The following is a 101,208-nucleotide window of genomic DNA, read 5'->3' on the forward strand; positions in this document are numbered from 1 at the left end:
AATTTGCCATCTTTCCTCTGGTCACTGAAAAATAACTGGGCAGGGGGGCTGTGTGTGAAGGATGTATGAAGGACAGGCAAACAGCTTTCTGAGCAGCCTGCTTGTCTTCAGAGCAAGAGCTGGGGCCGGGGGAGTCTGGGCTCATTTTAGTTGTATCTTGACTGCAATGCTCATTACTCAGAGCCTTAACAGAATCTACAGTTCCCATTTGTAATCACATGTTCAGTAAAATAATCAAGTCATAATTGCTAGGGATTCCTTCTTCCCTACATAACAGAGCCCAGGCAGGGGAGGTGGCACTACAGCTGAGGCAGCAAACCTCAGCATTGCCTTGGGTCAACATTTCAAGAGCAAATTAACCAGAGTTAAAGCAAGAAGAGAGCAGACAAAAATCCCCCAGATCTGCCTAGGTGATGAAAAGACACGTCTCCTTTGCTTGCCGCACTGAGAAAAGAATCATTTTCCCTTTGGGTGGCCCCAAAATAATGCTTACCGTGCTTCTGTGCCTCTGCCCATGCCTCTGGGAGCAGCAAGGGTTTGCAGAGCCACTGTTTCCCTTGGAAGCCCAGGCACCCAAGTCCTGTGAGAAGGCAGGGAAGAGATTTCAGCCCCCAAAGCCACAGGAACCTGCATTTTCTGCCTACCCTTTTGCCTGCTGATCCCTGCATGGCAGGTTTGGGCCCTGCCAGGGGGAACCTGGCAAAAATAAATGGAAAAAATAAACAAACCTGGAAAAACCTGGAAAAAAATAAACAAACAGAGATTACTGAGCATCAGAGCAAGGAATCAAGGAATCATAAGTGACTCTGGTTTAAGAAGGACAATTTTTGCCAGGCAAAATGTGATGGCTTTTTTGGACAGGACTAGAAAACGGCTGCAGCTCTAATCAATCCAGCTTTCAGCACATTGCTTGCATTAATCTGGAGAGTGAGGCTCAACCAGCCCTGGCCTCGAGGAGCAAAGGGACCCTCCTTCTCCTGCAGGTGCAAAGCACTGCAGACCGCATGGTCAGGTCTTTCAGGCCTGGGGATCAGTGTTTAAGGCACCCATAGGTAGCTCTCATCCACCCAAACACCAACCCCAGTGTCTTTCCCACTACAGGAATAAATTCAGGGGGTGAATCCACTGCCCGCAGCCCTTCAAGGGAGGTGGGAATGTGTTAGGACACGACCTTAGATCTGAAAGACAGAGCCATTGTCCCCAGGGCATGTGCTTAATCATAATAATTTTGTTTTTCTAACATTTTAATTTACTAATTAATCCCTGGAAGGAATACTTACTTGGATGCAGGGAAAGAATGAAACTCTCACCTGGGTGTGCTGGGAGCATTTCACCAATAGCCTGGGTAGAGCATTAGCAAACCCAATGCAGAGTGGGGGAGTACAGCATCTTGGCTGGACCATCAGCTTCTTGTGGTCAAGCTGGACTCCCTGCCTGAAAGAAATGTTCGCACCTCACTCATGCAGGGCCATTTCCAACCCCTGGTAAAAGCTGCGGGAGCTCCTACCATCTGGAAAGCCCTGGGGGCTGCTGCAGGCCAGAGAGCGTTGCTGGAGGTAATAGCACATCCCAAGTACGTCACTCCCACAAGGGCCAGGGTCAGCCCTCAGCTGGGCAAGGTTTCATCTGGTGCAAGGTTTCTTTCTGGGCAAAGGACTCAGTGTCTGCCAGATAAGCCTTTGCACCAGCTATTTTACCAGCTCTGGTTGGATGTCTGCCTACCCAGCCTGGAGCTCATGCGCCCTGCTACCCTGGGAAAAGTGGGTGTCCAGCCAGGAGCCTTCCCATTCTCTGCCTCTTCCTCCTCACCCACATGTTTGGCAAACAGCAGCCTCCCTGCAGAGAGACTTCCCTAGGATGGAGGAGAAGTGACCCGGAGCTGTCAGAGAGGACAAGGACTGGGCTGAGACACTTGTCTCCCGGTAGAGAAGTCACCTGCTTTGGCTAGGTGTTGGCACATGTTACAGCTCCTGAGGGAGGTGGTCAGCATGGACAGGAGCAGGGGAGCTCAGGGCACTCTTTCCACTGTTCCTCAAGGCGAGACTCCTCCGTGCTTTGCCACAGCACATCACCAGGCGTTAGCAGGTGCTTTGAAGCGATGCTCCTCCTACCTGGGCACAGATGACATGAGTGCTGCTATCTCCCCTAAATTGGCATGACTCTGGGGACTCCATCATCCTCAGCATCCCAGCCATGAGCCCTGACCCATCTCTCTGGGGTCCCTGCCAGGAGGGAGAGAAGGAAAGTGAGGCTGGGACTGGAGAGATCACAGGTGTAGGGCAGGAATGTCATATGGGACCAGCATGCAGAGTGCAGCTATAGCTGTGTACTCTGCTCCTCTCTGCCTCTTTCTCTTGAGAAAGTTCTGTCTCAGCTGTCAGTCCCCTTCTCCTGCTTTTTTTGAAGTTGGAGAACTACGTACATAGATGGCATCTCTAATTAATATAAATATAGTGAAACATAAATAATAGACATGCCTGAAATAGTGTCACCCCCGAGCAGGCAGGCGTACGCGTCATGGAAAGAAAATAAAAATGCTTTTTATCTGTTTTGGCTTTTTTGCTTGTTTGTTTGGTTTTGGCGGTTTGTTCCATTCCTTAGGAGAGAGCAACCTTTACCGTGGGTGAAACTGCTCAAAAGCAGGAGAGGCTGAGGTGCAGGGGGGTAAAAAGCAGCAGGGAAGAGAGCGGGCCAGAGATGGGGATGGGGATGGAGAACGGGGAGCGGCGGGGCTTCAGGGCACGGTGCGGGGCCGGTGGGAGATGGGGACAGCCACTATGGGGGGGAGTGGGAATTCACAATAAATTAGTTGTATCATGGAAACGCAGCTCCCGGGCCCCGCTGCAGGTCGCTTCTCCCCGCCACGATCCCTCCCGGCGCTGCCCCGGGCCCAGGGAGGGGCGGGGGCGCGGTCGGGGCCGCCGGGCTCTTCCCTCCAACTCCTCCTCCTCCTCTTCCTCCTCCTCCTCCCCCCTCCCCGGCCGCCCGCCGGTGCCGGCGGAGGCGAGCGGAGCGGGCTGGGCCCGCTCGCATCCCCCCACATCCCTCCATCCCTCCGCATCCACCCGCCCGGCTCCGCCTCGCCGAGGGAGCTGGGAGCTGCCGGGGCTGCCCAGCGAGGCCGACAGCCCCGGAGCCTCCACCGGAGCGACCTGGCCGGTCCCGCCGCCGATGTCACCGCGCTGCCGCCTCCAAGTAAGGGGTCAGCGGCGTGGGGGGAAGCGGGGCTGCGGCAAGGGGAGGGGGAGGACACGAGTGGGGACCCGCCGTGGGTTCAGTCCATTCCAGCCGTGGGAAAATCCCCCAACCCACGCGGGACCGCCGCTCGCCTGGCCGCGATCTCCTGCCAGGTCCCTGCTCGGTGCCCTCGGAGTCCGCGACGGCCCCCCGAACCGGTCCTGACCCCGTCCCGAGGCCTTTGGGCCGGGTTTGAAGCGGTTCGGGGAGCGGGGCAGCACTGGGGTGCAGGAGCTGGGGTGCCCGGCGTGGGGGAAAGCTGCCTTAAGGGTTGGGAATGACAGGGCAGCATCCCCTTGTCCCCCAGGGTCGAGAAGATGGCTGCCACCAAGCCTTTAACGCAGCCTGGGGAGGCTATGCGATCTTCACTGGTGTCTCAGTGTGTGTCGGTTCTCAGCTTAGCTATAAAACCACACACCCTTTCGATGGGCCCCGAAACAGTCCGAGTCAGCTGTTCCCCTGCGCTGTCAGGCTCGAAAAGCTTGTTAGTGTCTTTCTTGTTAAGTACAAATTACTGGGGCCGTTTGCTTTGGAGGGCAGGAGGACCGAGGAGGTGTTCAGCGTGCCTGGCCTGCAGAAGGAGGCTGTCTACAACTTGTTCTTCAGGTTGTTTCAGGGGATGAAAGGGGAGACGCACATATTTCAAGGCTACAGGAACTCAGTGTTGTCCCACACAAGGTGCAGTTCACCCATGGGACTCACTGCTGCAGGATTCCTGTGTAAAGAGAGGTGGGGCTTCCCTGTGCCGGCAGCGGGAAGCCCTGGGTTTGGAGGTGCGAGGTGATGGAGGCGGGAGCCCAGGGTGGATCCCAGCCCCGAGGCTGCAGGGCCAGCGACTGCCTCCCTGTCTGGTGCGGGAAAGGGCTTTTCTGCGAGACAAGCTCTGGTCTGACTGGGACCTGCAGAGGAGGAGGCGAGGGGACAGGTCTTACTCAAAAGGTGTCCTAGCTCAGATCCAGACTGCTTTGAAGTCAGCCAGCAAAATTATTCTCCAAAAAGGCCACAGTAGTAAGTCAGGAAGTTGTTGGTGTCCCTAGGGTGTGAACTGAGCTGTCCTGGCCCTGGTGGGCTGGCGGGAGGGGTCAGCCCCAGCTGGGTCCCTGCTCTCCCCGTGCAGCTGGGCTGAGCAGAGCTCTCCCAGCAGCTGGTTGAGAGTAGGTACATCCGCAGCCAGATCCCGGGGCCAGAGGACCAGCCATGCCACCCTGCTCTTCCTGTGTTGCTGCCCAGCTGTGTGGGAGAGAGCACCCACCATGCAAGAGCTGGTCACGGTGGCAGATGTCTCTTCTCCCCAGCTTTGCTGGTCCTTTAATGCAGCAGTCAGGGAGAGGGGAGCATCTCCTCTCAAAACACTGCTCACTTGCTTAAAAGCTGCCAGGGAAGGATGCCCTGCAGCTGGGAGCAGGTGCAGAGGCCCAGCAAGGTGCTCCCAGCAGATGGGGGGGGGGGGGGGTGTTGGGATTGCACACCACAACCACCTCTGTTTGCTGGACCACTGGTGAAGGCAGCCGGCACAATGCGCTGAAAAGCAGGTATTCCAGATGGGAAGGAGCACCCCATGAGAGGTGCTCGCTCATGGCCAACGGGCGCGGGCTCATGGGCAACTGCCTGCCTGGGCACTCCAGGCACCCCTGCCAGCATGTTTCATTGCTCTGGTGCTGCAAGGGTGCTTGGCACCCAAAGCAAAGTTGGTGCGAGGTACCTGGACAGTGTGCCTGGCTCTGCGTGGGTGGGCAAAGGGCCGGGGAAATGTGGAGAGAGCAACAGGCAGGAAGAATGGAAAAAGCAGATCCTGAGTGTCCTCTTGGGGTGGCAAAATGCAGAAAAGTGCGTTCTCCTGTCATTGCAGAAAATAGTTTGAGCGTGACTTGGTTAGGGTTTGTTTGCTGCAGTGGGACAGGAGGGATTTACACTCCACCCACTGTCTCAGGGGCCTCTCCCCAGCCCAACACAAAAATAGGCTGATCTTTCCAAAAGATGGGGCGGGCAGACTGGAAAATGCCATTCCTGCAGGGACCCACCATGCTTTTGCCCTGGGAGAAGATGTTGTGAGTGACTCTGGCTTTCAGTGGGCCCAGCCAGGGATGCAGGGAAGAGCCTGGCTTCGGGCCATGCCGTACCCTGCTGCTGTCAGAGAGCTACAGCCTCTGCACGTGCAAGTGTGCATATGCAGAGCAGGAGCTTTCCCTCCTCGTCTGTCTCCTGAAGCTCGAGGAGCTGATGTTTTTCCTTCCCAAAGGGCATCTGATGCAGAAGTCTCCTGTAGGCAGGACATGTGCTTGCAGCCCCATCTGCATGCCCCTGTGGAGCTGGTTGAAGGCTGGAGGCTCTGCGAGAGCAGCCACTCTTCTGTCGGCAACTAGAGGCTGCCGTCCCACCGCCCCGGGGTTGCTCTGCCTCACCTTGGGCAGAATTAAGTCTCCATTGCTAGCTCCTGTCCCAGAGAGGGCAGACAGGTGCTGGTGGAACAAGCCCTCCCAAACCCACGGCAAGCCCCACGGCACTGTGCTGTGTGCCAGGGGAGCAGCCCAGGAGCTGGGTCCTCTGTCATCAGCAGTGCCGGGTGGCTAGGGGGTGGCTGGGAGGCTTGTGGGCAGGGGTGGCTGATTGGAAAAACAGCTCCTCTGCCTTCCCATCACTGCTCCCAGGAGCCCCCCCAGCCCTGGACACTGAGGGTGCCCGTGGGCAGCACATTCTCATGGATACTGAGATGTGCCCACTGCCCATGGCTTGGCCCTGCCGCCGCCTGCCCGGGCCCCACTCGCCAACAAGGACTGGCCCATCGCCAGCTTCAGCCTGGCATCTCCCTTGTTGACGTGAGCATTTCAGGCCCTACATGGCTGGGCCCTGGCTCCCACTGAGCTGCGCCTCTGCCTGTACCCGGCAATGCTCCCTGTGGTGCCTCCTTCATCACCCTTCGCCCAGCCCTCAGCTCCCTTGCCTGGCCCCGCAGCTGGCAGGATGCTCTGTGGGGGGACTTCCCAAGGGCTCTGGCACCAGCTAATCCCCTGGGAGGTTTGGGAGGTGCTCAGAGCCCTCCCAGCTCCCCCCCTCTCCATCATCCCCTGGTACTTCAGCCGCCCTGAGTCACGCCACACTGCTGGTGCCGGCAGAATGGCAAAGCCCACGTGCACGGCTGGCGGGCACAGAGCAAGGAGGGGGAGTTGGGCTGCGTCCTGGTAAGTGCTTTCAGGCAGGGTAGTCTGGTGTTATTTGTAACACTAGTAGGGGAGCTATTTTTAGAGAGAGGCAAATTTGATTTAATAGAACATAATTTGCTGCTGACAATTCAGAGGGCGGCCAAACGAGCAGCAGCTGGATTCCTAAGGAGGCTTTTTCCTGCCCTTCCTGAAATCCAAGGCTGACGCGTGAGAAGTGGCATTTGTTATTCCAGCAATTGCTGGGGAAAGCCCCTAGGGATGGTGCAATTACCTCCGCTTTGCTTTCCTTGTATTGCTTTGTGCCGCTCCATAACCCGCCATTAAAAGACATGAGGGGTATTTTTGCAGCCATCCATTGCGGGAGGGCTCCGTGCATCTGAAATCCTTCAGGCAGCTGGAGCCAGCCAGGTCCCCCCCCCCACCTTTTATTCTCCAGTCTGAGCTAGCTCTGCTCTATCAGCCTCTCATATAAATTTAGGATTAAAAAGTAAGTTCTGGTCAAATGAAATGGCTCGTTTGCCAGGAAACAAAACCTGTGTGCACTCATCAAGGGTTTCTTACTGAGTTCTTCTGGACCAGCCTCAGAGATACCTTGGGACAAACCCTTCATCTTGGAAAGGTGCAAACACCATATTCCTGCATGTGCTTTCCCCAAGATGAAGATCCACAGAAAACCTATGCTAGTGTGGGAAGACATTGGGTAGGTTTTTTTCTATCCCTAAAACCATTGTGTCCGGCCTGTCCCCAGCTGGTGGCATGGGGGCAAAGAGGCACCGGGATGAGCTGGGATGGCCTCAGGCTGGATGTGAGTTGCCACGGTGCTGACAGGTCCCCCAGCAAGGGTGGGGAGGTGACATTTCCCTCTGGGCTATGTGTTGCAGACACAGCATCATCACCCCCAGACCTGGGACAGCAGTTCCCCCCACTGCCCTGGGCAGGAGCAGCAGAAGCATCTCATGGGGTCCCCAAGCCCCTGCCAGCTTAGCCCCTGCTGTGTTCCTGGCAGGCTCAGAGCCACCAAGAAGCCGCAGGCCGTGGGACTGAATTGCCTCGGACAAGAGCCCCAGTGGCTGCGCCCCCGGGCCTGTCTCCTGCCAGCAGAGGGGAGGGAGAGCAGCGGGTGAGAACGGCAGGAGCTTTTTTGGGGAGCAGCATCTGTCCAGCTCTGGGAGAGAGCATCCTCAGGCAGCAGCATGCCTAGCAGGGCACAGCTTTATACCCAGCAAAATTTGCCATGAGTCAAATCCCCATGCCCACCAGCCAGCCCCACATGGCACAGGGTTGAAGCAGCTCCCCAGCAGTGACACAGGATACGCTCTGAGCTGCAGCTCCTGGCTGCTTTTGTGAGGAAAGGGCTGAGCAAGACTAAGCACAGCCATTAACTCCAGAAAATGTGTGCCCAGGGTTTGATGGCCTTCTCTCCAGATGTGCAGTTGCTCCCTGTGGCTGCAAAACCCCTTGGCAGCCATCTGGGTGGGTGGTGAGCCCTGTGCTGCTCGCTCAAGGGTCACCTTTCTTGCTGTAGCCCCGAGAAGGGGTTTGCAGCGCTCCCTCCTCTGCCAACATGGGGCTTTGCCCTTGGGCCATGTCTTGCCCTGGAGTACTTGCAGCAGTTGGAGTTAAAGCCAAAATAACATTAGTAAAGAAAATTGGTATTGCTGGGGACCGAGCAGCAGTGCTCCCCAGTCACATCCCAGAAGCCCCGTGAAGATGGTCACATCTCCTTGCCAACACTGAGGCTGCCCTGTGTGGCTGGGGTGAAGGAGAAGGTCTATCCCAGAGACTGGCTGTGGGCAGGCACTGAGTCTTCTCTAATTAATTGTGTCCTTCCCTCTGCTCCTATCATGCTGGGTTCCCCTGGAAAATGCTGGGGCTAAATAAGGTGGCAAGTTCCTTTCTTTGCCTGTGGTGTTTGCCTTACCTCTGTCAAGCTGCATCCTCTGGCCACCAAGAGCTGTAGCCGTTGTGGGTGGCACCGCACTGGCTCCATGGCAGAGGAGCTCCCCCAGGGATGCTGAGCCCCTGGGGACAGTCACACAGCAAGGTGCTCTGTGTTTCTCCTTGTGCTTGCCCCCCCTTTTCTGCTGGCCCCCCGCTGCAGCTGATACACTCCCATCTCCATTCCCATGGGGTGCCTGGAGCAGGGGTCCCCCACATCCATGGTGGGGGACTCTCCCCAGCTGCGAAAACACCCTTGCACCCCATTTCTGAGCTCACACACCCTCTGTGCCAGCCCCAGTGACCAGCACTGCTGCAGGCGACTCTCCCCCGGGGAAAGCGGTGGCAGGGCAGCCTGTGCAGGCAGGAGCCAGCCTCTGCCTGCCACGGGAAGGGTACTGCTGACCCCCTCCTCTCTTTCTATCCCTGCTCTAGGAAGGAAGGTGCTGACTGGCTGCTCCTGGCTCTGGGGTTTGCTACCCACGGGCTCAGCGGGATGATGCCAGCAAGCTGAGAGCCCTACATGTGCCGATGTGACTGAGTGGCCAGCTGGGACCTGCAGTGCCAAGCCTGGCCCAGGGAGCACAGTGGCTTGTGGCCCACCCAAGTGGGCTGTGCCACCCAAAGATGAGTGATGGCGGGTGGATCTCACTTAGCCCCACCGAGTTTGCCCAGCTTCAGCAGTACACAGACTGTAAGTATCCTGAGCCCCCCGCATATCCACCCTGGGACAGGGAGAGGGGTTTTAAAAGTCCTGTTGATTTCTGCTAAACTGGTGTCCTACCCGTCCCTGGTGTCCTCGTGGAGAACTAGGTGACTTCTTAGGTTTTGGATGGGAAAGCTGCGAAGGTCCCCCACCACAAGCACTGAGTGATGGGGCACAGCAGAGGAGTCCTCATGCCTGTGCACCTGGGAGGATTTAGCTGAGCACAAACCTCCCCTGCTTTGCGGGATGGACATGTGAGCACGGCTCAGTCCCTCCGAAGGCAGCCAGCTCCCACGTTCTTTAGCGAATCAAAATGCCAGTGAGGAAAGCAGACTGTCTTTTCCTAAACACACAGAGCTGCTTCACAGCTTGCCTCAGGTTGCCAATCCTCTGCACTTCTGCAGAGCAACCCTCTCCTGCAGCTCCTGCTGAGGAGAGGAGGTTGGTGGCAGTGCTGTGGGGTTCTGGAGCTGCAGGCAGCTGGGGAGGGAGCCTGGGCAAAGCCCAGAAGTCTGAAATCAGGTCCTTGAGGTCCTGCCTGCCGGAGGGCCAGTGTGTGGGTGTGTTTAAGTGGGTGTGCAGTGGGCAATGGAGAGGTGCCTGGGGAGGCACTGAGAGCAGGACAGGATGGGCAGGAAAGCCCAGCCAGGACCGTGGAACAAAGGGAGAAGGGACTTAAAATCTCAGGGGCATTGCTTTGCAGGGGCGGCATGGTCCCATGGTGAGTGGGCTCCTGCGGCTGTGCGGGAGAGGACTGGGAGGCAAAGGGGACCCCATGAGCCCCCCAGGGCTGTCCTCGGGGCTGCTGTGCATTGTAGGGTCAAGGTGAACAGCATGAGGAGGCACAACCTCCCAATCGAAACATCCCAGTGCAAGATGCTCCCAGCCCCCTGCCTGCCTGCCAGACATCGCAGGCAGGGGCAGGCAGGGCTGCGGGCAGAGGTGTGTGCACAGCATCGCTTTCTGCATCTAATCCTGCCTCTCTGGAGAACGGGCTCTGCTTTCTTAAATCACAGACCATAAAATGCCATCTGTAATGCTGAGCTCAGAAGATGTACACGTCTTCATTTCATTAATCAAAGTTTGGTGAGCAAGGCTGCAGCATGGGCAGCTGCCACCTCCCTGGGAGTGTGGCCTGGCACTGGGTTGGGGAGCAGTGCTCAGGGGTCCTCCCACAGGTCATCCCCAGCCCTGGGGCCAGGAGCCCCCTGCTTGAGCACATGCTGGTCCTTGGTTGTGTACTGCAACACCCATACCCACCCCAGGCAACCCAGGCAGTCGTGGTCCAGCACCAAACTCCATCCCCAGCATACCCAGTGGAGGGCTGGGGGGAGCAGGAGCCAGCACAGCCCCTCAGCTTGGAGAGAGAATTTCACCGTAATTAACTGGGCTGGCATGTCTGAAAGCCTTTTAAATGGAAATGTCCAGAGATATGTGTCTGAAGGTTAGGGCTCAACATTCCCTCTCTTCAATCTTTTTTTCCATTTTTCCCTTATTTCTCAGTTTTGGAAGGACTGATGTCCCTCCAGACGCTCCAGCCCTGAGGACACCTAGCCAGGGAAAATCATGGGCCATCTACTGTTTGTGCAGAAGTTTGCATGGAGCCATACCATTTTATTTCTCCCTCCTGGCACCTCCTGGAGATGCCGATGGGTAGCCCAGGGCAGGCTCTGGGGGCAGCTTGGGCTGCCAAGGGGGTGCCAGCAGTCACCAGCTCTCAGCATGGTGGCAGCCAGCCAAAGCTTGAGTGGAGGGGCAGGGGCAGGCTAGGCTTTGTGCTCAGCATCGCCCCTGGAGCAGCCAGCACTGGGGAGTGGTCCGGGCTTTCCTTGCCCAGTACTGCAGCTTCACTCTAGGTCTGTGTTTATTTTCATACAGGTAGGAGGAAGAAGTGCAAGCTTTACATGCACTCCAAGTGGGGAGGGAAAAGCAGGGCACCGTGGTCCCTTCCCAAGCATGGAGAGGACCAGAAATTGTATATCCAGAAGATAAACTTGTCTCCACCACCCCGAATGGTGGTCTAACAGGAAAGGGGGCTCACCGGCACCATGCTCAGTGTGATGCCTTTGTTTCCCCAGATTCCACCAAGAAGCTCAAGGATGTCCTGGAAGAGTTCCATGGGGATGGCGTGCTCTCGAGGTACAACCCTGAAAAGGTATGGCACTGTCCCCTCTAGCCTCCCCCCACGCTGCTGGCAGCTCCCGCTCCCAGCCAGCTCCCCCAGCCCAGCTCCTGCAGCTTAAAAGCAGCTGGGAGAAAGCAAACCTGTCTGTCCACCCCTCCACCTCTCCCCATAGTCACGCTCCCAGGACTGGGAAACATGCTCCCACAGATGGGGAGCATCCTTCCCAGCCCCCTGCCATGTTCTTCTCCAGCCATCCTGGGGACCAGGCTTGCTGTGTAGCCATCCCACCCCATCCACCAGTGCTACCAGGACCCATGGCCACACTGCCATCCTGTGCTGGCTGCAGGCTACCTTGCGGAGAGCATTTTGGGGCATCTCATTGCCAGGCAGAAGCCAGGAGGGTTTTACTCTCTCTTCACCCAAAAGCAAATGATTTTGCTGTTGCCAGCGCAGGGATGGGGAAGGCCCTGTGTCTTCTCGCTCTCGCCTGGGGTAGGCTGGGGTTATTTTTGCCAAACAGTGCTTTCAGAGAGACCTATTAGTGTGCCAGCAGGACAGAGCCTTTCACAGGGACCATAATCACTAGAAACAAGGCAAAACACAAAAAATCAGTGGGCTGAACATGGCAAGGAAGGGCAGCAAAACTACCTCACTATTCAAGGGCACCACGGGACCCTCACTCCAGCTGGGGCTGCAAAGGCCATCAGGAAGGCAATGTCCCAATCTGATGGGGATGTCCAGCAGGGAAGGAGGAGGTGAGGAGACCTTGGGAGGACGATAGTTCCCAGGGGCTGGGGGTGGGCTGGAGGGTCCTGCTGCTCTGTGCCTTGCTGCAGGGGACTGGGAGGCTTTCAGAGCACAGCTCGTTATACCCCTCTGCCTCCAACACCCCCAGCCTCTTTTAGCTGTGCCAGAAAGTCTGTATTTAGTTCCTCAATTGTTTGCTAGATGCTGAACACCTGGTTCTGTCAGAGCCTCCTGCCCCTCCAGCAAGCAGCCCACCATCTGTGGGGCCCCACTGCCTGCAAGTGCTGTCCCACTGCGGATCTGCATTTCCCTGCTGCTTCCCTATCTCCTACGCGAGCTGCTGTGGCTCCCATGTGTGGCTCCCAATGCCGCTGGACCGGCTCAGCCTTGCCGGCCCCCAGCAGCCACCTGGCACTGGGGTTTTCTAGCCCTGCTGCCTCTGGGTTCCTTTAGGTTATATTCCACCACTGGGATTTGGGAAGCTGGTGGTTTTGGGGAGGGTTCTGCAGCTGGTGTGCCCGGTGAGGGGGACCCAGGGCATGGGACACCCCTGCCACCAGCATCTCTGCACTCCCATGGCATGCATGTGGCACCTCCATCATCCTCCTCTGTCACCTCCCCAGCCCATTGACTACGAGGGCTTTTGCCTTTTTATGAAGACCTACCTGGAGGCAGATGTGCCCGAGGAGCTTTGCCAACACCTCTTCACCTCCTTCAAGCGTAAGATATGCCAAGCCTCCCCCGAGACCCAGCGCCAGAGCCCCAGTGTCTCGCAGCTCAACACCCTCGGTGAGCCAGCCCTGCTCATGCTGCCCAGCGGGCATACCATGGCGTGTTGGGCTCACTCCCATGCCGCCCCACGGGGACAAAGGTTGTAGGGTGGCAACCTTCAACCACCAGTGAGTGGCATCGGGGCCAGCACACAGCCCAGCTCTGTCTCCTCTGATTGACGGGTTCCCAGGGACCCTGTGCTGCTCTGGGGAGGAGAGGGCTTTCCCCGGGGTGGGGACCCACACGGTGCCATTGCACTGATTCCTCCCTTTCCTCTGCGTGTTCAGAGCCCAAGTCACTTGATGCCGGCATCCCCATCCAGACAGAGGTGGCCTGTGCCCCTGTCACAGGTACTGGCACGGGTGGCCACTAAGTGTGCTGCTGCACCTGGAGCAGGGCACATGTGCCAGGCATCCAGCTTCTGCCTGTCCTGGCCCCTGCCTGGTGGATTCGCAGCATGTGGAGACATCTGCTGAAAGGACTGTAAACTGCAAAAGAAAAGGGAGAACCCTCCCTAGGTGCTGAGCTGCCACATTGAGGCATAGTGGTGGGACACCACGTCCTCCCCTCCTGGTCCCGAGCACTGTGGCAGCCGGCACCTGGGGACAGGAGTGCTGCTCAGAGCCACGGAACCAGGCAGGAGGGTGAGGGATGACCTGTGGTGCTCCTCAGAGAGCCCTGGAGCTGGGATGCCAGACTGCTTTTGGGCTAGCAGAGGACCCAGAGTGAGCTACTAGCACCCAGGCAGGTCTCCTGGAGGAAGAGGTTTGCTGGGCATACGCACCCTGGTGTCACACTGCCCACAGGCATATGTCTGCTTTGTAGGGATCAATGGGAAAACACTCCTAAGTGCCCTCGGACGACACACCCCTGAGGCCAAGAGCTGCCACAGCAATGTGGCTGAGCCACAGCCAGCATCCCTCATCCCAGCATCGATCCCCAACACCTCCCCAAGCTGGTCCAGGTCATCCTCCCAGAAGTCTACCGCTGGCACCCCTTCTGTTCACAACTCCTCAGGCTCTTCAAAGATCTCCTCTGGGTCCCTGCTCAGCCCTCAGTTGCCAGGTGAGCTTGGCTGGGGCTCCACAGGGGATGCAGGCAGTGACAAGCCCTCCCCGGTTTCCCAAGCTGTGGAGCCGCACTTTGCCCCAGCGGTGCAGCTGGTCAGGTCCCCAGCACAGAGGCAGTGACCTTCCAAACTTGGTGGGGTCCTGGCATCTTGACAACTTTGCTTTGCAAACTTAAGCCACTGATCCTGTCTGCAGAGCCCCCACCAGTCAATGTCACAGCTCCTAGAGAGGGGGAATCAGAGCAGTGACTCATGGCTGCCTCCAGGCAAGCTCCTGCCAGCCACCGATGAGGGGAGTGCTGGGAAAGGCCCCTCTGCCAGGAGCAGCCATCTGTCAAAGGCTGCTGCTGGCGTGGGCAGCCGCAAGCGTGGGCTGTCCCAGCACCCAGGCGAGCTGTTCCACCACCAGCCAAGCTTCTCACTCCTCCTGGCTGGGTGCTTGTCCCCAGCAGGGCACATCTGCCTGGGCTCCCACCACTCATCCTGCCTGTACCCGCAATGCTGGAGGTGTGGGGGTCTGCACCCCAGGGATCGACTGGCAGTGTTCAGCCCTGCTTCTGCGATGGCACCCAGCCCTGCATCCTCCATGTCTTGCCTACCCCGTGCCGAATTTGTCCCTGCCCTGGAGTTCACATGCTGCCAGCCCTGTTTCCTGGCTGGGGATGGCTCCTTGTCCCACTGTGCATGGCCTTCATCCTCCTGCCTCCCTGCCTGCAGCCACGAGGAGTGTGGAGAAGAGGTTACCCTTCAGCCTGAGGAAGAGCCACAGCTCCCTGAAAGCTTCCCCCCCGCCCCCTCCTGCCCCACTGGCCCAGGTGGTCCACCTGAAGGACATCGTCTGCTACCTGTCCCTGCTGGAGAGAGGACGGGCAGAGGACAAGCTGGAGTGTAAGTGGGACCCTGGGGTCACAGGCTGCTGGTCATGCTGTGTGGAGGGGGGACCAATGGCCAGAGGCATCACCTGGGGGGGTCTGCCTGAGGAGGGGTGTGGAGCTGGGCACTCCTGCTCCCTTTTTAATGCTGAAACGTTAAAACCACTTGGGAGATCTGGCTCCAGCTCCCATGTGGGTGGTGGCTAGAAAAGGACCCCATTCAGCATCACACCTCTGCTCCTGCCTGCTGATACTCATGTCCGGCAGAGGGGCAACTGGGGGGCCACAGCTTCCCTCCAATACCCTGCAGCCCGGTACAGGCTTGGGCTACATCTTACCTGGGCTGAGCCACGCTGGCTGCCCAGGGTACCCTGGGGCTGGGCTCTAACTGGCATCTGGCTTCTCTTCTCCCTCCAGTTATGTTTCGCCTCTACGATACTGATGGAAACGGCCTCCTGGACAGCTCGGTAAGCCTTCCCTTGGGAGAGAAAGCTAGGGCTGCTTGGAGGGCCAGAGACATATAGGGCCATATCGGGGTGCCCACTCCCCCGGCGAGGTACTCCAAGCTAAATAGGAATATGGGAAGGGAGGAGGAAGGCAGCAGCATTTGCTGGGAGGCTGGACCATGGGGCTGGGGGATGCACACCAGCTCTGCAGCATGCAGCAGCAGCTCCAGAAGGTCCACCCACCAGTAATTGTAGCTCTGCATCAGCACACAGTGTTTCAGAAAAGAAAAAATTGTGCACAACTGCCCCCCCTGCCTCCCCTCCCCTCCCCCCCTCCCCGGGAGGTTTTTTTCTTTGTTCTTTGGGTATGTCCCTTGAAACCCCTTGCAAATAAAAATCTGTTTTATCAGAGCAGTTTTTCCAAGGGAAAACCCACTGCAGATTTTCTGGCAGATTCTCAGAGGAGAGAGCAGCACCCAACACCGCCTAAGAAGTGGGGTGTCCCTGGCACCCTGTGCGGGTAGGGGCAGAGGGCAGCCTTGGGCATATTGGGATGTAGACCTGATACATCCCCAGCTTGGGGGCTGGAGGCTGGACACACTGCTTGTGCCCAAAGCGATCCCTAATCACTTGGGTGCCGGCATCTTTCTGTGCTCAGGAGCTGGATCGTATCATCAACCAGATGGTGCACGTGGCTGAGTATCTGGAGTGGGACTCCACCGAGCTGAAGCCTGTGAGTGCCGGGGCTGGGGCGGCCGTGGGGGCATTCATCCAGAGCCGGCAGCCAGGGTTCGTAGGGCAGCATCGCCATGTCACTGTGTCTCCTCCCTCCTCCAGATCTTGAAGGCGATGATGGAGGAGATCGACTACGACCATGACGGGACCGTGACACTGGAGGAGTGGATCAGGGGCGGCATGACCACCATCCCCTTGCTGGTCCTCCTGGGGATGGAGACAGTGAGTGCCCAGGCAGGGACCTGCTTTGGCCACAGCCAGCTACCCTGCCCGCTCCTGGAGGAAAGCCCAGGGCTGGCGGCCGTGAGAGACGGAGGGTGGCAACAGAGGGTATGCAGGGACCACGGGAGGGCACCCTACCCACAGCAACATGCCGCATGCCTGGCTGGCTGCACAACCTCACACCACCCCTGGTCCCTGCAGACACCCCTGCCCTGCCTCTGCTGACCAGCCTTTGCCCTCCAAATCTTCACAAGCTCAGTTTTGAGCTGAAGACATTGCCAGCTGCCATGCCCAAGCAGGCTGGGCTCACTCCTTAGGATCGTAGCGCCATCCAGTTCGATGAATAGTTAATCCAAAAATAAGACGAGCACCTAAAATGCTAGCTCCTCTCTTGGAGTAAGCTTCAAAGAGCAGAGGTGGGGTGGTTTGGGACCGCTCCCTTAATTCCCTGTGTTGTTTTTTCGTCCTTTTGGGCTTCATTTCATCAAGATGCATCCCTTGGCCATCAGGTAATAAATAGTTTGCAGGGAAAATCCACGTTTTTGGTCCCCAGTGCCCATTTTAGTGTTTGCTTCCCACAGAGAGGCAGGGCGGACAGGTTTGCTGGCAGGAAGGTTCAAGAAAACAGGGAACTTTATGTGGTTCCTGCAAAGCACTCGTACCTGGAACCAGATGTAAGAGGTTCGCTTTGGTCACCCCATGGTGGCAGTGGCCTGGCCCCAGATGTGGAGTCACCTTCTTCCTGTTGGCCACCGGCAGAGCATCCCTGCAGCTGGGCTGTGTCAATGGGCTGTGCGCAGCCAGAGCTCAGTGCCAGGAGCCAGACATCCCTGAGGAGTGGGGGGACACAGCGTCAGGGACGCTGGGGAGAAGAGGAGCAGGGGGAGCCCATGGTCCCGCTGGTAGCAAACTCCCATACATGCGGGGGTCTTTTATGTGATGAAAAGCTGATAAAAGTGGTGGGCTGGGACCCCTGGCAGGGGAGTGACCACCCTCACCCTCTGCTCTCCTGCCCTGCAGAACGTGAAGGATGATGGACAGCACGCCTGGAGGCTGAAGCATTTCAAGAAACCTGCCTACTGCAACTTCTGCCGCACCATGCTGCTGGGGGTCCGCAAGCAGGGCCTCTGCTGCTCCTGTAAGTCCTGGCCCCCTGCACCCCCGGGCCGGCGGCTTCGGCCCCATCCCAGCACCCCAGGGAGGGGGGACTGACCCCCATCGGTGCTGAGCCCTGTGGGTGCTGCAGGGTGAGCGGGGAGGGGGCAGCACCTGTGCCAGGGCGTGATGCTCACCACCTTCTTTTCTCCCACTAGTCTGCAAGTACACTGTCCACGAGAGGTGCGTGTCCAAAGATATCGCCTCCTGCATCAGCACCTACGTGAAATCCAAGAGAAACACTAGTGTGAGTAGGCATCCAGTATGTCTCTGAGCCTGTACGTCTTCCGTGGAGCCCTTCCAGAGGCAGCAGCTGGCCACTCAGTCTCCTGCCCTGGTCCCCCATGGCTTTTTCCCCTGGGATTTGCCCCTCAGGTCCTGGTCAGCAGCTCACAGGCATCCCCAGCATCCACAGCCTGGCAGGGCAGGCCCCAGCCCCAGCCCCCAGGAACCTTCAGGACCCCTGGCCCCAAGGTTTGCGACAGCTCTGGGTGGAGGATGGATGTCCCTGATGTGCTGTGTGGAGCAGGAGGGAGGGAAGGTGGCCATGTGAGGGGCTGGTTTGGAAAGGGCAGCACCAATCAGCATCCCTGCAGGATGGGCGACCCTGTGAAACCATAGTGGCAGCCCTTATTGGAGAGGAGGTGCCCACGGGTCGGTGGATGCTGCGCCCACAGTGTCCCCCCCATGCCTTGCAGGTGATGCAGCACACCTGGATTGAGGGCAATTCCCCCGTCAAGTGCGACAGATGCCACAAGAGCATCAAGTGCTACCAGGGCATCACCGGCCTGCACTGCGTCTGGTGCCAAGTTACTGTGAGTATGCTGGCGTGGGGACCCGGGGTACACCCTACAGCGCACCCCTCATGGCCAGCCCCAGGGGAGGAGAGGCTCACAAATAGGAGATGGCCAGGTGTCCCCTGCGCAACATCCCTTCCTCCCGCCCCCTCCAGCTCCACAACAAATGTGCCTCCCATGTGAAGCCGGAGTGTGACGGGGGCCCTCTGCGGGACCACATCTTACTGCCTTCCTACATCTGCCCCATCGTCCTGGTAAGTGCCTCCCACCTTGCTGTCCCACGGCAGGGACCCAGCTGGGAATCACCACGCTGAACTCTCTCCCCTGGCTGCCGGCACTGCCTTCTTGGGGTGGCATGCACATCCACACCTCTGTTCCCCAAAGGACAGGCAGTCCCACTGCCGGAGATCAGAGAGCGATTCCCCTGCCAGCACCAGCCCTGAGGACAACCAGGGCTTCAAGTTCAACTCCACCACGGTGGATGGACAAGGACTGCAGGTAGGTTCCTGCACTGGGCTGCTGGCAAGCCCTGCTGCAGGTGCATGCCAAGCCCCATGGCGGCTAGGCATTCACAGCCATGCTTTCTGCCCTCTAGATCAGCCCCCGGCCTGGAACTCACCCCCTCCTGGTCTTTGTGAACCCCAAGAGCGGAGGAAGGCAAGGGGAGCGGTAGGTGGTGTCCTGCCTGGGGAGAGCATCTGCCGCAGGGTCAGGGGCTGCCAGTACCTCGGGCTGCCCTGGCACCTCTCCTGGAGGAGGACTCACCTCTGGCATCCCTCATGCCTCTCTTTTCCTAGGGTCCTTCGGAAATTTCACTACCTGCTCAACCCACGCCAAGTGTACAACCTGGACCGCGGTGGGCCTGCGCCAGGGTATGGAGATGCTGTGGCTGAACATCTGCCCCCTCCCACCAGCCCCTGCTCCCCCACATCACCCCTTGTCTCTCCTGGCTTTCTCCAGGTTGAGCTTCTTTCGGGACACTCCAGATTTCCGCATCCTGGCCTGTGGAGGGGATGGCACAGTTGGCTGGATCCTGGACTGCATAGGTGAGCGAGGACGGGCCATGTTCCCACAGAGCATCATCCACCTGCAAACTCAGCAACCTCCTGTGGGAATCCCTGGCAAGAGTGGGGCCAAGAACATCGCCCCCGGGCTCACCCCGCCTGGGATGCCAGCCAAGGAGAGACACGGGAGGAGAAGGGAATGATCCCTTTCAGCCCCAGACCTCTCTTTCTCCTTGAATTGCAGACAAGGCAAACTTGGTGAAGCACCCGCCGGTGGCTGTCCTGCCCCTGGGAACGGGCAATGACCTGGCCCGGTGCCTGCGCTGGGGAGGAGGTGAGGCCAGGGGGGCATCACCTGGGGGACAGACGGCCCACAGGGACTGTCCAGTGTGGCTGGGTGGGTACCATCCCAGGGGAGGGGGGGCTCTTGGGATGAGGCTTGGGGCTGCATCTCAGCCCTGGTGCCTCCTGATGGTGCTTCTAACCCCTTCCAAAAAGAGCAGCCACTGCTTTCTAAACCCAGGTCAGTCAGGTCCTGCCCCACAACCTTTTTAATCTGGAAGAGCCATTAGCTGAAATCTCCGCCACAGATGCAAGGATGAGCTGGGCATCTCGGTGGTACCATAGCACCAGCCCCAGGCTGCCCTGGGTGCTCAGCACCCAGCTACCTCCAGCCCCACATGACATGGCCATGATCCCCTTCATCCTCCTTCATCCTCCTCTGACAACCACCTTCTTTCCCTTACAGGCTATGAAGGAGGCAACCTGATGAAGGTCCTGAAAGACATTGAGCACAGCACGGAGGTGATGCTGGATCGCTGGCAGATAGATGTCATTCCCAGCGACACAGAGGCCAATGGAGACCCTGTCCCGTCGACCATCATCAACAACTACTTCTCCATTGGGGTGGTGAGTACCACAGGGCAGGGATGGGTCCTGAGGGCAGCCCAGAGCACAGCACATGCATTTTAGCTGGAGAGAGCAGCACAGCACAGGGCTAATAATAGGTGCCCAGACTATGCCATGCCCACTGGAGCTGGCCAGCAACAGGAAAGCAGAGGGAAGAGCTTTGGACGCTGGTGGAGCACAGGAGCTGTGACCTGGGTCCTCAGGCGAGCTGCAGCCTCAAACCCACCCAATCCAGCAGATTTCCCATCTTGGCTTGGCTTCCATGAAGCTTCTGAAGCCATCCAGCCTGGCGGGTGCACTTGAGGGATGCCAGCCCCCCATGGTTCCCTCCCTGTCTCCTCCTAGACTCACCCTTAGCCCTCTTCCAAGCCAGCCCCAGGTTAATTCCCAGAGCAGGGGCTGGTGCCTGGTGATGTTCCTAAGAGACCATAAAAGCCTTTCTTAAGTGTTTGGTGAAACTCTACATTTGAGTTTGAATCTCCCAAACGTGGACTCTCCCTCCCAGCTCTTCCTTGCTCATGTTCCCAATCTCCCTCCACCTCCTGGTATTTCCTGGTTTTTATTCTAACTTGTAAAGGCAGCGCTTAAATGCATAAATAGACACAGAATGTTGCTCTTCCCAGCTGGGAATGTTGCAAGAGCAAGTGGATGAGGAGCTTAAATGAGTTTCAGGGAACTTTGGGGTCTCAGGGATGGGTTGAGATCTGATGGACACCCCACCTGAAGCTTTTGTTGAGATGGCACCCATCGGCAAAGCCCCGCTTTGGTGCTCAGTCCTGTGCTCCCCCATGTTCTCCTAACCCAGGGAGGGTTAGGGAGCCCGGGGAGGATGGCAGCCCCATGCCACGGGGACTTTCCCCAGCCTCGGGCGTCAATCCCAGGAGCAGCAGGGCTTTGGGGGAACAGCAAAGTGGAAGAAAGCACTGCTTTTTCCAGGGGCTTGCAGCATTTTTGTCCTGGGCCATGGGTGCCTGAGCGGTACCACCACGGCATGGGTCACCCACCTGGCAGCACTGCTGGATGCTTCTAGTTTCACATCAGCTCCTGCTAACACCAGGTGATGTCACTGCAGGTGGCATTTGGTGACAGCTTCCGAGTCAGGCTTAAACGCTCCCCACACCACATAGGAGAGGTTGTGATGAGTTTCAGGAGAGCCAGGGGAGCTGTCGGGGTGCAGGGTCCTGGAGTGTCCGCAGAGCCCTGCTGCCCTGCCGGTAGCCCTTCATCACTCCCTTGGCATCACCTCCATGCAGAGTTCCTGTGACGAGGGAAGGAGGCCAAGTGGGCCTGTTTTGTCTCGCTCAGTGAGCCCGTTCAATGCTTTGCAAGCAGCCTGGCTGAGGGTGCCTCCGTGTCCTTGGCACAGTACCTATGCCATGGGGGCTGGCAGTGATGGTGAAGACCTGAGCCCCCTTATCCTGGCACTTGTTGGTGAGGCACAGAGGGTGGTTTCTATTTCCCTGCTGCACCGCTGACGTCTCTGCGCTCCCTTTGCCCATAGGACGCCTCCATTGCCCACCGCTTCCATGTCATGCGAGAAAAGCACCCTGAGAAATTCAACAGCAGGTAAGGGCTTCCCGTGGTCCTCCCTGAAAGATGGGTGCAGGGGGACACCCTGCCACTACCGTGCACCATGCTGAGGGGACATGCTGGAGCCTGCTCCCCTCCCGCCAGGCTCCTCTCACTCCTGTCCCCACGGGATGGGCAGCAGCCCTGAGGAGGCAGCCTGTGTTCGGCCAGCCTTAGGGGACAGGCAGGGGGCATGCCAGGCATGGCTGGGGGGCAGGGGCCAGGCACAGTGGGTGTCCAGGGTGCGTCTTTGGGGCCCCATGCAGGGTGGCAGGCTGCTCGAACTTGGCCGCGCACCCAATTCATGCTTTACAATTAGCACCAAATTCCAGGACTGGCAGGAGCAGGCCAGGCAGCAAGGGCAGGGCAGGCAGCAGGTTGCAGCTCGCTCCCGCTGTGCTCAGGGTGCATGGAAATGGTATGACGGCAGCGGGAGCTGTAGTTTGTAACCCCTATCTTCATGGTCAGAAATATCTGCTAGAAGAACACCAAATGGACCTAAGTGTCCCTGCTCTGAAATTCAGCTCCCCTCAGCTTACAGCTCCCTCTCAAAGCCTGGCACAGTGATTGACGGAGGGGATGAGCAGTGGTCAGGGGCTGCCTGGCAGGGAGCTGGGAGGGTGTGGGGTAGGGTGCTGAGGTGGGGGACATCCCCTCCATGGGGTACCCTGTCCCCAGCAGCCCTGTGAGAGATAACAACCCATGCTCAGCTACCCTGAGAGCCAGTGGAGGCAACCCGTCCCATGCTGAGGGACCATGCAGCTCGTGCGTCCTTCCGCTCTGCAGGCTGTCAGAGCCAGGTCCACCTGAGCCACCCACTGTCCCACTGCATAGCTCCCTAGGGCTGTAACACCAGTGCTCCTTCTCCATGATGGCTCATGTCCCCATTGATGGATTGTGTCCCCATCACAATGGCTCCAGAAAGCTGGGCTGGGGGAGACTGGGGTGAGGCAGCGCTCCTGAGAAGGATGCTGACATGTCTCTGTGCACCAGGATGAAGAACAAGCTGTGGTACTTTGAATTTGGGACATCAGAGACCTTTGCAGCCACCTGCAAGAAGCTCCACGACTACATCGAGCTGGAGGTGGGCTTCCTGGGATGGTCCCTGGCTCCAGCCACAGCACAAAGGCTTTTTGGGAGATGTCACCCCTGGGTCCCTTGGGCAGGGCTTTTGGCTGTTTGGGGATAGAGTGCCGTGGTGGCTTTGACCCCTTACGGCAGCAGGAGGATGCGGAGTGGCTGGTAGGACCCGCTCTTCCACTGCGCAGCGCTTGCTACAAAGCTGACCAGCTGCAGGCAGAATAGCAGCCCTGTATTTTTCCCCCCACTTCCAGCTGTATTCAAGAGTGTGCCTGGAATATTCTCTCCATAAACTCCACGTCTGCTCCCAGCCCTCGTTGGATGGCATGGAAACAGCCTTTAATTAGAGTGGGGAGGAGGGCCCACGGTTGCTAAGAGTGCTGTCATTTCTCCACTCGTGTGGGGGTTTAGGCTGTGCTTTGCTGTAAACTTCCGCCTCTCCTTATCTCTGGATAAATGACCCTTTTATCACTCAGGCCTGAGGGCAAGGGGAAAAAAACATCACTTGCCACAAAGGGCTGGTATGGGTCTGACCAGGCAGTGGACGCAGGGCCACTGGCAGCGGGCAGCGCCTGCCTGAGCAGGCAGAGCCCTGGGAGCTGGTGGTGCAGTGCAGCGCATGCGACTGTGGGCAGAGGGACTTTGAAGCTTTTTTCTGCATGGGCAGTTTCAGCCCTTCCCAAAGCGGGTAGCTGTGCCCTCGGCAGCTGGTGGGAAGGGGCAGGAGCAGGGTCACAGCCCCTTCACCAGCCTTGACCAGCATCCCGGGGCAGATGAAGTCCGTCTGTGGTGTTCCATGCTGCCAGAGATGGGCAGAAGGTGTGTCCTGCTCCTTGCGAGGTGTCCCGCACACTCCCCGCCAAGCATTGTGTTGGCACTGGCTGCACTGTGCCGGCAGGAAAGCGTTAATCCCACAGTATTTGAAGTAGAAAGCGGCAGCCTGTCTTCCCTCCTGCTCCCAGGCAACTGCCAGCCTTGCAGAGAAATGGCAGTTTTGTTTTGGAAATTGGCAGTCGTTCCCCTACAGCTCCTGGAAATGAATTTGCTTTTTCCCCAGCTGCAAATTTCTACTTCCAGCATCTCTGCCAGCGTGCTGTCAGCTGCCCCTGCTCAAAGAGCCCATTGTAGCTCACTGGCACGTCAACAGGGGAGGGCTACACAGGAAGAAATCATTCCCTGCATGTGTGCGTGGGCAGCCGTGGTTCTGCCTGCCCCGCACACCCCCAGGCAGGGGGTGTGCATCCCCACAGCATCCCCAGAAATCCCACAGCCTGGGCAGCTCCAGGCAGCCAACTTGCTCCCATCCCACCACAGCCAGGTTGGTACCTGCCGCCTCGCAGGCAGGCAGGAAAGATGCCTGCGGTCAGAGGCGATGCGATGGTCAGCCAGTCATGGGATGTGTTGTCCATCCCACGAGAAATTGGAGCCTTCTTGCTTGGTATCTGCAGCTCAGAGCATTAGTTTTTTCTGTTCCTACAAATCATAATATCGTTAAGATGTATTGAGAACGAAAGGATTTACATCTTTTACAAGCCTTGAAGAGACAGCTCTTCACTCCCAAACCAGAAGATTCCTGCCTTTTGCTTTCAACATGAGGCTAAAAATAAGATCTCAGAGCATCGGGGAAGGCAAAGCCAATCTGAACATACAGAGATGCTTGTGTGTGCACCCAGCTCCACATACACATGGCCGGTGTGCTCAGCCCTTACCAACAGGGTATTAAAACTAAGCTCGAGACCTTCAGTCTTTGCTAGAGAAAAACAACTGGAGTCAAAGCAGCAGCGGGGTTCACCAGCCCATTCGCATTCCTCTCGGCAAAGCAAGAGAGGGCAGAAATGTCGTCGCATCACCAAAATGCAAAGAAATAGTGTGCTGGTATTTGCTGAGGCATAGCATGGCAGGCAGAGAGCAGATGTGTAAAGGAAAATACAAATGCTCTAGAGAAAATACAGTTGTTTGGGAAAGCAGCTGCTTCCTCCAGAGGTGTCTAGAAAGGGGACCCAGTATCGTCTGGGTAGTGCAAGAGTGAGAAGACCTGAAGTTAAGAAATGCATTTCCATGGCTGCTGCTTCCAGTCTTGTGGGACAGCCGCAGGTAACAGATATTTTACCTTTTACAGGGAATCTTCAGGCAGGGCAGTCCTGCTGTATGACAGCAAGCCCAGGATACCAGTTCTGTGTGCTGTCTTGCAGTTTTCTCTCCGAAACCTGACATTTTTTCCTCTGACACCTTTCCTATCATTTCCTTCCAGCCTCATTTCTAGTTTCCAAATTGGGCTTGAAGACAAACTGGTTTGAGTTAGTTTTTAAGTAGACAAACTTTCTGATTCTTTGTGGTCAATTTGAACAAAGGGAGGTGGGGAAGCATGTGCTGGAGATGCTTGAATGGAGGCTGCTCTGGGGCTGAGGTGGTATTGCATCCTATTTTGGGTCACAGCACCAAGGTGGGCTGAGGTTTTGTGTGCTCCTGTAGGAAATATGATCTTTGAAACTGCCATCTCAGATGTGTAGTAAGATTTGTATTGAAACAGAGGAGAAAGCAGCACGAGGAAGGGGAGGTGGTGCTTGTCAGCCCTAGAAAAGCAAAGGCAGAGGTATTTGTTTGCACTTCCAGTCCCAGCTGCCCTGGGGCTGCCTGTGCCACCCTGGGGCAGGTTTACTCTGGGGACCATCCGGCAGCACGCAATGCTCAGGGAGCCCTGCTCCTTTGGTGGGCAGGCGGGGAGAGGAGGCTGGACTCCGCGATGCCAGGCACCAGCTCCCCGCGACCCCATGGCCTGACGGTGCCTGTGTGCCCGGCAGTGCGACGGGACCCTGCTGGACCTGAGCAATGCGTCCCTGGAGGGCATTGCCATCCTCAACATCCCCAGCATGTACGGGGGCTCCAACCTCTGGGGCGAGATCAAGAAGCAGCGCAGTTACAACCGGCTGGGTAAGAAAGCACCGGAGAAGCTGCACACCACGGTGGTCACCGATGCCAAGGAGCTCAAGTTCTGTGTGCAGGGTGAGTGGTGGGGCCTGGCAGCGATGGGGTTTTGTGGGGTGCATGGGGTCACTGGGCTTAGCACGGGGGAGCTGAGCAGCTGCCAGATCTGGCTGTGGCTCAGTGCATGTGGTGCTGGAGCAACAGCACTGGAGGTGTTGCTGTTGGCTCGCTGTCTGTTCGGGTGCCAGGATGACACCAAGAATGATCTGTCCAAGCTGGCTAAAGGGGGTGGCTCTGCCTGCCTGGGTATGGCCCAGCAGCGCATTTCTCAGGGCTGGTAATGCCCTGCCCATGGTGGCCGGAGTGGACATGGCTCCTGTGCCCTGCCAGCCGTCTTTTCCCCCTACCCTCCGGAGTCACAGCTCAGAGGGTGCCCAGATAGGACCCATCACCTGTGGGCGTGAGGCTGGCCAGCTTCCAGTGCCCCGTGGGGCTGCTGCTGCAGGGCCAGGAACCCTCTGCTGCAGAGGAGGAGTCGGAAGTGGAGCTGCAGAGCTGGCAGCGATGGCTTTTGTAAGCATCTTCCCAGCCTCTGCCGCAGCGCTGCCAGCCTGGCTGGGGGCATTTGGGAACAGCACAGTATCCAAGCTGTGCCCTGGCCAGCACCTTGCAGCCACTGCTGCAGCCACTAGAGCCATCCCTGCAGGCATGGGCAGGGTGCAGGCAGCCCAAAGAGCTGGCAGGGTTACCCAGCAGAGAGCAGTGGATTAGAAAGCAGCCAGCAAAATAGGCAAAGTGCCCATATTTTCCACCTCCCACAGCCTGGGGCTGGGATGGGAAACAGCCCCCGTGCCGTGTGGCTGCCAGGATGGTGGTGTCACTGGCTGCCTCAGGCTGTCACCAGCTGTCCCTCACTGGGCAAGCTCATGGAAACAGGCAGCAGGGAGCGGGGCAGAGCAAAGGCCAGTTCCAAAGGTGGTGAGAGGCAATGGGGTCAGTCCCCTGGGCACCTACCTACTTGCAGGGGGGCAGGAGGGCGTGGGGGGCTCAGGGGGCTTCTCCTGGGGAGTGTTTCACCAGGCGTGAAAGAGGACCCCAAAGGAATGAGAGACAAAGTGAGCCAGCACCTTTGCTGGCAGCCCAGAAGAGCAGGAGGAGCTGGAAAAAGGGGTGATGCCCTGGGATTTTAGCAGACCCCTCCTGGGGAGGATTCCCCCATGCATCCCAGCTCATAGGGGGCCGCAGCACCCCAGGGCCCCGGGGGGGTGTTTCTACCACCATTTCATACAACACTGCAAACAAGCATCCAAAAAGCTGGTGGGGATCAGGGCTGTCACCCTGCAGCCGTGCAGGGCCGGGTGCTGTTTCAGATAAGGAGTATCTTTGCTCCAGTGATTTTAGACAGCAGCATTGCCCAACACTGCAAACACCCAGCTCAGCAGTTTTGGGGCACAGGGAACATTGTGGTGCATTCTCATCATGTCACCAGCCCCACTGTGCTGGCCCTAATGTTTCAGATGACAGCAGAAGGCAGGGGATCCCTGGGGACAGGGGGACCAACTCGGTTCCCTCTTTCTTGCAGACCTCAGCGACCACCTCCTGGAAGTGGTGGGGCTGGAGGGTGCAATGGAGATGGGGCAGATCTACACAGGTCTGAAGAGTGCTGGGAAGAGATTGGCCCAGTGTTCGTCCGTCACCATCAGGTATTTGTCCCCATGCCGGCTGAACACCTGACCAACAGTAAAAGGTGGCACCTATGTCACCCTGTGTTCCTTCTCTTTGCACCCTGCAGGACATCCAAGCTGCTGCCCATGCAGGTGGATGGAGAGCCCTGGATGCAGCCGTCCTGTACTGTGAGTCCCTGGGGAGGGGGCAGCTCTGCTGTGGGCAGCTGGGGTGGGCAGGGGCTGGCAGGACGGGGCAGGCAGGAGCTGGCAGCAAGGTGGGCAGCTTCGTCTCCCCATGTAGCGTGGCAAAGCCTCTGGAGTTGTAGGGAGGCTCCTGTGCTTGCTGGTGGGTGACCGCAGAGCCTGGCCACCTGCGACTTCTGTCTTGCACCCATGCCATCCCTGAGCCCATGGAAAGCCATTGTGGGAGCTGTTGGGACAGGGACACACTCATCCTCAGCTGGGCAGGGGAGCACAGCAGCATCCCTTCCCAGGGGGGCTGCAGTGGGGTGCCCCACCATCTGGCAGGCAGTTTGCCTGGAGGAGAAATCCTCTGCCCATCCCAGCACTGCCTGGACTTGATTCTAGAGCTGTTGCTCCCATGTAACAAAGTATTTAATGACCCTGCTGGGGGGTGGCAGTGGCTCCTCACCCCAACGCTGGGTGCTGAGTGGCTCCCAGCTTGTTTGGGTCAGTCACTCTCTTGGGTCCTCAGGCTGGGGGATGCCCAGAAGAGCTCAGAGCCTGGGACCCCCTTACTGAGCTGGGTTCTTCACTTCTTTTCAGGTCAAAATTACACATAAAAGCCAAGTGCCAATGCTGCTGGGCCCCCCCCAGAAGAGCAGCTTCTTTTTCATGAAGAGGAGAAACCGAACTCGAGATTAAGCAGTGTGCAAGTAGCCACAGCCCAGAGGCACTCAGTGTCCCAGATACCCACCTGCTGCGGGTTGTCCCCAAATTCCCGCTCTGCGGCAGGGAGAGGAAGCACACACACACCCCAAGCCTGGTGGGGATGATTTGTCCTGGGAAGGCGTTGGAGGCTTCTTCCCAACCACCACAAGCATCTTCTCCAGCGGGATGGAAGCAGTGGGCGAAGGCAGGCCGACATGCGGGGAGTGTGTTCACCGGGACAGCGCTAGGACTGGGTTCTTTTTCCCTTTATTTAAATACTCGCCTCCTGCCCACCCTGGCAGAGCTGCAAATTAATGTGCTCCAGAGAAAACACCAAGCTTCACTTATTTATTTTTAATCCTCTTGAAGGGCACTCGATGTTTTGCTGCACTGGCTTTCTGTCCACCAACCCTTGCACATTGGAGAAGTTATTTATTTTCTTAGCCTAGAGGAGAGAGTCTTTGCCGTGCCTTCAGCTAGCACTTCTGGGACAGGTTTTAAGCCTTTGCTGCCAGCCCTAGGAACTGCGAGGCATGGGATGGGCTGGAAGACAGGTAGTGACTGGGCCACGGGGACAAGCACAGGGTGAATGAGAGGAAACTGTGTTTTGACGTCAAAAAGGTGAAAAAGGGATTTTGGGAGGAGCTACCGACCCTGGGAAACCACTGCACCCTGGCTCTGGGCTTCATGTTCATATTTATGTATTTATTTAGCAAATTTTGGGGGGACTTTGGGGATGATCTTTTTATGAGCCTGGTTGGACATGAACACCACCTCCTTTCTCTGCCGGCTTCCCCCCAAGCTGCACCCATGGCACCTCCTTCCACGTGGACTTTCCTCTCTCCTAAAGCCTGCCAGCCTCTGCCAGGGGCTGGGGACAAACATCCAGAAGCTCTTCTCGCTTGGAAGTATCCCCCCGCCTTTTTACATGTCTCCCCATGTGCTTCACCAGGTCCATGCTCTCCTGGTGGCATCTAGCACTGCCTCAGATGCTCCTGGGTGACTGCAGGGAGAGGCAGGGAGCCACTGCACTTTGGTTTCCACATGGCCAGGTCTCCCCCTGACCCACTCCAAAGCTGAGGAGCTTTGCAGATGCCCCTGCCAGTCCCCTGCCTGCATGGGTGCCTGCTGCTTGCTACCAGGCCGCTGCTTTTCTCCTTGGCCAGCCAGCTGCCAGAGCTCAGCTGGGATGCACGGGCAGGTTTTGGTGGCATCACCCCTGTGTCCCCCACCAGATGTGTGGGGACAGATCGTGGGACACAGGATGTGATAGGGACCAGAAAATGGCCGAATGCATGGAGGAGGTGGTAGTCTGGGTGTGTGCCCCACTTCATGGCACTCCCAGGAAGCAGGAGTTGGCAGGAGTGGCCCATGGAAAGGGCTGTGCTTGCTTCTGCAGGCACCCACTGCCTGCTGTGGTGGCCCTGCATAGGGGAACGCCTGCCTCCCAAATCAGCCCCGCTCCTGGGCAGCTCCCTCGGGTGTGGCGGAGGCCCCTGTGCCACAGGGCAAGGAGGAGCGGCATGTGCCCCATGGATGTTGCTGCAGGTGGGAAAACTGATTGTCCCTGCTATGCCCCTGCCACAGGGCAGGGAGCCCCGGGTGGGACAAGCCACCATGTCCTCCCCAGTGCCCAGTCCCTCCTCATGCTGCAGGTCCCCATTCAATAGCATCACCCTGGCAGTGCAGAGGGGGCTGCTGTCATTATGTTTCAGAGTGAACAGTGAGCTGAAAGGGAGCTGTTTGTCACCCTTCTCAGACAGGGACAGTGCTCTTGTGTGCCCATTCAAGCTTTGCCTCAGGGCCATTTCTGACAGCAGCTGTAGGACCCTGCTGATGCAGGAGGAGGTGGTGGCAGCCCAGGGGAGTCCCAGCCAGCCTCCAGCCCATGAATCCCCCTCAGCTGGGGCACAGGAGGAGGCTCTGGTGGGGTGCTGTGGCTCCCTCTACTCCTGCCCTCAGCACTGAGCAGGGCAAGGGTGAGCTGGGGGCAGGTGCTTGCCACAACGCAACACCCAGGGACCTGCTTGCAGGAGAGTGGCAGCCAAGAAGCTGTGAGGAGGGGGCCCTGCGCTGTGGAGCAAGCGGGAGCGAGCACAGGCCTGGCCAGCGGGCACAGAGGTCGCCACAGCTCACTGGAGCTGTGACCTGCATACAGGGGCACACTCCACCCGCAGTGCAGAAATCCACCCTCCTCCTTGTCGTCACCCAGGGCAGCTGTTAACGAGTAGCCAGGTGAAAGCATATGGAAGCTAGGCCAAACAAACCCCAGGTCCTATGAACCAGCAGTCTCCATTTCCCCAGCCCCTCCCTGGTAGCAGCTGTGCCTTGCAGTCCCCGCACTTGAGGGTGAAAGAAAAAAACCTCAACCATCTCCAGAGCTTTGCTGGCAGGCAGGGTAAAGGGTTTAATCTGTGGGATGACGACACATGAGGTCAGCAGCGTTTATAGCAGCAGGTTTGGCTCCATTACCCAGTGTCAACCCATGGTTTTATCCTGGGGCTCTGATTATAAAATGCGTATATGGCATCAGCAACGGTTTCCACTGCAGACCTGCTCCTTGCACTCAGTCATGGGTTGCTGGGCTCTGGGCAAAGAACAGCACTTGGGTCTTTTTGCTGTGGTTTCCCATCAGTGGTGGTGGAGCCGGGGAAAGCAAGCGGGCACCATGTCCGTGCCTGCACACATGGGTCTGGCAGTGTGCTGGGGGTGAGGAGTGCTCGTTTGAGCTCAAAGCTGGGGGGAGTATTCAGACACATGTCCTGCAGCATACGGGGAACCCAGGGCCACTGCCCTGGGGCAGCGGGACAATGGCACACCAGCACCACCCTGCCAAGAATGATGGGCTCCAATAGAGACATCCCCTTCTGATGATCGGTGAAACAGTCCCTGCCACCTCCCCCAGGGCACACAGTTTCAATCAGCTCCTGCCATGCCAAAGCCATGGTTCAACAGGCCTGACAGCTAACAACCTCCTTAGTCCAATGGTGCAAAGGTCTCCAGCCCAGGAGGGGACCCGCAGGGGCTGGGACACCAGCCTGGCTGTCCGCAGCTCTGTGGAGGAATATGCCATGCAGCCGAGGGGCACTTGAGGCTCTGAAATGCCCCATCCCCCCTGGTGTCTCCCAGCTCGGCCCCATTCATCCCCCAAAGGCCACGAGATGGAGCGGGAGCCCTCCAAACACCCCCCCTTCCAGCCTCAGGCACTGGTGCCAGTGCATGAGCACACCCTCGAGCCAGCACCATGCTGGGGGACCCCCCCCAAGAGCTGCGGAACCCCATTCCCATGGGACCCCCAGCCCAGCACCAGCCTCATCCTCCAGCTGTGTGAGTAGCCGTGGTTGCCTGCATGGAAATGGCATCCACAGCAAAGCGCGTGTTGCTGTGTACACCTGGACTGCTGTGGGCTTGCCTCAAATAAAGGTGGTGATGAAGTACTCGGCTTGTCCTGCGGTGTGCTGGGGTTCCCTGATTCCTGGTGAGGCACAAGGTCCCCACCTTTGGGGACTCCAATGGGAGGAGCCCAATTCAGGTTGCCAGGGCCAAAGGGGTGTTCTCAGCAGCAGCGCGATGGAACGGCACTCGGCGGGAGCTGCAACTGGCTAAATTTGGAGCCTGCAATTTTTTATTTTTTTTTTTACCCTGAGTGGGCTCTAAATTTAGCAGGCATCAGTTGCTATCCCCTTTCCCAGCCCTGGCTCTCCAGGGGCTTCGGCTCTTCCCAAGGCACTTCTGCAGCCTGCCCCGTGGCTGTGCTTGGCCCCCATTGCCTCTCCCTGCACCAGGTGGCAGCAAGAGGTGCCAGAGGTGCGGAGCAGCCCCCAGCAGGTACAGGGCCACAGCCACCTTGAGTTTCTTATTGTGCCTAGCTCTGCAAGGACCCAGCTCATGCCCAGCAGCCTGCCTTGCTCCCCGGCCCAGGTTTTGCCACCTGCCCACCCGTATGTCATCTGCTAATTTTACCAGTGGTGATTTAATCCCAGTTGCCTTTGTGCAGAGGGGAAGTGAGAGTGCCAGCGCCTGCAGAACCCCCAGGAGTGTTCCCCAGGCAGCAAGGTCATCCCATGCCCTCTGTGTGCTTCCACACACCCAGCACACAGGCATCCAGTGGGCAGTGGATAGTGGCATCCCCCATTTCACCCAGGACATGATGGCAGACAAGTTACCTGCCATTACCAGCACCATCCCTGGGGTATGGTGGTGGCCCTGGAGGGCTCTGGAAGCTCATCAGTACCCCAACATCCACAGACAAATTCCCACCAGCCCAGAGATATGCTGAGCAGCTCTCCCAAGACACTGGCAAGCCTATTACCTGAGGCTGAGGATCTCAAAATGGTCAGGACAACCCTGTTCCAACAGGCTTCCTAATCTCTGGGCATCTTCCCAGGATCTGAGCAGAAGGGTTTTTTCCTTCCCAAGCTGAGAAGAACAATACTTAACTGAGCAACCTCCCTTGGATTTCCTTTCTCCAGCAATAATTTCCCAGTCTCACTCCAGAACAACATGAGGCCTCCACACTGTTCATTTATCCCATGCAATCTTCTGCATCCTCCAGGAGTGGCCATAGGCAAGTCTCCACGGTGGGTGTCACCACCTTCAGTTGCAGATGGGGAAATTGAGGCACTTGGCAGAGCAATGCTGGAGTGGGGGGCCTGGCAGGCCCCCAGCAGCATCGCTCTGTCCTAAACACATTCCCAGTCCTCTGAGCCTTTTGCAGTCCTTGAAGGGCTTGTGGCCATAATCCCACTCAGCAGGGATTTGTGGCCAGGGCAGCCCCACCGCCTCTGCAAGTGGGAACTATTTTCCTTACAGCCTCCTCCAAAGAACCCTTCTCAAAGGCAAACCTGCCAGAGGGTGCCTGCAGGGGAAAGGCTGCCAAAGCCAGCGCTCAGGTGTGGGTTAGCCCCAGGCCTGCCAGGGGACCTGCGTGACACCGCCCTGCTGGTGCAAAACCACCTCCCAGAGAAAGCAGAGGGAACCCCATGGTGGGTGCAGAGAGGACCTCATGCCGTGCAAGGCCCAAGGTCCATCCCATCCATTGAGCTTGCTGTGTGGTCAGCTCCTGGGCATGGCGCCGTCGTCTCCCCTCCCGGATCCGGATCGGACTCCCTGGGCTGTCCCAGCAAACCCCCCCCAAGGCCACCAAGTTAGGCTCCCAAACCCCCTCCCAGAGAAGGCCGCGGCCCCTTTAAATCCCGCGCTGCCGCAGCCCCACCCGCCAGCCTCTTCCCCCTTCTATTTTTTTATGAATGAAAAACGTTCTTGGCGGAGCCATGCAAATCCCTCCACGCCCATTGGCTTCCGCCGCCCCCTCCCACCCAGCCGGCCTCAATGGTGCTCGGCGGCTCGGCGCGCGGGCGGGCGTGCAGCGGCGCTGCAGCCAATCAGACGGCGCAGGGGGCGGAGCGGCGGCGCCCCATTGGGCTGCGCGGAGGGTAAACAAGCGGCGCAGGGCGGGGCGAGGCGCGGTGGGGCGGGGCAGGGCGTGGAGTGGAGGAGGAGGAGGCCGCTGGCTCGGGGGCTGCGGGCCGGCGCAGAGCGGCAGCGCGGAGCCCGGGCACGGAGCGGCGCCTTCCCCGGCCCCTCGGCCCCGGCTGCCCCTGCCCCGGGCCGCGGCTGAGCCCGGGCCCCCCGGCCGGGTACGCGGGACCTCGCGACGCGAAGCGACGCGATGCGGGGCGGGGGGCGGTGTTTATGAATGGCGCGGGCCGCACGGTGTGAATGGTGGGGGGCGCGCGCGAGCGCGCGCGGGGGCGGAGAGGAGGAGGAGGGGGGTGGGGAGGAGGAGTTTATGAATGGGGCGCGCGGGGCGGCGTGGGAACGGGCCTGGTTGCGGCGCGGCGCGGCCCTGCAGCGCCGAGCATCGGCGAAGGCGACGGGAGGGGAGGCGGCCCTCGGTCTTCCTCCTCCTGCTCCCACGGCGCATGATGTCACGGCCGTTTCTATAGAAATTGGGTGACATCACGAAGCGGGGGGCTGCGACCAGGCTCCCCCAGGAGGCGCGGCAGCCCCGCACCGAGCCAGCCCCGTGGGCAGCGGGGGCCGGGGCCTGATCCTGGACTTTCCTCCCCCCAGCCCTGCACCTGCCGGAGCCTGGGTGGCACCCCCCTTCCCGGGCCAGTGTCGATGCTGAGTGGGCCGGGGGCCCTGCCCGCCTCCCCCGCACCATGGATGGCTTCTACGACCAGCAGGTTCCCTTCATGGGCCCCGGGGTAAGTTTGCCCCGTGCCCCATCCCCGTGCCTTGTTGAGCCACCCCATCCTTGGAGACACCCCGTCCTTGGGGGCTGCCACCCTCCCGAACCGCTCTCACCCTGGTCGTTGCAGAAATCCTGCGCAGAGGAGGGCCGAGGCCGGCCGGGGTCCGATAGGAAAAGGAAATTTTTGGAGACTGACTTGGCCCATGACTCGGAAGGTAGGCAGGTCTGGCCTGGGCAGCCACGGCCTCGCTGCAGCCCCATGAGACTGCTGTCCTCGCGTTCGTCAGTTTAGAAATAATCCTGCAGATAATGGCAGTTTTATTTATTCTTCTGTGGAGTGCATAAGTCTTTCACTCTGTTCTAGAGCTCTTCCAGGATCTCAGCCAGCTCCAAGAGGCCTGGCTAGCTGAAGGCAAGTCTTCACCTCCACCTTTTTTTGTGTAAAATCTTTCCATGAGTGGTTTTTTTGAGAACTAAAAATGCCATAAATCCACTTTTTGTTTATTTTTTTTTTTAGCTCAGGTCCCCGATGATGAACAATTTGTCCCAGATTTCCAGTCTGATAACTGTAAGTGATTGTTCTGGGTTTTTGTTCTCCAGAGAGGGAAATGTTTGGGTGCCTGTGCAAAACCTTGCACTGGGTTTGGAGCAGCTTCCTTGGGAAAGCGGTTGTTCCTGGGGCTGAAACCGTGAAATCACGGACTTTTGGGAGAAAGCATGTGCTGTTTGGGTTCATCGAGATGAAACTTGCAATGTCGTGTCTTTTGTAAATGGGGAAAATTATAGCCAAACACATGGAAATATCTCTAACTGATCTCTGAGTTCCCCTGAGACTCGCTACTTGTTCATAGTAATGTTGATTTGCTTATAAACACTCCTTTTCCTTTTCAAGTGGATGCAAGAGCCCGTGCTGGGCTCCTCAGTTAGCCGCAATCTCTGCATTTTCTGGAGCTTTTAACAGTCCTGGCCCAGCGCTGTTGGCAAGAGCGGACCTGAGCAGTGAAACTTGAGCCGCTTTAAGCAGCATTAATCACTGGCAAGCAAGCGTGTTTAAAAAGAGGCCAGTGAAAATGCAGTCCCTCTTGAATTGCATATGAGTGAGAGTTGGTTCTAAGCCACGGTTCATTGCTGGAATGGGTTAGTGGCGAGGGCAGGGGCTGGTTAATGGCGTGTGGTGCTTGCACGGCTCTCGGGCGCTGGCTCTACTGGCGTTGAAGGCTCATTGGGAGAAGGGGGGGGCCGGGATGTTTTGAGTCGTTGCCTGGCAAACAGAAGTAGTAGCTTGGTGTTGGTGGCTGGGTTTTGCTGCTGAGCCAGACGGCTACAGAGCTTAAAGGAAATCAAATTTAGCCTGCAGTCGAACAGATTTTTCATTCCAGCTTTGTCACAGCATGCAGCAAGGGTATTTTCTCCTACAGTAAACGCATGTTAATTATTGCTCTTTGATTACTTCTGAGTGGGAAGCTTGCCATTAAACTGTTCCAGACAGCCCGAGTTTCAGATGCACTTTTTTCCTTGTCTCCCCTGAGATAAAAGGCAAGCCCAGAGTCAGAAATGCAACTGGCTGTTGACATCCTAGTGCAGCCCGGCAGCTCTTGCTTGGAGCTGTAGAAACTGCAGTGTGCGTGGGAGGTGGCTCTTAGGGCTGAAGCTGTTTCCAGTGCCTTTTGGAAGTCTCTTGTTTCCTTGTAACCTGAAGAGCTCAGAGAGGAGAGAGAAACTTTTCTGGGCAATGCAGGGAAAGGAGAGAAAGAAGAAGAAGGAAAAAAAGGCATTTGGTCAAGACTTAAAATGTTCTCCTGACCTGCTCAGCCTCTACAGACGTGGCTTTGAATTGACTTGGTCACTTGAAAGGAGATCTCCCTGTGTGACTCCCTGCTATAATAACCTTCCTTAACTTTACCGGGGAGAGAAAGCAAAGGTTTCTCTCACTGACATGCAGAGGGCTGTGCTGGCTGAGAGGGCACAGATGAAGGTGGAGGGGCACAGGGATCCCGGCTTTTCTGTACCAGCACTGAAGAACATTTAAAGAGAAGAAAGCCTCTAGTTTACAGCTTTCTGGCCCCATCTTCTCATTGCATTCCTGTTTTGAACTGTGTACAGTGTAGGAAGAAAGAGGAACAAATATGGTGCAGCCTCCCCCCTGCACAAGGCTTTTGCTAGTGGGGATGTGCTCCTTTCCCGGGCTGGGGGTTGCATTGCGATTCAGTGCCTGTTAGCTCCCAGGGGAAGGTAATTCCTTCCCTAGCCCGTATGGATGGTTGCAGGCATGCAGTTCTGCAGCTCCGTCTCTTTTCCCTGAGGAATCTGCTGCTGCCTTTTATCCTGAGCAAACCAGCTCCATCTCCTGCTCCGTGGCCGTGGAATTCCCAGGGCCAAGCTTTCTTGGCACAGCAGCAAAAAGGGACAAATCAGGTTCAGTTTTGACTCCGTTGCTGTGGGGAATGCTGCCACGTGTGCTGTGTCAAGTCTCAAGAGATGCTCTGAAATGGGGTGTCTTTCTCGCCTTGCTAAAAAATCCTTATTGCACAGCATCTGCCTACAGCTCGGCTGCTGCCCGCTCACTGTTCCCAATTCTGTAGCTGAGGTCCCTGGCAGATGTGGGCTTAAAGTTGGGGTTTGGCAGCAAAGTGCCGTAACATACTGGAGGGCGGTGGGTCACTGCCTCAGGGAGGAAATCCCACTGTAGGGACAGGGAAAGCACCGCTCCTCTGAATAAGGGATGTGTTGTTCTCAGCACCCTGGACTGAGCAGCAAGGGGCTGGATTTGGTGCTTATAAGCTACCCAGAGAAGCAGCAGATTCTCCCAGGAAGGCAAGGAGGCTGTGGGTGACTCTTGGAGAGCTCACTGCACTGGCCATCGTGCTGCATTCCTAGCTGGATGTAGGTGCGGGCTTCGCTGGTGGCACGATACCAGGGAGAAGTGTGTATGTACAATGTTATATCTCAGTCGGTTCAAATAGCTGGGGAGCAAAGGAGTCATGCTGGGGAAATAAAGCACTGCAAGAGGCTTTGCTGTTTGCAGGGGTTTGCTCCCAGGGGATTTGTGGCCCCCTGCATGGGTGGTGCATCACTAAAGCCATGGGCAGGGCATGGAGTGGGGTTTCTTACAAACCAAAATGAAATCAGGAGTTTTGTTTCTGAGGACGGGTTGTTTAAACAAAGGAAAGCAGGAGCCTGGCTTCTATTTCTGGCTCCTCTCCTCATGTGACCTTGGGTGCATCCTGTAACACCAGGGGATGGAGGGGCAGGTGCAGAGCTTGACTCCCAGGTGACGGCTTGAGCCGGTGCCAAGGTCCCCTGCCGGGGGCTGGGCTGGAAGCAGTGGTTTGGTTGCCTTCCCTGTGGCTCGGGCAGCGGGTGCCACTAGCAAAGCCAGCGTCCTCCAGGCTCAGCCTCTTCAAGGTCCCATTTGATGGTTGGGAACCTGCCCTGTCCCCCACCAAGGGATTCACTGGCAATTCAAGGCCCCAAATGGCTTTGGGGTGTCACCTTTTCCACAGGAGATCTCTTGGCTGAAGGTTGATGTTGGGGGCATCTCCAGCTTGGCTGGCGGTATGGCACTGGGCGGGTATGCCAGAGCCCCTCCATCTTCCCCTCCCAGTTGTGCTGCCTTACTGGCCAGGCACAGCAGTGGCACGTGTGGCCCATCCCCTCGCCTGGCCTCTCTGGGGTCCATCATCCACAGGGGCTAAAGTAGCCCAGAGAAGGGCCGTCAGGCACCCACAGGTGCTCTCACTGCTCCTGTGGCTCAGTCCTGGTGTGGGTGTGCCGAGGCGTTTTCTCTGGCCCCATCTATAGTTAAGCTGCTCCCTCTGCCTATTTTTATATTTTTTTTAGCTTTTAATTATAGTGACGAGTGCAGGACAGGAAAGGTTAAAAGCACTTGCGCACCCAACGTGTCTTTGAGGCGTTGGACACTGGGGCAGGGCACCCCCTTCCCGGGGAGGGCCTGCCACCTTCCCCACTCCCTGGCCAGCTGCTCACTGCCGGGGACCCAAAACCAGCTTCTTGCTCCCGAGAGCTGGATCGCTGGCCTCGGTGCCCCGCTTGGCTTCCACCACTGGGCACTCCAGCCTCACTGCCAAGAGCACGCCTTGTCGAGCAGCGCCGGCCGGCCCCACGGTGTTTGTGTAAGGAATCCAAACGTTACACAAAGTCCGGGCTTGGCCAGCTGGTCTCTGTTAGTTTCTTAAGGCTTGTTTCCCTTTTCTTGAATGGCAGTGCTAAGCTCTGGGGAAATTTTTTCTTTTTTTTTTCCCCAGCCACATGAATGGAGCGCTCCAAATTGTTTGTGAATGGAGGGTGGAGACTGCTTGGAGACCTTTTTTTTTTTTTTTTTTTTTTCCCCTCCAATGAATAACCAGACCCCATTGTATGGCTGGCGGAAAAACAACCCGCTCTAACAACACAGAGCCTGTTAGGGAGAAACATGCCCGTGGTAGGCAGCTGGAGCCCTTCCAAAGCCAGTTCCCCTTCGCTTTCCCGTGGCTCGTGGGGCGCCTGGGCTTTGCTGCTGCTGTGGCAGCCCCCCATTAAGGCTAGAAATGCTGAGAGCGGCAAAACCTCGCTGGGGGGGAAGGAGGAGGGGGATAAATCCGGCTTGGGAGCGGGTGGGGGGGGCCGTGCTGGCTCAGCGCTGGGCTTCGTGTTTCAAATCCTCCTTGGGGGGTTTTATGCCCTTGGTACCAGCTGTGCTGGGCCCTTTTGCAGGGCGGGGGGGGGGGGGGATAGAGAGGGGAATCAGCAGCTCTTTAAAGGTTTTGACAAATTAGGGGAGCAGCTAATTACCTGGCAAGCTGTGAACAGTTGTCCTGGAGCTATTTGCTTCTCTCTGGTGTAGCCAGGCTGTGTTTAGACTTTGCATGAAGCTAATACTCCACTTCCGATTAGTCTTGGCTCTCCTCTGCAGGCACTATTTAGGTAAAGATCTCTGAGGCGCTTTCCCTTTCCTAGAGCGCCTGCTTTTAGAAATTAATTAGGTTAAGCATATATTAATTGGTTTAAAATTATATATAGAGAGTGGGCTTGCGGCGGGCTGGGAAGGATTTGGGATTTTGGATCCTGGGAAGGATTTTAATGGGACGTTTGCCAGTTGAACTTGTACAATTGTGGGACCCTGGGACTGGGTCCACTTGGAGCATCTTGGCTGGGGGAAGGTGGATCCCATTTAGCTGCTTGCTGACTCTCTGGCCAGCTAACTGGGAGCTGGGTATGCCCTGGCAAGGGTGAGTGGGCTGCTGTGTCCTGCTTACAAGCTCTCAGAGCTCCAGGCTGTCAAACCCCCTTATTCCTCACCCCATGGCTCAGGGAGGCAGCTGCTGCCTGCAGTGCCTGGGCTCATCTCTCCTTGCTGAGGGGCTGTTGTCAAGCTGCCTGTTCTCTTCTCATAGCCCTTGGTCTGCCTGTTCTTGTGCCTCTCAGATCTCAGCAGGGAACGATTATCCCTCAGTGAGTGATGTCCTGGGCCAAAGGGACTGTCCCAGCTCCTGGGAGCTCTGCCCTCCCCTGCAGAAGTCTGCCCTGCCAGCCTGGCTTGGTCCGCCAGCATGTCAGGGTCTCTGGGGCATCATCCTGCCATGGTTTGGTTGCCTGATACTGGCGGGGGCGTAATTTGGCACCTGACTCCTGAGGAAGGAGCACCCAAGGGTAAGCCTCTATCCTCTTCTTTCCTGTTGCAGTGGTCCTGCATGCCCCACCTCCGGCAAAGGTCAAGCGGGAGCTGCGCAGCCCTTCGTCGGAGCTGTCATCCTGCAGCCATGAGCAGGCTCTCTGTGCTGGCTACGGGGACAAGTGCCTCTACAACTGCTGGTAGGTAGGAGTGGGGCAGCCACTGCCTGCAGACCCGTTGGGTCGCAGCATGGGGACTCGTCTCCCTTGTCAGCCTCTGCCAGGTGGAGATGTCCTTGTTAGCATCGCCGTCAGCCCCCAGCCCCTCTCCCCTCTGCAGTGCCTATGACAGGAAGCCCCCTGCCGGGTTCAAGCCATTAACGCCGCCCACCACGCCGGTGTCTCCTGCGCATCAGGGATCGGCCCTGCCACCGCCAGCCCCAGCCGTGCAGGCAGCTGCCCATGGGGCGGCCCCAGCCCCGCACCCACTACAGGAGCAGAGGCAGCAGACCTTCGCCGTGCCACGGCCACCTCACCCGCCCATGCAAATGCCAAAGATGATGTCTGAAAACCAGTACCCTGCAGAGCACAGGTAAGGCTTTCCTCATCTGAGCTAATGCTCGTGTCTTGAGGGCTTTTATGGGGCTTTGGCCCCTGTGGGATGGATTGGTGGCCTCAAAGCATGGGGAGGGAAGAGGGATGCCAGTCCCCTTGCTGCAGTCATGGACCGTGTGCCAGAAATTGCTGCCTGGGGGCCCGTGGAAGCCAGTGCAGCAAGACTTGCTGCTTGCCACTGGGATCAGGCAGCTCCCTGCAAATGGGGACCAGCTCCTCCCAGCCCCAGGGACACTGGGCAGACCCTTCGCCTCCACCTCAGGAAAGGTGAAGGAGGCAGAGGCTGCTACCTACATCCGTCCCTGCTGTGGCAGGTGATGGTGCTGAGTCAGGGCTCCTGTGTTCCTCTCTTCCACCTGCTGCAGCTTTCTGCCATGCAGGCTGACCCCTGCTGTGGAGGGAGGGACCGTGGTCCCCACTTCCTCTTCAAGCTGTGGCTTTGTCATCCATCACCCCCACATCCTTGGAGGCTCTGGCGGTCTTTTTTGTTGCCCCCAGCAAGGTGCTCCTGCTATCAGTAGGTGGCATGGTGCAGGTCACAGTTGACCTCTGGCTTTGCTTGTGGCCTTTTGGATGCCTTTTGCTGTGGTGCTGGCTGCTGTGTCACCAGCAGCAGGGTGTCCGTTTCAGACGTGGGGCTGGACACAGCAGCCCAGCAAAGGCCATGCAGTGGAGCCATGGAAAACCTCAGGATTCACCCACAGCAGGCAAGCATCCCTCCCCAGCGAAGCCAGGCTCGGCTCCAGGCGACCTTCGAGCTATGTGGGGGGCTGGCTGTGACCCCTCAGGAAGCACTGTGCCAGCACGGGGCTTGGGTTTCACTCAGGAAGGGCAGAGGGACGCAGCTCGGAAATGGAGTAATCCCAGCCCGGCAGCTGGGAGGGCTCCAGTTACAAAGCCAAATGGTATACGGCCGGCTGAGAGGAGCCGGGCGCAGAGATCACCTTTCAAGGTGCCAGAGGGCGAGGGTATGTGGCAGCACCCCCTCCAGACGGTCCCTTATCCACCACAGCCAGGAGAGACTCTGCTGGGGCTCGAGCCGGTGATGGTGACACCCTGGAGCTGAAAATAGTGCTCCCTGCCACCTAGTTTGGGGTTTAATCCCAGCCGTGCAGGCAGATTAGCGGCCAGCTGGGGTTGTGGGTCTGCAGACTAGATTTGGCTTTGCATAAGCACCCACCTGGGTGCAGCATCCCCTGGGCCCTGCAGTGCTGCACCCTACCCCAGGGGCAGATTTTACTGTTTTACAGAGGTTTTACTGTTGTGGGGTGGGTTTTTTGTTTCCCTTTCCCACTCTTACCCAGATATTCCTGCTGCAGCTCAGGGCTGACATCATCACGCAGCGCTTAGCAGTGGTGGCCCATGTGCTGGCCTGCTCCCCCGGCAGGCTGTCCCCAGTGCTTGGAGGGGGACAGGACTCCCCAGCACCCTGCCAGGTCCCCACAGGATGAACCCTTATGGTGGCTGTGTTCCTGAAGAACTGCCACAGCCTGCTATGGGTGGGACACAATGCCACCCAAACCACCCCCTGGGCTAAGGCAATGAGCCAGCACGAGGTCCTGGTGTGGGGAGGGAGCCGGCAGCATGCTGGCAGGGCCCACCCCACTACCCTTTTGTACTGCCATGTCCCTCTCCCCTCCAGGTTTCAGAGGCAGCTGTCGGAGCCCTGCCACCCCTTCCCACCACAGCCTGGGGTCCCGGGTGACAGCCGCCCCATCTATCACCGGCAGCTGTCAGAGCCCCTTGGCCCCACTGCCCCCCACCCCCCTCAGGGATTCAAGCAGGAGTACCATGACCCACTCTACGAGCATGGTGGCCCCGGCCTGCCTGGCCCCCCCAGCCACAGCTTCCAGTCCCCCATGGGCATCAAGCAGGAGCCCCGGGACTACTGCATTGACTCAGGTGGGTGCGAGTCAGGGGACGCAGCTGGTGCCAGCTCTTGGGGGAGCGTGGGTTACACCAGTGGCACCTGGGGAAGTGGAACCGTCTCTGCCATCCATGGCTCATGGGCAGCAGCACAGCAGGCGCAGGGTTGAGCCTTGGGCAGCGGGTGCCACACCACCCTGAGGCTCCCACGGTGCCAGGCTGCTGCTTTGCCTGGTAGATGATCTCTTTGCTTCCCCCTGCCTCCCCGCCACCCCCCCCAGCCTCTGCTTTCCAAAGCAGTGGGGATAGAGTAGGCATTCACCAGATGCTGTGCTGCATGACCTGTGCCATAGCCATGGGCTGGGGTGCCCTGTGGTATCTGGTGGGTCTCCCTGCAGCCCTGGCCTGGGGCCAGCTGTGATTTCTGGCTGCTGGACCCCACCAGCATCACGGAAAAAATCCTCTAATCGCCTTAGGGACCTAAAAATACCCCGACCTCGGGATGGAGGGTAGCACAGCCAAGCAGATGGCAGGGGAGGCGCGGCAATGCCTCCCTTCCTGCAGGGCCTAAATAACATGGTGAAAACCCAAGCTGACTTAGACCTTGCTCCCAGCACTCATTCCAGTGTCCCCGCCCCGGCCCCGTAAATCTCACTGGTTTTCCCCCAAAGCTGGGTGTGGGGGCTGGGGGTGGGTGCAGTGGACCAGGGTGCACTAGGGTCTCGAGAGATGCCCAGGCTTGGCTACAGGACATGAGGGGAGGAAGATGCTGCTGAGTACTTGGTGGGACCCATGGGATACATGTCCTTAATACCACCTTCATCTCCCTTGCAGAAGTGCCTAACTGCCAGTCCTCGTACCTGCGGGGGGGTGTCTTCCCCAGCAGCCATGACGGTGAGTGCGCCCCTGGTGTGTTCATCCCATCTCTCCCTCGGGGCAGGCAGACCCCCCCTTCATGGCTGGCAATGCTGCTGGGCACCCCAAAAACATCTGCGAGAGCCCTGTGGTGCCTGTGAGAGCCTGCATGCAAGCAGCACTGGCACCACCACTAAAAACAGGACCTGTGCCATGCAGCCACCAGCTGCTGCGAGGGCACGGCAGTGCTGTGCCATATAATCTGGGATAATGTACACTGTGATGCTGCTAAGAGGGTTTTGGTTCCCCAAGTCCCCCGGCATGAGGGGGCAACGAAGCTGTGTGGCACTCAGCAGGCGAGCCAGAGCAATGCCACCAAAATAACCGGGGACAGGGCTGCTCCCAGCACTGGGGGGATAGCATCTTGGTGCTGGGTTGAGTCAAGCCAGGGGTCTTTGGGGTCTGGCCAGGGTGGCGGAGGGGCCCTGTGCTCACTAAGGGTCTATTTTTCCCCTAGGATTTTCATATGAAAAGGACACACGATTGTATTTTGATGACACATGCGTGGTACCAGAGAGGCTGGAGGGTAAGAATCTAGCTCCAGAGGAGGGCTGGGGGGTGACCAGGGCTCATGGAGGGAGATTCAGGGCTGGGCTCTGTGGCAGCTGGCTTTTAAGGCAAAGCTGTGCCACTGTGGTGCTCTTGGGAGCTGCTGAGCATCATCCCATGCGACTGCTCGGCATCACCACCATGCCCTGTTCCCATCCCTGCCACCCACCCTGAGTCTTGCCTGCCTGCAGCGCTGTCCCCACTACCTCTTCCCTCTCCAACCCTGTGGCCTGATCCCACATGGAGGGTCCTGTCACAGGGGGGAGCCCAGTGTTGCTGTACATGTTCCCTGCCTGGAGGCACAGCCCAGGAGAGGGGCAGAGATGGGGTGTTTAACCAGCTGTGTCTTGGTGCGAGCAGGTAAAGTGAAGCAAGAGCCCACCCTGTACCGTGAGGGCCCTCCCTACCAGCGGCGTGGGTCCCTGCAGCTCTGGCAGTTCCTGGTCACCCTCCTGGATGATCCTGCCAATGCCCACTTCATCGCCTGGACTGGCCGGGGCATGGAGTTCAAGCTGATCGAGCCCGAGGAGGTACGGGGCGGGGTACTGCGCCAGCATGCCGGGTGGTGGGGCTGCAGCCTGGGAGCGACTGCGGGGAGACCCTGGGGATGTGGGGGCAGATCATTCACATGCAACACAGCCATTCACACTTGCACTTGAAGCGAGACATGTATCTTACCCTCCGGCAGCTTTTGAGGGTGATAGGGAAAAGCTAGCCACCCATCTGTGCTAAGCAGCCAAAGAAATCTGCTTTTAATCTCCTCTGCTGCTTCTCAGCATGGCATGCGCTCTGCTCCCAGACCTGCTGGCAGTCACCAGCCATGGTGGCGTTGCCTCTGTGCCATGCCTTGAGTGTCTTGCTGAGACCCGTCGCTCAGCCACAGCTCTCTCCCTCACAAACTGCTCCACTGCTTTCCCCTGAGTCCCCAGCGGCAGCTCTGTGCCGGCACAGTGCTGTGCCAGAGCTGTGCAGCTCTGCAGGAGGGTGACGCAGAGGTAGAAGCTGTTTGGGTAGTAATTGAAAGCAGCTGTAGTGCCAAACTGTGCATTGTGGGTAATTACCCATAATATCCCTTATGCCATGCATGGAAGTTGTGGTTTTTTGAAGCAGCTTTTTTGGCAGGCTCCCCTAATCAAATGCCTTTTGATTCAGGCCCCGGTTTGGTGGGGTGGCAGTGGGTGCTTGGAGCTGGAGCATTTATCACAGCAGGCGGGGGACTTCTCTGGGACTAGGGTGATGCTTTTGCCCCTGGCTGTTCCAGCCCCCCAGAACAAGCCCCTACCCCATGTTTTGGTTGTGATTTCCATGATTCTATGATTCTGTGATTCTAAGCCCCAGCTGGAGCCTTCACGGCTGCTGCCTTTCTCCCCCCAGGTAGCACGACGCTGGGGCATCCAGAAGAACAGGCCAGCCATGAACTACGACAAGCTCAGCCGCTCCCTGCGCTACTACTATGAGAAAGGCATCATGCAGAAGGCGAGTGACCACTCTGCTATGTTGGGGAGGGGGTGGTGGAGGGTGTGACCATGCCCCAATGTCATCCTGGGCACAGCAGGAGGGGTCTAGGTCCAGTGTCAGTTGTGCTTCGCTTGTTAGTCCCTGGTGGGGAAGGTGCAGGGCACTTCTCATGCCTTCCCTCCTCCTCGCAGGTGGCCGGTGAGCGGTACGTCTATAAGTTCGTCTGCGACCCCGATGCCCTCTTTTCCATGGCCTACCCTGACAACCAGCGCCCCTTCCTGAAGACAGAGCCCGACTGCCCAGTGCCCGAGGAGGAGACGGTTCCGCTGACGCACTTTGAGGACAGCCCAGCATACCTCCTAGAGATGGATCCCTGCAGCAGCCTTCCCTATGCGGAGGGCTTCGCGTACTGACTCAGCCAGCCGCCAGAGCCACGAGCACTAGCGCATCCACTTTGAGCAAATGCGGTTTTCTAAATAATATTTTTTGCTGTTATAAGGTGGGGGGGGGGGGGGGGGGGCGGGAAGACAAACCGCACATGTGTGCACACAAATTGGAGGGATCAAAAATGCCCTCTGTGTGTCACCGCTGACTTCCCACCCTTACTGTCCAAGGGCTAGTGCATAGGACTACCCGTGGCTGGCATCTCCTGCCAAGCATTGGCATGATGTTTTGGGGCGATGGGAGCTAAAGACGCAGTCTCTGACCCAGGCCTTGTTCCTTGCCAGCACAGCGAGGGCTGACAGCTCCAACAGCGCCCCAGGACTGGGCTGAGACAGTGTGGCTACCTGGCGAATTGTCATGACAATCTGCTTTGCATCAAGCGCGATCCGCGTAGCTGCCTTGTGTGGTGGAAAGGGCTTTGATTTGCACAGAGGAGGGGTGCAGGGGGCACCTGGGCCAGCATCCCTGGGCTGATGTGCGCAGCATCCTACCCCAACCCCAAGGAGCCTTCTACCTTCTTCCCAAACTGACCTTCCCCACCCCAATCTCATGATATAACCTGGTATAACAGTTTTCCAGCCCTCCTGGGTCCTTTCTGTGCCCCTTTGACTCCTCCCAAGGTCTGGCTGTGTGCCATGGGTTGCATTTCAGGGGAGGAGACCCTGACACTATTTCCCTCCTTCTCTTTTTTTTTTTTTTGTGATGTTTTAGAGGAAAAAAGAAAAAAGGTTTCTAAACTAATTTTTGTAGATTTTTTTGTATTTTAAGGCAAAACTATTTTTTGCAGCCTGGCTGCTGTTCCCAGAGACCCTGGGGATGCCCCCCTGGCTTTTCTGGCAGCATGCTTGCAGGGGGAGCTCTCAGTGCCCGTGGCTTGCCGGGACAGCTGCTGAAGTATTTGGTCCACTCCATTTCACTGCTTGAGTCCTCTTTCCCAGGGGAACCAAGGCTGAACCCCAGTGCTGGCTCAGCTGTGCTCCCCCACTGCTTGTAATAGCCTTGGAGCTGGGCTGTAAGGCCACAGCAGGCAAGGATGGTGGGGTCCCCCACTCTTCTTCCCAGGTACCCCACCTCCCTCCAGCTCCCCCCTTCTTGCTGCGCCTCCTAACACTCCTCCACCACTCATATATCCATACCTGCCTATCCCCCCACTGGCTACATGTTTTTTTGTTGTAAATGCTGTATAGGAAATTTTTTCTCTTTCTTAGTTAGCTTTGGTTGGATTTTTTTTTTTTTGACTGATTCATTCTTTTTTGGGGAAGTATGAAGATTAACTCTGTGTAGACTCATTTGCTCTCCCCCTGGTGGCCGCAGTGGCCTGTACCTATGGGGAGCATTCATTTATGGGAACCCTACCTTGGGGACAGGGTTTTTAACCATTTGCTCAGTGTGGCAGGTCTACAGTGCAGAAGGGGTTAATCTGAGGACTGATTTGAAATAATCTTTACTCAAGCAGGGCTATGTATCTCCTGCAAAGCTGCATTACATTCTGTACTGTGTACAATAAAGGATCTTGCTTTCTGTTCCTCCCTGGTTGTCTGAGCCCCTGCTTTGCTGGTGTGATGGGATGCTCCCTGGGCTTGGGAGGGAGCCTGTGGGTGTGCTTGTTGGGGTAGAAGTGGTCCAGGGCCTGTTGCTTGGGGCATGTGGGGCTGTCTGCCCTTTGCAGAAGCTGGGACCAGGTGACAATCCACCAGGTTGATGGGGCTTTCACAAAGCCAAGTCCAGTGAGAGGATCCACTTGAAAGGGGGGGCAGCTTCTCCCCAGTGAGGTGTAATTTAATATTGCCTCTTCCCAAGGGTTTCTCAACTTGTGGGGCCAGCTGCCTCTGTCCCCTTCACTCTCCTTTGGAAACCCAGGCCCCTCACCACCAAGCAGGGCCCACAGCTGGTGAGGACCTCTCAGCATTGGCACCCAGAAAGGAAGGCCACTCCAGGAGCTCCTGGCAGTAGTCCCCCAGCACTTACCGGCCCCATTTCTAGGCTAGGGAAAATTCCCCATGGAGCAGCAGAGTCTGTAAAAGGCTGCAGGAGGTGGGTGGAGGGCAAGGACTGCTCCATGAGGACTTCACTCAGTTGAAGGGTCTGTGTTTCCCCTGAGAGGCTAGAGAAAAGCTCAAACACACTAGAATGGCCTGGTCACCTTGGTCTATTTTAACTGGTCAAAGCAGGCTGAGCCAGGGTGTCCACCTGCTCCCAGCCCCTTCCCTGTGCAGTGTGGTGGGGTGGTGTTGCTGGAGATACTGACGCTCACAGCCTAGCCAAACTCCATCCCTAGATGTAGCAGTGGAGAGGTGCAAGAGCCTTAGCTGCAATACTTTCATATACTGCACCTCACCTCAGTCCATGCCTGGCTGATAATAGGTCCCTGAGTGGCTCTTTTTCCATCATGCCTGAAGTATTAGGCTGAGCAGAAAAGTGTGTCTGTCTCCTGGCAAAGCAGTGTCCCAAACACCTAGGAAAACCCATTTCACCCCATATGAAGCCTTCCAGGAGTTAAATCAGCTGCTGAGCCCCTGAGGATATCTCCTTGCACTCCCTAGGGAGCTCCATGGCACCAAGCCTTGAAGTTTTGGCAAGCAAGCCTCTAATTGATGCTCAGGTAAGCCCTCCTGTGTGGGCAACCTGCAGCCATCAGCAGCAGGGAGACATTCAGCTGGGATGAAAGTGCAGGGCAAGTCCCCTTCACTGTGCTGGGGGCTGCGGCAGGACTGCTGGGTGCCTGCAGGCAGCAGCATTGCCCACACCCTGCACCCACACAGGGCTCTCATAACGGTGAAACCTCACACCCTGGACACACACCCATAACTCATGCCAGCCTTCCAACCCTATCGTATTTTTATTTTCTACAAAGCTTTGTCCTCTGCCTAAGACTGCAAAAATCAAGTTAAACAAGAGAGAATGCAAAAAACCTTGCTGGCAATCTGAGCTCCAGACAGTGCCCAGTAATCCCACCTTGATGGGGATTTCAGCAGACTGAGTCCTGGTGCTCAGGATGGAGCAAGGGGAAAATGGGGCCACCGGCAGCGCTGCCGGCAGGCAGATGGCCCAGGGCAGCAGGACCTGAACCCAGCAGCACGGTGAGTGTGTGAGACCAGTTATGGATGGTGAGGATGAGCAGATAAGGCAAAGCTTTTCAAAGCCTTCATTGAACAGCTTGTCACATGGCAACCCAACCAACCCTGCAAATCCTGCTGCGGGCAGGGCTGGGGGGGGCGGGGTGGGGGGGCCAGGAGCATTTCATGCACCACCCTTGCCAAAGGGTGAGGATAGAAAAAGAGGTGGGTTTTGTTGGTTTTATTTTCCCTAGTCTAGCCCATCAGTGTGGGTTCAGACCCCAGAGGGTTTAATACCACGCTGGCTTTTAAGTACTCAGGACATCAAGAATTTTCTCCTCATTTGATCCTGCTGCACATCACACCTCCTTTTGCTGCATGCAAGAGGCTTCAGCTCCATGCAGAGGGGATGGAGTTGCCTTGGGTGCATGGTCCCACTCATCCCCCCTGCAAAGGCAAGGGACAAGACACAGCTACTCAACGCCCTGCCTGCGGCCCCTGGGGAACAGGACAAGAGCTCGCAGGCAGCCCAGAGTCTCGGCTAGCATGTGCCAGGAGTGGGGAGGATGGACAGGAAGCAGGTGAAAGGGCTTCCCTGCTCTCTGCACACTTCCTGCTCCATCAACCACCATGCCAGGGCACAGGGAGGGCCCCTTCTTGGCCATGCTCCGGTATGCAGTGCCAGCCAGGGAGCACCACCATGGCCACTACGGCTTCCCTCCAGGACAAGGAACAACCAGGGCCACCTCCACCCCATCCCCAGGATTGGCCACTTTGGTTCCCTTCTTGCACACTGCAGCACCACTTGCCTCCTGCCTTCCTCCCACTCCCCTTGGTTGCTGGGAAGGATGAAGAGGAGTAAACAGAGAGGATGGGAAGGATGAAGCAGCATTTTCAGGAGGGTTCAGGCATTCAGTCTGGGCAAAACCCTGGTGCTGGTGTCAGCCTCTCAATCCTCCACCTCCCACTCAGTTCATGGGGTAACAAGACCACAAGTAATTCAGGGTAAACAACAATTTGTGGTACTGAGTGAGCAGATAATAAAATGGCAGTTGATATTGAATGGGGATAAATATGTTTTTCTTATTTTCTTACCTTTACAGTCTTATAATGTACACCAAGCTATTCCCTCCCTGGAACAAGAGCTCAGTTTTACCAGATAGTCCAAAAAATGTTCAAATGAGAGTCACATATTAAAAATTATTTGGAAAAGAAGAGCCTGTAAAAGGAAGAACATCATTACGGCCCTCTACACATGCATAATTCACTAAGTGCATTTCTGCTCTCCCCATCTAAGAAGGATATAGCTGGACTGGAAAACATTCAAAAAACAATAGAGATAGCCAAAGGTCTGCAGCAGCTCTTATACAGGAGTGTATAAATAGTCTAGCACTTCCATCCGGGACAGACTTTGTGGCTCAGGGACTTCATATTTAATAGCCCATGATGGAGTTTTCCATCCTGACTGGAAGAGCATTTGTGGGAAGAATTACTGCCCACATGGCTTGTTCATACAGTAGCCAGCAGGACCAGCAAGCCTGGCACAGCTGCCAGAGGTGCCACATGGTCAGCAGCGACGCTGCACAAGCAGCAAGACTAGCTCCCACCTGGCCAACGTCCCTTTGACCCTCATGATGGCCTCATGCCTGGGCTTTGCAGCTTGTGTGCGAGGCTGCTGGCTACCCTGGCCAGGGAGGTAGGGCATATAGCAGAAACTCCTCTCTTCCCTACCTCTTCAAACACTTGATTCTTTTCAATGAGTGGGTTAATGTGGCTTTTAAATACCTGGAGCTACATCAGTGGCTGCATGTATGAAGCCAACTTCAATATGGGTGAGCTCCACAAAAAAGGAAAAAATATTTTGGGCTGGTGAGTAATTAAAAGGTGAGGACCATCCACCCACCAGGCGCTGTGCTGTCACCCAGGGTTGTGCAGGGCTTGCAGCTCCCATCAGCCTGGCACCACCCCATGGGTATCCATCTTTTGCTCCTACCTACCAGGGTGTTTTTTGGCCCTGTAGCAAAATGTAGTAGCTAGGAAGATCTTTGGTATCCAAAATGTGATTGTATTTATACCTGCATGGCAGGGAGAACTTCAGCTCCAGCCTTTGTCCTGGGGCTTTATTCTGCTTTAGGCTACAGGTGGACAGACTTTCACAGGACATGTGGGTTTGAGTCACAGGCTCAGTCTTGCACACCTGGGCAGGCTGTAGGTAGAGGGAGACCATTGAAACCACCTTCTCCTGTGCTCCCATTGAAAAGAAAGCAGGGGCTGCACAAATACCTTGGAGTGTTGGAGCCCTCCAGCACTGAGTTTCCAGCTACTCACAAGGCAATAATACCTTAATACGCCACCAAGTGGCTTTTGAAACCATCAGCCAATTACTGCTTTAAATGCTTTCAATGCAATGGCCAAGGGTCCATGATTGCTTGGCCCCCCCTTTCAGAGAAGCAGCAGCAAGAAGCTTCCCAGTGGCCAGGTTGGGGGAAGGAGTTGCCCCTGCCTCGTTAGAGAAGGAGCAAGCTGGGGTGACACCCCTCTTGCACTGGGAGCAGGCAGTGGCCGCCGGTTCACCTGACTGGGTGCCCAGCCCTCTGGCTGGGATGGGGCACTGGGTGGGGGAGACCCACAGCATGGGCAAGCCAGAGCAAAAGATGCAAGTGGGAGGAATTTTTTCTGCTGGCAATGACGTCAGGGTGAGGGACTGGTCTGATGTGCAAGTAATCAGCTGTATCACCTTGTTTTGAAGGCTTTCCATTTTAATATAAATAAAAACCCTCTGGAGAGAACAGGTAGCAACTGAGGCCAGGAACCATAAACTCCCACAATATTGGGCTAGCATAGCTGTTACCCTTGCAAGGGCTAGCCAAGCTGATTGTCCATCCTCCTGCCATAAACTTTGCTAGGAGTCGTTAGGGGATCTAGTGAAAGAAGGTCTTCACATGGCACAGCCAGGCCAACCCTGGTACCAGCCTGGGCAGCATCCCTGGGCCTGGCACTCTCCAAGGGCTGTCCCTCACCTGCTGCCCCAACACTTTCCCCTGCAAGAGGACACCCTGAGAGTAGCCTGCACCCAGGCTTGCAGGAATCTCTTTAAAAAAATCAGCTCTTGGCTTCTTGGCTGCCTCGGACCCAGGAGAGGGCAGCAGCAGCCCAGGCTGTAGCCTCAGCTACCCTTTCCAAAGCTAGTTGTCTCCTAAGCTGCTTAGAGAAAGCTGAGAAAGAAAAGCAATGTATGGAAGGAGCAAGCAAAAAGGAAAAACCCAGTGGGCAGGCTAGCAGTACTCTCTTGGACCTCAAAATTGTTTGCTTTCAAGGTGGAAGTGGAAAGGAAATGGTCTGTCTTTGTCAGCACACTGGGGTGCCAGGGATTTCCATGGTAGTTTGTCATTCCTTTGATATCCATGGTCACTGTACACATGCTTTTTACAGCACCAGCAGATAAGATGGCGATGCTGGGGACATTCCCAATAGAGGTGGAAAGTAAGCACAGGCAATGACATGCAGAGCATGCACTTCATGCTGTTGCAGAGATGCTAAAAGCCCACGAGATCCTGCTCTGGAGCTCTCATGGCTTCACTCAGAGCACTTCAGGATACTGAAACATGATTACCAGTTCTTCATGGGCATGCCAGCTGCCTTTCCCTCACTGAGCTGGCTGCCCTTGAAAGGGAAGGTTGGAAACGGGAAGTTTCTCTCTCTCCACCTTGCTACCCCAAACATGGGGTCCCTCCCAGCCCAGCCTGAGGTTCACAACTGAATGCTGTGAAACTTGTACTGCACATTTTCACTCACAGCATCGCCTTTTTAGGTCAGCATCTTCCTGTGCAGCTTTCAGCCCAGCCAGACTGGTAGCACCTTCCTGGTTTTACTGGATGAGATCACCAGGATGAGTCATGTAGCAGGTGAGTGGGAGGAGGACATCCTTACAGCCACGCTGAAATCCTAACCACCGCTTTGACAACATGTTACGGAGCCAACCTGGCTTTTTCTGAAAGCACTTCCATTTCTGCATGTGTTGGTCTTCCCCAAGGGCACATGGGCCGCAGCATGTCCCTCTCCTGGCTTGCAGCCTAAGGCTGAGCCCTCAGCCATATGGCCTCCGTTCTGAGTCAGGCTTAATTGATTCCTTTGATTATTTCTTTTTTTTTTTCTTAGTTCACACCCTCTGAAATCACAGCAAAGTACAAAATTGTTGCTTACCAAAGCTGCTGCTCTAAAATGAGTCATTAAAGAAGGAGCCTTGTCACTCTGCCAGACACAGCCTCATTGCTGCTCTAAATGTAACGACACAAGAAAACAGCTTGCTGTTCTCTTTGGGCTTCAACCTGCCTGCACCCCAGGTGTTACCTAGCCTCAATCCAGAGCCTGGACATAGTAACTCCTGCATTATTCCCACCTCTTCAGATGACCAGCCCTTTTCACCCCATTTTCAGGTTAAGGGCCCTCACGACTGTAAGATGGCTCTGATTCTATTCCTTTAACTGTGTGCACAACCAAAAGCTCTTGCATATCTTTATGGCTTGGAGCATGGAGGGTATTCCATCAGGGGGGGTCTAATAAGGAGATCCACATGTCCTGTTGTATGTGCTGGGAAAGCCTCTGTAAGCTACTGAACTTGAAGCTGTTGGGCTGGTGAATGCAATGGTCCCCAACGCTTGTAGGTGCAGTAACGTTTTGGTGATGTGCTTTGTACCAGGCTAGCAGCTTGTTTGGGGAGCTACCACTATGTCCAGAACTCCTGCAAAATAGATCTTTTATTCTTTTATTCAGAAAACCATTCAGCCGAAGTCAGACTTGCCTCCTCCATCCACCACTCCCTCCCTGGTGGCACCAGAGCATAAGAGAGGCTGCGGAAGGAAGGAGCGGCAATAACATCTTCAATTATGATGCTGCGTCCACACCAGCTATTGGGAAACTACAAAAATCACAGCCAAACTTTTGAACCTATGAGGGCCACCAGACCTATGCGCCAGATCAGCGCCAGAGACTGGCATCAGATACGGGTCTTTTGGAAATTTGTCTCAAGTGTCTGCTGTGAGACCAAGGGCACATGTGAAGCTGGACCTACTTTCCACGACTGCTTTTAGTTCCCTACCTCCCTTTGTAGTCTGGAGCTGACATAACCCCAAAAAAGCATTGCTTAGGTGTCTCTTGTTCACCTCCACCCAGCTGTAGGCAGCTCACAGTAAGCTACAGAGCATAGATCCCTGAATTTTCTTTCTTCCTTCTTTCCTCTCCTCCATAGAGACTCCCCAGCCAAACCCTGTGATGGAGCCCCTAGCCTGGATGCTGGGCACCTGGATCCCACACCTTCTCTACAATGAAGCCCTTCCAGGATGTGGAAGAAGGGCACGTCTCTTACGCGGGGCAGCTCAACTTCTCCTAAGTTCTGAGGTGTGCCGGCAGCAGCTTTTGGATCAGAGAAGATATGGCTCCAGTGAGATTTGTTGGCTTCACTTTTTTTGTTTTTTTAAGCAATAAAGTAAACAGATTTCATCTATCAGGTGAGAGGATTTGAAAAGATCTGACTGGATGGCCTGATAATTTCATTTTTCTTTAAAACTGCTGATTGTTTTCAGCACTGTTGAAACATGTCCTAGGCTGCACACCTGCAGGCAGCAAAGGCTCGCTAGCCTAGAAGCATGCCCATATACCTGAGCATTTCAAAATTCATTCATACCTTTGTTATAGAAGAGACATAAATGGACAGGATAAGCAAGATGACCATAATTTGAAGCATGCAAAGCAGCCTGGGGTGTTCTATGCTGAACTGTAGCACAGAACAAGCAACAGAGGTGTTGGAAGGGGGCTGAGAAGTAGAGCTCTGTGGACACCACAGGTATTTTCCAGCAGCCCCAAAGCTGCTAGAATGGCATAGCCACCAAGAAAGGCATCACCTGGACTTTCTGAGTACAAAAGTCAGGAGCCAAGTATCAGAACACAGCCTCGGCTATTGCTTGAGCAAATTCAGTCAGTAGCAGTCTTTGAAAGATCAGCAATTCTTCAGTTGAAATCTGGTGTGCACTGTTGCATGGATTAGCCAAAAGACAGGCTGTGGAGGAGATACCCTGCATTCCCACTGCATGCTGTTTGTTGTGACAGAGCTGTCAGCCAGGAATTGGATATTTTTAGCCTGGTTTCCAAAGAAAACAAAGCTCCAGCAACCATGCTCCATCTGTCAATTCCCCCTTGCAACTTTTGAATGGTGGCTACTTTTAAAGACCTCTTCTTTTTTTTTTGCCAGGGAGATACAGCTCGAAAATATCAAACACTCATAAGCATCAGGAAAACAGGCAAGTGGGTAGAGGTAGAAACACCTCTCCTCCTAAAGTCACGGAGATGATGCCATCTGACTGCCCGGCACTGCCACTCTCACATACCCCAAGAAGGCTGAAGAAGCCTTACTGACATTCACCCCATGTTGGACTTGGGACCACGATGCAGGACACATGGCTTCACCAGCCACAGAGCTCGCAATTGGGGATGAACACTCCCCAGTACGGCTGCAGTCCAACACTGCTGGCACAGCTCCTTCCCCTCTCTTGGTCCAAACGGGAGGCCATGCTTAGGAGGAGACATCCTTTGTGTGTGGGCAAAGCCAAACAGGAGGAGTAACTTAGGTGAAAGGCTGGGCTGCCAAAAGGAGCTCCTCAGCCAACTGCTCAAGAGACTCAGGAGGCACGGAGTGTCTCGAGCTTGAACAGAAATAACTAAGCCTGGCTGCAAGCACTAGCTGTGCAAAAAAGGGGACTTCTTTTTCACATGTTTATGTCTTCCAACCTTGAAATATTAGTCTCCTGTTGCCTAAAGCACTGGTGTAGCCAGACAAGGAGATTTTTCTTTTAATCCTGCTTTCATGGTCTAAATACTATGAATGATCATGTGTTTAAATAAAATAGCATTTCCTCTGAGACAAGACCAGGCTAAGCACTGTGGGTTTTTTCCAGTGCTACAGCATTTTTTTGTAACCTGATTCCATGAATCCAGCCAGACACCAGCAAAGCAGTGCACCAAAAGTGTAGATTCATCCATGGCAAACCTGACACAAGTAAGGTGTCCACCATCAGTGCCCAGCACCCAGGGAGCTGGCTGGCATCCTCCTGACCCATTGGTGCAGCAGTAAAAGCAGTGCTGTGGGAAGATCAGTGTGATCATTGTTCTCTAGTGCTGTTTTCAACATGATATGGAAAATTACTGGGCTGCTTTAAAGGAGTCATCCCTGTATCTCATCAGTGGCTTCAGCATGCCCTTTCTGGCAATAACCTCATGTCCAAAGCCCCATGTTTCCAGGACTTGCTGCATGCCTTTGCCCAGACCATTTGCCTCAGCAACTCTCTGGTTACAATAAATCAGAATATAACTCACAGGAGACATGAGGTGGGGTCTCCTTTCCTGAAAGCATAGGTTTCTATTTCCAGAAATAGTTTGTAAACAAAAAACAAAAAAATACTCAGTGTATAGCAGGAATTGCAACCAAATAGAGGCTGGAGTCTTCAACATGGTAGATGGTTGATGACATGCCCATCAATTTTGTTGTGCCCTCTGCTTTCCTGGGAAGGACACGCAAAATGAGAGTGCTGCATCTTCCCTCCTCTGCTCCCATGAGTTGTCCACAGTTGACCCTGCGGTAGAAATAGAGAGGTGCCTGCCTTGGTTCATGAGCTCCTCTGTCTGGCATCCTTCTTCTGATGCTAGGGTCATATTTGACCAGCTGCTCCATCTAAGCAGGGTCAGATTTAACATCCCACTAAGCCGTTGTCTACACTCACTGTATTTGATTCTGTGGTACAGGGTAGAGCTTGTGGCTCTGGCAAGGTGCAGCTGCAGTGGTTTTAACCCCCACTTGCAGCCTCTACACCCAGGAGTGTTTGATGTGACCCATATAGTAGGTTTCCTATTAGAGACCGTGCCTGTGCTGTGGTACTATCAAGAGCCTCCTCACTGCTGTGATGGGTGGTTTCTTCTGCTGCAGCCTTGGCAAAATTGAAGAGCAACCTAACCTCAGCATGGTCCTCTTTTTTGTCTCCTAAACTAGGAGAATGTCCCGCCCTCTGGAAGTGGTGCCTTGAATGAGAGTACGGATTTCATCTGAGTTACTGCAAGTGAAAGAACTTTCAGACCCAGGTGACGCCCAAGTTTGGATATAATGACACATTGCTTTCAGGAGCTCTTGGAAATATTGCATAGCATCCTTGCTTATCTTCTCCATAACAGTCTTCAGAAGCTATTTTGTGGATTACAAGATGAGGAGGGATCATTAAGGCAACAGTTGCCATGCTGAGCCAGGCCAAATAGCTGTCCATCCCAGAACCCATCTCCAGCAGCGGTCAGTAGCAGGTCCTTAGGGAAGACAATAGGAAAGTCTTGCCTCAAAACCTCGTATGGCAGCTAAGTGCATTTGTCAGTGCTGGTCTTCTGGAAGGACTCGGAGCTGAGTTGGGGGTGTCCAGCAGCAGCTTTCCCTGGAACAACCTCAGGCTCACCTGCTTGTGTGCCAGGAGGTTCAGCTGCTTTGTCAGCAGGAGAAACAGACTTCAGTGTTGGGTGTTGCTCTCTTCAATTGGAGATCCAGCTGTCTCCAGGGCCTTCCACTTCTGCTCTGCAAACAAGTCCTTCCACTTAATAAAAAACTGTTTGGGATTATTGTTGTAATTTTGAATAACTTTTGTCTCTGGAAAAAAGAAAACAGCAAAATTCCCTGCAGATTGCTTTCCTGTAGGACATATGGTAGCCTCAAAAGTCCAGGAACAAGCTCTGACTCCTGGTCTGATCTCGTAGCTATAGAAATGTAGTCACACTTTTATGGGCATGTATTTATTTTTTATTGTTTGGTATGGATTTTTAAATTTTGTTTAGCTTTTTACTGAACTTTGGGTCTGGCCTTCAGAGGCAATCACAGCCATTACTGAAAAACTCTGGCAGACCTTAAAAAAATTCCTGAATTTCAGAGATTCTCAAACTTTTCTTGCAGTTTCCCATGGTTGATCAGTGGGATTATCTTGTGCTTGCCTCCTGCTTGCTTCCCTCACACAGAGATCCCTGAGCCTTTGAAAGCTTTGGCAGCTGGCTGACTTTCCAGGGCATACACATGTTGTTCCTGGCCTTAGTCCCACCGGTGGTGGCTGGTCCAGACTGGCAGCTCTGATCTTGCTGCCAGCTCTGATCCGTGCTGACCGTCCCTGCTATGTCTTCTTAAGCAAGAGCAGCTTGGGGTGACACAGCAAAGACGGTTTTGAAGCATTGCAGACGCTTCTTTGCCTCAAATTATCTGTGCGTCTGAAGAAAGGCCTGGTGAAGAAGGGGTGGCAGAACCAGCCTGATAAGATCAGCAGATCCCCGAGGCTCAAAGCTCTGCTAACTTCGAATTGAGCATCCTAAATTGCCTTTGCATTATCTGGGTTGGGAAATCTTCTAACCCAGTCAGGGCCAAAGACAATAAAATAAGTTATGTCTTTTAATTATGGAGTTTTGGTTCTTTATAAATGAAGTTGATTGAAAAAACTATGTTGGTCATGTCTGGTTTACAAACTGCTGCAGAGAAGGTTTCTCTGGGGTTGCACTGTTGGTTTTAAATGAATCACACTACAGAGCTTCACCAAGGGCCTTCAAGGCAGCTGGCCTCTGCTTCTGCTGTCAGGTACCCACCTCCTCAGGGAAGGCTGCCCCAGGTCTTGCCACTGGTGGCTTCTCATCTCTTCAGATGCAGTCACTGAGGGGTCTGTTGGAAAGGCAGGAGGAGCAGCCCTCCTAGGGCATACAGCAGGAGCAAATCTGCCCTCAGGATTCCTCTCCCTTGCTTGTCTAATCACCAGGCTGAGTCATAGCAAGCTTCTTTGGGGCAAGAGCTGAGTGTTTTTGTAGCCTGTAGCCTGCCCTGGTGTCCAAAAGCAAAAGTCAGGGGTGGAGGGTCCCAAGAGCTCTGCTCTTCTCTCCTGCTGACTGGCCATGCTTCCCACCACCACGGGGATTTTCCAGGCAAACTTAAGGGAGACTAAGGAAGAGTAAACAGCAAGGAGACAAACAGTTCTGGACACATTTCTTCAGGAGAGAGTGGAGTCATACCTACAGAAGGCATACTGTATCTGGATACTAACTGTGATTTTTTTAATTCCCTTTGCCTAATGATAATGGTGCCTATGCTTGGAGGCTGGCAACTGCCTGGCTACTCGTGGCAAGCAGAGGTCTGTTGCCAGGCCGGAGTGGGGAGAACTGGCTGTCACTGTGATGCCGCTGCTGGCATCTGTGTAGAAGGTGGAGGGCACAGTTGGAGGGCACAGCTGGAGTGCCAGTGGCCAGGCGTGAGGTTGTACTGGCCAAGCAGCAGCAAAGAAGAGCAGGAAGAAAAGCAAGAATGGCATTATTAAAAGAAGACATGAGCCTGTTCTTGCATCTACTTTGCTTTCTTGAGCATCACGTTGGCTGGGAAAGCAGGGTGGTTGCTGTCCGAAGGGCACAAACCCCAGACTTACTTAATTGAGGGTTAGAGTTTGTTTAGATAATGTAAGGGTGGTAATACTGCTCCATGGCTTTGATTGTGTTCACAAATGCATGCCCATAAATGTTTGTATCTGCAGAAGGAGTGCCCTGAGCCTGGAAAAGCAGCCCAAACTCTGCTTCCTTCTGGTGCATGCTTTTTTTTTGCTGTTTTGTTTTCTTTATCAAGAGCAGTGATGGTGCCTCCTTTATTTAATGGCTTTATTTTTAATGCTTTATAGAACACATCACCAGGGAACCAGAGTTCTTAATTACAAACATTTTAAAAGAAAATGGACCATCTCGCTGTGGGTGGGTCTACTCAACGTCACTGCTGCTGCCTGGGAGGCAAAGTAAGACAACTTCCAGCCTTCCTGCCTGCAGGCTTTAGGACTGGCTTGGAGAGCCAAGAGCTGCATAGATGAGGGTGATGTTTAGGTTCCCAGACTGCTTTTTTAAGTCAAATAACATTTGCAGCAGGTTGAACTGTTACTAAAGGAAGAGAGGAAGGTGTCAGTTTTTTTTCCAAACACTCTGTTTATGTTCTCCCAGGAGCGCAGGGAGAACAGGCACGTTTTCAAATGTTTTTACTTTTTTGAGCTGTTTTTCTGTCTTCTGTGCACTGTTGACGTTCCTGCTCCTGGAAGGTGAAGCCAGCGGCTGCAAATCCCATTTATCTGTGCCATGTATATACATCTCCGTCGGGAACCGAGCACTCCCCCAACACGCAGTGATGCTGCTGCCTTGCCCAGCACAACAGTGGCGAGACAGCAGCGTGTATGAGGTCTGCAGTGACACAGTGCCGGGGTCTTCCCCTACCCAGCCTGAAGCCGACACTCTGACCATTGAGCCCATGGGGAACAGCTTCCCTCTACAAATGGGGTCAGCCTGGGAACAATGCACCCTGCAAAGGCAGAGGCCAGCTGTGCTGTCCTGTTTGATCTCTTCGAAGGGTCAGGTCTTTTGTACCATGGCAGTTGTAGGATGTTAAATCATCCTGCTTGCTCCCTTAGTGCTTCACTGTTTGGTTTTTGTTCACAGAATGGGAGCAGTTCAGCACTACTGGTAATGGGTCACAGCAGGCCATACAGAAACCACTGCACTGTGAAATAAGTTCAGCATGAGAGTTTAAGGTAAGTGTCTTTGTTCTTTTTAACATGCCTTTTCCTGCATAGCTACTTCATCGCTAGTCACTGAAAAGCCAGGAGATACTGCAGAAAACAGTATTTGCATGCAGTCCTGCTCCTCCTGCTGCTGACCCCAGCCCTCCACATACCCATGCAGCCTCGGTTGCTCCGACAAAGGCTGGCATGCTGGCAATCCTACAGCTACCGGCAACACGCATGGCACTGCCTCGCAGCCCTGCTAAGACATGAACCAGAGGCCAGCCACAGCCAGGGGAGACTGGGGAAAAGATTGCAAGCATGGGAAGGATCCTCCCATTCTCCAGCTGACCATAGCTACCTCTCAAAATGTTTCCTTGAGGCAAGCTGCCCAGTATTTCACTCCTTTAAAGCCTGAGGACATCACTGTCCTTGGAGAAGTTGCTGAAGTAAATTGGAGGCACTTTGCTAAATCTTCTAAGTGGAAGACAGCAGGATTAAATTCCACTTTTGATATAATCCTCAACCCCTTCTTCAAGGGAAGTGCAGCGTTGCCTCTGGCCCCGGCTGGTGCCTCCATGCTGAATCACTCTGATCCCAATGTAAATACAGCTCTTTGAAAAAGGGCAAATGTTTTCTCAGCTGCTCTTCTTCTCTTCAAATGATGGGCTGATTGAAATTTTTATGTCTGCAGACATAAATATATGCAGTCAACAAATGCTCCTTAGTAAGAAGCTATCTTCACAAGATAACTGGTTTTTGGAAAGCATATTGCAAATCCACTGGCCATTCCTGGACCACACTGCTCTCCTGCCAGCTTTTCTTTCTCCTTCCCTTCAGTGATTTACATTTTATGAACTCTTAAATGGGCTGATTTGTCACTGCAAATTAATCTTAGCACATTGTCAGTTCAGGCTCCTGGTGTCCCCAAGGCTTTGTTTCTGCTCAGCCCTAGAGCTGTGTTTGCCCCAGGAGGCAGCAAATATAGCCCTTTGGCATGACATGCAGCGATGATCCAAAGGGCCAAAGTGCTGAGGTGGGTGCCAAACTGCCTTCTCGCTGCAGCAGCCACTCAGGCAGCTGCTGTGCCCTTACCCATCATGGTTATATCCTCCTCCTCCAGGTCCAGTCCTGAAATGAGGGCTGAAGCCTAAAACCAACGGGACAACATTTCCACCAGCTCTGATGGCACACTAAGACTTAGGATGTGTGCTAAGCTCAGGACTGAATACTATGAACCCAAGCCCAGCTCTCCTCTACTTTGGAAGTTGTTAGAAACTAGACTTGAGCATTCACTCACACAAGTTCAATATTTTCCAACCTAAGAGGGCGAGGGCAAGTTCACACCACCCTAAGTCCTTGTGCATCACAGACTCACAGCCTGGCCACATGGAGGAATGGGGATGATGTCGCCCGTTAATCCCTTCGATGGAGAGCAGTGCTCTTCCTTCTTGACTTGGGGCTGAATCCCTGCCTGGATGTAGGGACAACCTCAGGCTCAAGCCCACTCTTGCCAGATGCTCTTACCACAATGCCTTACCCTGGAGCAGCTTGCGGAGAGCCTGGCTGGTTTTGAAGCCTGCCTTGAAAATGTCACCTAGTACAAAGCATCTCCCTGAGCCTCCAGCCAGCCATGAACTGGTCCCTTTGGAGGCTAGGCTGCCCCTCCACCTTGGATGCTGGCCTGCCAACTGCAGCAGCAATATTACCATGACTTTTACCTCCTCTTACATGGCCTTCACAGCACCAGACGTAACTATTTCACAGCAGCTCACTGTAGCAGAAATTAATGTGCTTAACAGAGATGTCCCACTCAGCTACCCCACTCCTCACTCCAACCAGTCATCACCCCTACAGAAAACCTCAAGTCTGTGAATACAATGTCAAAATATCACAGGACATTCTACTAACTTTTTTTTTTTTTTTATTAAACTGCTTAAATTTAAGCAAAGCTGCTGTGCAGTTTTTCCAGTCTTCCCACCGATGTGCTGCAGGGTTTGGGAAGGATGTCTCATAATTTAGCTCTATCTTGTTACAGACTCCAGTAGGTTTATTGCTTGCAGTAATATACAGCCTTGGCTTAACTTTGTGAATCCCTTACTATCCCTCAGAGAGAAAATGTTAGATTGAACTGTAAGTATTTTTAGCAGTGCTGTTCTCCATTTAAGCTGCAAAAACCAAGGGCACAGACATTCAAAGCATCTTCTCCTAACCTCAAGTGATCTACCATTATCCACAAATGACAGGCTTGCAGCATGCATCAGCCCAGTGAGTACCAACGGGAACCACCAGTGTGTACCCAAACCCTTTCAGCAGGCAGGAGAGGCTCTGAACATAACACAAAACAACACAACAGATTTGGGATTGTTTGCTCCCTTTCAAAAGGCAGTCATGCTTTCTCCTTTTCCACCCTGTATAAATGCATGCTGTCAGCCCTAATAAAAGGGAAAAATAAACCAGGCAATGGGGCTATCGCTGCGGGTATGATGCTGTTCAGGATAGCACCCAACTCTGCTGTAGCACCAGACATTTTGGAAAGGGTTGCCTTCTCTGGGAGAAAAAACAACCTGCTGGGTCAGATAGCTACGGGGGTCAGAAACCTTTCCCCAGGATCTGTGGCAGCAAACCTACACTTCAAGCATTGAGAGGGAAAGCCTGAGAGCATAGGCAAGGGATTTTTGCTGGCAAAAGCTTGCCAGGTTTAAGAAGGGCAGTCTGGCCATCTTCTGGCTGAGAAACTGAAAGCAAAGTATGTTCTAGCAGCTTACTGGTGATTTATTTTTTAATTTTGAAGTGCCAAGGAGATCAAAATAAAAGGCTTGTCTTTTTTTTTTTTTTTTTAAAATCCCCTTAGATTACCAGAAAATCCATGCTCAGTTCTGGTGGGAAACAGGAACAAACTGTCCCCGCAGCAGCCACTGCGCGGCTCCTGACTCATGCCTCCACATTAAGGGCAAAAAGGTGACACCCTGATGCTGAGAGTGCTTCAAGTTCAACCTCTGGGTCAGTTTATGTTACCTGAACAGTGTCACAGAGCACCAGGAGAATGGCTCTGCATTGCAGGGACTGGTGGCATAAACTCCAGATGCTGCCTAATGAAAGCCAGGTGAGACACTGCAAGGGAGTACCTTGTACTGTGGGACAGAGAGAGCTACTGCAGGGCCTGACCCTGCCAAGGGGCCATTTCTCTCAGCTCCCATCAGGTTAGTGACAACGAAGGTACTCGGTACTGCCCATAGTCCTCTGACGTCCAAACCAGCTGCCCTTCAGTTGACTGAAGCCCAGTGCAAATCACATTCGAGCAGGGACGGGGGTGCTCTGAAGGTAGAAAACACACCTTATCTTGCTTAAACACAGAGCTTACAAAGGTATCAGTGAAGGTCATGAGATAGGGCCAGAAGTGGAAATTTTGAACAACAGGGGATTGATCCCTTCAGTGCTTTTTTCTGAGCTTAGCTTCACAATTCAGTATCTGACATAAGTAGAGATGTATCATCAAGCCCTCCTGCAGTGGTGGTGAAGACAAGTTCTAGTGCAGTCTGCTGGTCTACGGGCAGAGAAAAGAGATGAAGTTTATTCTGAGCTAAAGCTCTGAAATATGCTTGTAAGGAAGCTGGAAAATTCCCTTCCCAACACTTTTTTTTTCCTGTGAGAAGGGAAGCTTTTTTAATCTGACCTTGCCTGGACATAGGCTCCAGGTCATGTAATTGACCCAGGAGCACTCTATTTCCCACAGCCTCTGCTTGAACGTGCAATGTACTTCCAGGTCCTGGGTGACAGTGTAAAGTTCAACCAAGGATCACTCTATTTAGCTGTGCTAGGGGCTCATCATCTCAGTGGGTGAACATGTTTAAAGAGGTTAGAGGCTTTTCTGAGGGAGTATTTAAACTCCATCTGTCAAACCACTTGCATAGAAGAAATTTATAGACTGCCAGCAGTACTTTAAATTGCCGTTTTCTTGCCTTTAATTTAGTAGCATGCATTATTTTCACATTGCCCTAAGGGAATAATTAATCTGTGACAAATTTATGCCTATAAAAATTATAAATACTAGATTTAAAAAAACAACAACAGTAAAGAAATTCAAAGAGCCACACGTTGATGAAAGCCACATCAAGAAGGCTTTTGGCAAAGCCTTTGGAATGCCTTAGGGGACTGATCTTTTCAGAAAGCTGTCTAAGGGACTTGAAACCTGCTTCATATCCAGTTTAATTGTGCACAGAAAACCCACTCGCAGACTTTGCACATTGAAAGGAGAATAAAAAATCTTTATAGGCAGAGCTTTTTTTCAGGGTCTAAATGACAAGTTTGAAAATGGGGAAGTTTGGTAATGCAATTTTCCAGGAAACCTCAGTGATGCCCACCAACGCTGTTGTTCTGTACTTCAGTATATAATACAGAGGCAAGTCTGACAAATTAAGGGCTTCACAGGTTGTTTTCTCTCCATTTACAGGAGAAAAGGCAGTGCAGGAACAAAAGTGACATCTCCTGCGAGACTGAGACCACTTCAGTTTCTCTAGTTGCTTTGAAGAAGGTGAACCAACTGCCAATGGTTGACAAGGGAGAGGCATAAGTACCACTGTGGTTGAAGCAATTTTAGGTCTACGACATAATAAGCATTGCTTAAATGCCCGTCATTGAAATACCCAAGCTGAGATGGGTTTTCTGCTCCCTATCTTTTTGATAAAGCAAATATTTCTGTTGCCTGCATGTAGGTCTAGTACCAAGAAACCGAGAATGAAGGCGGGTGTGTGGATAATCCTTACTGGAGCAAGTTCCACTGTGAACAAAGGAGTGCTGAAGCTCATGTTCCTCAACTCTCTGACCTTGACATTCCCCACACACAGGGCCACTCTCATCTGCAAAATAGTCCACTTCCACTAAAATATTTAAGACGCCATTTCCCCATTTCCAACCCTTTCTCCCTCCTCCCGCTACTCCCTAGAAACTTCCAATAGCTGCATCCGGCCCCCACTGCAACAGCTGCACCTTCCCCCGATAGACCCAGCTTGTGCTGGTGTGACAGCAATGCAGGAGATAGCAAAAGCTTGGCTGGATTTTACGTGTGCAGAGTGACTGCTGCCTAACAGGGTGAACAGCAGCCACGTTTCCCAGTGCTAAAAGGAGGTCTGTCCCCTGCCCCTACGGTGACAGACTCTTTAGCAAAATGGGATGAAATTGGGCAGTGGACTGACAGGTGGCTGAGGACAGGGAGCAACCCCCCAAGACAATTTATGCATAGGTGAGTCTCTCTTAGAACATTCAATGTGAGCAAAACAGCTTAAAAAAAAAATCCAAACAAAACTGAAGGCAACTTTCACTGCAAGCAATTTTCTCAAGCAGATAATCAGAAACACTGGAGGGAAAAAAGTGTGAGGTGGCTAGTTTGGGGGTTTTCATTTTTTGATGCTGGAAGAGGAACAACAGCCAGGCTTTCAATATGAAGAAGCATAATAGTACTAATCTTGGTAATTACATTATTGGTTTTCTTTAACAACTAAATAAATTAGACACACTCCTAGGACTGACAACAGTCATACAAAAGGAAAATGTTTATTGGGGTGATAAACAACAAACCCTGATGTCTCCCATCAGTCAGGACTGGCCAAAAGAGAAGAGGGAAAAGAAAAATCACAGAGCCACAGAACTGTTGAGATTGCAAAGGACCTCTGGAAGTACTCTGAAATGCCTAAATACTACAACTGAAACTGTACGCAGCCTAAAAACTTGGCTGAATCAGGCTTGAAACTGTTGCTTGCAAAATGCACAGCAGTGCACACAATGCTGTTTGCTGTTCATTTCGGTAGCAAGACTGTTGCCAATGTGGTTAGTGCAGGAGTGAGAAGGGTGAAAGTATCATTCTGGCTTAACACCAAGTGCAAGAGGAGCAGCACAGTGTTCAGCTCCAGTACAGATGCTGCAGGGACTAGCAAATGCAACAACAAAGATGAAAGCCAGAGAAGTCTGAAACCTATTCGTTGGGAGCTCCACCACCTCAGCCATTTCCAGACTGAGTCTTCGTCTGCCTGCCTGTGTAACCCCCTCCCCACCCACGCACATTCCTTTCCAGCAATGCTGCTTTATTTGGCTTATTATTATCTTTTTGTTAAACTCACTTAATTGGTGCATTTAACTCTTCATGTTCCTTAACAGTCCATCTGATACCACTTATTTACTGAAAAAACAGCCATAGCCTTAAGTATTACATTTCAAAACAGTATCTAAATTGAGAAAGGTCTTGACAGTCCCAGTATTCGACTGTGCTAGCTCCATTAACTCACATACACTTCATAAAACACTAGGCATGATAAGGCAAGCTGGACTTTATGAGCTGCAAAACCGTCCAAGTCAAAGCCTGCACACAACCAGGGTATTTCCAGAAATATGAAGTCTACTTTTTCCTAACCTCCTTCAAGACAACAAAGCTGCATCCCCTGCAATGAACTATAGGGCTTTTACTGCATCTAGTGCAGATCAGAGAGGATCTTCTCTGTGCTTGATTAGTTTAGCATGATTAGATTAGCTTACCACATATGCTATAACTTGTCTAAATTTCCATAGCCAGATCTATCAGGAATCTAAGGAAGAAAATACCAAGCGCAGAGGTGCCAGCAAAACCCCTAATGCTGATATAATTATGTCAGGAAGAACAAAAAATAAAATATTCTCGTGCAATTTAGTTTTATTTGGGAAACTGCTGCAAGCTTTACACACACAAAACTGCACCAGCCTGAGGGCACCATTAGCTGCATCCACACTGGGAACTTTGACAGCATAACACCTCACCAACTTTTAATAGCGTAGCCAAAGTCCACCTAGACATTGTTAAAGGCTGCACAGCTTCAATACGGAATGGGAGGCTTTCTCCTTCTTGGTGAGTGTTTTTGTTGGGGGACTGGGGACAGGGGGAGGTTGTCTTTTAAGGGTTTTGCTCCACAACAATTACTTTACTACTGAAAAAGTGCTAGTAGACTGAGCTGGTAAAGCACCTTTCACTGTGGGTGTAGTACTACCGGTAAAGCCGGGCCCGGTACCCATAAGTCAAGACATCAGCAGAAGTGCAAAAGGCTAGACCAATCAAAAGCAGGACCATGCAAGGGTATAACCACCCACATATCCTCTGCCAGTTGGTCAGAGCACAGCACTACTAGCTGCTAGCAGAAGCCTGCTGCACAGATATAACCGACAAGTAACTTCTGGACAGAAACAGTAAAGTGCCTCACAACCACAGTGTGGAAGGGAAATCAGGAGGGGAAAAAAAAAAAACCCAAACCAGCAAATACTCCTGTAGTGCCACATGTTCTTAATCCAGAACAGTGTTTTTCTGCAATGCCACACTCTTGGGAGCAAGGCACCGAGCAGTGTGCCTCCCGCAAGGCTTTGGCAGAGAAGAGGCTCCGCAGCCTTCCCCTGCCACTGGCAGAGAGGCCCCGCTTCTGTCAGTGAAAACAGCACATTTCTGACATGGTAACAACATGGGTTAAATTCCTAGCATGGACTGGACCAGTTGTAGTTTTAACACTTTAACATGTTCTACCAGGGGAAAAAGCTGAAGTATTTTTAGCATGGCCTGAGTGTTCGTCCCTGTACTGTTCTGGCCTTTTTTGGAATTTTTAACTCTGGAGAAAAATACAATACCCTTTGCAATAGTGAAACACCACCTATTTTCTTTTATTGTTTGCCACAAAGAAGACTCCAAGTTGTACTTCCGAAGACATTAAAGGAGAAACATAAATCAGTTACTTTTGACACAGCTTTCCCCCTTCACAACACCAGACAGTTCACTTATTGTTTCCCTAATTCCTGCCCATGCCCCCCATCCTTCTTACTTACATACATAGCTCTGACAAAACCTCAGTGGAGAAAACATTTTTCATTAAGAAATTCAGTCCCAAGTTGTTGCTTGAATGTGTTGCCCCTCGCTCTCCTGTTTGAAATGGCGTGTGAACTCAGTAAGAGGGGTCGATGAAATACACTAGGAAACAGCATCACGTGCAACTGTCCTCTAGTCCTGCCCCTCACACAGCCACCCACTCTGATTTCCAAGATAAGTCAGGGAGAAGCACCAGACCGCAGTATGTTTGTTTTTATCACGCTAAAACCCCACAGCTCCATTATCCCCTCCACCGTGCTGTGCTGTGGGCAGAGCCCAGAAAGTCAGAGTTAGGTATAAATGAGGAGATGGAGTTTAAGCACAAATGTAACAACAAGAATCGATGCAAGGCAAGTCTGAGGACTGAAAGAGGAACCACATGGAGCAAAGGAGGGACTTTCCCCCTCTCCTATTTTCTATCCCATTTCAAATAATATCCCCTTCCTCCTCCCCTCTGCCTGGCACTAGCATAATCATGCAACATAGCTGTAAGGAACAGACCACGCTTCACACAGCTGCGATCAGCGTGCCCAGGGACAGGCAATGTCCAGCCCCCACACACAAGTCACCAAGGGAAACAAGACTCTTGAAAGGATTAATGGTGAGAGAGGCTCCTGTGGCTGCAAAAAGGAGACTGTGGTTGATCCTCTGCTCCCAGCTGAAGGGAGAGAACAAGCCTTTTTGTTTGTCCCAGTTCTTCTCTTCCTCCTCTTCAGAGGTTGCCATTACCACTGCTTCTGGAGCGGGGGAGGAGACAGGGTAGGGGGGCTGTACTTGGTGACTCAGATTCATCTCTCAGGCAGCAGGACGAAGAAGATGGCCTTGAGGAAGTGACCAAAACTGCAAACAGCGGCCACGAGCCAGTGGGAACGAAGGCTGGGGTCAGTATTCACCACGCATTTTGTGATGTCTGCCTAATGAGGAGGGAACAGAGATCATCAGAGAGATGCCCAGAACCACACTGGTCACTACTGCAGACGCTCCCAGCCCCATGACCCCGGCACTGTGCCACCACTGCTGCAGCACCACTTTGCCACACCATCAACAACTATAAATGCTTGCTCTGACACTCCCACAAGCTGCAAGTTATTAAATCAGGCTCAAGAGCACTGCAAAATAGACTTTCTTCATTCTACATCAACTAGGTGAAGTATCTCCCTTTTCAGCCACCCCTGGGGAAAGAAATGCTACAGGAAGTTTGTAAAGCATTTTCCATTTGAATAGCTAGATAAAAGAAACTTTCTTCCCCCTTCCAAAAGAGCTAGGAAGCCTTGGCAATATCAGCATTCTCATCCTTTTCTGTAAAACACGATGCTTCCCAGAGGTTGTCCTGTTTAATATAGGCTCAAATTGCTTGCACTTTTTCTCTTGCCTTAATGTTTTATTTGGAACTCATTCAAGCAAGCCAACCCCCAATTTATATCTAAAGCAATGCAAGCTTAGTTTGTGGAAATATGTATGCTGGCAGAGATGCCTCCAAGACACGTGGGCCAGATTTAAAGATCACTTGGGCAGCTGGTTTCAAGTATTAACAAGAATAGAAGCTGGCCTGCAATGAGTAAAAAATAACAACAATCCGGCAAATTAATGAAGACAGAATCTCAGCTCACATCGGGAGGAGAAGGTGGAAAACACTGGAGGGTAAAGCAAAGAGGACAGAGGTAGATAGAAAATTGTATCTTCTAGTGAGGGAAACTAACTAAAGTTCTGCCAGCAATATAATTGAGTTTGTGGTTAAAGTTCAGCCTAGCACAAGGAGATGTGGACTGTAGTTCTGTGACAGAGGGAGAACCGTTAGCACATCAGCTTGAGACAGTTTCCAGAGATGGCTTTTGGGTGATAAATGTGAACAAGAATTGGGTCACAAGGGGGGCAAATATTCACCAGCCCGAAAAGTTTTTTCTTTACAAGCTTAACTCAGCAGTCTTACAAGTTTGCCTTCTGACACAAGTCTCTCATTGACCAAGCAGAGGGAAGTCAGACTCAATCCTGAGATGTTCCTCCCATAAAATGGGGCACAAGAGCTGCTGAATATGCCAATAATCTTTTTGAGTATTTCCACCTCTGTTCAAGACATGGATGAGCCTTGCCTGACCAACCTTGGTAATAATTAGAAGAAAATAAAAAGGGGACAGAAGGGACAAAACCCTATGTCCAGTTACTGAGTACAGCCACACTAACCAACTCCACCATCATCTACAGACCAAAGGTCTGTTGACAGCAGCCTCAACAGCCTCCCACACAGTTCCTGCAGTTCCTCCCTCACAAGGAAGTCTGAAAGGCTGGCACGCTGAATCACCCTGCACTGCTGTTCTCCAGGGAGCATTAGTAGATGCTGAGCCCACGAATAACTGACAAGTAGAGATTGCAGGAGGAATGAATACAGGCACACAGGGATGGGAAGAAACATGATGACAGGAGGAAAAGGAATCAGCACACGAGGTGCTCCTGAGGCTGAACACCATGGTGTGGAAATGCTGCTGCCTATAGCTACAAAAGCACAAGCAAACATAGCAAGCAGCCAAGATAGCACATAACAGAAGATGCTGCAATGTAGTACTGGTGGTTATAGGTACTTTACCTGTATTGTGGAGGAAAGTAAAATGGGTCTGCCTGAAAGCTTTTGGTGATGGCTTAGCAAACTCATCCTATCTGCATTTGAAAAGAGTCTGAACTTATTCAACCTGTCCAATTTTAGGGACCAGCGCGCGGTTGTGTCACACTGTCTCTTTAGTCAAGAGAAGTCATGACTTGCGGGTACTTGTCTGAACGCGTATTCAGATGTTAGGGTAGCTGATCAATAAGAAACCTAATCGCTGAAGGGCTTTAGTGCCTCATGTGAACCAGTACAAGGCCCAAATATGTACGCTGGGTTGATAATAGTTGCAGAGAGTTAACTTCCAGGTGAGAAAGTGTGAACTTCTTAAAGCTGTGCTATGCCCTACCAAAGGCAATGACCTCACTGTGGCTAATCAAGAGGAGCTGCAATCAGAAGCACTTAGAAATTTGTATGGTTCTTAGATAAACAACATTGCTCAGCTGTTTAACAATTGCGTTAGCTATTGTTATCCATAAAGCATACTTGATAAGGCACTGGAATTGAAAATTTCAAAGCTACTTTATAAAACAGGTCTTTGAGTCTTGTGAGGCACTGATAAACTGTTGTAACGGCAGTTTGATCTTCGCCTGTTAATCATTCAAACAAGTTCAAGTCACATGCTCTTCTTTGTAGCAAATGTATGTAACAGCTGCTAAAAAAAAAAATCTTTCTATTCTTCTGTAAAGCTGCTACTGAGGCTGCAAACTCTCCCCAGGGAGAGATGATGCCTGAAAGGGTTAAACATTTCTTGTTTCTCCTAAGAGGTTTGTTTGGGTTGGGGTCTGGGGGGTAGGGCCTTTCTCCAACCTATGGGTGCAGTATGGAAACCTACTGCTGAGCAGAGACTTTCAAATGCCTTTCCAAGGTCTCTGCAGTGGCTTTTCTGACACAGCTTGAAGCACTGTGGTTCCTCTTGGCAGCCTCAACATGAGCCGATGAAGAGATGGGGGCCATGTGCACAGGGGAAACAAGGACTCCATGCCAAGACAAACTAACAACCAGCTAGGTCAGGCAACAGATGAAAGGGTCGCCACTACTGAGCTGTTTTGTCTGGCCCATTTGTGAAGAAGGCTGGGAAATTTTATGCTGCAGCGTCTAGAGCAAGAGAAAAAACATTCAGGGAAAGCACAGCACAAGATGGCAAGAGGATTAGCAGCCTTTCCCCAGACTGAAAGAACCACTCATTTCTAGAGGGAAAACATCTCATTGCTGCAGCCCAAAATTGCTGATAAGGGTACTGAAGACAGGCTGTAATCAGCACAACCCAGCAGCTTTTACAGTCTTATTGTTTGATTGGGGGCAGTGAGATCAGCTTCCCTTTCTTAGGGCCAGATCCCAAAAGCAAGCATTGTAGGTTCAGCAACTCCAATAGAAAGGCACTGGCCATCCAAAGAGGGGGATGATAAGGAGAAGGAGCTAGCAGTGCACAGGACTTATCTTCTCAGCTGCAAAGAACCACTTCTAGTCTGGGGATGGGTTTTGTGGCTTGTTTGCTATGTTACAAACTTTCAGAAAATATCCATTTGGGCAAAACACCCTGTTTTGAACTGTAATAATATAATACAAAAAATAAAACAAGATGTTAACTTATCAGAACATGCATGTTTTACCAAAACAAACAAAAAAACCCATCAGCTGGAAACAAGGAGGAGACACGTTCCTATGCAACATTTCATATTTAATAAAACTGGATTTTTTCCAAAGGAAAAATTGTTTCAGATAATACATTTCAACAAACTCTACAGGTACCCAGCTAATGTAAACTTCAAATGATACTGAGGCAGGGATTTCACAGGCAGGAACAGTGTTACATAATCAGTTGCTTTCCCAGGATATCCTCTTTACCTACCTAGGCACAATTATTTGTGTGGACACAAAATAAAACAGATCAGGGCATTCAAATCAAAGGTTACTTTTCAGCCCAACCAAATAGTTCCCTGACCCAGGTGGACTCAAGGTCACATAGTTTTAGAGAGCGTAGGGATGATTTAAGGTGGCAAGGGATCCAAAACCAGAATAAGGCTACCTTTCCAGTTGCCCTTCATGAAAAAGGTGCCTTCACTACTAGAGAAACTAGGTGACTGAATCAGCTATAGGCATACTTGGGAAGTGGCAGCACAGAGGAGCAATGCTGTTTGGAAAAAGATATTCCCCTCTCTCTGGGTCTGTGTGGGTTGGGGAGCCCAACCATTTCCTGATGGCTCAGGAATAAACATCACCTCTTGGAAAGGAGGGAAGTTTGCTGCTGTGGCTTAGTCTGGAAAGAGTGCATGCCTTGGGAACAAGATGTCCCATGAGCTCAGTGGTGTCATATGGCAATATTTAGCTCCAGGCAGCATCTGCCAGGCAGTACACCCAAATGCTTTTGGCTGTATCGCTCCAAGGAGTATCTAAATCCCTGCCAGAAAAGCACTGAGATCTTGGTACATCACCCAGCTGCCAACAGCTAACATAGCCAAGTGGTCATCTGAGTCTCCTGGGGAGGTCACTATAAAGGTGTCTGGCTATTCCACAGCACCAAAGTAAAGCTCTTACTCTGAACCATCCTCCACAGGAGCATTGTACTTCCCATTGCATATAGAGAGAACCAAAGAGATCAGATGCTTAAAGCCATATGATATGGAGCCACACTCCAACGCAGAGCAGCACCATGCCTTGCCCACAGTCTCAGAGCAGGCCAGTGACAGAGCCATGAGCCCTCCTGCTGTCAATGGGTTTTAGGAGTGCCCTTCAAATTATAGGTATGCTACAATTTGAGCTACATCAGAAGTTATTCATGAAGCATCATCAGGGTCAGGTCAGAGAATGACACAAACTACCAGGTTTTAACATCCTTTTGAAATTCCTTATGGTGGCAAGTCATGTTAATATACTAAGCTTTGACCTGGCGAACTGCGGGGCAGGTGAAAGGGGAATTAAGTTGGCAAGCCTCATTTTTTGCAGTTTCTAGAAAACAGCTGCCCAAGAGAAGGACCCCTATTTACAGTCTCCCACTGTGACTGGCTGGCAGCTCCAGAGATGCTCAGGTCAGAAACAGAAGAGGTCCTGGTGGGTCAGGACTGAATTAGTCTGGCACAGCTCTGCAGGAAGCTGAGGACCAGAATAGCTGATGTGGTCGAGGATGGGACCATGACGCAGTTACAGAGCTAGATGGAGTCTAGCACAGGTGTAAGTAGGACAGTGGTGGCCACAGTGGTGTGGAAGAGAATCTCATTCAGTGTCTTTCTGCATAAAGCTGCAGTGGGGGCATTCTCGCTTTCATTAACTGGGATATTTTCTGGTCTGCACATGTGGAAGCAAGCTTGATCAGATAGCACCTCTTACCCAGCCTCCTCTCCTTTTCAGCCATGTCACCAAGGTCTTGCGGACAAACTCTCCCAGGCAGTCTACGATGGTGTGAACCATGGCTGGCTGTGCATGCCGCACGCAGTCCACTGCCAGCCCAGCTGCCACAGCATAGAGAGATACAACCTTGCCCCACGTTATGCCTATGAAAAGAAGAAAAGTGATTCAGATATACACATGCACACATAGCTCAGTCTCGAATAACCAAGGGAAACTGTTCTCCTTCATTACATGTGCCCACGCTGTATGTGTGCAGCTCTGAGTTCAGGTGCAGCCACAGTTCTGCACTGTCTCCACCATGGGGAAAAATAAATCCTACAGGACCAGGACTGGGGAAAACTCTCCACGTGGAAGAGCAGATTTAAATTATCTGATCTGGGCATGCTTCTAACTCCTTCCAGCACTGGGTGCACACTTTGGAGAAAGCAGCCCAAAAGCATCATCAAAATAGGGAAGATGTGCACCGCCATGGTTTATACTGCCATTAACTCTCAGCCAATCGCATGTTGCACAGAAGGCAATTTAATTCAAAGAGTTTGAGCAACCTGGGGCTTTTGTTGCCAGCACGCAACTCTTAAACACCCTTTAGACAAAGCATTTCTGGTTTTTTTTCTAGATCAGAGGAGACTGTTCCCATGTGGCACACAAACCACATGTGAGATAAGCATCTTCAGTCAGTTCTACAATGACACAAAAGAAAAAAAGGGAGTCAAAACTACAGGGCCAAGAGGGTTGGCATCCTCCTTGATGTAAGGAGTATGCCTCAGTCTCCACCTGAAAACCAGGCAGCTTCAAGAATTTGGCCACTCTGCCTACAATACCTAATATCACATATCCTATCCCACTGAGGGCAGTGCAGGGATAGAGTGTCAGGCAGTTATCTAATCTCCCAGAAAGCAGCCTTCCTGCTAGGGTGACCTGCCAGCAGGGAATGCTCCATGGAAGTTGTCCCAGCAGCAGTCATCATCTTGTTAGTGCTAGTGATAAGCACTCAGGCTCAGTTCTGGGTACAGCCAACCTCCCTGGGTCTTCCCCATGCTTTGCCAACACCACTGAGCATAAATCCTCCACACTTAAACGTTGCTGCCAGCAGTCCCCTATCAGGCTTTTATCAGGCCCAATGACCTGGAAACGCAACCCTTCTGCACCCGTGCAGGACTACCACCACAGCACCATGGCACATGGGTTTCCTTTGGATCCGCTAGGAACTTTAATTCTCCACCCTTACTTTATTATCTGGAATAGCAGTATTTGACAAGCATGATGTGAAGTATTTTACAGTGTTAGGTCGCTATGGAGTCTGTCCAAGGTCTCTCCCAAACATAGCCAGAAGCCAGGTGAAGTTTCAGTATTTAAAAACCACACAAAACCGTTCTTTCTTGCTGGGTTGCAACAAGAAAGAAAACAGGTAGGAGGAAGGAAAGTTTAGTTCAGTCATGAGATCTAAGGACCAGAAGGGGTAAAACATACAATCACAAAACTGGATGTGCTCAGCAATCTATCAGCTAAGAAAGCAAACACTTAAATACAATTTAAATGAAGTGAAGAGTCTCCCTATTTCCTGCATTGCACTCCCAGATCCCCAGGCACCCTGACCCATCTCTCCAGGATGGAGCTCCAGACTCCTCATGCCTGATCACACCACAGCAGAGATCCTCACATTCCTGTACAATACGTACAGGTTTCAGAGCATTTCCACAATCCTTCCACTTAGTGAATCAAAAGGGACACTCACACTAACACTTTTAGCAATTGCTTTCTTTTTTTTTTTTTTAATGAAAAAGTACTAAACATTAAAGAAACTGTTCAAGTGTCAGCCACAAAAATGGCTTCTTAGACAGAAGAAAATCTATTCAGTGTTCAGAAAAAGCCATTTTTCACTCATGACTGATATGAGATCAAAATCTACAGAAGATCCTTTTGTGAGGCTCTGTAGCAAGAGTAACAGCAGTAGCCCAGAGTCTCCTGTGATACTCTCTCCTTCACCAGCACTGTCTCAAAGATCAGAGCAAGTTATTAATATAGCTAAATTGCCCGTTATTCTTATTCCGGTCTTATTTTCTGAGTAGGCTCTGCGGTGTCCCTTCCCCAGAGCTATCACTCAGGAAGTTCACTGCCTGTGTGGTGTTCACACTATTTATCTTTCTCACATTGCATGTCACCATGACAGCCAGCAGAACAAACCAGGAAGAGGCTATGAAACCACATGAGAAAATATTAGACAGAGGGCTTCTCTTGGCAAGAAAGAGGCTGTCCTGTTGCAGGTCAATACCTCTCCACCCGATGAAGAGGCTTTAAGTGGTTACCTCTTGCTGACCACAATGTCCTGGACCAGAGCCTCAGCTAGCTTATACTCAGCTTCAGTGAAAGTCAGTTTTTGCTGTTCTCCATCCCTGCAGAACTGTGGCTCATTGCATCGTGAGTGACATGAACCAAAGTTATCCAAGATTCCAGGGAAGAGTTCACTGGCTTATTTCCAAGCTTTTACTGACAGCGCTCTTTCTTAAGGATCTGAAGCAAGTCTATTAGCTTTGAGATATTTACATGGGAGTAACTAAGACTGACAGGGGGGCTGAGGCTACCTTGGTAGAGCAAGACAGCTGCAATCTTGATTAAATTTTGTTTAAAACCACATTTCTCTTTCCAACAGAAGAAAAGTGCATCCGTAGCCCATGCAAGATAAAGGCTCAGTAGACCCATGGTTTCCCTAATACACAGGAAAGCAGTTTGCTCTACAGATATGCCACACCAGGTGTCTCCTCCCTGGGAGGATGGAGAGAAAGCCCTTCAGCTCTGGCTTCTCTGCCAAGGTTGCTACACAGTGGTGCTTGCTGTAGGACTTGCATGAGGTGAACACTTCCCCAGCACATGGACAGAGCCCTTCTCCCTTTGACACGGACAGCAGAAAGAGGGCAAGTTGTTGGCCGATGCTTATTGTGGTGATGGATGTGAAAGGCTCAGTGGTCACCTCCCACTATCCTCCTCTTTACAGACCATGCCTATAAAGTTCAAACCAAACTTTCAGTCTGCTCTTCCTGTTACTGGCAGAGCTGGGACCCAGGGGTGGGAGAGGAGGAAATCCCCTCCTGATTTCTCTGCATGGAACCTCAAGTTGCCAACTGCTGGAGGCAGAAGATGGAAACAGCTGGCTGGGCTCCTCAGCTGAGACAGCAGGGCACAGTTGGTGCTCTTGTTCACACAAGTTGTTGTAGGGGAGCCCTGAAGCAAGGCAAGAGCAGACACCTCCAAGAGCTGCTCCAGACCAAAGCTGGGCCATGTGGCCTGTCCCTCTGCCCCAGGAGGGCTCCAGCAGCTGCCCAGCCACAGGCAGGGCAGGGGAACAGGCCACAGCAGCCCCCATCTGCACTTTTCCAGGACACCAGCTCCATTAAATTTTCTGTCTCAAGGATTCCCTTGACAGGGGTAGAGGAGCACAATCTACTGGGAGAGCAGTGCCTCTGCCCACTGTGATGTCCAGGCCAGGGTCAAGGTGACGCTAGCTCAATGCATCTGTCAGCATAAGTTGGAATTGCATCTGGCCAGCACACATGAGCAGAAAAGACACACTGTCTTGCTCCAGTTTCCTCAAAAGGTCTGGCTGTCATCCACATTGGGTGAAATGGGCACTCATCACCAAGAGAAACGATCTATTCACAGCTTCCCACTGTGCAGACTAGCGTGCACAGGAGCTAATGACAGGAGGGAATGGAAAACTGGTCCAGAAAGGAGTGATCAAAACAGAGAAAGCTCTGAAACTTCTGCTCACAGAGATGGGCACGGAAAATGTGAAAAGCTGCTTAGAAGGCATTTTTAAAAGTAAGAAATACAAGTTGCAGACTCAAGGCCAGTCACGGAGCTGAAAGTATGTAAACACTGGTAAGCCCAGGGGGAAGTGAATTAGCAGGAGAGGACTGCTCTTGAAAGTGTTCCCACTGCACATCAGCTTGCCTGCCCCAGGGGAGACCTCAAGAAGCCATGAGACAACTGTGCAGAGTCTCAGAGCACCACACTATCCAAGGTTACTCAAAGAAACTTCCCTCTGCTCCACTAAGCATCGAAGCCTAACTTTCAAATCAGATCTAACAGAAACATGATCAAGTGCTACATTTCAGCAGCTGGGAGGATACAGCCAGACACAATATACTTTCCTCTGGTGGACAGAAAGAAGCCAAGAAGGACGTGCACAAGGCAAGAAGCTCAACTCACAAGGCCTAAGTGATGAGGAAGCAGTGGCATGCATTTCTAACAGCATTTGCTCCTGCAGGAGAAACTATTTTCTCCCTGGAACTCATTAACTATGCATCTTATTGTAGAGGGTTCACTTCAGCCCAAGCACTCTTGATTAAAAACTGACAAGGACCTAAACCAATACAAAACCAGGATCAAAACTTTGAGATAGCCCTCATGCCTAGCAGCTCTTACCACCTAGAGAAAACTGTTTCCTTTAGGAAAGGAAAATGCATCTCCCTTTTCTTCTGTTTTTCCACCAAGTGACCCCTGCCTCTGGGATTTATTTAAACAGCTCATATAAATGCCAGCTCAGCCAGGCCCAAATCCAAAGCCTGTTAAAGTCAGTGGAAAGCCTCCTGCTGGCTGCAGAGCAGATTTGGATGACACGCCAGAACCAGTGGTATTGTCACAGGGGGGATGCTGCTGCAGATTTTTCAACATCCAAAGCAGGTCAGGGCCAGTCTCCACACAGATGTGTCCTTCTCGCCCTGAATAACTAACAGGTTGTATGGAAACAGGGAAGCAAAATACAGCTTGAGCCTTACCACGCTCCGTGTCCTGCTCACCTTTTGCCTATATGCTCAGCTGTCCTTGCTACAACAGAGAAAAGCCAAACCTGAGACAACAGGAACAGACAATGCTCTGAAGTTGAATATGGCACAAGGTACCCATGCAGTGGGACCAACAAAGATGCCAGATATCCTCAAGTCTTGCCTTTTTGAGAGGTCCACCTAGGGCTTGTGCTTAGTCAAGACTTGCAGACAGTGTGGACAGGAAGTGAGCACAGCCAGAGCTACCGCATGAAGACTCAAAACCAGAACAGAGTGTGGAAGAAGGCCACATAAAAGATTAAGGAGAAAACCTCTCCAGAAAGATAGGGTCAAAATCCTGCACTCCCTTGATGGAAACAGGCATTAAAAGTGACTAATGGGGCTCCTCAGACTGCCTAGGCACTGCAGTGTCAGACTGTAGCTGTTTTCTTAATAAACTGGACTGAGACGCTTTAGCTGTTGGTAATTGGCACAAAAACTTAGACTGCACTTGAATGTCTGGTTTCCTTTGCTCAATAAGAGCCTCTTTCCTCTGAACTATGAAAAAAATTAGGGATGAATGTCTGGCTGCCACAGCCAACTCTGATTTGCTGGATTTAGCATTAAATGCCGAGTCTTGAGACTCCAGTTGTGATCCAGGAATATTAAAAATAAGCAAACTCGTCCCCCTCTGCCACTCAGCAGCCTTCTAGCAAAAGAAATTACAACAACAAGTTGATAAAAGCAATTGAATACACAACCCCAGCTTCACACTCACGGGTTTTCCTGTTAGTTGCTTGGAGGTGGAGATGAGAAAGAAAAAATGGAGCAGGCAGAGCACCAGGAAGGTTTGAATCCACCCCCTGTGCAGCCAGCCAACTGCCAGCCATTTATGCATCACGGTATCCCCAGACAAGTCCCCAGACTCCTGAGCTAAGAAGTTGAAGAACACCAAAAAATGCAGCTCTCAATGAATCTGTCAATATATATTGGCGAGAGCTGGACTCCCAGAAGCCAGCAGAGCTTCCTCCCCAGCATCACGTTTATGCAGTATAGCAGCATGCACAGCCTGCTCCATCTGCAGCCATGCGCATTTCCTGCTTAATTCCCTGTGTCACTTCAGCTTTGGAGGTAGGCCCGTTCTGATGTAGTCAGCTACAGTCATCTAAGAAGATAACCTACTTACTTGCAATACAAATACCTAAGTCTCCAAACTCAACCTTCGTTTTTCTGTAAGCCTTGACACAAGTAAAGCTCAGCACTAAGTGACAAGGCAGGGCACCTGCACTTCCAACACAGCCACTCCTGCCACACTTGCCCAGCTTTTGCTTTCTGAGCCCATATGGCCTCCCAAGCAAGCCCTGTGCAAAGGCAATCTGCCTTCCAGACATGCTCTGGAAGGATGCCGAGGGCTGCAGTACTAGCTACTGAATCCAATTCCATCCATTTCTTATGGCACAGCTTCCATTTCCCTGACCTCTGGGGAGTAAATCTGCCCTACTAGACCTGCTGGGAACCGTGCTTTTGCAGTCCCTCTGAGAGATCTATTTTGTCACCTGTTGTGATTCTAGGGAGGATCTATTCTCTCAACCACAACACACGTCAGACCAGGATGCCAACACCAGGCTTCTCTTGAGTGTCAGTGGTTCCCATGCAGTTCATACGCATAAAGATGCATAGCTGATTGTGAAGATAAAAAGGGTTTGAGTGAGGAAGCCTATCTGAAAGTACAACAGAAACCTGTACTTCTATTCTGTACCAGCTACCCCCAAAGTAACAAGAATCGCTGCCTCCTGTGCCAATTCCCATGCCAATGTCACCAGATTCAGTGTTTTCACACTACTCTGCTGTTAGCAAGTAGCTGTCTTTGGTTTGTTTGGGGTTTGTTTAGTTTGTTTTTTTGTTTTGTTTTGTTGTTTGTTTGGTTGGTTTTTTTTGTTTCTTTGTTTCCAGTCTCTAAAATCTACTTCCATGGACAACACAAGACACTGTAGAAAACCTACAACCGTGTCAGGACTTGCCTGATATATGTCTCCATGTAAAACATTTCTCTTCCCTTGATTCCCCCAGAGAACATTCCCAATCACAGGCAGGGACTGTTTTCAGGAAGGCTGAGGTTCCCTCACAGGAACACAGAACGTAGTGTGCCTTTGCTTTTGACAATCATCTCTGGGACCACTCAGGCAGAAGCAGAACAACATTCACGTCTAAGCAGCGAGAAAGCTCAAAACACCTGCTTGTCTGGAACAGCTAGCCTTGAGGGCCAAGGCTTCTGTCTCTCTGAGTATGAGAAAGGAGAAGCAGCAACTGGAAGCAGCAGGCTCCATTGCAATTCTGGCTATTGCTGGGGAAAAGGAAGCCAGAAAGAGAGGAACTCCCTTGTGATGAGTTGGTTCTGGCACCCAGCATCAGCAGCATGAGCTGGAACAAGGGAGACTCCCACATAATGAATCTTCTTCAGTTGCCAATTGTGAGCGAAGGAGCTTGGAATCAGTGACCTCCCTGTGCAATGCGGTAACACCACCTCCTAATGAGGAAGGGCAGGAGATGCCGTCTAGAATGAGTGAGAACCTGCCAGGAGGATATAATAAAACAGGACATTTCCCTGCCAGAACAACAGAGCATAGAGGAGTTCTCATTAAATCATTAAAGTAGGGCACGCTGCCAAACTGCCCACAGCCCTTTCAGAAACCATGCCCCACCTTGCAGGCCGTCCCAGTAATATACCCTCTCTGAGAGGTGGCTCCATCCTGTTCCTTCCTGCCCAGCCCTGTCTGCCTATCTGTCAGGGCACAGTACCTGCAGTGAAAATCTGTGCAGCTACTGCCAGGAAGGCGTCCGTCACCACTGTTTCTGAGTGCAGCGAGATGTTCAATTGGCGGGCAATATTCCGGTAGACGTTGGGGCGAATGTATTCCAGCTCATCCCCTGGAAACAAACAGTCAAGAGTCAGCATGCAGAACAGCAAGTCCTCCTCTCACCATGTAGGAATAACAGCTGGGGCCACCCCACATGTTCCTCCAGCTGAAGAGACTTAATCCCAGCTCCACCTTATTTTTTAAACAGGCAGCAGAGTGCTTAGGGTCATTTAGATGCAACCCCCTGCCACCTGCACCCTGTTTTCCTACTATCCCCTGTGCCTGGGACTTCTAAAGGGACTGGGGACAGGCAGTGTCCCTGTGCCAGTGGCGTGGCTGCAGTAATCCCTGCTATAAATGATGTTCCCAGGCTAGACACCTGCCTTTCCTCCAACACAGGAGACAGGCCTCAGATAAGCAAAGACATCTCATTTTTCTTCAGAAATGAAAAGGAAGCATGTACATCTATGTAAGCTTTTGAGAGATACGCCCTTTCTCAACACCCCATCAGACTTGTACAAAAAAGCCTCAAGATGAGAGCGACTCAAGAATGCTGGAGTCTGATGAAAGCCAAGGACCCACCCAGAGCTGCACAACATTAATTGAGCAAAGAGACTATCAGCTCAGCTATTTTACACTCACACAGGCACTGAGTGATGATCTGGAGTTCTTTCTCTCCTCCAAATGGCTAAAGATATGTTCATTTGCCCTGCTGACACATCAGCAACAAGGTTCCAGACACACACAGAGATGCCTGCTTTAACCTCCAGATTGTTTTCTGCCCAGCTGGGAAGTGGTTGGAGGCATTAGGCTGGCTTGAAGACCAAGATGGAAATACCAGGGACAAGCAGAGAACCTCCTCCCACAGGTTTGTGCTATGGAGCTTGGGCGACAGCAGTAAAGCTTTTCCTCTGTAGTAAAACAAACCACTTTTGAAGCAGTAGAATTAATAAAGCCCTGTCTCCAGTGGATTTCTCTCCCTGTAGGGGTTCACAGATACTTAACGAGGGTTGCACAGCTGCTGTAGAAGGATTACACAATGCAAACATTGCATGGGACTAAGGCCCTTTCTGCATAGTCTTATTTGGCTTAGATTTAGAAGGACACTCTGCATCCTTCTGCACAAGGGTGCTCTGGACCACCCAGGGGAAGAGGAGAGCTGTCACAACAGCTTTACATCCTACTGCAAGACCCAGATTACTTGCCCTAGTCAGAGGGCAACTGATCCTCCTGAAAATTTCATTTAGATGGGGACTAAAACCAAAGATGACACCCCAGCCAGGAGCTTGTTATACAGTCATTAGCTCCTGGACCTTAATTCGTCTAACTGGCCACTGGCATTCAGCACAGCACAGGCAAAGCCCAGCTCTGCAGAATTCCACAGATGAGCTCCCTGGGCCCTTTGTGTGGGGGGGATTGTCCACAATCTGATGGCAAGAGGAAACCCTGCCAACACATGGTCAGCTCTGATAAGAGGAAACATTACTTGCACTACTCAACAGCTGTTTATCCTCCCAGGGAGCACACAGGCTTCCCTGTAAATGCGAGGAAAGGGGGATAGTCCTGCCCGTGATTAGCCAAGAGGGAGGCATGGGAGTCTGGGATCAGCACTTGGTAGCCTGCCACTGTGAGCTTTTAACAAGCAGCTCCTGGAGGCCCCAGATGAGATCAGGTTTTGGTTGGAGGCACTCTCGCAGCAAAGCACAGGGCAGACAAAAATGGGCAGGGGAAGAAAAACACACGAAAGCAGTCCCAGGCTCACCAAGACTCCCTGCCCCGGCAGCCCCAGGACCTCTCCAGCAGCGTGTTATATTGGTGGCAGTCTTCAGTGTCCATGCTCAGATGCCCAGCTACACACTTTGCAGCATTTAGAGCAATTTCTGTGCTTCTTCCTCCAGTAATCATGGAGGAACAAGTAGGGCAGTAGTGAAAGATCCCACATGCAGAAGCTTGGTGCAGCAGTGAAAGGGCACTTGCCTGGGTCTTGGCCACGGAAGAGACAAGTTCAGATAAACCAGACCTCTGACATATATGGCAGGTTGGTCTGGGTGTCTCATCTGGCCATACCATTAGGTTTTGCCACCTCTGGCTCGTTAATTGCACTAATAAGCTGCTAAGCCTCACTGAGCCGATGGGCTTTCACTCCCCAAGACTGCAGTTGCATTGCCTGTGCCCAGCACCTCTGCTGGCCCACCAGCCAGTTCATCGGACTCTCTATGTGCAAGAGGGCTAACCAATACTCCAAATTCTCATCTCCACGGGCTTCTCAACACTATCACAGAGAAAAAAACTGGTCTGGCTTGTTGCACTGCTTAGTAAGCAGCTAAGGACTACCATTCCCAGCAGGTGACTAGCTATCACTCAGCCTTGTGCTGGTTATAGCAGCAAAGGCAAAAAGAAAGGGACAGGCCATGTGGCAGGCGGAGCTTCTGAAGAGAATGACAACAACTCTTCATCCTAATAAGGAGGACTGCTCACCCTCCTCATTGTATGGGTACCACATGGCACTTTCCAGATTTGCTCAGAGAAGGTGTCAAGTTCCTGGGACTATCAGCCAAATCCTTCCATCTGGACACGAATAAGTAACAGGAGAGTCATCCAGGACACGCCTTCAGATCCAGTCTGCCACCTGCTTCCCCTTTAACATGCTCCTGGCCACCCACAGAAGATCTGGTTGAAAGCAAACAAATCTCAACCCCCAACCCAGGCAAAGAAAAGGAGAATAAAGAGGCAGTGATATTGATGGAACAACAACGATGACAACAACAAAAACAACAACAAAAACAAAAACAAAAAACAAAGACAAAGCAACCACTGGAAACAAAACCAGAAGTAAAGTCAGCACAGGAGAGAAAAAGTGAAAAAGAATGAATGAAGGAAAAAAAGTTAAAAGAAACACAGCTATGCCTTAATAAGAAATTTGGGATAATATCAAACAGAAGTAGAAAGACAGAGGAGAAAGTGGGGAGACCACTGAGTTTGTTAGGCCCAGCTAAAGGTTACTTCACCAGACTTATTTGAACTTCGGTGTAATTAAAGCAGATGTAAATGCTAGTGGTAGTTTCCAAGCCAGATGTGAAATAATATACCAGCGTGCAGGCAAAGAGGGATGTTGGAAGTAACTTCCAAGAATGAGGGTGTCGGGATCCCAAAAGATAAACTGCTAGACTTGAGCATGCAGGAGGCTAAAACCTAAAGTGAAAGGCCAGGCAACTGCCAGCACTTAGAGGGTGCTCCCAGTACAGGCACAACTCCAGAGTATGCCTTCATGTAGCAGCCTGCAGGCATAACCTTCAAGTTGCTTTCCCTGCAGCCCCAGCAGTCACCTCACCATGAGGGACACTGGCTAGTGTGGGCACTAAATGGCAGCTTACGCCAGCCAACATCAGCCAACTCCTCGCTACAACAAAAAGCAAAAAACCTCATGTCTTGCTGAATGATTAAGGTAGCCAAAGGAAAATGAAACACACTGTCAAAACACTGTCATTGAAAAGCGTCTTTTATAAAATCTCCAACACACATGGTCTAACCAACTACCCTCAAATTAAACATCCTTGCAGGTGGGTGAGCAACTGACGAAGCCCAAGTCTAGAGGTAGCAGGACTCTAGTAGACCAGCTTGGTTGCATCATGGCAGCCAAGTCACCTGCATCTGGAGAAAACACTGCAAGACCTGTTGAAATGCCAGGCTGAGAAAGACTACTAAAACTACTACAAAAATTTTTACACAGCTGGAGTCTTATGCAGATACAACTAGTTTGCTGTTGGACTTTCTTGGTCTGCATCATGCTTTTAAGCTGTTTCAAGTCCTCAGAAAAAAGTAGCTCTGCAGAAACACTGTACTGAGCAGCGCTCCAAGGGACTGAGGAAATGTAAGCAAAGGAGCTGTTTAGGGAAGATCATGAAAACCAAATCTAAATGCCCAAAGCAGAGAAGAAAAACCTCTATATCATCACGTGAAAAGCCTCTTGGCACTTGTCAGTTCCAGAAGCCTTAGTCTGGTCTGAATTGCTCCATACAGTTTCAGTTCACGCCCATACCAGAAGGGACCTACCAAGTCGCAGCAGTATGGTGGACACCTCAGCCAGTTTACCACCCGGCACTGGTGCATTGTACTCAGGTTTGCTCCAGCTGACACCCGCTCGGATTAGCCTTGAATTTATGTAGTCTCTGCAGAGAGCCTTGGCTTGGGATACAAGCTCCTTGTCAGTGGGAGACCTGTCAAAAACCTCCATCACCTCTGCAGCAAAGACTGAGGAACGGCGTAGCACTTCCATCCTTGCCTGCTGAACACACAGCTCACCGTACACACTTGCTGCAAGGCTGAGCTGATGCCTCAGATAAGAATCTGCAGGATCTGTGTAGTAATCCTCTGGTCTCTTGGTTTGTCACAGTTCCCAGCAGCTATTCTCAAAAGGCCAGTATTTCATTTTACCTGGTGAATAAAAGCAGCTGTAAGTCCTATAGCACTGCAAAGATGTTAATCAGAAGCCCAAGTATTATACCTTACAGTTACATTAAAGTCATTAGTATCATATTTGCAAAACGTCTGTCTCCGTGCATCTTACAGACAAGGGGCAAGGTCTTTCATCTTTCAGCCGCTCTGACTTTCCCTGGCAGCCTGTCCCACAGAAGGGCTGCAGTTTTGAACTATCAAGGTGTTTCCTCTTTTCCAGTTCAGATTCAGCAGTCCTAGAATTACCCTTTAGAGAGACTAGATGGTCAGAGGGTGGAAACATTTCATAGCATGTGTAGACAGCATCAGCTTGTTTCAATTAAACTGGGAAAAAACCTCAGTCTCAAATATGAGCTACAGTAACCTCAACCAGATGTCAACAGACATTCCAGCTCAGTAGGTCAAGGATCTTTCTGAAGAAATGGCACTAGTGCAGGAATAGGGGTAAGGGAGCATTTGAAATGTCTCACTGGAGACAATTTACCATATTCTCAATTTAGGTTTTGGTTCTGCAATTCCTTTTCTCTCTTTTTTTGTTTTTAATCCCCTCCCCCTCCCAGGCAATGTGCATACTACTTCTTGAAAACCTTTAGCAGTAGGAGAGAGAGCAAAACAGAAAAGCAGATTTTAAAATAAAGTTTTCAGGTGTGAATGCCTAAAGAGAAAATTCAAAATTTCTTCAGAGGCATCTGAATTCATCTGTTGACCTGACTTTTTAATCCAGTGCTGCTTTTGAAGTCAGAGTCAGACCAAAGTCATTACTCAGATGTTAGTAAATGTATTTTTCAGTCCCCAGATTAGACATCTACTTACAATAACGATTTTAAAATGAAATAAAGACAGTTATTTTTGTTTTTCCCAATGAAAAAGATATTTACCTCTCATGTTGCACTTTTTCCCCCTCAGTGATTTCTTTTTGGGTTTGGTTTCCTATTTCTCTGGAAGATCTGCATCAATGAACACCTGGTTTAGGATTCATAGGACACTGGCACACTTCTCTGGAGAGCACCAGCCTTCTGTGCCGTGCTCTCCGCAGGGCTCACGCCAGTGCCCCCTTCCCCATCCCCGTCAGCCTCGCATCCCGGCTGCACTCCACCGGGATCCTCGGGGCTTGCTCTGCTGCTTTTAAGGGACCCAGGCGGCAGAGGAAAGCTTCTAGCTTTAGCCTTGTAAGGAAGATGAAATAACCGGGAGGTGGGGTTGCTAGAGCCAGAGAGCAACGCTTTCTCCTCCCCTTTCTTCTCTCTTAAGGAGGTTCTCTGTTGTTGTTCTGCAAGCGAGCAGGGGCTTCTGTCAAGGACTTGTCTTGGGGGCGAGGATAGAAGCATAATTTCTGGATCGTGTTACCCCACGTAACAGAAAGCGATGAATCCACTGCTGAAAAGAGGAATAGCTCCTGATGAATTCCCGTGATTACTTTTGCAGAGTTGAGTTGATGTTGGCCAGGTGTTTTCAGATGGTAGCTGAAGCGGGCAATTGCAGGATGTCATACTTCAGCAGTGGGCTAGTCACATCTGTTCAATCCTAAATGATGGAGGTGATTAACAAAGACAGCTACAGGTTGGGGCTAAAGCATGCGGTACTTGCATTCCCCCAAACTACAAGTACTCTGGTTAAAAAAAATGAAGTGGGTTGGCTGATAGAAAACATTTTGTCCAGAATGAAGTGTTTTGCAGGAACATATCCACTTCCTCTCAGTATGTTAAGAAAACTAACATATAAAGTTTAAGGGAAACATGTCAATTAGTACCAACGTACATAGAAATTAATTTCAACATCAACTTCTTGTTGCAACATTATCATATTGATGCCACAATGCTCAGCCATTTTTAGCACGTGTGCGTCATACCATTTCAACTCAATAGACTGCATACAGATGTTGGCTTTTTGTGTTATGATTTGAAACAAAGGAAGTTTTAGAAATAGAAGTTTCCTGCAGACAAGAAATTCTGCCAGCCCAAACCCTAATTCTCCCCAACAAATTACAATTTGTAGAATAATGACTGGGGATGTGGCATGTCCAAAATACAGCCTTTTTAAAAGGAGGTTGGAAGCAAGAAGTAACTGTTGTCATCTCTTGCTTGTCACCTTTGAGAAAAGACAGAAGCAAGTACACCCCTCCAAGGTGTTGATCACAAAAAAAGACCCTGAGCACAACTTGCACCACTGCCAGTCCCAAAATTGAGGGATAAAAAGGGATGAATGAACTGCATGAAAAAGCCTTACTATATGATGTATCAAATACTCTGGCCAGCATCCAACACACGCGTCATGCACAGGCTTAACGCAGAGCATATGTTTTGGTCTGCCATTAACTGGAGAGTGCTTTGCTGCACCAGGAAGGGGGCTGCGGTAAAGCCTCTTCTCCCTCCAGTGACAGATCCTCTTTCTGAGCCACCTTCTTCTGGGAAAGGTGCAAGGTTAAGGAGAGGTACATGTATGGAGCAGTAGTCAGCTGGGGACCCCTGGCTTAGCTCAATATGACCATGTTAGGATAGCAATAGTGACTATGCGTTGCCAGCACCAGAAGTATTTGCTCAAAGATTCTCTAAGAAAATTGTTTTTATCCACTAGCCTTCCTCAGATTTAAATGTAGTTGCTATAGACAGAGGCCTGTCCCACAGAAGCTGAAATCAAGACTCCAGAGATCCTGTGTTACTGCCCACCCCTAACCAACCCCTTCTCTGCAGAGTGCACCTGATAGTCAGAAAAATCATTTAAAATGACATCTTAGCTTCCTGCAGCAGCTGACAACTTGAAACAGTAGTCCTATTTAAACTGTCCCTATTCAGTAGAGCCCTGAAACAAAGATGTGTGCTTAAATATCGGTATTGCTTAACTAATGATAATGTTTCCCAGAGTTCTGGCAAATGCACAAGTGCCACAGTGCCTCCCAGCTCTCCGCGGGTGCCAAACCCTTCCCACGTGTTCCCTGCCTGACTGTCACAGCATGCAGCACCCCCTCAACTTCCACCCTTCAGCAAAGACACAAAAACTAGAAACATGAAGGCTGTGTATAACAAACCAAACGCTGTATTAAAAAACCCAACAGTGCATGGTATTCTACCTATATTATTTACACGCTAAAAGTATCGCTTCACACTGAAAGATACCTCTGTAAGTAAAAATAGATGAAACCACAGCATATAGCGCTCAGCTGACCACAAAAGAACAATGTTACAATCCAAGGAGCTGCCAGCCTAATCTGAGCCCCTGTCGTGGTTTAGCGGCAGCTCAGCCCCACACAGTCGCTCGCTCACTCCCCCACCGGTAGATGGGGGAGAGAATCAGAAGGGTAACGCTCGTGGGTTGGGATAAGAACAGTTTAATAATGAAAATTAAAAGAAACAACAGTAGAAATGCAATGTGAAGGAGAACAACGAGAGGCGCAAAGCCCCGGGGGAGGGGGGAAGGGAGGGGAGGGGAGAGGGGGAACGAACCGCCGGAACAAACCGCACGCGCCGCAGCCGCTCGCCGCCCGCCGACCCGACGCCGCGCCGCCCGCGCGCTGCCACTGCCCCCCCTCAATATACTGGTCATGGTGTCACATGGTATGGAATGAACCTGCCATTGGCCAGTCGGGGTCAGCCGCCCCCACCATGGCCCTGCCCCTCCCAGCCCCCCCTGCCACGCCACGCGGCAGAGCGCGGGAAGCTGGAAAGGTAGCTGACCCCCACAGTGAGGAGAATTAACCCCTTCTCAGCCAAAACCAGCACATTCTCCACCCCTTATTCCATACCACTTACACCATGCCCAGGTCCCATATGATGCAATACAACCGTACCAACCACCACCCCTCCCCTTCCCATCCTTTAACATAATACACAGACATCATTCCCTTAGTTCATGGATCTTCCCTGTAAAATGTCCATTAAAATGTCCATTGAGTTCACGCAGTCCATGACTCTGGGCTCCATCTGTTGTATCAGTCTTTCCGGGTGGGAGAGATGGTGTGTGGCGTTGGGTTGCTGCATACCGAGTCAGTCATCGTTCCATCACTGCTGCACGGCTTGTTTCATAGTTGATCTTCCATGGGTTGGGAGGCTCGTACTCTGATATCATTGATACAACACAGAGGTGACACACAATATTATATAGCAGTTCACATTGTGCCATTCAGTTCATTGACTGTTTTCACCCAAAATCAAATCCCCTTGAGGCACACATCGGATTTCTCCATCCTCCCGCATCACCCACCAAGTGCACCCAGGTCCTCGAGCAAAAACAATCCCACGAATGGGTTTGCCTTTGCCAGAGGCAGGAAGAACCCAGACTGTTTTGCCCAGCATACTTTTTGTGTGCACTACAGGGACTCTATCCCCTTCCACAGTATGTAGGATTTCTGACTGGGCAGGGCCAGCTCGGTTGGCAGATCCCCTCGTGTTGACTAACCACGTGGCTTTTGCTAAATGTGTATCCCAGTGCTTGAATGTCCCACCCCCCATTGCTCTCAGTGTGGTTTTTAACAGTCCATTGTACCTTTCAATTTTCCCAGAGGCTGGTGCGTGATAGGGGATGTGATACACCCACTCAATGCCGTGCTCTTTGGCCCAGGTGTCTATGAGGCTATTTCGGAAATGAGTCCCATTGTCTGACTCAATCCTCTCTGGGGTGCCATGTCGCCACAGGACTTGTTTCTCAAGACCCAGGATAGTGTTCCGGGCAGTGGCGTGGGGGACAGGATATGTTTCCAGCCAGCCAGTCGTTGTTTCTACCATTGTAAGCACATGGCGCTTGCCTTGGCGGGCCTGTGGGAGTGTGATATAGTCAATTTGCCAGGCCTCCCCATATTTATATTTCAGCCATCGTCCCCCATACCACAGAGGCTTTACCCGCTTCGCTTGCTTGATTGCAGCGCATGTGTCACATTCGTGGATAACCTGTGCAATAATACCCATGGTCAAGTCCACCCCTCGATCACGAGCCCACCTGTATGTTGCATCTCTCCCTTGATGGCCTGAGGTGTCATGGGCCCACCGAGCTAGAAATAGTTCACCCTTATGCTGCCAGTCCAGATCCACCTCAGCCACTTCAATCTTGGCAGCCCGATCTACCTGCTGGTTGTTTCGATGTTCTTCAGTGGCCCGACTCTTGGGGACGTGAGCATCCACATGCCGTACCTTTACAACCAGTTTCTCTACCCGGGCAGCAATATCTTGCCACAATGTGGCAGCCCAGATGGGTTTGCCTCTGCGCTGCCAGTTGCTTTGCTTCCATTGCTGCAGCCAGCCCCACAGGGCATTTGCCACCATCCAGGAGTCAGTATAGAGATAGAGCACTGGCCACTTTTCCCGTTCAGCGATGTCTAAGGCCAGCTGGATGGCCTTTACCTCTGCAAACTGGCTCGATTCACCTTCTCCTTCAGCAGTTTCTGCTACTTGTCGTGTAGGACTCCATACAGCAGCCTTCCATCTCCGGTGCTTTCCCACAAGGCGACAGGACCCATCAGTGAACAGGGCATATTGCTTCTCATCTTCTGGCAGTTTGTTATACAGTGGGGCTTCTTCAGCACGTGTCACCTCCTCCTCTGGTGATAATCCAAAATCTTTGCCTTCTGGCCAGTCCATAATCACTTCCAAGATTCCTGGGCGACTGGGGTTTCCTACTCGAGCCCGCTGGGTGATCAGTGCAACCCATTTACTCCACGTAGCATCAGTTGCATGGTGTGTAGAGGGGATGTTTCCTTTGAACATCCAGCCCAGCACTGGCAGTCGGGGTGCCAGGAGCAACTGTGCTTCAGTACCAACCACTTCTGAAGCAGCTCGAACCCCTTCATATGCTGCCAATATCTCTTTTTCAGTTGGAGTATAGCGGGCTTCAGACCCTCTGTATCCCCGACTCCAAAACCCTAGGGGTCGACCCCGGGTCTCCCCAGGTGCTTTCTGCCAGAGACTCCAGGTAGGGCCATTCTCCCCGGCTGCAGTGTAGAGCACATTTTTTACATCTTGTCCTGCCCGGACTGGCCCAAGAGCTACTGCATGGACTATTTCTCGTTTAATCTGTTCAAAGGCTTGTCGTTGCTCAGGGCCCCATTTGAAATCATTCTTTTTCCGGGTCACTTGATAGAGAGGGCTCACGATCAGACTGTAATTTGGAATATGCATTCTCCAAAAACCCACAACGCCCAAGAAAGCTTGTGTTTCCTTTTTGCTAGTTGGTGGAGACATGGCTGCTATTTTGTTGATCACATCCATTGGAATCTGACGACGACCGTCTTGCCATTTAATTCCTAAGAACTGGATTTCTCGTGCAGGTCCCTTCACCTTACTTTGTTTTATGGCAAAACCAGCTTTCAGAAGGATTTGGACTATTTTCTCACCTTTCTCAAAAACTTCTTCTGCTGTGCTGCCCCACACAATGATGTCATCAATGTATTGAAGGTGTTCTGGAGCTTCTCCCTGTTCCAGTACAGTCTGAATCAGTCCATGGCAAATGGTAGGACTGTGTTTCCACCCCTGGGGCAGTCGATTCCAGGTGTACTGGACGCCCCTCCATGTGAAAGCAAACTGTGGCCTGCACTCTGCTGCCAGAGGGATTGAGAAGAATGCATTAGCAATATCAATTGTGGCATACCACTTGGCCGCCTTTGACTCCAGTTCGTATTGAAGTTCTAGCATGTCTGGCACAGCAGCACTCAACGGTGGAGTGACTTCATTCAGGCCACGATAGTCTACTGTTAGTCTCCACTCTCCATTAGACTTCCGGACTGGCCATATGGGACTGTTAAAGGGTGAGTGGGTCTTACTGATGACTCCTTGGCTCCTCAGTTGGTGAATGAGTTTATGGATGGGGATCAGAGAGTCTCTGTTGGTGCGATATTGCCGCCGGTGCACTGTTGTGGTGGCGATTGGCACCTGTTGTTCTTTGACCTTCAGCAACCCCACCACAGAAGGGTCCTTTGAGAGACCGGGCAAGGTAGACAGCTGTTCAGTTTCCTCCGTCTCCAAGGCAGCTACACCAAAAGCCCACTTGTAACCTTTTGGGTCCTTGAAATACCCTCTCCTGAGGTAGTCTATACCAAGGATGCACGGAGCCTCTGGGCCAGTCACAATGGGGTGCTTCTGCCACTCATTGCCAGTTAGGCTCACTTCGGCCTCCAATACAGTTAGCTCTTGGGATCCCCCTGTCACTCCAGCAATGCTGATGGGTTCTGCCCCTATATAGTTTGATGGCATTAAGGTGCACTGTGCGCCGGTGTCCACTAAAGCTTTATACTCCTGTGGGTCGGACGTGCCAGGCCATCGGATCCACACAGTCCAGTAAGCCCGGTTATCCCTTTCCTCCACCCGGCTGGAGGCAGGGCCCCTCTAGTCCTGATCATGGCAGTCACAACTCACTTCCTGTAAATGTGAATCAGGAGTCCCTCTATTACACTTAGAAATAAAATCTGCGCTTCTACTCCTCTGTCTGGGGACTTGCTCGCTGGAAACTGGAGCAGCAGCTTTCCTGGAAGAACCTCCCTGAGTGACTGTTCTTCCTTGCAGTTCATGTACTCGTGCCTGTAGGGTCGAAGTAGGCTTGCCATCCCACCTCATCATGTCCTCTCCGTGGTCACGCAGGTAGAACCATAGGGTGGCCCGTGGTGTGTATCCCCTTCTTTGAGCCAAAGGACGCTTATTCCTAACAGCTGAGACACTGCTCTGTCGAGGTGGGGAGTAGGACAGATCTTCTTTGAGTTGCTGGACCTCTTGGGATAGTTTCTCCACAGCAGAGACAAGCGAGGAAGAGATATTTGTGTCATAATCCCGGAGCCTATCTATCACCTCTGCCACCGTTGGTGTCTCGTCATCTTTCCAGGACATCACTGCCAATGAGTTTGCATGCGAAGATGGTGCGCTCCGTACAAACTTCCGCCACATGGGTCGTGTGCACTCGGCTTCATCTGGATCTTTGGATGACCGTTGATCATCCAGGTCACCATAAATCACCTCAAACACAGCTAATTCCCTGAGATACTGGATGCCTTTCTCCATAGTTGTCCATTTTCCTGGGCGATATGTAACATCTTCTTTAAAGGGATACCTTTCCTTCACTCCAGACAGGAGTCGCCTCCAGAGGCTGAGGGCTTGTGGTTTTTTTCCAATTGCTTTGTCAACGCCCCCTTCCCCAGAAAGGGATCCCAATTGTTTGGCTTCTTTTCCCTCTAGTTCCAGGCTACTGGCCCCATTATCCCAGCATCGGAGCAGCCAGGTGACAATGTGCTCACCTGAACGACGGCTATAATCTTTTCGCATATCTCGCAACTCGCTTAAGGACAGAGATCGGGTGGTCTCTATTTCATTTATTACTTCTCCCTCCTCTCCCCGCGATGGCCCTGGTTCTTCATCATCCCGTTCTAAACGGGTTGATGTCCGCTTCCAATATTTCGTCTTATGTATGGGGGCAACTGATACTGGTACGGGTTTATTTTCTGAGCTAGCTCCGGTACTTGTTGTGGGGGTTTGAGTGGCTGCAGTGCCTGTTGTCAGGGCTGGATTGTCTACAGTGCCAGTCACTTTGCATTTCAATCCAGAGACATTCTCTTCCCCCTGGGGGCACTGAATACTGTTGAGCAGGGCTCGGTATGCATGGGCCAGACCCCAGCACGTTGCAGTTATCTGTGTCTCTCTGGAGTTCCCAGCGTAACAACATACTTTCTCCAAATATTCTACTAGTTTTTTAGGATTCTGCACTTGCTCGGGGGTGAAACTCCAAAACACTGGGGGTGCCCACTGCCCTAGGTATTTGCCCATGCTATCCCACATGCCCTGCCACTCGTAACTATCAAGCCTCGGGGCAGATTTCTGGGTGATATTCTTAAGTTGCTTAGTCAAAACCAAAACAACATGCCCAAAAACTAACAATGACTGCACCTTAACCACCCAAGGATGTTCAAGATACAAAAACGTTGTTGTAACAAAGGCACAGACATCATAGAACAAAGTTGCAAAGGTATTATTCTGTATTTCCTCCATATAAAATCTCTCAGAGGAGGAGGTATAATTGCTAATTGCCTCAACAAGGTGGTATCCGAAGTACAGTAACGGTTTCAGCAAAAACCCCAAATACCAGGTAAAGCTGAAAACGAGTGTTTGTATAACAAATCTCGTAGGCAAAACATTACTAATCACAGCAGAACACAGCAGACTCAAACAACCAACACCGATTTTTAACACCCACTGCAAAAAGGACAACATGGTGCTGTGACCAGCAGCTGTTGTTATCTCCAACCCTCGGGCCCCACGTTGGGCGCCAAAAAGACTGTCGTGGTTTAGCGGCAGCTCAGCCCCACACAGCCGCTCGCTCACTCCCCCACCGGTAGATGGGGGAGAGAATCAGAAGGGTAACGCTCGTGGGTTGGGATAAGAACAGTTTAATAATGAAAATTAAAAGAAACAACAGTAGAAATGCAATGTGAAGGAGAACAACGAGAGGCGCAAAGCCCCGGGGGAGGGGGGAAGGGAGGGGAGGGGAGAGGGGGAACGAACCGCCGGAACAAACCGCACGCGCCGCAGCCGCTCGCCGCCCGCCGACCCGACGCCGCGCCGCCCGCGCGCTGCCACTGCCCCCCCTCAATATACTGGTCATGGTGTCACATGGTATGGAATGAACCTGCCATTGGCCAGTCGGGGTCAGCCGCCCCCACCATGGCCCTGCCCCTCCCAGCCCCCCCTGCCACGCCACGCGGCAGAGCGCGGGAAGCTGGAAAGGTAGCTGACCCCCACAGTGAGGAGAATTAACCCCTTCTCAGCCAAAACCAGCACAGCCCCTTTTTCCATAGTATGTTTAGGCTAAAACACTTAGAGGCTAGATCAATACTGCAAAACCCCTTGTAGCAAAGGAGTATCAGGAAACAGTGCAGAAACAGCTTCTCTCACCCCAAACCACTGTTCCCAACGTAGCTCTTACCGGCATGACAGTGTTATGGCTCAAACAACAGGCTCCACACCACAGCTACTGCCTATCTCCAATGGGGTGACCAAAACAGCTTGGAGTATTCATTTGTAAAACCAGGGACCACAGAGACGTGACTACATTTTGTAAGTATGTCAAGTGGAAGCAATCCCTGGAGAAACCACATCAGGGAGAACACAGCAATAGTCTAAATATGGACAGCTTATGCTCAATATTAAATAATCTAACCATTAGAGAATTAAGTCTCTGGAAGGGCCTTTCAACAGTTGCAGTGGAAGAAAAATAGCTAGCTAATTGTTAGCACACTAAGCTTATGAAAGGGTCTGCATGATATGGCTTCCTGCAATAGCATGAGAATAATTCTAAATGCCCTAGGAGGTAATTTCCAGCCTTGCGTTCACACAGACTGGTTTCTATCAGAGGTATTGTTTTGTTTCACCTCACAGTGCCAATCCCAGCTACTTCCCACAGCCTACAAAACAATTCCAGCAGAAACTGCACACTGCCACACATAGATCTGGTCTAAAACACCTGCAGACTAAGGGCCCAGAGAAGCAGAGGGATGCCAGAGACACAGAGTTCTTAGCCAGAGAGCCTGGGAAACAACCCAGCAGCCTCCACCTGCTACAGGTTTCCCTTCAGAGAGAAGATGCTCTGGCAAAACACTGGCACTGTAACCAGACCAAAGCCTTTTACCAAACCATCCCTGAACCTTCTTCTGCATTATCTCACTTGGTTTTAACATACCATCTTCTCCCCATGCCCTCTTCCTGTCTGATTTTTGCAGCAATACTTCAACTCCCTTGTGGCCAGGAAGGCCAACGGTATCCTGGGCTGCATCAAAAGGAGTGTGGCCAGCAGGTCGAGGGAGGTCATCCTCCCCCTCTACTCCGCTCTAGTCAGGCCACATCTGGAGTGCTGTGTCCAGTTTTGGGTCCCCCAGTTTAAGAAGGACAGGGAACTGCTTGAGCAAGCCCAGCAGAGAGCTACCAAGGTGATCAGGGGATTGGAGCATCTCTCTTATGAGAAAAGGCTGAGAGGCCTGGGTCCATTCAGCCTAGAGAAGAGAAGACTGAGGGAGGATCTTATCAATACTTATAAGTATCTAAACGGAGGGTGTCAAGAGGATGGGGCCAGACTCTTTTCAGTGGTGCCCAATGACAGGACAAGGGGCAATGGGCACAAGCTGGAACACAGGAAGTTCCAGCTAAACATGAGAAAAAATGTCTTTCCTGTGAGGGTGACATAGCAGTGGAAGAGGCTGCCCAGGGAGGTTGTGGAGTCTCCTTCCCTGGAGACATTCAAAAGCCTCCTGGACGCAGCCCTGTGCCCCCTGCTCTAGGTGCACCTGCTCAAGCAAGGGGTTTGGACAAAATGATCTCCAGAGATCTCCCTTCCAACCCCTGCGATTCTGTGATTCTGTGTTTGTGAAGTTATCACTTACCACTGCAAAAACACCTGCGATGTCAAGCTATAGGTTGCAAAACTGTACAGGAGGAACAGGGAGGCTAGAAGAAACAAATCTTTTTGTACAAATATTTTGCCAGCTGCAACAGGAAAACAATACGTGGAAGTAGCAGCTTCATAGGACCCAAGCAAAACAATAAGGCTTTTTGAATCTTCCTCTCATTTCTGAATGAGGAGAATCTTCCAGCCTCCTGGAAGCCAAGCAGTTACTTGTATTACATGCATGATGGGATCACCCTGGAGAACCTTTCCTGGAGCAGGATTTTGCAGTGCCAAGTGCCATGTGCCAGATCAAAGAGGCTGTATCAAAGTGAGCTTACCTTCCACAGTCTTTTTACTGTTCTCCTTCATGAGGATACAGGCCTAGTGACTTAGACACATCAAGTTTAGTACCCAATCCATTCCTTGGGTTTCATAGATTATTACTGATACCCAATGTTTTCTTCTCTTAATCCACTGCCATGCTCACTACCACTGTAGTGAGCAAGAGACAACTTCCTTGCTATAAGTATGTTTTGACAAAGGCAGAACAAAGATATGGCATACTCCAGAACTGACGCACAAACACGCTGAAGGGGAAACTGTAGCATGAATTTAATGTTAGCAAGCAGTGCTATGAGTTGAGCACAGAACATCTCTACTTGTATTTCTGAATCTTATTCTGGACGTGTTGCCTGAGAAGAGTTTAACCAACCGTTACTATTCAGATATCAAGCCAGCAGCTGCCCACTGTAAAACAGCAGCTCCTAGCTGAATCTAGGACTCTGGTGAGGCTGCATCATCAGCTTAAGAATCTAATTAGATATAATAGTAGATATAACTGTTTTGGTTGGTTCCTACACTCTAATTTGCTTCAAAATTACATATTTTACATAAGCCAAGAAGGCAGCAGACACGCAAAAGAAATAAGTTTTAAGTTGTTCATCAGCTATAGCTTTGTTTTGAAACACAAATAAAATATTTACATACCATGCCACCAAAACAGAAAAGGCAGAAAACACCTAATAAGATCACTATCCCCAAGAGAGCAAAGAGGACTCTTCCCTTTCAAGCTCTAACCCACAACAGCAGAGGATTAGCCTTTGCCTCATTCTAGCTATTGATCACCCACAAGGTTTGGGAAACACTTCCACACAGGATACATGCATGTGGACAGGCAAGTGCCTCTGCCTCCAATGATCTGAAGGGCCCGAAGTGAGCGCAGGCATTTCTGCACTGGCTCAGCAGCATTTATGAGCTCTGACGCATTTATCTGCTACTTTGAGACATGTGCTGGTGCACGGACATGTCCTACACAGGCAAATGGATTACTGGTTCTGATAACCACAAGGCACCAGTCTCTACCATGCACACATATTCATGCCCTAAACAGGCTCTGAGGGATTTAGACTCAAATTTTACATACCCAGAACATAGCCCTACTTTTAATTCAACCCTTACCGACTTTCAGAAAGGCTCTTTAGTATTAGCCTCTATTGCTGGGCAGGGCAGCAACTATGGTTTTAAGAAAACCTGTCTTTTCAAGTTGTCAGACTAGGAGGGTAGGCTGATGTTTCTAGTCCACACAGATCAAATCTGGAGCGCATGATTCCTTCATATGCAGTCAATTTGCCATGCAGCATTTCAGCCATTAGGATGTGCAGTTCCACCCAAACTGCCAGCAAAGTGTTTCTACACACTCAATATGCCCCAAGAGTTTGTGGAACTCCATGTTGACAAAAAGATTATTCGAGACTGCTTTGATTAACAAGATTGACCCCTCTTACTCAGTGGGGTGGTTATAGGGCTCTTTTTTTTCAGCAGCACAGTCAACTAAAGCAACTTTCATCTCCAGCTGCTCATACCCATTCCCAAATTGTCTTTGCTAATTGCACTACTCTAATTTTGTGTTTGCCAGCACTATGGACTGGAGCTGGCTGGTTATTTTTCATCTGGATGCAATAAACTTTCCATCCAAGCACATCTGCAGACAGATTTGTATTAGTACAACCAAGGTAGCTACAAGCAGAAGGAAACAATTTCAGCTTTGCCATCTAGACAAATGTCCATTAAACTATAGCAGTAGTCTTTTTTCTGCATATAAAAATGCAGCTGTGGTGATCTGGAGCTTCCTAGTCCACTGCAGAAGACAGACAAATGCTGACAGAAGGTAATCAACAGATCCTTCCTCAAAAGCAATGATTGCTCAGCATGCCTGGGTTTCCCAGCACTTTTGAAATGACAGCTTTTGCGACTTCTGATGGAAGAGACTTCAACTAAAAGGGTTGGGGAAGAAGAAAAGAAAAGAGATGGCAACTTTTTGTTACCTAATGTTGAGATATCTGGAATCAGGCACTTACAATAGCCAAGATAAAATCAATTCCTTCCTTCTGGCTGAAACAGGAGCTTGATTAAGTAGGTGTCCAAAGCAGAGTTAACTTATATTTGTTGGCTTTTAATTCAATCATCTCCCTTATTTTGACTGGAAACCTTTGGGCCAGAGTGTTTATATGGCTCTGAAAGGCAGTTGGGTGCCATAGCTCTCTGAGTGTTTGGCATGAGGTGATACACATGCTCACCCCTGCTCAGGGAAGAAGGAAAAGCCCACCATCACCATTAGCAGTCCCTTCCTAGGCTCCACAGCACATCCTGATTATTTTTCCAGGCTCTCAAGAAAGATATGCTGCAGGTCTTGGACCATTGGTTCAGCAAGAGCCAGGAAGGTCTTAGTGCTCTGCTTCTTGCCTAGCCTGCACACCACCTCAAGAATTACATATTAGCATGACAAAAGCAAACATCTGGCCAGATGTTAAAGGCTTTTGCCAAAGGTGCTCAGGGTGGACCCACTTCAGTCAAAGTGATTCAAGTCAATTTTAATCGTACACAAGAATCAGCAAGCAGGAAATCTTGTTTGAGGTCACTGATTTTAATCTGGGTTTATATTTGTTTAAGAGAGGGTGAGTCTCAGATGTACAGGAATGACGACCTGTTTATTTGCACCTAAATGCAGCTCAGTACTGTTTTCCTTCTTAGCTATAAAGAAAAATTATGTGTATTTAAGCAATTCTACAGCTGATACAAATCAGAAATCTGAATGTGTCCAGGGTGTTTTCTACTTAGTAGGTTATTTTTACTTCATGTTGCTAATGTACATCCCTTTGAACGCTCATACAAATGCAATTAAAGACAATTTTATTTCTATTTTATGTACTAGATTAAACTAGCAAACATGACATTGAAAAGGTTTTTAGAATGCAGAAAAGCACCTGAGACAAAAAAATGCCACACACAACAACAGAGAACACTTTTTATTCAGCTCCTAAACCTAGTCAAGCATTGAAATGAATAAGCAGCTTTTGAGACCAACAGCCTTTGGATGAAGTCAAAACTTCAGAGGAGTTACAACCCCAGAGAAGTCTGGGGTTCAGTTCAGTTTGTAATCTGATTATGAGCAGCCAGAGAGGTAGGGAAAAATAAAATTTTAAAAATCTACTACATACTGGGTTTTGGGTAAGACAAATCAGTTTTCACAAAAAGCCTGAAGAACAACCTCAACATAAGCCATGCTGGTTGCTTGTATTTTGCAAAACACTCACATATCCCTCTGCTGTGCTTTACATCACTTCAGAATTTCAACAGGTGCTTACAGCTCTAATATTTT

At 52.1% G+C, this 101,208-nt stretch overlaps 3 protein-coding genes across 8 annotated transcripts; 2 read left to right on the top strand and 1 right to left on the bottom strand.

The window, feature by feature from the left end:
* The first annotated feature begins 8,859 nt into the window (after positions 1–8,859).
* On the top strand, positions 8,860–28,357 carry LOC142060068 (diacylglycerol kinase beta-like). Of its 2 annotated transcripts, XM_075099630.1 has the most exons (25): positions 8,866–9,030; positions 11,121–11,197; positions 12,538–12,703; positions 13,511–13,750; positions 14,472–14,642; positions 15,044–15,093; positions 15,731–15,805; positions 15,910–16,029; positions 17,050–17,167; positions 17,343–17,431; positions 17,560–17,658; positions 17,883–17,999; positions 18,137–18,235; positions 18,366–18,479; positions 18,577–18,650; positions 18,779–18,853; positions 18,942–19,027; positions 19,230–19,319; positions 19,734–19,894; positions 21,396–21,460; positions 22,457–22,547; positions 25,345–25,546; positions 27,051–27,171; positions 27,261–27,321; positions 27,922–28,357. In XM_075099630.1, the coding sequence occupies exons 1-25, from the start codon at positions 8,964–8,966 to the stop codon at positions 28,018–28,020; spliced, it is 2,727 nt and encodes a 908-aa protein (XP_074955731.1). In that variant the 5' UTR covers positions 8,866–8,963; the 3' UTR covers positions 28,021–28,357. The 2 variants fall into 2 exon arrangements, with proteins under 2 accessions (XP_074955732.1, XP_074955731.1); XM_075099631.1 differs by lacking the exon at positions 17,560–17,658 and having other exon boundaries at positions 8,860–9,030.
* A 5,162-nt stretch (positions 28,358–33,519) lies between these two features.
* On the top strand, positions 33,520–47,211 carry ETV5 (ETS variant transcription factor 5). The gene is made up of 13 exons (XM_075099632.1): positions 33,520–33,665; positions 34,102–34,238; positions 34,353–34,440; positions 34,590–34,637; positions 34,743–34,793; positions 39,907–40,036; positions 40,176–40,427; positions 42,093–42,352; positions 43,151–43,210; positions 43,689–43,757; positions 44,141–44,310; positions 45,155–45,256; positions 45,430–47,211. The coding sequence occupies exons 2-13, from the start codon at positions 34,194–34,196 to the stop codon at positions 45,649–45,651; spliced, it is 1,497 nt and encodes a 498-aa protein (XP_074955733.1). The 5' UTR covers positions 33,520–33,665; positions 34,102–34,193; the 3' UTR covers positions 45,652–47,211.
* Positions 35,583–87,384, bottom strand: BOK (BCL2 family apoptosis regulator BOK). Of its 5 annotated transcripts, none has more exons than XR_012661588.1 (6): positions 87,086–87,384; positions 85,806–86,186; positions 81,694–81,822; positions 74,114–74,277; positions 68,151–69,104; positions 35,583–35,918 (listed from the first exon to the last, which is right to left on the bottom strand). XR_012661588.1 is itself a non-coding variant. In XM_075099634.1 (5 exons), exons 2-5 carry the CDS (start codon positions 86,026–86,028, stop codon positions 69,080–69,082), a joined length of 537 nt encoding a protein of 178 aa, XP_074955735.1. In that variant the 5' UTR covers positions 86,029–86,186; positions 87,086–87,384; the 3' UTR covers positions 65,855–69,079. The 5 variants fall into 5 exon arrangements, 2 of the variants coding, with proteins under 2 accessions (XP_074955735.1, XP_074955734.1); XR_012661587.1 differs by having other exon boundaries at positions 35,583–35,950; XR_012661586.1 differs by lacking the exon at positions 35,583–35,918 and adding an exon at positions 56,119–56,363.
* Positions 87,385–101,208: the final 13,824 nt, after the last annotated feature.

Source organism: Phalacrocorax aristotelis, chromosome 7 (genome assembly GCF_949628215.1).
Source record: "Phalacrocorax aristotelis chromosome 7, bGulAri2.1, whole genome shotgun sequence".
Lineage (NCBI taxonomy): Eukaryota > Metazoa > Chordata > Aves > Suliformes > Phalacrocoracidae > Phalacrocorax > Phalacrocorax aristotelis.

What these genes read in the sequence shown, in the direction of transcription:
- BOK (XM_075099633.1), bottom strand. Translation starts at nt 86,028, where the DNA reads ATGGAAGTGCTACGCCGTTCCTCAGTCTTTGCTGCAGAGGTGATGGAG. An exon ending in CACCATACTGCTGCGACTTG is followed by an intron (nt 81,823 to 85,805) that starts GTAGGTCCCTTC and finishes GTTTGTTTCCAG; the next exon opens with GGGATGAGCTGGAATACATT. An exon ending in TGAAAAGGAGAGGAGGCTGG is followed by an intron (nt 69,105 to 74,113) that starts GTAAGAGGTGCT and finishes CCTCCTCATTAG; the next exon opens with GCAGACATCACAAAATGCGT.
- LOC142060068 (XM_075099630.1), top strand. Translation starts at nt 8,964, where the DNA reads ATGAGTGATGGCGGGTGGATCTCACTTAGCCCCACCGAGTTTGCCCAG. An exon ending in CGCGGTGGGCCTGCGCCAGG is followed by an intron (nt 18,854 to 18,941) that starts GTATGGAGATGC and finishes GGCTTTCTCCAG; the next exon opens with GTTGAGCTTCTTTCGGGACA. An exon ending in ACTACTTCTCCATTGGGGTG is followed by an intron (nt 19,895 to 21,395) that starts GTGAGTACCACA and finishes CTTTGCCCATAG; the next exon opens with GACGCCTCCATTGCCCACCG.
- ETV5 (XM_075099632.1), top strand. Translation starts at nt 34,194, where the DNA reads ATGGATGGCTTCTACGACCAGCAGGTTCCCTTCATGGGCCCCGGG. An exon ending in AGATTTCCAGTCTGATAACT is followed by an intron (nt 34,794 to 39,906) that starts GTAAGTGATTGT and finishes TTCCTGTTGCAG; the next exon opens with TGGTCCTGCATGCCCCACCT. An exon ending in AAGTGCCTCTACAACTGCTG is followed by an intron (nt 40,037 to 40,175) that starts GTAGGTAGGAGT and finishes TCCCCTCTGCAG; the next exon opens with TGCCTATGACAGGAAGCCCC.